This window comes from Artemia sp. Qi Xiang Cuo, chromosome 1 (genome assembly GCF_049724085.1).
Source record: "Artemia sp. Qi Xiang Cuo chromosome 1, ASM4972408v1, whole genome shotgun sequence".
Taxonomy (NCBI): Eukaryota; Metazoa; Arthropoda; class Branchiopoda; order Anostraca; family Artemiidae; genus Artemia; species Artemia sp. Qi Xiang Cuo.
The window spans coordinates 41,564,305-41,708,483 of NC_142794.1; the positions used below are offsets into that span (position 1 = coordinate 41,564,305).

Here is a 144,179-nt window from a genome sequence, read left to right on the forward strand (position 1 = left end):
AGTGGAGCTGAGTTTATCCAATTCAAAAAATGGCTATGATAGTCCATTGTCAAGAGATAATCAGTATTATTCAACATGAATAGGTCAGATGCAACTTTTTGCCATGGTAAACTTGGTATCTCATGATTGATCATAGGCTCTTTCTGGTTTGATGACATGTTTTTGGAACAATTTTGGCAACTCTGGATACAATGCTCTATGTCTGTATTCAGGCCTGACCAGTAAACCAACATTTGAGCCCTTTGCTTGGTCTTTTCTATACCAAGATATGCAGCATGGAGTTGTTTCAAGATGTCTGGCTGTAATGCTTTGGGTATGACCAATCTCTCACCTTTGAAAATAATGCCTCTGATTGTTGACAGTTTGTGCTGGACAATCCAGAACAGAGGTGCCTCTGCCTAGCACATTTTCCTGCACTTTGGCCAGCCTTTGTGGATTGTTTTTGACAAAATCCTCAGTTGACTGTCTTTGACAGTTTCTTCCTGGATTTATAGAATTTTATCATTGCTTATAGGTAGGTGTCTAGATATCAGATGTACATACACATCTATTTCTGTCTCTAGCTTCTTATCAATATTGGGAAGGTGTAGGCAAGATCGGGAAGGTGTTTCAGTTTGTGGCTGTAGGTAAGATCACTGCATTGGTGACTGGTATTTTCAAGCCTGGTTGGAACTGCAGATGAAGATCATATGGCTGGAATTGTAGCATTAACCTCTGCACCCTTGGGGGAGGGGGGCTTATGGATAGGGTTTCTGACTATTGTCTCAAGAGGGCAGTGATTGGTTATTAGGTTGACATGTTTTTCATAGAGGTAGTGGTGGAAATACTTGCATTTGTATGCTATAGTATATAACTCCTTTTCAAGTTCAGAGTATTTTTGTTCTGTTCTGCTAAGTGCACAGGATACATAGGCTCCTACCTCTCCATCAGAGCAGAGGTGTGCTCTGAAGCCATGGCTGGACATGTTGACTTTCAGTTCCATGTTCAAGCTACTGTAGTTGAAGAAGGAAATGCTTGACACAATAAACTGCTTGAGTTCTGACAGTGTTTGGTCATTTTCTAGGCTCCAATTTGAGTATTTCTTGCATGCTTTTGTTTCTAGTAGATAGATCTGGTATGTATTTTGAAAGATAGTTCAACATTCCAGGGAGAGTAAGTAGCTCTTTGCAGCATTGAGGTCTGGGCATCTCTTTGATGGCTCTCAGTTTTTCTGTGTCTGGTTACATTCCATCTGCTCCAATTATGTGCCCAAAATATCATACACTGCTTGTACTAAAACTGTATTTATCTTTGTTGAACTGCACACCTTTTTTTAGTGCTCTTTCCATAAGAGCTCTAAGTCTTTCATTATGTTCTTCTTGACTTGCTCCATATACAAGAATATCTTCAATAATAATTGCTACCCCTTCAAGCCCTTCAAAGGTTTCTTCCATGCAAACCTGGAATTCATCTTGCGCTGAAAGCAGGCCATTCTCAGGAACTGATAGCAACCATATATAGTGCTGAAGGTTGTCATATCTGATGCAGGCTTGGAGAGCACTAATGACCAATACCCTGACCAAGCATCCATTTTTCTGAACACAGTTGCACTATGCAGATTGGCTGTAACATCTTCTAAGATAGGTATGGGGTAGTAAGGGTGCTCTATTCATTTGTTGAGATCTACTGGATCTTTGCACAATCTCACAGTTCCATTCTTCTTATAGATTATAACCATCGAGTTGACCACTCTGTGGGCTCAGTGACTTTTTCAACAACTCCATCTCTTTCCATTCTGATAAGTTCTTTCTGGAGTTTGTCTTTACTGCCTCTGGTACCCTTCTAGCTGGGTAAACGGTAGGTATGGACTCATCTTTTAGATGGATGTTAGATTTGCCCTCCAGTTGGCCACTTCAAAGATGCTTTTATACTCATCAACTACACTAGTTTCTTCAGAGTTTACATTTAGTACCAGTTTGATAAGGTTCAAATCTATGCTTGATCAATACCTCACAATTGGATTTGAATCTGAATCTACCATGTAGAATTTGTGAGCTGCCCTAGGATATAGTTTGTGGCTGTAGGTAAGATCACAATTGCCAATGACAGGGATCCTAGCTCCACAGTAGCTAGTTAGCCATTGGTTTGTTAGTTGTAGATTTGGTCTTGGGTCCAACTTGTCAAAAATATTCTTGGGAATAACATTGCCTTGAGCTCCTGTGTCAATTTTAGAGTTGATAGAGAGCTGGTTGTTTAAGGTCAATGGAACAAGGGCTTCATCTTTGCCACTACCTTTTCTAATGGCATACAGGAAAACTGTATCTTCATCATCAACTGCAGCTCTATGTGACTCTGTTTCTTCATCAATGGTGCTCACAATTTTGTTACTACAATAAACCCTTGCAAAGTGGTTTGGCTTTCTGCATTGGGTGCAGATTTCCCTTTTGCTGGACATGCATGATTTTTGGAGTATGGTTCACCACAAAAATAGCATTCTTTACCCTGCTTTCAGATTTTGGGCACTGTACTGGCTTGTACCATGTGTTATTGCATGAACTTCCTGCTTAATGGGTATTGGTTTGCTTCCATTAAATGATTTCAGTTGAGCCTGGGTTCTACATCTTGACACTATTAAACCAGGGTTAATCAATCCCCTTCTGCCAACAACTTTTCTCAAATGGCTTGATTTTGACTTATGTAGACAATTTGGTCCTGAATCATTGTATCCTGTCCTGTGTACAGACATAATTTTGCCAATGTTTTTAGTTATCTGATGTATCTTCCAATAGTTTTGTTTTCTAGCTGGTCCCTCTTTTGAAAGATGCATCTTGCAAAAACAGTGTTCTTCTTTGGGCTTACATAATCCTTAAAGTATTTGATGAGGGGTTCAACTTTATTGATTTCATCCTTTTCTAACTCAAAAGTATTGAAAATCTCTCTGCCCTTTTCTCCTATCCAAATGTGAAGGTAGGCACACTGTGATGTTTCAGTTTTTTTCTGCCAGTGGTCCTATAAGCATCAACCAAGCATGCTGTTCAAACCAATTCTATTTGTCTGCTAAGGAATGCTAATGGGCCTCAACTTGGACACTAGAGTTTAACCCAAGCAAATGTAAAGTTTTACATCTTGAACTGAACAACCCTTGCCATAGCTACCATATGTTGGACTCTACTGGTGCTATAACACCCATCCAAAGCGCAGAGGAAGAACGTGATCTCGGGGTAATCATAGATAATAAGCTGAAGTTCCATAGTCACTGCCGAACTCAAGCTGCAAAGGCAAACAAGATCCTAGGCCTAATCAAGCGATCAGTGACTAGTCGCCACCCCAGGGTCATTAAGAAGCTTTACACAGCTCTTGTCCGCCCTCATCTTGAGTTTGGGATGGCAGTTGCAAACCCCCACGTCAAATGCGATGCAGAGTTGCTTGAAAAAGTCCAGAGAAGAGCTACTAGGCTCCCATTTGCCAACCAACAAATCCCATATGAGCAACGCCTAGAAAAGCTTGATTTGCAAACTCTGACCTACCGTAGAAAAAGGGGGGACGTAATTTTGGCATATAAGTTGATGAATAGCAGTGTTATCAAGCCCATTCTCGAACAGGACCAGTCTAGCAGAGCGCGAGGTAACCCCATAAAACTCCGCCAAAGATTCAGCAGAAAGCGTGAGAAATACAACTTCTTCACCAATCGCGTTGTTCCGTTGTGGAATTCACTGAGCGATTCAACTGTTTCCGCAGCTTCAGTTAACAGCTTCAAGACTGGCGTTGACCATGACTGGAGGAACAAACCATGGAGGACGCAGTGGGATGAGCCTGCATCCACCACTAGGGTCTATTAGTGTGTGATATTCAACTGTCCTGTATACGTGTAGGATGTGATGATCCATTAATGAATTGTGCAACGAACTCCTGTCAATACTACCTGGCGACATCTACAGGTTCCTGCAACCTTAGTTGCTAGAAGATGCAATTTAAGGTAATTTAAGGTAAGGATGTGGCATCCCAGTTGATGGATGGCTGTTGGACTTCCATAATAGTATTAGATTACAATGCCAAATCTCATTTCTGACACCATGCAACAATCTTGACTAATGAGTTTATTAGACCCAAGCTCCAACAACAAAAAGCAATATAAGCAGAAGCACAGCACAAGCAATAACAATTCTAAAGCACAGGCAAGCAATCATAATATGATATCAAACACTACAGGCTAAAGTGTGTCCTTGGAAAGTAGGCCTATTTTGAAATACCTATCTCTACTCCTTCTCTCTCTCTAGAGGGTCCTGAAATTTGCCTACATGACAGGCCTAGCCTATACTTATTGCAATTTTGACAAAACAATATATATCCTTAATTATCAGTTATTAGTTTCTTTTTCTATTACTTTAGTCCCAGGACATACTTTAGCCTGTAGTCCAATCCCTGAAAGTTTTGTTTTCCTAACCTAAGCCCTTTCCAAGATAGCCTAAAGTAGCTAAATTAGAATTTTAACAAAGGTTATTTGACAGACACCAGATGTGTTACCCTATATAATGTGGACCTAGGCTACACTTGATACTCCAGTAGGGGGCTTGGGACAGAATTGCCACAGAAACAATTATCATATTGAATATAAGTAGCATTGGACCAATACATAATGGCATATTAGGCTATCTATCTTTCTGTCAGATTTCTCGTCTGCAATAACTAGGCCTACCTATACTTTTACCAAATAGCCATATGAGTCAAGAAACAGGGGATCATAGTACATTTATGCTACCAAAAACAAACTTCACATTACGATACACCATTTCAAGCATAGCCTAACCTATTCCACAGCTTAATTATTAACCTTTCAAATGAAGAACCTCAGCTTAAACTCAATGGAATTATCAAAACTGAAATTCTTAGGACTATCAAAACTGGAATGGAATTCTTAACAATTTCTGTTTCTTTCTTAAATTTTATAGTTCTTTACATTAGTACTCTGCCATCTATCACTGCCTACACTGAATGGACGTACGCTTTTCAGCAGTTTTGTAAACGTTCTTTCAGACGCTCATCTGTGAACGATAAGCTGGCTTATCTACTTTTTTAAAATAGATCAGCCAGCAGAAATCTCTTCCCCCAGAACTGAAAACCTTCAATTTTAGATAGGTTATTAGAGCTCAAACTAAAATTGTTTACCATGGTTTTGTGCATCCTTCTTTCAAGTCTAAGGATTTTAATACGCTCAATTGTAAGCTAAAAGCTGGAACTATTTTACTTAATGCAAATCTTTTAAAATGGGTAATCTCTTCCGTGCAGAAATTGGCATCGGACGTCAGATAACTTTACCATGCGTATCTGTGTTGGCCTCAGGCAGCTTGGTACTACAGTGAGTTATTAATGGTAGTAGTAATAGCATTCATGCTATAATTATAAAAATGAAAATGTTTACATTTTTCTTACTTTTAGTAAAGCTTAAATTACATTCTGGCTTTTCATAAATTTAGGAGGCTTTAGCCTTGCTGCTATCTGCGGTATTTTCTGTCTGTTTTAATTTCTAGTTGATAATGCATCTTAAAATATGCTCGTTGAAGATTTACCTCTACTCATAATTTTGGAATACATGGTCTGATGCAACTCATTTTAGTTTTTGTAAAATTAAGCCACAACCCAAAACTAAAACCCTTTATCCCCCCCTCCCTGTATTTGGCCTTGTTTGGAGATACAAATTTACTCAGTATATTAAAACCATAATAAATAAAATATTGATTAAGTAAAGTTAGTTACTGTGAAAAAGCTGGATTCCTATGTATATTATTAGTTTATGTCATAGTCATTTTAGTCCTAATTCAGTTTAAAACGTGCAATAGACGCAATTTGTTTTAAATAACTGAAATATACAATAAAATAATAACAATAAAAATGGGATTTTGCTTATCAATTAAAATTTGTATGCAACAGCTTTGGAAACGAAAATGGTCTAGTTGTTTAGTAACTTTGGTTTTTATCTGTGCTCTTTTTGTAAAATTTTGAATGTATGGCAAGGGAGATTCTTATTCAGTGTACTGAAAATCATTAAATATTTGAAATTCAAATTGGCTACAGCCATCCAAAGTCCCGTCCCATAGATACCCTTGAATGTAGACATATATTATTCATTTTTTTTTTATGTCTTCTTGTATTATATTTGCTTTGAATATTTATTTGGTTAAATAAATACATGTCAACGTCACTATTAAAAAATGACTTCCGTTGTTTTTTCTAAAAAAACAATAAAAAAATAAAAAGTAAACAATTGGATAACAAGAATCATTACAATTTTTCCCGATCGCCTCGTCTTATTTAAAGCTTTGTTGGTCGTGGGATTTTAATTGAGTTGTCTACCTAGCTTGAAATTAAAGCAGGTTTTCAAATAAATTTTCCGAATTAAAATGCGACATAACCATGCTTTTCTTCAAAAATTAATTTTCCTTCTTAAGTTTCTCTTGATGAATTTTGCTTACACTGAAATTTTTGCACTGACTGGAGTAAAATAGTGTTTGACCCATTTTGGGTGTTAAGATACCTTTTTTTCAATAATCATTTCCTTCCAGGTTCGCTTAAACTAGCATATGTGCTCAGCATGCTCGATCGTAGAAAATAAACAATTAGGCATGTTTTTGGTGTCGCAAATCAGTTCAAGACTCTGCGTCCATAGCTTTTACTATTACCACTGCTAACAACTCGCCGCAGCACCAAGCCGCCTGAGGCCTACACAGCTACGGACACTCCTCCTCCATCCCAATCTATTCAAAGCTCTCTTCTTTACAACCTCCCAAGAAGTTCTCATTTCCCTTAAATCTTTCCTTACAATCCTCCTACCTCAATCGAGGACAACCTGCTTTTCATTTAGCCTTAGAAGGTTAACCGAAATGGACAATATTGGGCAATCTATCATCCTACAGCGGCAGAACGTTCCCAAACCATCTCAACCTTTCTCTCATTAAGCCCTAAAAAGCGGGATTGAACCGCACCTTTTGTACAGCCTATTATTTGAAATACAGTAAGTTGGTTGGGTACCCAAAACAACCCGTTGGCAATTTCTCTGGAAAACATCAAGCTTATCTTCCTCTGTTTTTCGGAGTGCCCATGCTTCAGAACCATACTTGACCACTGTCGTCACTGTGGCTTCTAATATTATAATCTTGGTTTGCAGACTTGTCTTCCTAATCTTCCAAACTTTTTCAACTATGAAAAAACGCCCTTGGCCTTGGGTTTTCTACTTTTAACATTTTCACCGTATCCACCATCTTTACTAATAATACTACCTGGGTAAGTGAAGCCGACCACTTGATCATCATTTTCCTACACAACGTCACCTTTTCATCTTCACTTATTAGTACCCTTAGCGACTTAGTCTTCTTAAAATTAATTATCAAACCTATTGTTGCACCATATACCCGCAAAACCTCAAAATTTTCATTCATTTTGCTCACACTTTCATCTAGGATGATTAAACCATCAGCATAATCTAAGTCAAAGAAAGTTTTACTTCCCAATTTGATTCCATGCCTTCCCATTGCCTTTGCTGTGATCCTTAAGACAAAGTCAATCAAATGATACATATAAAGAGGATAGAACACAACCCATAGCTTTTGTTTTTACTTATATCTTTTTGGCTCTGATACATTCCCTGAAAGTCTGGGCCAATCTGATATATTTTTTTTTTTTTTTGCATACTTTATATGTCAGGTGTAAATTCAATCTTTGAAATATTTAGTTTTCATTGAAGTCTGCCTGGCCCTGCCTATCAGAGACATAAAAAAGGAACATTATGCCCGTTTTCAGGCAACAAAAACTGAGGCAGTCAAAATTAGTCTCAAATTTGCTTTCTGTATAGGGGTCTATCAAACAGTTCGTGGTAACGAACTGTAAGTAAGGAACGACGAAACTCAATAGTAACCGAAACTCTAAAAAACGGAATTTTGATACCAATAGATACATCAATAGAATCATAATTTTACCCTGATTTCAAATATATAAGTTTAATTAAGTTTAGTCTTACCCATCAAAAGCTACGCAGCTGGGAAAATTTGCCTTATTTTTGAAAAAAGGGGAAAATAACCCCTAAAACTCATAGAAATTTAATGAAAATGACACCAACAGATTCAGCATATCAGAGAACCCTACTATAGAAGTTTAAAGCTCCTATCTGAAAAATGTGGAATTTTATATATTTTGCCAGAAGAAAGATCACAGATTGTTTATTTGTTTCTTTTTTTCCCAGGGGGGAGCGTATCGATCCAGTAGTCCTAGAATATCGTGAGAGGGCTCATTCGAACAGAAATTAAAAGTTCTAGTGTGCTTTTTAAGTGGCCAAAAAAATTGGAGAGCAACTTGGCCAACTCCCAAGCTCATTTTTTTCTCGAAGTCACCCAATCAAAGGTTTGAGACAGCCATTTTGTTCAGCATAGTCAAAAATCTAATAAATATATCTTTGAGGATGACTTAATCCCCCACAGTTCTAGGGGGAAGGGTTGTAAGTTATTAACTTTGCCCATTGTTTACATATAGTATTGGTTAATGCGAAGTATAAAGACGTTTTCAGGAGGGATTTGTTTTCTGGTGAGGGGGTGGGGGTCGGAAGAGGGGTTCCGGAGGAGGATCTTTCCATGGAGGATTTTTCCTTGGGAGAAGGGACATTTCTATGAAGGGGGCACCGGATTTCTAAGAATTACTTAAAAAACCATCAGAAATTATATAAAAAAACAAGTTTTTTTTCAACTGAAAGTAAGGAGCAATATTAAAACTTAAAATGAAAGAAATTATTACGCATATGAGGGGGTTCACCCCCCTAGTCAATGCCTCGCTAAAGCTTGCGCTAAAGTTTTTTTTTAGTACTTTCAAAAGAGCTATCTATTCTAATTAACCGGCCTTTGTGATTCAGGGGTTTGTGATTCGAACAAAATTTGAACTTTAGCGTAAAGAGTGAGGTATTGACTAGGGGGCGAACTCCCTAATATACGTAATAAAAAATACAAATATAGAAGTTCGTTACGTAAGTTAATTCGTAAGTTACGTCAGAACAAAATTTCGAGAAAACCATTTAGCCAAAAAAAGAAAATTAATATGCAAATTTCGTTTTAATTATTCATGTACGGTGAGCCAAAATCAAAGCTGTATTAATTCTAAAACGTTCAGAAATTAAAATTAAAAAAAAAGTTTTTTAACTGAAAGTAAGGAGCGACATTAAAACTTAAAACGAACAGAAATTATTCCGTATATGAAAGTGACTGTCCCCTCCTCAGCGCCTCACTCTTTATGCTAAAGTTTGACTTTATTTTTTAAAACAATAAAAAACTTTAGCGTAAAGAGCGAGGCGTTGAGGAGGGGACAGCCCCTTTCATATACAGAATAATTTCTGTTCGTTTTAAGTTTTTTAATGTCGCTCCTTACTTTCAGTTAAAAAAAGGTGTTTTTTTTTAAATTTAATATATCAAAAGAATTGACTTATTATTCTGATTTCAAATATATAAGTTTTATTAAGTTAGTCTTACCCATTAACGGCTACGAGCATGTGAAAATTTGCTTTATTTTCGAAAAAAGGGGGAATCTTCCCCCTAAAAGTCATAAAATCTTAATGAAAATAACACCATCAGATTCACCGCATCATAAAACTGCACTGTACAGGTTTCAAGCTCCTATTTGCAAAAATGTGGTATTTTGTATTTTTTTTTGCCAGAAGAAAGATCACGGATGCGTGTTTATTTGATTTTTTTTCCAGGGGTTATCGTATCAACCCAGCAGTCCTAGAATATTGTGAGAGGGCTCATTGGAACGGAAATTAAGTGTTCTAGTGCCCTTTTTAAGTGACCAAAAAGATTGGAGGGTAATTAGGCCCCCTCAAATATGACGTAGATAATTTCGGAGACCACACTGCCTTTCCATGACGATAAATAAAAGTTCAAATAGGGATAAAATCCTTTTAATAGACAGTGATGATAGAAATTCACAAAAATAACAGATATTTCGGTCACATATACAGTGACTGTCATCAGTAGTAAAACTGATGACATTTTACTACTGATGACGGTCACTGTATATGTGACCGAAATATCTGGTATTTTTGTGAATTTCTATCATCACTGTCTATTAAAAGGATTTTATCCCTATTTGAACTTTTATTTATCGTTAGGCCCCCTCCCGCGCCCCTTTTCCCCCAAAATCCTCCAATAAAATTTTGAGATAGCCATTTTGTTCATCATAGTTGAAAGACCCAATAACTATGCCTCTGGATATAACATGACCCCCCCCCCCCCAGAACCCCAGGAGAAAGGTTTTTAAGTTATAAAAATCGTCCATTGTTTACGCATAGTATTTGTTATTGGGAAGCATGCATACATTTTAGGGTGGAGGGGGGGAGAATTTTTGGTTTTTCACGGGGGAATTTTGCATGGGAAGGGAAGTTTCCAGGGGTTGAACTCGTAAGAAGAAATTATACACTGAGGGAGTTTGCTAGAATTCTTATACAAAATTATTTTTATATGTCTTGCTTTCTTTTTTCCGTCTCAATTTAACGCGTGGAGTTGTTAAGGGTAAATTGTCATAGGTAAATTTTCACCGGGAATGAATTGTCTAGAGGATGTTTCCGTAGTAAGGGCATTTCTCCATGGAAGTGGGGCCAGATTTCCTGGGATTATTTGAAAAACGATCAGAAAATAAATAAAAAAACAAGTTTTTCTACTGAAATAAGGAACAAAACTAAAACTTAAAACGAACATAAATTATTACGTATGTCAAGGGGATTGCCCATTCCTCAACACTTCGCTCTCTACGCTAAAGTTTTAATTTTGTCCCAATTCTTTAAGAACGACTCTTGAAATACAAGGGTCGTTTTATTAGAACAATAAGAACCTTTACTAAAAGTACCAATATACTTTGGCGTAAAGAGTGAGGTGTTGAGGAGGAGGCAACCCCCTTCATATAAGTAGTAATTTCTGTGCGTTTTCAGTTTTAGTGTTGCTCCTTACTTTATTTTGAAAAAACATGTTTTTCTATTTATTCAGCATAAAAAGCCAATACTGCAAGTGTAGCAATTGTCATGAGAATTCCATTTTTAGTTTTGCTGAATATTGACCCAAGTCACTTTTTACTTCCAGTTGTTTATCACAAACTTCTTTATAAGATTCTCGTGTGACGAAATTTTTTTTGAACTTATTCATTTTATTTAGTTGAATAGGACATCAAAAAGAAAGAGGGTCAAATTGACAGCTCGATAGTTCAGTTTAAATTTTGTTTTTCTTTCGTTGGTTCTATTTTTTTTATAATGTCTGAATATATAATAGTTTAAGTATAAGGGGGAGAATTGTCCTGTTATGAAAGAGGTACATTTTACATGGTCGTTAAAACATCAAAACCTGGTATCTATGCAGGCAGGATGATTTTTTAGCATCTCTACTCCTTGTGTAAACTATTCTAAGGCGTAGGAAATTGCATAAAGGGTCCATGAGTTGGTCGGATCTGACCATTTGCCAGTGGGTCTTAAGCTGAGAGCATGTATTCGACAGTCTGAAAGGGCAAGTGAAAGGTATACATGTGAGGAAAGGATCTGTAAACCAGTTTGGATAGCCAAAGAGAAAGAAGAATTTGTTAAAATGGAACTAGGAAGTGAGAAATTTCAGAATGATTGCCATTCGATTTTGAATTTTCCAGAACCAGCTGAATTGGATTAAGCTGTTTCGGTAACTACAGATAGAATTATGAGACCATCAAGCCTCTATCTTAGGATAGGGAACATCCGGTGAGAAAATATGAGGGTTTTTCCGATGAGGAATGTAGGCAGAAAAGGGAAGAGGTAATTAGGGCTTTCAGGCTACTTAAAGCAACAGACCCTTTGGATCAGGAAACGAATGCTTGACAAACACAAACTGATGCAGTTAAAATTAGTCTCAAATTTGCTTTATGTACAGGGGTCTATCAAACTGTTCGTGGTAACGAACTGTAAGGAGCGACCTGGCTCAATAGTAACCGAAACTTTTAAAAACGAAATTTTGATAAAAATGGATGCATCAAAAGAATCATATTTTAATCCTGATTTCAAATATATAAGTTTCATCAAGTTTAGTCCTACCTATCAAAAGTTACGCGCCTGATAAAATTTGCCTGATTTTCGAAAAAAGGGGAAAAACTCCTTAAAAGTCATAGAAACTTCATGAAAATCACACCATCAGATTCAGCGTATCAAAGAGCCCTACTGTAGAGGTTTCAAGCTCCTATCTGCAAAATGTGGAATTTTTTATTTTTTGCCAGAAGAAATATCACGGATGCGTGTTTATTTTATTTTTTTTTTCCAAGGGGTGATCGCATCAATCCATAGTCCTAGAATATCATGAGAGGACTCATTCAAACGGAAATTAAAAGTTCTAGTGCCCTTCTTAAGTAACCGAAAAAATGGAGGGCAACTAGTTCACCTCCGACGCTCATTTTTTTTGCCAAAGTCATCCGATCAAAATTTTGAGATATCGATTTTGTTCAACAAGGTCGAAAATATAATAAATATGTTTTTTAGGATGACTTAATCTCCCACAGTCCCCGGAAGAAGGGCTGAAAGTTATGAACTTTGCCCAATGTTTACATATAGTATTGGTTATTTGGAAATATACAGACGTTTTCAGGGGGGATTTTTTCTGGTAGTGGGGGGGGGGGTGGATGGGGGTCGGGGATTACGTGAGAGGGTCTATCCAGGGAGGAAATTTTCATGGGGGAAGCAAAATTGCTATGAAGGGGGCACCGGATTTCCCAGCATTATAAAAAAAAAAACGATCAGAAATTAAATAAAAAAAAACAACAAGTTTATCAACTGAAAGTAAGGAGCAACATCAAAATTTAAAACGAACAGAAATTATTACGTATATGATCTGAGTTCACCCCCTAGTCAATACCTTGCTCTTTACGCCAAAGATTTTTTAGTACTTTCAATAGAGCTATTTATTCTAATTAACGGCCTGTGTTATTAAGGGGTCATTTTTAAAGAATTAGAACAAAATCCGAATTTTAGCGTAAAGAGCGAGGTATTAACTAGGGGGTGAACCCCCTAATATACGTATTAAAAATATATGAATATAGAAGTTCTTTACGTAAGTTAATTCGTAAGTTACGTTTATTTATTACTAATAAAAACGTTCGGAAATAAAATTGAACAACTTTCGAGAAAGCCATTTAACCAAACAAAAGTAGAATTAATATACAAATTTCGTTTTAATTATTCATGTACGGTGAGCCAAAATCAAAACCTGCAGGAATTCAAAAACGTTCAAAAATAAAAAAAACAGGTTTTTTTTAACTGAAAGTAAGGAGCGATATTAAAACTTAAAACGAACAGAAATTATTTCTTATATGAAAGGGGCGGTGCCCTCCTCAACGCCTTGCTCTTTACGCTAAAGTTTGACTCTTTCCCACAAGTCTATTTTTTAAAACAATAAAAAAATTTAGCGTAGAGAGCAAGGCGTAGAGAGGAGGCTCTGCTACCCGCCAACGGAAAAAATGTATAAAATTATATAATTTATTGCTATTATAGTAAAGAACCTTGAAGTGGCTTGGTGCTGAAGTGCATTATTAGTAGTAGTAGTACAAACATTTATTAAGCTTCTAATAAAAAATAAAAAAAAGTATAAAAGCCAATAGATAAAAAAAGAAGTGGGAAGAACTAATGAAAAAAACAAAATGTAATGTATTCATCTAATTAAGGAAAAGAACAACAAAGTATCACAATATATCGGCTAATAAAAGTCATCTTTTAAAGTAATATATTCCTAGAACAAAAATTAATTGATAAAAATTTATAAGTTTAAAGAAGGTGACGAGGACAGTAGCACCGGTAGGTATCTTCCATAAGCTGCCATTTGCCAACAGCACATGGGTAGTGGGATCGATTTTCACAGCCTCTGTGATAACAGGCAATTGTGGCGCCTTCAATATGACAGTGATTACAAGCCTGAAAATTAAACAAGTTAATAACATTTTCGCTAATAAGTTACTTATTCTGGTTACACTCATTTGAAGTGCATGTTTATCCTAAATGGATTTCAAGAATCAAATGATTTGATTCGCCAAAACTATCTACCTGCTTGATTATTGTAACCAATAGCCTAGGCAATAATATACAAAGCTTCATACCTTCTCATAATGATATGTTTGACCAGCATGAAATATTTACATTTTGATGTTGATAGATAATACGATATTTCTATCCACAATATTATAATTCAGCCGTCTAGCTACTTGCGCCAAACACTAAGTGCTTTCATGTTCAATCTTTATTTTCAAAGCTAAATAAAGCATTCCACTTAGTGCAAAATTTATTTGAAATTCCTCACAAAATTTTAATTCAAAAGCACAGTTTTGATTCTGGTTTTTACTTTCGCTGATTTCATTACACACATACTCTATCTTCGTGTTCCCCTTTGTTCTCGCGTACAAAGAACTTTTTATTAAGCAAGTACAGTTGAGCATACTATTTAAACTATAAGACGAAATGTAGATTTTGGCTTTTTTGAACTATTTTTATATCCTTGTTTTTGTTACCTTGCATGGAGGAGGGAGGGGTCAAATACTTTTGAACCACCTATTATTTTTTTTTTCACTGTCAGATTCCTATGATCATGCCTAATTTGTATTATTTTTTTTTCTTCGTTAATTATTATTCTTAATAATAATAAATAAAAACCAGGCAATTGGAAATTGTATGGGCGAATTTTTTGAAAATAAGGCATACAATATCAAAGAAAAGCCGAAAATAGATAAGTTATACGTAGGGGAGAGTGGGGTTGGTTCGGACATGGGGTGAGTCTGGACAAGAGCCTCTCTTCCAACAACGCCCTCTAAAATTCACCAAAAAAATACCATAGACGTGCCATCTAGTACCCTACTTGAGTATGTAGTTTGGTTATCGCACGTGCAATCGTTTTTGAAATATTTGAGAAAAACCGAAAAAAAGTTGGTGTGGGGTCTTGCATCTTTCTTTGTTTGTGATTTTATTTGGCCGTTATTACTAGCCATCGAATTTTTCTGGCAGTGGCAGCGTTTAAATAGGGAATTGCAAAGATGTTTTAATTTTAGTTTTTGGTGGCATCTATAGTAGTTACAGCGACAGTGAGGTTTCAGACTTTTTATCGCGGGTGAGGTTGCTTCGGACAACGGTAGTGGGGTGGATTTGGACATTGTCTGAACCCACCCCAGACACTTTTTTGTGGTAAGTATTTCCAACTTTTCCTCTTTTTTTCACATCGTGTACCTTTTAATATGCATTTTATTACTTGTTACTAAAAACAGTTTCTTTCAGAATGCCTCTATCATACAAAAAGAAGCGACAAGACCCTCCCGTTAACCTAGAAAACATGAAGAAAGCAGTTGGGGATTATCTGAAAAAGGAAGGAACACTGAGACAAATTACAGAAAACTTCGGCATAAAGAAGTCCACGCTACTGGACTATGTCAGGCGCTCGAGACCGCAGACAGGAGAAGCGGATAAAAGTGTCAACGAAGAGCCTGGGCCACTGCAGATAAACTTCCCGACGAGACCAAAACATAACAGGCAAGTTTTTGAAAGCGAACACGAGCGAAAACTAGCCGACTACTTTTGGACTTGTTCGAGAATGAACCATGGACTGACAACAACTGAAGCACGAAAATTTGCTTACTCTTACGCCCGTGCGAATAACATTTCTGTACCAGAAAACTGGTGTTTCAATGAAGCAGCGTCAAACGACTGGATTCTTTCGTTTCTGAAGCGGAATTCAGACATCTCGGTGAGGAAGCCAGAAGCCACAAGTCAGGCGAGAGCCTCCGGCTTCAACAAAACTGTCGTTCAGACGTTTTTTGACAAGCTACTTGATGTCTATGGAAGGTTTTGAGCCAAACTGACGGCTGATCGCATCTGGAACGTTGACGAGACAGGTATAGTCACCGTGCTTCCACCACCGAAAGTCCTAGCACCAACTGGACAAAAACAGGTTGGTCGGACTATGTCTGCAGAAAGAGGTCAAAACGTGACTGCTGTATGTTTCGCCAGTGCGTCTGGAGCGACTATTCCACCGGTCTTCATTTTTCCGCGAGTGAATTTCATACCTAGAATGACAAACGAAGGCCCCCCTGGTTGCTTTGGGCAACTAGTCAACGGTGACTTGTTCTTGGAGGCTATGCGACACTTCACGAAAATAACCAAGCCAGATGAAGAGACTCCCATCCTACTGGTCATGGACAACCATGATAGCCATCTGGATGTACGTGTGATCGAACACTGTAAGCAAAATGACGTGACAATGTTGACATTCCCACCCCACTGCTCCCACAAGCTTCAGCCACTTGACGTAGGAGTGCTTTCTCCTTTCAAGGGTGCACTGAAAGAGCGCTTCAATGAATGGCTGCAGTTGCATCCCGGACAGCGCATTTCAATTTATGAAGTAGCCTCAATCAGGAGGGTTTCTTTCCTGGAGAAGTTCAGTGCATCCAACATAGTCTCTGCGTTTCGAGCAGCTGGAATCTTTCCATTCAATCGCGATGTATTCCAAGAAGGAGCTTTCGCCCCATCCTCTGTGATGGATAGGCCGCTAGACCAAACAACCAGTTTACAGAGCCCCTCCTTGTAAGCCAGCTCCGAAGCTGGACCACCAATTTCTTCTTTCATAATGTCGCCAGAAGAAATAAGACTTTTTCCCCGAGTGGGGACTGTTACTGTTCCGGGACTTTGGAATCGCAACAGAGGAAGGACCTGCATTCTCACTGACACCCCTGAGAAAGAAGAGACCGTAGCTAAAAAGGAAAAGAAGGCCAAGCTGACGCCATCTACAAGGAAACGTAAGAACAGTGCGGTCCACAAGCCTAACGAAGACGACGGAACCGATGAGGCGGAGACTCTTTCTGAACCTGTTGCCCCGAGTGACTCCTCAAGCGACGAGTCTCTTCACTGTGGGGACGTAGAAGAGGACCTTGAGCCTTTTGATATTGATCAAGCTCAAACGGATAGCTATGTTCTGGTAAAATTCAAATTGGGCAAATCGAAGAAGTCGGATATCTTCTACGTTGCCCAGATAAAAGGAAAAACTGGAAGCGATCTAGAAGTCTTGTTCCTTCGCAGAAATGGAGCACGGTTCATTTTTCCGGATATTGAGGACAAAGCCTTCGTCTCTTCAAACGACATTGTTCTTTCTCTTCCATCACCAACTGCCACTGGAGGGACTGAACGGACAAAGCGAGGACTCACTTTTCAATGTGATCTCAGCAGCTACAACGTGAGATAGAGCTCCTGTGAGCTTTGGTTCAAATTACTTGATTTTTTTTCTTCAACTTTCATTTTACTTGTTTTACTTTTATACATATTCAACTTTTCAGTAAATGGCGTTTTTTTCTTTAATCTGTGAGGTTGCCAAACCCATATCACTGCTTTCCGAAGTAACCCGACACCATGTCCGAACCCACTCCACACTGTGGGGTAACTTCGGACAATTAATTTTTTTTTATTGTTGGATTTTTTTTTCTAAAGACGAAAGATAAAAGTCTACCAAAATTCCTGACAAATCTTGGACACAATCTCTTTCTTTTAAGATGAAAACGGAAGATGGATACTGATTGGGACAGAAGCTGCACCCAACCAAAAAATTTTGTCCGAACCAACCCCACCCTCCCCTAGAGTATAAGAAATTATAATGAAAATCGTTAGAATCCTGAAATAGCATAGACTCGACGGTCGCCTTGGGTACTTGCCTTCAGGGTGGGTACGTACCAAACTGGCTAGACATGACGTTCGACATAAAAACGAAAAAAACAAAAAACAAAGAGAAAATAAAATAAAAAAATAAACCAGCGTGATGTTCAGCCAGTGTGATAAAAATTTTATTTACTGTTTAGTAAATAAAAAAACTAACTTGTTGAAGTAAAATACACAAAATCAGTGAAGGAACTGAACAAAAAAAGAAAAAAAGAGAAAAAACAAGCCATCAAAACGAAGACTATTATAAAATTAGATTTGGCTAGAATTTTTTCCGTTCCAACAACTGCAGCTTGCTTTATTTTAAAAGGAAAAGGATTGCAATTTTGATCTCTTTGTATTAAATTATCATAAACTGAGTTTATAAAAATATTCCCTTTATCTCTGGTTAAAGCGAGGTCTTTATGTAGTCTGTGTATTTTTTAATTTCGATTGCCTCCCTAAAAGCTTGTGGTGAATGATCTTCAGGGGGAACTAAAATTACCCCGTTAAAAAGATATAAATGACCTTAAGATTCTCAAGTCTGGAGGTCTAAAGCCGAATATACATCATCAATTCTATTTCAATTATTTCCATTTAATGATGAAAGCAAATCTGGCAATTTAGATGATGCTTTGGCCTTTTACATTTTTGAATGCCCAGATAATTTAGTTATTTTTGAAGAAGCAATCTTAGTTTCCATCAAGAATGATTTACCACAATATCACAAGGAGGCAACTTATATTAAAAATACATAAATAAAGACAAAGCATACATACATTTGAATATGCTCATCTCATTTATTTCTGAATCAGACTAAATTTAAAAAGTCAAAGAATATACATACAGAATTCTTTAGTTCTCGAATAACAACTTCAATTCCAATTATCTTGCCTGATAGCATGTATATGTTTGGAGCCCAATAGAGACATTTTTCATGGAACCAAGTTTCTAATTCATCGTCATCTACTTTAGATTCACTTCTGGCAATCCTTCTCTGAAAGCAAAACAACGACAGTAAGCAAATTGAGTTTTTCACATCCTTTATCAGCAAGTCTTCGATCTAAAAATATCCCTTCCACTTAAGTTTTACAAAGTTCATTCTTACCTTAAAAAGAAAAAAAATATCTAGGTTTCAATTTAAATCATGATTTGTTTTTCTGTTTTAGGTGATTACTTCTGGGTATGCAAACAGAAACGTCTGAATAAGGTTTTCTTTCTGGTTTCCGAATAGAGCCGTATCCAGGATCTCCTTCGGGGTGGGAGGGGGGGGGGTTTACAAAAAAAAACTTTAAATAACGTATCAAAAATTTGTTTATATTCACTTTTTTTGCTTTTTTACGAGTCAGGCAAACATTTCAAGAGATAGGAGGGGTTAAAACCCCCTACCCTCTGAATACCCTCTGTTTCCGAACATCGAATATGCGCTTAAAAAAGCCAAAAACAAATAATTTTTAAGCAGAATAAAAAATGCGTGTGCCGGTGTAAGACCCTTTTGCCTGAATATCAAGCAAGTTCTTTTCCCTTTTACCATTGACCAAAATTTGTACCATTCATGAAACATCACTTTTTTCTTCTTATATACATAATTGCATTAGTTGTAACATAGCAAGTGGCAAACCACGGTCCATGGTGATCGATAATTAAAAATGGGTTTTCAGAGAAGTATTATAGTGACAACTATATACCAATTACCATTTAATTTAAAAGTGCATTTCATTCATATTTGATGGAACTTGAGGACTATGAAAATGGTTCTTAGTTATAAAGAAGATATTTTGAGATTTTGAAAAAGAGCCTGACAACCCTCACCATATTGAAATAACCAATACACTCCTGAAATGTCCATTGTTTCAAATCCCCCAATCTCCCATCTTTAAAGACAAGCAAAACACGTTTGCATGGGGAGTGGCGATGTTTCTCCATCTGTTCTTCTTCTTCTTTTTTCTCCACGCGTGATCGTTTTAAACCAGTGGTCTTAGAGCGATGAAATGGACTCATTTAAACATAAATTCAAATATCAAGTGCCTTTATTAAGTGGCAAAATAATTTGGAACTCAACAAAGTTCCGGTTCTTACGATTTTGCGTTGCAAAACATCAATTTTGAAAAAAATTGGAACAAAAAGCTAGATAGCCAATCATTTTAGGGTCCAAATACCCTAAATTAGAGGTTTAAAGTCTTCCACCTTGACAAATAAAATTCCCATCTTCGAACGGATAGCTTGTCTGTCGTATCCACTTTTTTCCTCTCCAGATGATCATAATGAACCAGTGGTCGTAAATTACCGAATGAGGATTGAGTGCAATGGGGAGTGACGGCAACGAGGAAAGTGAGCTTAAGTGCATTTAAAATGGATGCATTTAAATTCAGCGAAAAAAAAAAACACCTTAGAATTCAACAGAACAGAACATTTTGTGATACAATAGCATTAGTCCTTATTTTAGGGCATATGCCTATGAGCACAAAAGCAGAAGCGTTTTTTTCTTTTGGGAAAGGAGGCACTTGCCCCTGGCACGGAAATTTCAGGGGCGCAAAATTTCAGATAAATAATATATCATTTATAATCATTTTGTAATTTTTGATATTTTATTTTTATTAGACTAAAGTAGAAGGTGGAGCTGGCAGTAGGTATAAGCAAATTCAATCGGAAATTTTCATTTTTCCCGCATAAAGTAAGAAAAGTCGGATTTAAATAAATGGAAGTTTTTGTTAGTAAATGAAAATTTTGTTAATAAGTGACAATCTTATTAAAATTTGGCCTGAAAATTTTTGGAAGACAAGAGGCGACGGTGATCAAGATTTTGCCCCGGGCGCAAGAGAGGCCAGAAGCACCAATGATACACAGGTATGGGTGTATCAGCTGTTTTGTCACTAATATATCAAAAATGAATAATGAGTAGAAGTGACCCTAAAGCCCCCACGATTCACCCCTGCTGCCACCTACAACTTTTTTTAACACCATATATGGGCATAGAACCACGTGGTTTATGGTTTTTGTCAATGTGAATGAAAAAACAGGAATTTTGTCGCATTTATGGATGTTTTCTTGGATGGTTATGTGTGTTGGTCGATTTATTTGATGTTTTTCATGGATGTTTAATGGTTTTGGTCAGTGAGAATTTGAAAAAAACAGGGACTTTGACACATTTATGTATGTCAACAGCAATTCATGTCTGTTTTATGGTTTTCTCACTGAGAATGAAAAAACAGGAATTTTCTCACTTGGATTTACATAATCGCTAGGGAAATTATTGATTCACGAGGGGGAATTAAGAAACAAACATGGCTTCATTGTTGTTTGGTTAGCCTAACCTGAGAAATTGATTTACATAATCGCTATGGAAATTATTGATTCACGAAAGGGGGAATTAAGAAACATTATGGTTTCTTTAATCTTTAGGCCTGAGGGATTTATTTATTATTGTTGTTTTGGACAAGTGCATGCTAGGTGCGAATGTCAAGGTGTCCTGGAACAGGAAACCGGAAGTACATGCATCCTTCTCAGCCAATCAGCGAGTCGGATACATCCTCCTTCTCAGCCAATCAGAGACGTGCTTACATATGATTTTCCCCATTACATAACAATTCACCCTTGAGATTTCATATATAACGGGCATGCAATGTAATTAAATTATCAGAAAGTTCCAGAACACAATGGATAGAACACATGAAATTATTGATGAACTTGAAGCCTTGGCAGCCACAATTAGCAATGTAAGTTCTGTTTTCATTTTTTATTTTCAAAATAAAATTGTTTTCCGTGGTTACCCTCTACTATATTCGGGTAAACCCCCCCCCACATACAAGACAAACATCACTTTACAATCTTTATACTCACTAGGAAAACATAAAATATATTCTTTTACCCTCAAAACCTAACCCCATCCCCCATTGTTTTACAACCAAAATTCTAGCAAAAAGAAATAATTTTCTTTTGAAAAATTATAGCCATTCTCTATTGTGATTTAAACTGTCTACTGACTTCCGTCACTGTTGTTATTAACCCGCTCTGGTTTTGACACAAAGCTCCAGCGCGAAGCCTATAATTAGCTCTGACCCTTTTTTAAAGCATTGATCCTGCTCTTTAGCAGTTTAGTTTCCATAGATTTCACAGATTCAAAAGGACGCGACTAAAAACATGTTTTTATTTATTGGATAACTGAAAAAGAACCATAGCTCAGATCACTGCTTCGATGTTTGACTAAATATTTCCGTGGGGGTTATTTTCCGTGGGCTGTTTTTATGGGGGTGTGATAAATACCAGCTATCGAAAAAGGATATGGAAAGATAAAAAATATCGTTAATACTTTAAATGCATCAAACAAGGCATGCTCAATGCAGATTAAAACCAGAAAAGAACAGAAACGCCTAAAAATAAGAAATTAGGTTGACTTTTATAGACTGAATTTTGAACGACTCAGTGAGCCGTAATTCTTCTTTCTCAGATTCAAAAAAGGATGAAATTAGTATATTTCACGAAATTTTTTTACGTTGTGCTTTCTTGGTGATAAATGCCTTTCTAAACAAAAGTATATTGATTGTTAGGATAACTTTCCTTCTGTAAAAAAGGGGCAAATTGATGAAAAACTAACTTTTTTCCCGTCTATTTAAGGTCAAATGTGAAGAATACCCATTATCACCACCCGCTAAGAAAGCGAGGGTTAATAATGCGGACCATGCGAAGGCGACAGTCTGGCAGTATGGTAGCTGGCCGAAGCCTCCTAAACAAGTGGTGCCTACCCAAGCCGTATTAGAATGTGACATCGCTTGCCCATCCGCTCTCCATGGACCTCTAATAGCTGCCGCATCATCGATAGGTCAGGAGGTTACCATCTAGCATGCACTACCCGGACCTTCGGGCACCCAAGCCCAGACGGATTTTGCAAATGTAAGCATTATATTCCTACCTATCATATGGAAATATCTAACAATTTCTTCCAACTTTTATAGGCCTTTTCTACATGCAACGTTTTCGAACACTGCGTAAAAGTATATCTCAGTGGGAATATTGATAGATTTTTTCTCCCCAAAGGAAATATAATGTTCTCCCTTTTGAATCATGTCAAGTGCATGCATTCACCCTGCTAAATTAGATTAATGAAGCCAAAAAAAGACGCTTTAATTATGTCATTGTATGGATTGATAATTTCTATTTTGATATAAGAGAATGGTTCGCCTTGCCTCTAAAAATATTATAAAAAAAAACTTTATATCTGAATGAGTGGTGTATCATGACAGGAGATGGCTATCCTTTTCAAATCATGTTTTTTTTTCCAAAGCAGATAAAGAGTATTAATATGAAATTTTATTTGGAGGAATTGTTTGAGCAAAATCAAAACCTACTATGTCATGTTTTAGATTGTAAATATCTTATATTAAGGTGGAGCCGGCGCGGAGTCCAGGAAGGTCCGAGAAGCACTGCGGGAAGCGCCATGGGGAAGCGCCGCACGGCCCGGCTCGGGGGGGGGGGGTGTAAGAGTGGAAAGGGGGCCGGGGGGGAGGTGTTTGAACAAAATAAAATTGTCAATTCTATGTAAAGCGGAGTTTTAGATTGTAAATATCTTATATTAAGTTGGAAATTGGAACTTTCAGAACATCGATAGTAGAGGGGAACAGTGAATTAACCAAATGCTACTATGTGCATACTGCTACTACTACTACTACTACTACTACTAAGTACGTTTTTAAAAATACGTCAATAATAATCCAAATTTTAAACAGTAGGGGGTGATTTGAACACTTTGAAAATAAGCTATTTTTTCATTTATAGGTTGTCCTGGTTCCATACTCGCCATCTCCCTACTGCTCGTCAGTTGGAGAAGGAGAGGACGCGCCAATGGGGATTTACAATAATGAGGCATCTACTATCAATGAATGGTATGGTAATTCCCTAGAAATAGCTTTTAACATTGATGACCTTTTAAGTGATTTTTTTTAAATGTTGATAATAGCACAGCTGAGCAGGGTAATGTAGATAATTCAGATTCAGACTTAGCATTGCTAGGTCCGAATACTATGCAGCTTTTGGACGATTTTGTCGGTGAATTGAGGGGAAACCCTTCCCCCTCAGATTACATGAACATTTCCCCACTTCAATCGAATGAAGCGGCTTCCCATAGCCCTATTATTGAAAAACTTGGGGGAGGGGGTAATATACAAGAGGGGGAGTGGGGTACAACTCTCCCAGACTTTCAGCTGTCCAACAGAATTTTAAATAATATAGTTGTTTTCGCTGCAACGTTTGGTGATCCCTTTAATACACTTATGGGGGGAAAATTTGTTTATGACCCTGTAGAAATTGTACACAACTATGTAGACAAAATTCGTGCACTTCGGGAGAATCACCGTCCCGGGGGGGGGCGGAGGGATTCAATTAAGGTCTCCATTGTTTTAAAAGTGTTTTATTTAAATGAGGGGAAAAGTGAGGTTTATTATCATTTTATACATTCCTAGATGCGTTTGGTTTATTCAAATTTAGAAAATTTTGAGGGAGCTTTCATAGATTGGGTAGATCAAATTATAACGCATCTCGAGAACTATAATGAAAATGGAAGTGGCTCTTTAGTTCTTTTTGTTGAAAATTTAAGTGTAAATATTTGTAAATTTAAGAAAGATTTTATTTTAAGAGGGGGGCCGGTGGGCATGAAAGGGATAAAGTTTTAAATTATAATCCAGATCTAGTGGGTTGTCGTGGTGTCCAGCGGATCTATTTTGAAACAGATTAAAAGTGTTTCAGGTATGCTTTCCTCATATCAGCCTTTCAGCCTCTAGCAGATGACGCTACCAAGAAGAATTTAGACAATTGGGCTGTACATGGGAAGGATGGGTCCGATTTCCCCATTGTAGATTTTTCTTGTTTAGAAGGAAAATACCCAGTAACGCTAAGATCTATTGACATTTTTGAAAGGGCTAATGCCCACTTAAATATTGGCGTTACTGTGGTACAGTATGAAACCGAATTTGAAGATGGAACTCGCTCAAAAAGAAGGGTGTGGTATTCCCCGTAAGGGGTCCCTCAGTTGATTTGGTTAAACACTGGGTTTGGTTGCTATACACACCACCTAGTCAACCGAACGCAATTGGTCATTTTAACCCTATCACTGACATGAGGAGAGTTCTGGGGGAGGGTAGGAATAGGGAGACCCGTTTCTACTGTCCAACATGCCTCTCTAGATTTTGGACCGAACTAAAGTTATAAAATCATATGAGGTATTGTAGACGGCACGGCTATCAGACAGTGGAAACGGTTTCAGGGGATAGGGCAATTCTACGTTTCAAAAATTTCCAAAACACCCTTCTCCAGTGCAACAAAATATCTTTAGACTGTGAAGCTAAGCTGGTGGAGGTGAATGACCCCCAATTTCCAAACGGAGTCAAATAACACCGGGCCATTGCAGAGTCCTGCGCCCCAGCGCAAAGACAAAGATCTAGCACCATGCAGTGGTTAGAAATAGCTGAAACATTAGATGGGAATGAGTGCATGGTCAAGGCACTGAATAAACTGATTTACACGGCTAATGGCGCTCTTCCTCGTTTGAGAAATACGCATTATCCAATGGTGTTGTCCGCAGAGGATCGTAACGTTAATAAAAAAAAAGAACTCGGTGGGGTTTTGTTAGGGGGAGTGGGTCGAGGTTGATACGGGGACTACCGGGAAACGTGGGGGGAGGGGGAAAGTCAGAAATCATAATCACTTGTGGCAGGAAATAACCTCGGGGGGTAGTAATTTTAGAGGGGTTGCGCATCAATCGTGTAATTTAAATGTTAGCCAGCAGTTTTTTATCCCTGTTTTTATTCATTATTCCAATTATGACTTAAAATGTATTTTAACGGTCCGGGCACGGAGGCAGCGGGTGGAAGGGGGAGTAGATTGTCCATGGGTAAATAATTCATTTATCTACAACATAATTCCCAAATCAGCTGAGAAGTTGTTGCTTCTCGAGCTGAAATGGCAGGCAGTGGATAATGGACATACGTGTTGGAATAAAATCAGGTTTTTAGATTCCTTTAGTTTTTTCCCCAAGGCATTGAGTCAATTGATTCAAGTGCAAAAAAGCGACAATTTTGATAGCTTTCCCTTGCTTAAACAGCACTTTCCAGACAGTGAAATGTATGACCTGTTGACCTGCAAAGGTATATACGCATACGATTATTACTGTTCTGGCGCACGCTTAAATGAGGAGAAACTACCTCCAATTGAAGCTTTTTACAATTCACTGACCAACAGTGAATGCACAGCCGAGGAGTATGAGTTTTCCAAGAAGGTGTGGTCAAAGGTGGATTTTAAAAATGGGTGTGATTATTTTAGACTTTACTTGGCCAGTGACGTTCTAAATTTGTTGGATATACTCTGTAAGAACACAGACCAGATCTATTCAGAGTTCGGGTTAGATATAGGCTATTATTTTTCTACACCCCTTTAGTGATGGATTTAATTTTAAAAATTAGCAGGGAGGAAATCAGCCTAATCACAGACGTAGATCAACACCTTTTTGTAGAGCTTTCAATGAGGGGAGGGTACGTTTTTCATGGGGACCGTATCTTATCAACCGATCCGAGTGGACACAGCACCGGTGTAAAGTCAAATGCAGTGTTCTTGGACATGAACTCATTGTACCCCTCGGCAATGTCACACTACTCTTTGCCGTGTGGGAACTATCAATGGCTTGAGAATCCTTGTGAGTTCCCCGACATTACCAACGTCGAGGACAATGGGCCACAAGGATGGTTCTTTGAAGTTGATGGTCACATTCCGCTGGCGCTTCACGACTCAGTCAAAGATTTTGTCTTTCCCTGTATCAATCGGCCCGTGAGCAGGGACTCTCTGAGCCCCTACAATCGTTCATTGGTTGAGGATATGGGGATGCACTGGACTCCCTCTAAACATAAACTGATTGATGATTTGGACCCTAAAGAGAATGTCGTTTTTCACCTTTTGCTTTTGCACTGGATGGTGAGCATTGGTTTCAAAATCACTAAAATACCCCGGGTCCTACTGTTCAATCAGCGACCTTATTTAAAAATTTATAGCGACACTTTTGTCGATAAACATTCTAGGGCAAATTCAAAGGTGGAGAAGGATATGTACAAGCTCATTCTAAATTCAATGTTTGGCACTATGTGTGAGAGCGTACGTACTAGATCTCACTGTGACGTCATGACTGACCCTCTAGAGTGTGCAAGAATTAGTGCCGACCCCAATTTTACATCGTTCACGAGCAAAGAGGCCGGCATGGTTCTTCTACACAGGCGAAAGCGAAATGTGGTACTGAACAAGAATATTGCAGGCGGTAGTTAAGTACAAGAAATTTAAAAAAAGCTCATGTTGTCGTTCTTTTACAATGTGTGCAAGGTGCAATGGCCACGGGAGGGGAGGTTCAAGTTTACTATGGGGATACAGATTCTCTGCTGTTAAAGGTAAATAGGACTGAAGATTTATTGGGTGATTTGCAAAAGGGGGTGCACATCAGCTCGTGGATGGAATTCACCAACTGGAATCCCACCCTCTACCCTGAGCTGGTGAAACGTCAAGCCTCTAACCAACTACTAAAATTAAAATCAGAGACAGGGAGTGATTTTATCTCCAGGGGGTTGTCCTCGGGTCCCAAAATTTATTGCATGAAAAAACATAGTGGGGAAGAAAAGACGGCATGTAAAGGGGTGCCTACACACTTTGTAAAGAGCAATTTTAACATGAGCGTGTACAGAGACTGTGTAGAAAGTAGCCTAGTGCCGAGAGCCCAAGTGCTTGCAATTCGCTCTCTACAGTATAGAAATTATACTGTGAGAGTGGATAAGAATGCAATGTCGTGTATATCTGACAAGGTCTATGTGCTCGAGAATGGTGTGACTGTCCTACCCCACGGCCACTACCGTATTTCAGATCGAGTTGAATGCATACACTATCGCAATCAACTTGGTCTGGATAAATTAACCTAATCTGACTAACCACTAACCACCACCACTCAACCTGTCATAAATTAAATGCTCCAACCTGTACATAAATTAACCTAATCTGACAATCTAACCACCTTAACTCAACCTAATCTAACCCAAGCACTACCCACCACCACTACCCCAACCTCAACTAACCTACCCCGGAGCAGTGACGACAACTATTCTTTTTCACCCCGCGGCTCCCGGGGGAGGGAGGGGGGCCCTTCCCGCCACCGCCCAGGGGGGGGGGTCCCGCCCGCGGCCGACCGGCCTTCGGCCCCGCGGTCCCCGGGGGGGGGGCACCATTTTTAAATTCATAACGTTCAACTGTGCTAGTTTATGTTCCAAGTGTATTTTTTATTGTTGTATAGAAAGTGTTATTGTACAGAAAAGTGTTGTCACAGATGTTATACAGACAAGTGATGTACAAAGATATTGTACCGAAAAGTGTTGTACAAAAAAAAAGTGCTGTAGATGGACAAAAGTCTTTAAAGACAAAAAAGTGTTTTTTATTGTACATAAAGTGTTGTAGAGAAAAGTATTTAAAGACAATAAGTTCTTATTTATCAAGTGTTATCATTGTCATGTGTTCATGTTGAACAAATAGAATTATCATGTTGACCATTAAATTTTGTCAATTGTTCTTGTTGAACAAGTATTATTTTTTTTGTTGTGCAGTTCATGTTGACTGCAAATATTTGTGTTCGTGCATTTTCGAAATAAATGTTACCATGAAATAATGTTTTTGTTGTTCTTGAGTAGATAGATTTATGGGGAAAATTACTACTTATTCATTGAGCATATATGATTTACAGTTAGTTTCAGTCCGATTGTTGCCCCCAACAGCAATATGTATCAATTTAAAACACCCTTTAGATCGTTTCTGTGTGGTCCCTTAATGTCGGGGAAAACAACACTTTTAGCTAAAATAATTCAAAATTGCGATAAAATGTTTTTGGAAAAACCGAAAAAAATCTACTATTGCTATAGTATTTGGCAGGAGTCCTTTGATAAAATAAAAGCTATTGTCACATCCGTACCAATACAATTCATACGGGGACTTGATGTTTTCAATAGTATTGAATCGAACTCGTGGTTGATTATTGACGATTTGGCTGAATCCATTGAACAGTTCTCAGAGGAAAAGCTACAACTGTTCACTGTTTGCTCCCATCATGAACACATTTCCGTTACTCTGGTTCTACACAATCTGTTTCATCAGAGCAAATGTGTGCGAATCCTTGCATTGAATTGCACTATCTATATTATCTATCGATTCGCGGGGTATTATATCTAGCTCCAAACAAGAAAAAATCATATAAAACCCCGTGCGCCAAAAATTATGGTTTCACCGTAAATACAGGCGCCAATCAAACCCAACCGTTACATTTTGCTGGATCTTAATAAGAACACACCCGAGGATCTACGTGTAGTCACCGACATTTTCAACAATGAAATTACAGTATATCTTCCGGTAAACAGTAGAAAAGACTATTAGTCGCCATTATGACACTGAAGAAACTACACGAACAACGGCATCTGTTTTCCGTTTTAAGCACCTCAAAACGATTGCTTAGGAAGGCTATACTCAAACTTGGGGTTGACAATGATTTCATTAATATAATATCTTAAATTTTTTTAAATTTAAATGTGGGAATTTTTAAACTGCATTATGGTTTTATACAAAATACAAATCAAATTGTTTCAACTTTAGGGGCGTTGGTTTGTAAAAACAAGGTAAAAAATATTAAATTAAAACGACTCCTTCAGGCAGGTGGTAGCTTCTTCTCACTTTTACTGCCGATAATTGCAGGACTTGTAAACAGTTTTCTCTAGTGAGAATGGCAAAACCGTATAAATTGGCACCATTTGAACTTGTTCTCTCGCCCTTCGAAAATTTTGAAGACAATCTAAGCAAATTCATTAACGATGAGAGTATTGCCGATAACAAAAAACTGCTTTTACTTTAAGATGCATTGCGACGTCTGGAGAAACATAAACCTTATCGTGAACGACCTGCCACTGTCTTCACTGATCCCTCTAAACATGAAACATCTGCTCAAGATTCTGCAGTGCACTCAAAGGAGAGGGAATTGAGTTCGATTGTATTGAAAATTGGAAACCTAGTGCCACTTACCTATCGAGAACAGAGTTAAAGAGTATTATCTTATCTCATGTTGGAAACTGGCGATCAAGTTCAAGTCGAGAGCACGGGGAAACGAATTATAATTCAGGGAAAAAGTTAAAATCTAGTTGATTTAATTTGTGATATGGTGACGAATCGTAAAGGACTCTTATCCTTTGACGATAATCTATAAACCTTTTTGTGTGAATCAAACTTCCACGAAAGTCTTATTAGAAATAAAAAAGTTCTAAAGAAATTAAGAGAATATAGTCCTCTGACAACACCATGTAAAAAAGAAGATGATTTATTACTTGAAGATGCAATCAGCAGCGCCACTGATTTTAAAACACCTGTGGCTGCTAGTCAAAAGTAAAGACTAATTGATTCACCCACCAGTGTGCAAAAGCGGAGTGGACAATACACTACCTGTTTACGCTCAAAATGGATGAAGTTTTGAAAGGTGTCTATGAAAATATTGGTGAAGCGGGGAGTTTAAGTTCTCCCAAAACGCTTTCCAAAGCTGTTTCCGGTACCACATTGAAAAAAGCAAAAGAGTATCTAGAAAATGAATCGAGTTACACACTGCATCGAAATCACAGGCTTCGCAGTAAACAATATTGACAAACTAAAGCCTTTTTCCCTCTGCATATAATGCAAATGGATCTTTTAACTCTAGACGCACTTCAACAACGTCACAATGCCCCCTACAAATATATTCTAGTGGCAATCAGTATCTTTAGTCGCTATGCCTATGCCATTCCACTGCGATCAAAGAGAGGTGTTGAAGTTGCTCGAGCCATTGAAAGTATTCTAGAACAGGATTCTTATAGAAAAATTCAATCGGATCGTGACAGTGAATTTGATAATTCATATGTTCGACAGGTTCTTGAGAAATATAAGGCTATCTATGATCATTGTCAACATACGGAGCAATATACATTAGCCTAACGTTTGTTACGTACGTTTTGTCAAAAATTATCAAGTTATTTCGATTTGAAAAATCCGTCGGCAGGTATACCCGAGTTTGATAACATCTGTTCGTCTGCAGATCATCGACCACATCAATTTCAGCACAACTGAATACCCCCAAATGGTCATAATAATGAGATTACATTTGATACTTTTCTAAAGCAATACTTCAACGACAATGAGAAGAAAGAGAAGAAGAAATTCAATTTTGGTGATACTGTTTTAATTAATATAACCACCAATATTTTTGAAAAGGTTAATTATTCATGGAGCACTTAACTTTTTAATGTTTCAAAAATCCTGGATACCATAACAGTAACATCTTGGCTGAGAGACACTAAAAATTATGAGATTCTCTGTTGTTTTTACTAATATGAGCTGCAAAAATTTAGAAACAATAGCGAAAGTTATCAAATTGTAAAGATATTAAATAGACGTACTCGCCATGATAAGAAACAGTCGTTTGTTCGCTGGCTATGATACAACTCAGATTTTGATTCTTGGGTCAGTGCTGAAGATATTGACAATGCCCAATGATTTCTATCTAACGTTCATGTCCAATGTTTCTGATCCTTTCTACAATGACTTGAATAGAACAAGTGATTTTTGGACAAAACTGTCCCCCACCATCAAATTCGACGACAATTGAAAGTATAAAGTGGCTCTTGTCGACTTTATTCTCAAAAATACCCATGACATCCTGAGAAAGGATCGTAAGTATGAAATAAAAATTAGACCATATGATTGGCCGCCGCCACCAAATGGAAATCAAGAACAAATTCAAAAAATCAATTGGATGGATTATCCATATATTGAATTACCCTACGAGGAACTCACCTGTATGAACGATTTATGTCGTTCTATAAAAAAAAGAATTTCCGCTCGTAAAAAAGGAGCTTTTCATTTCAACTATTCAAAGGAGGAGGGCAAGATCTACATTAGTTCACCTATTGCCAGTGAAAAGGTTATTCTCAACGACAATCTAAAGGATGTTCTTGGTTTTAAGCTCAATATAATCAATGGTAAAAGTGCCGGAAACACAAATTTCATGATCGCTGACTACCCGCCTGCCTTCTCCACGGACACTTGTATATTTCTCTACGCATCATTTGTGGAAACATGTCGGGTTGGTAATTCAAAAGTTCCCCTCCCACGAGTTCTTGAACGAAAAACCAATCAGGCTCATATTCATCACTACAATATAAAGCATCTTCAGTATATTCCCGTAAACACTTCCTATTTGGAACTCTGTCAGTTAACACTAAGAACCGAATTGGGCGATCCAATAGCAATTCCAAAAGGTTTGGCTGTGATTACATGCCATTTTCGACCCATCGTTCAAAAGCAAGATGTCTAATAAAAAAGTGGTATTCTCTTGTCCTGATATTGACTGCTATGTTAATACTCTTGGCCCAAGACAACAGGGCAATGGAATGGACTACTACAAAGGACGTTCGTCAATGTCTTGCTACGGGCTTGGCAGTTGGTTTGCTAAGCTGTTTCGCTCTTCACTACCACTGGCTAGAAAATATCTTGTACCGGCTGCGACAGATTTTGCATCCTCTACACTATACGATTGGGGCTCTGGCAAGGATTTTAAAAAAAGTGCTTCGGAAAATCTTAGGTCCAGTGCGCGAACCCTTGGTGAGAAATTAAAACAGAATGGTAAAGGTTTAAAAAGGTCAAGAAACAATGCATCCCTCATCAGCCTCCGCTCAGGACGGAAACGAAAGACATCACCCCTCTTGTCAAAGAAAAGAAGGAAAAAGCCGACACATGCTGTAAACAGGCGTCCCAGAAAGAAAATTGTTAGATCGAAACTAGATTTCTTCTCCTAAGATGTCCTACCTATCACATAAGGATTCTCAACCTTCAATCACCACCTCATTGAATCTATTCAATGATGAAAATGTTGATGTGAGTGTCAAGCATGGATACCATGAACAATTTTATCAACAACAACCCCTCTCCAATAATATACACTTTCAAATTTATTCCAATGAAGACTACTTTATGGACATGTCTTCAACATTTATTGATTTGCAAATGAAAGTCTGGAAAACTGATAATGCACCGCCAATTCGGGCCAAATGGATATCCTATGAAAATTGTATACTACATAATTCAATTCGTCAAATTAGTGTCTACATCATTGGTACACTGGTCAGAACTAGCAATAATATCTCCAACTATACGAACTATATGCAATTCATGCTGATGACACCCAAGTCATACAAGGAATTGAGAGGCACCTCAAATGGATATGAATGTATTACTAATACTGATAGTACATATGCACTTAAAAATGCTACAACTAGTGAATTAAATCTAGTTGGAAAAATATATCATGAAATATTTAATATACCCCAATGGTTGCCACCCAATGTTAAAGTGGATATAAAACTGACGCTTGCACCATCCAATTTCATATTGACAAAAGAACTTGCTGCCAATCCTGATGTAAGTCTCTCCCTCACCTCGGCAATACTACATGTACGCAAACAGCAGGTCATGAGTTCTGTTGCTTTGGCCGTGGAAAAACTGAGAGCCAATGGCAACAATATTAAACTACTTGTTCCTCATACAATCACCAATCACCGTCATATTGCAATGGGGTCACGCACCTTCACCGATTCATCCTTTATCAATGGCGAAATTCCCTCGAAATTGGCTTTTGACCTTTGTAAAAAGCGCCAGTGCAATAGGATCATGGACTGAATGCCCACATAAATTCGAGATGTTTGGACTTTCATCTCTTGTGTGCAAAGTAAACGGCATCCCACTCTACAATCTATCTTTTGATAAATTCTATAGAACATTGTACGAGTTGACCATGCAAACCCTAGATCACGACTCTCAACTATTTGAAAATGGTATAACCGAAGATATGTTTGCTAAAACACATGGTGTCATTGTACTGGATTTGTCGGGCACACAGGATATGAGTATAGTACGTACGGGGAGTGTGCGTTTAGAGTGTACATTTGCCGACCCATTGGCTGAGAGTATTGCCCTAATCTCACTAAATCAATATGAAACCTATTTGGAAAATCACTCCCGAAGGCAGTGTTCTACTAGACTTGGCGCCATGAACACCAGTCAAATAATCAATGTATTTAATATGGACCCCTACATGTCTCAGTACAAATCCTATTGTCTGCCCTCGGACTATCTTGGAAAAATTCAAAGTGTCAACAATACCTTGATTATTGTTAATAGCAGTCCGTCGACTGTGCTGACAGGTCATTGGCTGTGCATCTTTAAAACAATGAAGACGATTTAATTTTTTGATCCTCTTGGTCTACCCTATACATTCTACACGCCTCATATCAGCAACTATATTGAGATCAGTGGGAAAATCACTATTCAAAATCGGAAGAGGGTTCGGGATCTAAAGACTAAAAGCCTCGGCTTCCACGTACTACTATATTTTGTGTTCCGATGTCGTGGAAATGCTCTCAAGCAGTTTCTCAACGTTTATAGAGACAATCCCCGTCTGAACGACTTTCTAGTGGAAAATATCCTCTCAGACCTATATAGTATTGATTTCAGTGCCCTAAGAGTAATGTGCTTTAAAAATGTCTAAGAATTTGTTTATTAATAAAATGCATATATATACAACAATGTCTTTAAATCTTCACTTTAGATTTCTTCATCTTCGATGTATAGGCAACTGTCGTGAACCACTAATGCTGGTAAATCATTTGGATTCACTGTATATTGATCTTGATTGACGGCAAAGTCAGGGTCACATTTTCTACAGTACAATGTAACTTCACTCTTGTCATATCTCTTTGTATAGTCAATGATACTATTTGCATTCATATTATGAAATTCACGAGTTTCAATCTGGCTATTTGAAGCAATATCACATACAATGTTTTCAAATGGTGAATCACATTCCGTCACAGCCAAATAAAAATCACTTGGTTTATAGTCATAGTAGGTGGTGTCATCATAACGATGATGTAAAAACCAGATTGTCTTGTTACCCCAACAGTTGAATCGTAGACCAGATTCCTCGTCCCAAAATAATTTAAATTCATGACGATACCAATCTCCTAGAAATAAACTAAAATCGCCTTTAGGACTTTGTCCAATCAAAGAGGGATAAATATTCTCCCACTGATCACATTTATCAAAGTGAAAATTGGAGCACAGGTGCCCTCTAGGATGAGAGTCACACACCTCTTCAAGACATGAACTACATCCTTTAATTTCTAATGCATAGCCTCTATGTAATTTACAAGGATTACATAATTTACACTTTTCACTATAGTCATCAATAATTGTACAATTCTCACATTGATTCCAACTGCCAAGAGTGTACATGCACAATGGACATATATAGAACATTTTTCGGTTTCCGATGTCAACTCACTCACAGCCAAAACGAAACTGATCATCCTCGCTCCATAAATTCAACGAGAGGGACCCGGGGGAGAGAGGAGTAGCTCTGTGACTTTACCTCTTTCGAATGATGGGAGGAGCCATCTACATTGAATCCATTGGCAATATTTTAAAAAGTATATCCACAATATGATTCTGCTTTGTTCCAATTAATATATCAATAAATTGACTATATGTATTTGAGTTAAATTTTAAAAGTTTCATACAATAGTCCAATGGGGGAGAATCACTCCTCATTATATGGTCAAGTGTTCCCTGACATGAGAATATCCTGCGTTTAAGAGATAACTCGAGAAAATCATCATCCAAAATCAAATGTTTTTCCATAAACACTAGATTTGATCTAATTCTCTCTTTCTCAAATTTATTCATTTTTCAGTCCTTTCACTCCGACTGCTGACTCTAGACTGACCCTGATTCGTTAGCCCTAACCAGAAAAGAAAGAAAACATTTTCGATTTCGAAACAATTTTATTGAATAATTACAACAACAACAACATCAATAATACAGAGCATGTACAATTAACGATACTGTTTATTGTCTTCGATATGTTTCACCAATGCACTTAAAGCACATTGAAGTCTATTCACATGTGCTATATCAACTTTTGCGGCGAAACATAATTGATCTTCCATTTTAAATTTGCTCAAGGATATCACATATCTTGCATATACTGCATCCCATTCCAGACAAAGCCGTGATCCTTTCGTGATTTCCACCGCAATGTTTGGTGCTCTTGTACTATTATCATCAACTTCACTATCAACTTCTAATAGGGTAAACATTCCACTCATCGCCATCACAAATATATATCCAAATGAGTAAAGTCAAACTGTTCTTCTTCTCACTCCTTGAATTCTATTCACAGACTAATAAAACTCTAGCAAAAATCCTTTCTATATATTCACTCCGCCGCTAATATGCAAACAAAGCCCTCTGATTGGCTGAGAAGGAAACACGTGATCTAACTGTTTCCGGGAAACTCATAGCATTTGGCTTGAACAACAACAACATCAAATACTATTTCTGGATCATTCATTTAACAGACATAAAAAATTTCAACTACCCAAACCAAAATACATAACCCACCATGAAAACAGACATAAAAATACGAGATAATTCATGTTTTTCAAATTCACAAACAAAAAAACCATAAAAAAGCATTAATTAGAATTTGAAATCCGAGAAAACATAAAATAAATCTAAAAACAAACATAACCATCCAAGAAAACAACCATAAATGTGAGAAAATTCCTGTTTTTTCAAGTGAGAAACTTCCTGTTTTTTCATTCTCACTGAGAAAACCATAAAACAGACATGAATTTCTGTTGACACAAATAAATGTGACAAAGTTCCTGTTTTTCAAATTCTCACTGACCAAAACAATTAAAAATCCATGAAAAACATCAAATAAATAGGCCAACACACATAACCATCCAAGAAAACATCCATAAATGCGACAAAATTCCTGTTTTTTCATTCTCACTGACAAAAACCATAAACCACGTGGTTCTATGCCCATATATGGTGTTAAAAAAAGTTGTAGGTGGCAGCAGGGGTGACTCGTGGGGGCTTTAGGGTCACTTCTACTTTAATGCATGTTGAGAAGTTCATAAAACTTGAAATGCAACCAAGCATTTAACAAAGAGAGAGAGAGAGAGAGAGAGAGAGAGAGAGAGAGAGAGAGAGAGAGAGAGAGAGAGAGAGAGAGAGAGAGAGAGAGAGAGAGAGAGAGAGAGAGAGAGAGAGAGAGAAAGAATGAAAAGATGTATCGCATTACACAGAAGAAGAAAGAATTCTATTAAATGGTACTTAAATCATCTAATTATAATTGAAATAATTATAATAATTATAATTTGATATATTGAAAAACATGTTCTTTTAAACTATTAAAAAATATAATTATATACGCAATAAAAATATAATATATAATTTAAATAAAAATAATTTAAGTAATTATTGTAATTCTAATTAAAAAAAAATAATTACTCTGAATTCTTTGCTGGACACGACAATCGGTCATTTAGTAATTAACTATTGAAAAACTTCCCCTATCTTTATATTGTTATCTCTAATTCCATGGTTCCTCAGTGTCTTTTTAGGATTTATTTGGGTTTACAAGCCAAATAGTAATAAAATATAAATACTTACGGTATTCTGGAGAGCTTCATTGTGATCATCATCATCATCATCATCTGGGGCTGTTACAAAATAAGGACCTAACAAATCTCCCAAACCTTGTTCATGGGACAGCTTTTTACAAAATAAACAGAGCCAAGATTTGTCAACAATGTCTTTGTTCTCAGTTAGAATTATATTTGCCTTATAGAGGCGCTGCTGGTCTTTTATAATCTTCATCAATTTCTTTTCTTTGGTTTCTTCTTCTTGATCTATAAACTTAATTGACTTAATGGAGTTTGATCGACTAAGGATTTTAACTTTAGGTCCTTTTATTTCCAACTGTTTCTCGGTCTTTGATTTACTAGAGGATGGTATGTTAACTGTTCCACCAAATCGAGGATCTATGCTAATATTTGGCTGATTTCTTGTATCTTGATTCTTCCTCTTTTTCCCTTTGCCTAAAAATGTTATAAAAATATATTAAAAATAATTAAGTGCAAAGGCCATAGCTAAAACTTCAAGACTGGAAAGAATTGTACAAAAAACTTTTAAATGAATAAGAATGAGGTAGAATCAACCAGTTCGTGGTAAAGAACCATAAGTAAGGAGTGACTCGTGTTAATAGTAACCGAAACTGAAAAAAAATATAATAACGTCAAAAGAATAGTACGTATCATAAATAATATCTGCATAAAAAGAGTTAGCTTTTAACGGTGATTCCAAATATATAAAATTTTAAGACTTTGATTATTTAAAGCTTGAAATTAGTTATCAAAAGTTACAAACCTGCAAAAATTGGCCGAATTTGGAAAAAGGGGTAAAACTCCCAAGAAAGAGCTTAACCTTAATGAAAATTACATGATCAAATTCAGTATATCAGCGAATCCTCGTTAAAAAATTCAAGTTCCTCTCAACAAAAATACGAAATTTTGTATTTTTGTTCAAGAAGTTTTATATCACAGAGGATCAAAATACCATCATTTGAAAATTATGGGGTAGCAAATCGATTTCAAAATTTTAAAACGCCGTATAACCTGAATTCCTGTTTCAGAGGCCGCAAGGACACGGCTCATGTGTTTCTAAAGCTACAGGCAGTCAATACAAAATAAACTTTTCGTGACAGCTCCCCTTTTATTGCACAACCATTGTAAGGGTAATATAAAATATTACCTTGGGATTATTATTGATGAAAATTTATCACTGAAGTAGGCTACCAGGTAAAAGCTAAAAGTAAAATACTATCGCAGAATTTAGGGATTATCCGTAAACTAAAACACTTTTTTCCTTCATATGTTTTACGGTTATTATATTTTTCTCTGATACATCTGTATATTTTTTTACTGTTCGTCTGTCTGGCTTGGTAATTTCCCTTCACAATTTATAGCTATATAATATAAAAGGATTGGTCGCTTTTTGCAATGTGCACGTCAAACTGCACTGTATATTCTTGTGTAATCAGTGATGCATACTAGCACACTACTAATCGCGGAATTTAGGGATTATCCGTAAATTAAAACACTTTTTTCCTTCATATGTTTTACGGTTATTATATTTTTCTCTGATATATCCGTATATTTCGTACTGTTCGTCTGTCTGGCTTTTTATTTTCCTCTCAATACTTCGCCCGATACGTGTACTGCAGAATAATGCTATTAGACTATTTTGTGAAATAGGGAAACAAGATCCGGTCAGGTAATTGTGTAATATAATTAATGTGATGCCTGTAGATGGATTATGTGATTTTTATACACTACTTTTTATGTATAAGTATTGTTATGGGTGCCTTCCTGACAGTTTTACAGGAATATTTCGAGAAAGGTCCATATTTATTGCGGGGATAAGGTCCATGTTCAAGTGGAGATAGGCCCATTGAGGTTCCTCGCATAGTTTCTAGTAGGACTGCTTTTTCAGTTATTTATAGAGGGGCTAAGCTGTGGAATAAACTTGTCCCAAGTACCGAGGAATTAGTCAATTTAAATCTGAGCTACGTGTGGGGTTGCTTGGTAAGTATACCTTCGAAACAGATAGAGATTGATGGAATTAAATTTGAAAGTAATTGTTTATTGTTTTATTTTTGCTTCGGGATCATGATATTATGTTGTTTTATTGTGTATGAATTATTTATGTAAATTTATTTTTCGGTAAACGGTTTCACCCTTCTGCTTATTATAGATTATACTTGTTGTTTTTTTTTTGTTTGCTTTTTTTGTTTAAACCTTTTTCTTCTATATTTTTTATTTTTTGTTAGTATCACGCCCTCGCAAGCGACGCTTTAGGTGTGCTACCGATTGATTTTGTCTCTGTTTTTTTTTTATAATAAATTTCTATTACTACTTACTTATTACTACTTATTAAAATATTACTGTTTAAGCTTACCTGCAAAGAATAGGGAGGGGGTTTGGGGAGGGGAGGAAGGTAAGCTAAAAAAGGATTTGTTCAAATAAGTCCCCTTGAAAACCGTAGAAATGATGACCTTAAGATTCTTTTTTTTGTTTCTGACTCTGCCTCTCTGACTCTTTTCTCAAATTAATTAAAACAAAATTCACAAAAGGAGATTTTCAAAGAAAATTAAAGAGCTATGCCTATATTAAGTAAAAGATGAGCAGAAAGAAAGTCAAACGATTTTTCAAGCGTAAAACTACTATAAATCCCAATCGTAACTAGATAAGTAGATTTAATATTTGGAAGTAGAATAGTCCGAAAAGAAGTATTCTACTACCAAAATAAGTAGAAGTAGAAAAACTACTTAGGTACCATAATGGTAAACGGATCGTATTTGGGCTATTCTTTGTTGTCGTCTATCTCTTCCCATATAGGGTCCCTGGAAAATGTCTTGAAAGACTCTCGTAGACACTAGCGACATGAGTGCCCCTAGCGGCGGACTTTAGAACTAAAATTTATGATGTCAACCATTATTATGAACTTTACTCTTTCCCAATAACAAATACTATATGTGGACAATGTGCAAATTGCGTAGCTTACAGCCCTTTCCCTGGGGGCTGAGGGGGGGGGAAGGGGTTGTCATCCCCAAATGCATAGTTATCGGACTTCACAGCTATGCTGAATCCAATGGCTGTCTCAAAATTTTGATTGGATGTCTTTGGAGAAAAAAGGATCGCGGGATGGAGAATCGTTACCACACTATCTGTTTGATCATTTGAAAAGGCACAAGAACTTTTGATTTCCGTTCGAATGAGCCCTCTGGCAATATTACAGGGCTATTAGTTCATCCGTGGGAAAATGGTCACACGTTTTTGTAAATCAAAGCTTAAAACCTGTGCAGATAGGTTTTTTAACATGCTGAATCTAATAGTATTATTTTTATTCCTCTTTTACCAAAATGAGGCAAATTTTCCGGGACTCATAGCTTTTTATGGGTAAGATTAGACTTAGTGAGTTTTATATATTTAGGATCAACGTATAAAGTCATATCGTTTGTTGTATCTATAGTCAATAAAATTTCGTTTTTTAGAGTTTCGGTTACTATTGGGCCGAGTCGTTCTTTACACACAGTTCGTTACTATAACCTATTTGATTTTAATTAAAGTCATGTTTGCCACGTCAGTGTCAAACTCGTAAAGATAACCAGAAAGTTTTTTTGATAAACCAAGCGTGTGTTTTTTTTTTTTGATAGTTTTTTCTTCTTTTTGTTTTCTCTGGGCATGATAGCATTGAACCAATGGTCCTAGGTTACCGGGGGGAGGGCTCATTCGATCAAAAAACTCGTTCTCTTTTTAACTAGCAAAAGAGATCACGCCACAGCAATTGGTGTTTTCTGATCTCTTGGGGAGGAGGAGGGGGAGGGGGGGGGAGCAAAACAACAGTTTTGAATCACCAAGGCTTGATGGTATCCTTCTTAGTTAGAAGCGTAACATTTATTGTCGTTTTCATATACTTAAAGTTTAAGCCAATACAAAGTTTTCATATTTCTAAGAACGAGGGTAAGAACGAGGGGTGGCTGGAAAATAGGGTGGGAACTGAAGAGAAACTTGAAAAAAAAGAAAAAAAAAGAAAAAAAAGAGAAAAAAGAGAAACTCGATCTGTGTTATAGTCGCATTATACCAGGCGCGGAATCTAAATGCCGGACAACGTATTAATACATTTGCATTTGGCACCTTTTAATACAGAAAATATGACTATGGAAGTGGCACTACCCCCTAAAAGCAAATCTGCCACAAAAAAGCCACTGCTTCTTAGAATCAGTATTTAGAATATCATATTTGGTATGGGTCAGTTTTCAGTTTGTTAGTCCCTCAAATCAGAGAAAGAGTCTTCTCATTTTCTCAGTTCTTTGAACCCTCGGACATTGGAAATAAACAGTGCTAGAAATTTAACACTTTGGGGACTTTTCCCCCTTTTAAAACACGATGAAATGATTAAGCAAACTATATGTTAATTACGTAATATGAACACTCTTCTCAAACAATGGCTAAAAATCATTTCTTTAGCTGAATGCCCCTCCAAATAAGTTATAGAACTGAAAAACAGAAAATCTTAAATCAAAAAAGTCTATCCCTTGTCTATTCTAGGTATAAATTACACTGTCCCTCAAGCAATGCCTTTGGTAGACACGCACTAGTATGACCATAAAAATGAGAGAGATCTGAGCTTTTTCTTGGGGGTTAAAAAAAAACACTCCACTATTTTTCTGTTTTTGCGGAGGAGGGTTATTTGGAACGTCTTTGGAGTGGGTATCGCCTTCCCCTCCTACACTGTGTGGAGATCAGAAGGTAAGATACCTTCTGTACCACCGACCCTCGTCTCTGTCCGTAAAAAACTGTATTCCGACTTAGGACTATAACCGTGCCTCTGGTTCCAATCTAGTGATTAGACCGTGTCTCCAATTCTTTTTATAGTCACTCAAGCCCGTATCTGATCCAAATTTCATAACTCCTGTTAAGCGATTGTTCCTTTGCCTACGTTAAACACGTAAGTGAACACTGCCTTTGGCTATATCACCCCCTTTGGATATTATGCCATCTCTTTTAAGCTGTTTGAAATAGTCGCTATCTTCAGGCATAAAAAAAGGAAAAAAAATACAACCAAATTCAAGGTTTTGGTGCCCTTTTTAAGGGCCATCACGATTGGAGGGCAGCCAATACCCCTCTAGTGCCCATTTTTGCATCCTTATAACACCCTATGGAATCAGATCAAACTTTTTAGGGGGCTATTTTGTTCAAAATAGTCGAAAAGTCTAATTTTTGTTCCTTTGACATGGGTTGAAACTTTCAAGTAGTGCTTGAGGATGGATCCAAGAGGACCTCAAATTTTGATTGGGGGAGGGAGTAATAGGAAAATATTTATATACATCCAGCTTATCAAATAACATATCTGAAATGTCTCAGAAGCGGTTTGAGGGATGGAGTTGACCAAGGGGACCTAACTTCTTTTTTTTGGGGGGGGAGGGGGCACAAATCGTGTTGTCTGTGATCTATGTAAACGTTTTTAAATTGCATGCCCCTATTGGCTATAGAATCTACTAATGGTTAATTAGCAAGGTAAATCAGGAGGCACTGCGTGCATCCACGTTATCAAAATGTATCTACAATGTATCAGGAACGACTTCGGTGATCCAGTTTAAACTTTCAAGGGCAGTTGAGGCAGATGAGCTGGGGGGGGCAGCCATTCTGTACTTTCCCGCACCCTTCTTGTTTACCTTCCCCAGAATCCTCTAGGTACCCATATAGATCTGGATCAACAAATCTATACAGACTCGCGCCACAGACCCCAGTTCCAAACCAAATTACCAGCAACACCAAGACTCGAACCCCTATCCTCACCGACATAGGATTTCAAGTGTAGCGTGCCAACCACTCCGCTAGGACGACTAGGAAGACCAGAGAGACGGGGGGGGGGCAAAAATGCTGTTGTTGCCGATCCGCCGAAAAGTTTGTGAACCATAAACACGGATAAGCAGTAGAAATGCTTATTTACATACAGGACGTACAAGATCATTGACCTCCAAATCACAGAGCTAGAAATACTGGGATAACAAGGTGACAGCCAATCAGATAAGGAAATTTCACATCGTGAACATTCTTAGCAGGGAGTTAGAAATAGTGAAGGGACATGATATCGGTTTGACACAATTTCTCCATGAGACATGTTTATAAATTTGGAAGGGTTCATAGGAACTTAAAATGTATCTGTGCATAGTTGCCAGAACATAAAAAACGTCAGAGATTAATTGAAATTTTAGGGGATTTGAAAGTAGAAAAGAAAAAGGTAAGGCATCTCAGGGAATGCTAACTCTATCAAGAGATACATATTATTTTTTATTTGGGTGCTTCTCAACTGTGTTCTGCATAATACAAAAGTACCATTTGAACAGTGTTGTCAATATAAAATATGCTCTAACATTGTAGTACACTAAAAAGTTGATACTAAGAGAGATGCAGATACCAAGAAAGGAATTTTAATAAAGAAATTCAGAACAATCCATAGAAATCCTTAGAAATCAACTAGTGAGATGATTTTAGGTTTGAAGCATCAAGGACCGCAATCATCAATGACCCTAGTCACCAAGGACCTCAACCTCCAAGGTCCCATCTCCCTAACCTCCAAGGAGCCCCCCCCTCCAACTGTTTGGGCCCATCTGCCCATTTTTTAAAATACTTTTTGAAGTTTATTTTTTTAACATGATAATTTTATTTCAACTTTTTTTACATGTCATAGAATGAACAAGTACACAATATGGGATTAGTGAGATGTTTATGGATTTGAAGCATCAAGGACCGCAATCATCATTGACCCTAGCCACCAAGGACCTCAACATGCAAGGTCCCCTCTCCCCAACCTCCAAGGAGTCCCCTCCAACTTTTTGGCCCCCCCATTTTTTAAAACTTTTTTTGTCATATCATAGAAGGAACAAGTATACAATATGGGATTAGTGAGATGATTATGGATTTGAAGCATCAAGGACCGCAATCATCAATGCCCCTAGCCACCAAAGACTTCAAGCTCCAAGGTCCCCTCTCCCCAACCTCCAAGGAGCCCCCCTCCGACTGTTTGGATCCATCCCCCCATTTTTTTATACTTTTTTTAAGTTTATTTTTTAACATGATAATTTTATTTCAACTTTTTTTACATGTCATAGAATGAACAAGTACACAATATGGGATTAGTGAGATGGTTATGGATTTGAAGCATCAAGGACCGCAATCATCAATGACCCTAGCCACCAAGAACCTCAACCTCCAAGGGTCCCCTCTCCCCAACCTCCAAGGAGTCCCCTCCAACTTTTTGGGCCAATCCCCCATTTAAAAAAAAAAAAATTTTGAACTTTTTTATTATTTTTTTGAACATGGTTTTTTTTTCAACTTTTTTTTACGTATCTTAAAATAACATGAAGTATGGTTGCGGCTGTACCAATCGTTCTCTATGCTTGCTCATAAACACGACGCGGATTTCCCATTGATATTCTATGCCCGGTTATCAACAATAACAACTTTACTGCACGTATTAAGTCAGTAAGTTTTTCTACATTAAAAGGATTGACATCTGCATCATATTTTTGTTTAAAAAGTGAAAATGAATGATTCGAGGAAAGTGTGTACACATGATAAAGTTATTGTTGTCTTGAATGCTGAAAAGGAGAAGTATTTGGACTATGAAACAAGTACAAATGGCAGCACTATTGGAAATGTATGCGTGCGTTGTTATGACAGTGAGAGTTTAGATTTTTTTGGAGTACCCAAGAATTTTTCCATTGTACAAATGATGGATATGCGAGAGTATCATTACCAGAGATGATAGTGCACAAACAGAATGCCAACATAAAAAAAAATGGTTGATGAAGAAGGGCATCTTCTTACTCATGGTTCTAGTAACACATTACCTACTGATACATCTTATTCCCCTCGTTCTGGTATTAGTATTCCAATGAATGCGAAAGGGAAAAGAAAAGCCAACTGCTGCACTAATGTAATAAATCATATCATGTCTACGTGCCAGAACTGTTACCTGTGTAAACACAATGTGAGAATAGACAATGAAATTACATACAAAATGAAAATGACAATGGCATACAATACGATCAATTATTACACAGATGAAGTAATGCAAAATGAAGTGCAAACTAACATTAATAGAACTATTGATCGTATAGTAAACAAACCCAATAGTACTAAAAATGAAACGCATATTCAACCTGTAGGTGACACACCACCAAAAATTGTGTTTGACTCAAAATGGATGAATAATTATTCTACTGGATATGAACCAAGAGAAGAAAATAACTATAGTATCCAGAGAGAACACAATAAATTATTTTATGTGACAGATTCAAAATGTCCAAAGTTGTTCAATGATGTTAATAATGTGTAATAATGTATTAACTATATTTTTATATTAACATTCTACATGTCATTATATCATTAAAAATATATTATACATTAATTTGATACATGATCTTTATTTTTAGCGAATGTTAGAACGTCAAACGTTCAGAATACCTATTAAAAATGTCAAAGATGTAAGAAAAGGAATTTTCTGATATAAAGATACTACTAGCAGGCTCATAGTGGGTATATTAGAAAATCAGATACTTAAACAGAACTTTTACCAAAGTCTGAGAGAGATAAGCTGAATTTTTTCTAAAAAATCTCCACAGACAAGCGAACACCCGTCCTGACATACAACAGTGAGAATTTTAGTTTTCAGAAACAGAAACATCCACGTTTAAAATAGATCTGATCCTATTAATAATATTTGATTTTTTAATAAAGTTTGGTTTTAGTTCTCAGAAATAAGAACATCCACTTTTAAAATACATCTGGTTTTATTAATAATTTTTTTAATAAAGTTTCGGTTTTAGTTTTCGAAAATAGGAACATCCACGGTAAAATATATCTGATTATATTAATAATATTTGATTTTTAATAAAGTGGGGTTTTAGTTTTCAGAAATAGGTTTTAGTTTTAAGAAATAAGAATATCCACGTTTGAAATACATTTGATTTTATTAATAATATTTGATTTATTAATAAACTTGGATTTTTGTTTTCAGAAATAAAAACATCCAAATTTAAAATACATATGATTTTATTAATAATATTTGATTTTTCATAATAGAGCTGGGTTTTAGTTTTATAAAATAGGAATATCCACGTTTAAAATATATCTGATTTTATTAATAATATTTGATTTTTCAAAGAAGTTGGGTTTTAGTTCTCAGAAATAAGATCATCCACGTTTAAAATACATATGATTCTGATAATAATCTTTTTAAAATAAAGTTAGGTTTTAGTTTTCGAGAATAAGAACATCCACGTCTAAAATACATTTGATTTTATTAATAATATTTGATTTTCTAAAAAAGTGGGGTTTTAGTTCTCAGGACTAAGAACATCCACGTTTAAAATAAATCTGGTTCTATTAATAATATTTGATTTTTTAAATAAAGTTGAGTTTTAGTTTTCAGAAATAAGAACGTCCACGTTTAAAATACATGTGATTTTATGAATGATATTTGATTTTTTAATAAAGTTGGGTTTTAGTTTTCAGAAATAAGAACACCCACGTTTAAAATACATAAGGTTTAACTAATAATATTTGATTTTCTAATAAAGTAATTTCATTGTCGAAATCAACGATAAACCTGTTTTATAAGTTGAAGTACTCATCTTTTTTCCCTCCAAACGGGTTTAGGAGAAATATTAAGAAAAGAACTTGTTCTGAAATAATAAAATAAAAGCCTTTTGAAAAGTATTGCTTGGTATTGGGGTATGCAAAAAGTTGTAAAGTATTGTTGGGAGTAAAAAGATGAGTACTTCAACTTGTAAAATGGGTTTAGGAGGAATATTAAGAAAAGAACTTGTTCTGAAATAAAATAATAAAGCCCTTTGAAAAGTATTGCTTGGTGTTGGGAGTGAAAAAAGATGAGTACTTCAACTTGTAAAACATGTTTAGGAGGAATATTAAGATTTTTTTTTTTTGAAATAATACACAGAAGCCTTTTGAAATGTATTTCTTGGTGTTGGGGTATGCAAAAAGTTGTAAAGTAATGTTGAGAGTGAAAAAAGACGAGTTCTTTAACTTGTAAAACAGGTTTAGGTGGAATATTAAGAAAAGAACTTGTTCTGAAATAAAATAATAAAGCATTTTGAAAAGTATTGCTTGGTTTTGGGGTATGTAAAAAGTCGTAAAGTAATGTTAGGAGTAAAAACAGATTAGTACTTCAACTTGTAAAACAGCATTAGGTGGAATATTAAGAAAAGAACTTGTTCTGAAATAATATAATAAAGTATTTTGAAAAGTATTGCTTGGTGTTGGGGTATACAAAAAGTCGTAAAGTAATGTTTGGAGTGACAAATAATGAGTACTTCAACTTATAAAACAGGCTTAGGAGGAATATTAAGAAAAGAACTTGTTCAGAAATAATATAATAAAGCCTTTTGAAAAGTATTTGCTTGGTGTTAGGTTATGCAAAAAAATCGTAAAGTAATGTTTGGAATGAAAAAATATGAGTACTTCGACTCGTAAAAGGGGTTTAGGAGGAATATTAAGAAAAGAACTTGTTCTGAAATAATATTATAAAGCCTTTTGAAACGTATTGCTTGGTGTTGGGGTATGCAAAAAGTCGTAAAGTAATGGTGGAAGTGAAAAAGGATGAGTATTTCAACTCATAAAACAGGTTTAGGAGGAATATTAATAAAAGAACTTATTCTGAAATAATATAATAAAGCCTTTTGAAAAGTATTGCTTGGTGTTGTGGTATGCAAAAAGTCGTAAAGTAATGTTGGGAGTGAAAAAGATGAGTACTTCAACTTGTAAAACGGGTTTAGGAGGAATATTAAGAAAAGAACTTGTTCTGAAATAATATAATAAAGCCTTTTGAAAAGTATTGCTTGGTGTTGGGGTATTCACAAAGTCGTAAAGTAAAGTTATGGGTGAAAAGGATGAGTTCTTCAACTTGTAAAATGGTTTTAAGAGGAATATTAAGAAAAGAAGTTGCTCTGAAAAGATATAATAAAGCCTTTTGAAAAGTATTGCTTGGTGCTGGGGTATGCAAAAAAGTCGTAAAGTAATGTTTGGAGTGAAAAAATATGAGTACTTCAACTCGTAAAATGGGTTTAGGAGGATATTAAGAAAAGAACTTGTTCTGAAATAATATTATAAAGCCTTTTGAAGCGTATTGTTTGGTGTTGGGGTATGAAAAAGGTCGTAAAGTAATGGTGGAAGTGAAAAAGGATGATTATTTCAACTCATAAAACAGGTTTAGGAGGAATATTAATAAAAGAACTTGTTCTGAAATAATATAATAAAGCATTTTGAAAAGTGTTGCTTGGTGTTGGGGTATACAAAAAGTCGTAAAGTAATGTTGTGAGTGAAAAAAATGAGTACCTCAACTTGTAAAACGGGTTTAGGAGGAATATTAAGAAAAGAACTTGTTCTGAAATAATATAATAAAGCCTTTTGAAAAGTATTGCTTGGTGTTGGGGTATTCACAAAGTCGTAAAGTAAAGTTGTGGGTCAAAAGGATGAGTACTTCAACTTGTAAAATGGGTTTAGGAGGACTATTGAGAAAAGAACTTGTTCTGAAATGATATAATAAAGCCTTTTGAAAAGTATTGCTTGGTGTTGGGGTATGCAAAAAGTCGTAAAGTATTGTTGGGAGTAAAAAAAGATGAGTACTTCAACTTTCAAAATGGGTTTGGGAGGAATATCAAGAAGAGAACTTGATCTGAAATGACATAATAAAGCCTTTTGAAAAGTATTGCTTAGTGTTGGGGTATGCAAAAAGTCGTAAAGTAATGTTGGGAGTGAACAAGATTAGTACTTCAATTTGTAAAACCGGTTTAGGAGGAATATTAAGTAAAGAACTTGTTCTGAAATGATACAATAAACCCTTTTGGAATGTATTTTTTGGTGTTGGGGTGTGCAAAAAGTCGTAAAGTATTGTTGGGACTGAAAAAGATGAGTACTTTGACTTGTAAAACAGGCTTAGGAGGAATATTAAGAAAAGAACTTGTTCAGAAATAATATAATAAAGTCTTTTGAAAAGTATTGCTTGGTATTGGGGTATGCAAAAAGTCGTAAAGTAATGTTGGGAGTGAAAAAAGATTAGTACTTCAACTTGTAAAACAGGTTTAGGAGGAATATTAAGAAAAGGAGTTGTTAAGAAATAATAATAAAGCGTTTTGAAAAGTATTGCTTGGTGTTGGGGTATGCCAAAAGTGGTAAAGTATTGTTGGGAGGGAAAAAAGATAAGTACTTCAACTTATAAAATGGGTTTGGGAGGAATATTAAGAAGAGAACTTGATCTGAAATGACATAATAAAGCCTTTTGAAAAGTATTGCTTAGTGTTGGGGTATGCAAAAAGTCGTAAAGTAATGTTGGGAGTGAAAAAAGATGAGTACTTTAACTTGTAAAAGAGGTTAAGGAGGAATATTAAGAAAATAAGTTGTTCTGAAATGATATTATAAAGCATTTCGAAATGTATTTTTTGGAGTTGGGTTATGAAAAAAGTCGCAAAGTATGGTTGGAAGTGAAAGATATGAGTACTTTAACTTGTAAAACAGGTTCAGGAGGAATATTAAGAAAAGAACTTGTACTGAAAGATTATAATATTATATATATAATTCTGAAATAAAGATTATATACATATTTCTGAAATAATATTATAAAGTCTTCTGAAGAGTATTGCATGGTGTTGGGGTATGCAAAAAGTCGTAAAGTAATGTAGGGAATGAAAAAAGGATGCGTACTTCAACTTATTAAACAGGTTTAGGAGGAATATTAATAAAAAATTATTATGAAATAATATAGAAAAGCCTTGTGAAAAGTTCTGCTTGATATTGTCGTATTCAAAAAGTCTTAAAGTAATATTGAGAATGAAAAGGATGAGTACCTCAACTTGCAAAATAGATTTAGAAGGACTTTTAAGAAAAGAACTTGTTCTGGAATAATATAATAAAGCCTTTTGAAAAGTATTGCTTAGTGTTGGGGTATTCAAAAAGTCGTAAAGTAGAGTTATGGTTGAAAAGGATGAGTACTTCAACTTGTAAAATGGGTTTAGGAGGAACATTAAGAAAAGATCTTGTTATGAGATATAACAAAGCCTTTTTAAAAGTATTGCTTTGTGTTGGGGTATGCAAAGATCGTAAAGTAATGTTGGGAGTCAAAAAGATGAGTACTTTAACTTGTAAAGAGGTTTAGGAGGAATATTAAGAAAAGAACTTGTTCTGAAAAGATATATAAAGCCTTTTGAAAAGTATTGCTTGGTTTTGGGGTATGCAAAAAGTCGTAAAGTATTGTTGGGAGTAAAAAAAGATGAGTACTTCAACTTTTAAAATGGGTTTGGGAGGAATATTAAGAAGAGAACTTGATCTGAAATGACATAATAAAGCCTTTTGAAAAGTATTGCTTAGTGTTGGGGTATGCAAAAAGTCGTAAAGTAATGTTGGGAGTGAAAAAAGATTAGTACTTCAACTTGTAAAACCAGTTTAGGAGGAATATTAAGTAAAGAACTTGTTCTGAAATGATACAATAAACCCTTTAGGAATGTATTTTTTGGTGTTGGGGTGTGCAAAAAGTCGTAAAGTATTGTTGGGACTGAAAAAGATGAGTACTTTGACTTGTAAAACAGGCTTAGGAGGAATATTAAGAAAAGAACTTGTTCAGAAATAATATAATAAAGTCTTTTGAAAAGTATTGCTTGGTATTGGGGTATGCAAAAAGTCGTAAAGTAATGTTGGGAGTGAAAAAAGATTAGTACTTCAACTTGTAAAACAGGTTTAGGAGGAATGTTAAGAAAAGAAGTTGTTAAGAAATAATAATAAAGCGTTTTGAAAAGTATTGCTTGGTGTTGGGGTATGCCAAAAGTCGTAGAGTATTGTTGGGAGGGAAAAAAGATACGTACTTCAACTTATAAAATGGGTTTGGGAGGAATATTAAGAAGAGAACTTGATCTGAAATGACATAATAAAGCCTTTTGAAAAGTATTGCTTAGTGTTGGGGTATTCAAAAAATTCGTAAAGCAATGTTGGGAGTGAAAACAAGATGAGTACTTTAATTTGTAAAACAGGTTTAGGAGCAATATTAAGAAAAGAACTTGCTCTGAAATTATATAATAAAGCCTTTTGAAATGTATTTTTTTGGTGTTGGGGTATGCAAAAAGTCGTAAAGTATTGTTGGGAGTGAAAAAGATGAGTACTTTAACTTGTAAAACAGGTTTAGGAGGAATATTAAGAAAAGAACTTGTACTGAAAGATTATAATATTATATATATAATTCTGAAATAAAGATTATATACATAATTCTGAAATAATATTATAAAGTCTTCTGAAGAGTATTGCATGGTGTTGGGGTATGCAAAAAGTCGTAAAGTAATGTAGGGAATGAAAAAAGGATGCGTACTTCAACTTATTAAACAGGTTTAGGAGGAATATTAAGAAAAGAGCTTATCCTGAAATAATATAATAAAGCCTTTTGAAAAGTATTTGCTTGGTGTTGTGGTATGCAAAAAGTCGTAAAGTAATGTTGGGAGTGAAAAAAAAGATGAGTACTTCAACTTTTAAAACGGGTTTACGGGAAATATTGAGAAAAGAGCTTGTTCTGTAAAGATATAATAAAGCCGTGTGAAAACTATTTCTTGGTGTTGGGGTATTCAAAAAGGCATAAAGTAAAGTTATGGGTGAAAAGGATGAGTTCTTCAACTTGTAAGATGGGGTTAGGAGGAACATTAAAAAAAGAACTTGCTCTGAAAAGATATAAAAAAGCCTTTTGAAAAGTATTGATTGGTGTTGGGGTATTCAAAAAGTCATAAAGTATTGTTGGGAGTGAAAAAAGATGAGTGCTTCAACTTATAAAATGGGTTTAGGAGGAATATTAAGAAGAGAACTTGATCTGAAATGATATAATAAAGCCTTTTGAAAAGTATTGATTAGTGTTGGGGTATGCAAAGATCGTAAAGTAATGTTGGGAGTCAAAAAGATGAGTACTTTAACTTGTAAAAGAGGTTTAGGAGGAATATTAAGAAAAGAACTTGTTCTGAAATGATATAATAAACCCTTTTGAAATGTATTTTTTTGGTGTTGGGGTATGAAAAAAGTCGTAAAGTATTGTTGGAAGTGAAAGAGATGAGTACTTTGACTTGTAAAACAGGTTTAGGCGGAATATTAACAAAAAAACTTGTTCGGAGATCATATAATAAAGTCTTTTGAAAAGTATTGCTTGGAGTTGGGGTATGCAAAAAGCAGGTAAAATAATGTTGGGAGTGATAAAAGATTAGTACTTCAACTTGTAAAACAGGTTTAGGAGGAATATTAAGAAAAGAAGTTGTTCTGAAATAATATAATAAAGCCGTTTGAAAAGTATTGCTTGGTGTTGGGGTATGCAAAAAGTCTTAAAGTAAAGTTGTGGGTGAAAAGGATGAGTACTTCAACTTGTAAAATGGGTTTAGGAGGAATATTAAGAAAAGAGCTTGTTCTGAAAAGATATGAAAAAGCCTTTTGAAAAGTGTTGCTTGGTGTTGGGATATTCAAAAAGTCGTAAGGTAAAGTTGTGGGTGAAAAGGATGAGTACTTCAACTTGTAAAATGGGTTTAGGAGGAATATTAAGAAAAGAGCTTGTTCTGAGAAGATATAAAAAATCCTTTTGAAAAGTATTGCTTGGTGTTTGGGTGTTCAAAAAGTCGTAAAGTATGGTTGGGAGTGAAAAAAGATGAGCACTTCAACTTATAAAATGGGTTTAGGAGTGATATTAAGAAGAGAACATGATCTGAAATGATATAATAAAGCCTTTTGAAAAGTATTGATCAGTGTTGGGGTATGCAAAAAATCGTAAAGTAATGTTGGGAGTGAAAAAAGATGAGTACTTTAACTTGTAAAACAGGTTTAGGAGAATATTAAGAAGAGAACTTGTTCTGAAATGATATAATAAAGCCTTTTGAAATGTATTTTTTTGGTGTTGGGGTATGCAAAAAGTCGTAAAGTATTGTTGGGAGTGAAAAAGATGAGTACTCTAACTTGTAAAACAGGTTTAGGAGGAATAGTAAGAAAAGAACTTGTTCTGAAATAATATAATAATTTCTTTTGAAAAGTATTGCTTGGTGGTGGGGTATGCAAAAAGTCGTAAAGTAATGTTGGGAGTGAAAAAAGATTAGTACTTCAACTTGTAGTTTTACATTTTCTGCAGTGCCCAATTACTCGATTATGTGGTTTTATTTACACAAGAGATATTAAACAAGATCGGAGAATATTGATGCTGTATTATTACTCTATCTTCGGAAGTGCATGTGCCGCTAAGCTTTGGAAGCATTTGAACCTTCGAAAGTTGTCGAAAAATGACTCATAAATTCAACAAATTCATGTGACAAAAATAAAAACTGACAAAAGTACAAAAAAGTGAAAGCTTACCCCTTCCTTTGTCTCGTCTCGGAGCCTTATTTTTACTGCCCTTTGGTCTTCCCGTTTTTTGCTTACTAGGGCTCAATGGTGGTTCTGGTTCCCTGCCGTCTTTTTCTGGTGATTGAACCTCACTTGTCGCTGATTTATTAAATAATTTTTGGCTTTCCTCATGCTCTTTCAGAACCACACTCTTTTTAGGTGTTCTATTAGACTTTCTAACTTTTTCGGAACTATTTAGTGTGTTTTCTGGAGAATTTCTAGACTTGGGGACGTATGTAAATTTCGTAGGAGATTGACTTTTCCGACGAGAGGACGATGTTTTAGCACCATTTTGTTTTTCTTCGTTTTTGATCTCTTCATTTTCGTTTGTTATTGCAACAGTTTCATTAAGTTTAGTTGATCTTGCATCATTTTCATCAATTTTAGATGAATTTGGTTCATTACTTGTCACATATTTCTTGGCACTCAAAGCCAGAACTGATGGGTCAAAATTATCTTCTTCATTAGTTTTCCCTGATGACATGGTATTAGCACTTTCCTTCTGCGTATTTTCATGTTCTTTTTCATCTTCTCCAGTTTCAACTATGTTTTCACTATTTATCAGCTGGCTCTTGTTTTTCTGCAACACAACCTTTTCACTTGTTTGTTGCTTTTCTGCGGCTGGATGCAAGTTTTCTTTTGCTTCTTTTAATGGCGAGGCAGATGACCTAGCTTTCTTGATTGTGCTTAGTGGAGTACTAGGTCTTTTTCGTTTTGGTGAGCTAGCATTTCCCTCAGCAATTCGGCGGTGTATAGCATCAGTTTCGTTTGTACCGCTAATATCTGACATTGTATCACTATTTTTAGTGCTTTCTGACACCTTTAACAAATAGAATCACATAATTAAACCTTTGTTTAGGTACAAGAATAAAAAAAAACGACTTCAACAATTAAAAGTACAGCAAAAATCTGTTAGCCTCACTGGGTAGCATTTTTCAGATTCTTTGCAAGGGAAAATCTGATCGTCTACACTTTACACTTTAGTTTACACGCTACTACCTATAAAGAATAAGTTATTCTTCCTTCAACTTCTTCAATGGAAATCCCATCCATTCGATCACTAGTGAAAGCTGTGCTGGCAAATTTTTTGGTCATATTCAAAAGTTTCCAGGAATTCTAATTATTTTTTTTTAGTTATCACGGATTTACCGGATCACTTAAAAGGAAAATTCCTGGAACTTTCCATTATTTTGGAGTTTTGACCTTGAGGTCAAACCTTTATAATAGGTTTGAAATATGTCTTTCAACAGTCTGTCGTTTGATATACAATCAATGAAACGAATGCCTAAATTCTTGCCGGTATGTATCTCTTGGTTGACTATTAAAGCCGCTGCTGAGGTGATCAAGCAATAAATAGAATTTTATTGTTTCTAGTTCGGATTACTGGAAGATACAGTTTCATTTTTTGCATTTTTAAATTTTTTTTAATGCCAAGATTTACAGTTTCAGCTGTTACTTGATGATGTGCCATTAGTACTTTGGGAATAATTAATTATTAGTTGCATGGGTGATTAGGATGTGCAGTAGAAGTTGATTTTCCAGAGATACCACTGCTTTCTAAGATGAGAAATGTGGCTAATCACTTTCTCAGCAAGTGTTGCACTAGCTCTCAGCAAATGTTGAGGTAACAAAAGTGCCACCAGGAGATTTTTCCAGATAGGCGGGGGAGAGGCAAGTACTACCACAGGTTTTGCTTTACCATGATTTTAATGGAAGGGATTTTAATTTTTCGGAGCGCCCATACTGCAGAACCATACTTGACTTCTTACATCGCAGTAGCTTCCAAAATTCTAATCTTGGGTCGCAGCCTTATCTTCCGATGGTAATAAAACGCAAACATTCTTGAAAATACTTTTTGGGTCACTTTGGTTTCCGACGATACTTGAAAACTATCATTATCGTGGCCTCTAGGACCCTAATCTTTGTCCTATTCTTCCATAGTGTTTCTTCAACTACGTAAATTCTTTGCTTCCTGGCCATATAACTTTTTTATATATTCACCGCACCCACCTTTGCTACTAATAATTCTAGCTAAATAAAACTATTTACTCTGTTGGTTTTCTCGGTACCTAGTATTGTCGCTTCCTCCAGATATATTCTTAATTTATACAACTTAGCCTTATTAAGTCTCAAGTACAAGGTGCGAGTTTACAAGCTAAGACGTCGGCTTATAAAAAGCCGGCGAATCGGTGAGTACGCCAGTAGTCGAGTAAACACAGCATTTCTCACTTGCTCAGCCAACTAGCTACCACGTATTGTCGTCTGCTGTTAACGCTAACCAGTGTAATATTTTCCTAGCTAGTATGCTAGCAGCAACTTGTGCATCAGCTAATGTGAGTACTAGTGCCTAGTTTACAAACTCAAAAGCTAGTGAATAGCGTGCAAGGTCACCAGCAGTTCAACTTTTTCCGGAGTGTTTTTAAAAGCAGCCAACGAATCGAGTGCATCAAGTACACTGGACTAGTTTACGCGCTGCTTGTGCAAAAGATAGCTTGTAGCTTGTAAACTCGCTTCATGTATTTGGCCCTTTAAAATTCATACTCCCCCTGAAACAAGTGAAAATGCAAAAAGTATGTAGCTGTAACTTACACCAAAAAGACGGGATAGGCCTAATTACATCTTTGGATTTATCAGTTTCAGATCAATCCATTCACCAAGCCAGAATTACAATATTATTTGGACTTTTTTTGGAGAAGGATCTAAACAGGCGGGAAAAATGAATAGTTCTCCTTATTTCAAAGATTTTCAGCACCTTGGTCATCGCATTTTAAATATAAAGAATCACTTAAATCCAAATTCTAAAAACTTAATTCGGTAGATGAATAAACCTGAATCTTAGCTACGAAGTGATAGCGAAACTTCTGTTTTTTACTGAGACAATAAAATCGTAAGCGACCAGAAAAATAACATACAAATAATTGCACCGGAAATATAATCCTTAATATAGATTTTCAAACCTCTTGCATTTAGAGCCTCTAAATATCCAAGATTCATTCATTTTGCCAACACTTTTACCTTGATACTTTTTACTTGACGCAATACTTATGAACTGGTGGGTGGTGAGAAAGTTTAACTTCTAACGTAAAAATAGAAGCGGATTGAGGGCACAAAAAGGCTAACTAACACTAGCTAAGATTTGTCATTTTAAGCAGTTATTTGACGACGATTAGAATGCAATATGTCATAAAAACGTTTAACAACGTAAAAGCAACTTGTGCATATTAACCAAAACAACTTAACCGCAGTCTGTCCCTGGTTTTGTAGAAATTTTTCTTTGTATTGCCAGAATTTAGTGATTCAAAACTAGTATTACAGTGTAAAAATGTAGTTTGTTTCACTTGCCTAAAAATAATGTATTTTTGAGCTATGTCAACTTTTGAGATACGTTTGGAACACCTTAAAACACAGCACTCAGAATTACCTTGATTCTTATTACTTCTCAACACCCTATTTTCTCTGTTAAGCTAAAAAAACAAAACAAACTATATGCATAAGGTTTTCGGAGAACTTATGAACTAAATACGCCGATATGTATATTTCACTAATGACCCTATCCATTCAGCTGTCGAACCAGCTGACGTAGAAGAAATAGAAGTGTTTAATTTACTATATGATTTAATTTACTTATTTGGGAGGCAAGGATAAAAAGGATTTATAAAGATTAAAAAATGAAACAAATAAAGAATGTTGTTCGTGTTTTAATGATTTAAGAGTCATATATCGGATTAATTTCAGCGAAATATCACTTTGCTAACAATTTTTTTTTCTAGACAAAGAATGGATTTTCAATTAAGGAGTACGCCTCCCTGACTCCGTCATAAACCCAAAAAGCATGTTTCAAATATCATATTTAAGACAAAGGATATTATGAACACATTAGCATAGGATATTAAGTTGGCAATCTTACTCTGTATAATTGTTGATAATTTTATATCATATGTAGATAAAGAACAGGTTAAATCATAGGCAGCGCAATAGCGCTGCCTAAGTAAAGAACGATGTTGGCAGTGTATTATTATTTTTTTTCAGACCAGGGCACTTCATATAAAGGAGTTGTCGAAGAAGCTTCGAAAGGGGCTCATTCGATTTGAAATTGAAAGTTCCAGTGCCCTTTTTAAGAGCCAAGTGATTGGAGGACAACCAGTCCCCCCGCCCCCGCCCATCATCTCCTCAAACACATCCAATAAAAACTTTGGTACTGGTGCATTATATGGGAACTTCTAAAAAGCTAATTTTGGCTAATGCTAATGAAATAAAATAGAATGAATATATAATAGTTTATAAACAAATTTGGGCTATTTATTTGCACATTGGTGTGTGTGTGGGGGGGGGGGGGTAAAGTATAGCATTAATTTAAATACGTAACCTTGCCTAACCTAGGTACCCTTCCCCCTCTCCGCCCTAAACCCCAAAAAACAACAGTTTAAATATCGTAAACGCAATAAAAACCACGCTTTGCATTGCATTTCTGTATAGCGGTCTCTTGCAATTAACCCGTCTGGCGGGTTTTTCGTGACTGGTTTCCTTGTACAATATATAAAAGTGACCATGTAACGCACCAGTACCAAAACTTTGATATAGCCATTTTTCAGCGTAGTTGAAGGTCCAGTAATTGTGTCTGTGGGGATAACCATTACAAAATAAAATGTCTTTTAAACGTAATAATTCTGAATAACAATATTCTTGGGAACAAATTTGCACTTTACTGAAAAATATAAATGTTTTTAAGTTTATAACTTTAATACATCAAATAATATTAACATTTTGATTACTAAATATCAGTATATGTAGATTAAACTGACAATGCACATTCCTTTGTATTTTTTTCAGTAAAGTGCAAATTATGTTCTGGCCTTGGTAAGGCAAATGGGTTTTGACCCTAACTTATGTTAATTTCTGCTCGTTTTGAGTTTGACTCGGTTATTTATTGTAATTTCTGTCCGTTTTGGGTTTCATTTAATTATCGATACTGATTTGTGGCAGTTTCACGCTTGGTAGATTATTTGATTTTATTTTTGTTTATTTTTTGTTTAATGGAGTTCTTTACTTTTCTTTGAAAAACTTATTTTGGGGAAAAAGTTTTTTTTAATTAATTTCTGTTCGTTTTATATTGACATAGTCTTTTCACGGAAAAAGAAAATAAAACCTTAAATCTTTTCGTTTTTTTAAAGAATTTATAGTTTGGCCTGCTATTTGTATGCTGGAGAAAAATTTTCAGCAATTTTTAATAACATAAACCCTCTTAAAAATCTGGACACAAATAGTAGTGTTTAATTTAGTTTCACACCTCCTTTAGTTGACCTGAAATGGAAAACTTTATACCATTCGCAAAAAAATCTTTTTACTTTCTTTGATAGCTTCGATACACTCACGCTATTTTGATTTTATTAAATTTTAAGAGCAGAAGCAGCCCTGAAAGTTTGGACATAATACCCTCAGTCGTTCTCGGGATACTGCTGGGATGCCTTATTGGGAATTAGTATTAACAGTGCATTTTGATTTAATCTTAAGGCAATATTTAATTTTTAAACATAAAGGCAAATGGGAGGGTGGGCGTGAGAGGGGGATTAATTTCCCTCCAATTACTTTCGACTATTAAAAAGGGCATCAGCCCTTTCTGTTTTCAATCGAATGAGCCCTTTTCGAAGTTCCTACGACAACTCCTTCGATACAAAGTGCCCAGGTCTAAACAACAACAACAACAACAAAAAATAATAAATTATACCCACATTTTTACTATAAAAATGTCAAGCCTTCCAATCACTTTCGACTATTAAAAAGGGCACTAGGCCTTTCGATTTCCAATCGAATGAGCCCTTTTTGAGTTTCTATGAAAACACTTCCTATAAACACCTTAAATTACAACCCTTACCCTAAGGTCTGTCATCCTTTAAGACCTAATTTCCAGAACTTTCAATACGTTAAAAAAATGGCTATCTCAAAATTTTGATTAGATGTGTCTGGGAAAATGCTGGGCGTGAGAGGGGCGTTAGTCTATCTCCGTTCACTTTCAACTATTAAAAGACACTAGCCCTTTCAATGTCCAATCAAATGAGCCCTTTTGAAGTTTCTACGACAACGCTTTCAATAAAAAACTTATATGCCCCCAGGGGATAACTTACAAACCTCGCCCTGAGGGCTGGGGAGGGGTGTCATCCTCAAAGACCTAAGTTCCAGAACTTTCTACTACGTTGAACACAATGGCTATCTGAAAATTTTGATTGGATGTGTTTGGGGGAATGGTTAGCGTGAGAGGGGGGTTAGTTACCCTTCAATCACTTTCGACTATTAAAAAGGGCACTAGCCCTCTCAATTTCCAATTAATTAAGCCCCTTTTGAAGTTTTTACGACAATTCTTTCATTAAAAACCTTATATGCCCCCAGGGCATAACTTACAACATTTGCCCTGGGGACTCTGGAGGGGTTTGTCATCCTTAAGTACATAATTTCCAGAGCTTTCAACTACGTGGAACAAAATGGCTATCTCTAAACTTTGATTGAATGCGTTTGGAGAAATGATGGGCGTGAGAGGGGGGGTAATTACTCTCCACTCATTTTCGACTATTAAAAAGGACAATTTGAATTTCCAATCAAATGAGCCCCATTTGAAATTTATACAACAAATTTCTATATAAACCTTATATGCCCCAAGGGCATAACATACAACCCTTGCACTGAGGGTTCTGATGGGTTTATCATCCTAAAAGACCTAATTTCCAGAACTTTCGACTACGTTGAACAAAATGGATATCTTAAAATTTCGATTGGATGTCTTTTGGGAAATGGTGGGCGTAAGAGGGGGGTTAGTTGTCCTTCAATCACTTTCGACTATTAAAAGGGCACTAGCTCTTTCAATTTTCAATTGAATGAGCCCTGTTTGATGTTTTTACAACATCGAATAGTACATTGTGCCAACATCGTTCTTATATGCCCTCAGGGCATAACTTAAAACCCTTGCCCCGAGGGTTGTGGGGAAGTGTCCTCGTCAAAAACATATGTTCTGTCTGGAAATCAACTACGCTAAACAAAATGCCTATCTCAAATTTTGATTGGATGTGTTTGGGGAAAGGATGGGCGTGGGGGGGGGCTAGTTGCCCTCCAATCACTTTCGACTATTCAAAATGGCACTAGCCCTTTGAATTTCCAATTGAATGACCGTTTTTTGAAGTTTCTACGACAACACCTTCTATAAGAACCTTATATGCACCCAGGGCATAACTTAAAACCCTTACCCTGAGGGTTGTGGGGGAGTGTCCTCAAAAACATATTTTCTATCTGGAAATCAACTACGCTGAACAAAATGGATATTTCAAAATTTTGATTGGATGTATTTTGGGGAATGATGGGCGTGGGGGGGGGGCTAGTTGCCCTCCAATCACTTCGACTATAGAATTGTCGATTTCCAATCGAATGAGCCTCTTTTGAAGTCTCTACGACAACCCCTTCCATATGAATTTCCCTGCTCTAAAGTAAAAAAATATTATATGGTGAATTTTGCCAACGTTGTACTCATATTCCCTCAGGGCATAAATTAAAACCCTTGCCCCGAGGGTTGTGGGAGAGTTTCCTCCTCAAAAAGATATTTTCTATCTGGAAATAAACTGCGCTGAACAAAATGGCTATCTCAAAATTTTGATTGGATGTGTTAGGGGGAAAGATGGGCGAGGGGGGGGCTAGTTGCCCTCTCACTTTCGACTATTAAAAATGGTACTAGCCCTTCAAATTTCCAAACGAATGAGCCAGTTTTGAAGTTTATATGGCACGATTTTCTACAGAAACCTTATATACACCCGGGGCATAAGTTAAAACCCTTGCCCTGACGGTTGTGGTGGACTGTCCTCCTTAGGAACACATTTTCTATGTGGAAATCAACTACGTTTAACAAAACGACCATCTCTAAATTTTCATTGGATGGGTTTGGGGGAATGATGGGCGTGGGGGGGGGCTAGTTACCTTCCAACCACTTTTGATTACTGAAAATGGCCATAGAACTCTCGATTTCCAGTCGAACGAGCCTCTTTTGAAGTGTCTACAGCTACCCGTTCCATATGAAGTGCCCTGCTCTAAAGTAAAAAAAATATATGGTACATGGTGCCAACATTGTTCTTATATGCCCTCAGGCCATAACTTAAAACCCTTGCCCCGAGGGCTGTGGGGGAGGGTCCTCCTCAAAAAGATATTTTCTATCTGGAAAACAACTACGCTGTACAAAATGGCTATCTAAAAATGATTGGATGTGTTTGGGGGAATGATGGGCGTGGGGGGAGGGGGGGGGCTAGTTGCCCTCCAATCACTTTCAACTATTAAAAAGGCCCTAGAACTCTCGATTTCCAATCGAATGAGCCCCTTTTGAAGTCTCTACGACGACCCCTTCCATATGAAGTGCCCTGCTCTAAATTAAAAAAATAATATATGGTACATTGTGTCAATTCTTATATGCCCTCAGGGTAAAAAAAAACTAGACCTTGACTTATGACCTTCTGATTAGCGATATTAGCAATTTATTCCACATAGTTTTTTTTCTTTTGCCTTATATATTTTAATGTATTGTTTTATATAATATTTTAACGGAATATTTATAGCTTCACATAATATTTTGACGGGGAAGTAAAATTAATGCGTGTCTGTGGGGGGAGGGGGGGATGTTGAAGCTACAAAAACTAGGTTTCTAGGCCACAACTTTCATTCTTATTATGAGAAGCAGTTCAGGTCGTCGACTTTTTGTCGTAAAGTTCAGCAGATAGTTCTAAAATAAGAGCAGCGAATTTAGTTTCTTCGATTCATATCCCTTTAAAAAAAAAAAAGAAAAAAAAAGTACAATAAAATGAAACGAAAATAAATTCAAAAAGGGTAGTATATATATTTGTTTTAATTGTAAATATAAATGTAGAGGGTTCAAAGAAAATTTGTATATGTATATCTTTTTAATCTACTAAATAAAAAGTAAATGTCGTAACCAGAAGTGAAGAAAGCCATGGCAGTAGGCTATTTCGTAGGTTTTGCTGAAATACTTTTGTAGTGTCGTTTTGAAACATTTTTTTCTACTATTAAGGCTTTACACTTCTTGCAGTCGTAACAACAGAAACTCGAGTCTTATATAAGCAAGGCTGTATCCAGGGAGGGGGTATATACCGGGTTTGAATCCCCCGCCCCCTCCAAAAATTGTAGCAAAAATGCGGAAAATTTTTTTTGGTCTATTTTTTAAAGTTTTTGTTACCTCCCACCTCCAAACAGAAATACTGGATATGTTCTTGCTCATAAGTACAAATAAAATCTTATGAACATCTTTCCTCACAATTTCCGTCACGTAGTTTTGCCACATATGTTCTAATGCACAGCTTTTTTTTTTTTTTTTTTTTTTTTTTTTTTTTTTTTTACGCGGAGTTGAAAACAAATACTGTATGACTGGTTGAAGATTCGTAAAGTAGGTTTATACATGCATTTTGATCGGTTTTCTAGTGAGCTTTTCTAGATCAAACTGACATTGAGCGCAGGAGGGTTGGACCCACCAGTAATTCGTATACCATTTTTTCTGACAAATTTCATTCAAATGATTGCCATTTCAAAAAACATAGCTAAAAATGAACATAGACGGGAAAATTAAAACAAAAACATCTTTTTTGTCAGAATTTAAAAGACACACAAATAATATTACGTAGGAATAGCTCTGGGAGTTACAATTCTTTCTATTTTTCATTAGGTCGCTAGTCAAAACAAGCTTGAAAGTGTATTAAATCTAGGTTAAATAATTGTTTTATTTATCGGAGGTAGGGAGAGATGATATTGTATGACCTTAAAATAGAGTGTGGAATTGTAAAACAACAGAGAATTCACCAAAGACGGTGAAATTTGTGTTGAAATTTGAAATTGGACCTTAAAAATATTTTGGCTAGTTAGGGATGGAGGGACATGCCTCAAAGGATGTTTTCTGATGCCAAAAGATCTCAACGCTCATTGAGCCTTCAGATAAATACAGACTTAGTTCTAAGAACGAGACAAGGGGAGGTTGGTGTTGTAGAGATTGATGTATAATCCCTTGGGCCGTATTCAGGACTTTTGTTTGGATATTTTTTTTATTGGGGGGGGCGGGGTTTGCCCCCTCCCCCACCCAAAAAAAACTTTCACATCAAAAATGTGAAAATTATATTTAATCTCTCTTGATTTCTGGGGATACCTCCGTCTACGCTGTTATTATGAAAGTAAAGAGTAATATCAAACCCCAAAATGACCAGAATTTCTTCCTCCTAGGAAGGGAACTGCCCCTTCATCATCCCCACCTCCGCCTCATGGTCGTCGAAACTTTGGAGGATGTTCATTTGATCAGAAATTGAGAGTTCTAGTCTGTTTTTTATAAGTCAAAAGCAATTGGAAACCAACCAGCAGCGGGAAGGGGGGAGTATTTTCCTAGATTTTTTTCCGGTGGATTTTCCTCGCCCTTAGTATAAAAGTGGGTGAACAAAATAGCTAGGTACTACTCAAATACGGGTACGGAAATTTACCGCAGGACAGGGTAATGTATCGTGGGAGGCAGAGACTCCGATAACAACAGAAATAGGGGAATGATAGGTGCTCGTGGAGGGAAACGATGATTCTAAATCATAATCATTTGTAAAACGTGTTTTCCGTTGAATGCAAATGTTTACACAAACTTTTCCCATAGCTTACTTGGTTGGGATGATTATCGGCTGTAGAATGCTTGGGCACTTCTAATTTACAGGAGCTTGTACTGATGATTTGTTTTTTCATTGTAAGTGTCAAGACTTCAATCTTATTTCAAACATGATGTTCGACAGATAGTACATTGTTGGTTTGCGCTCCCGCTTTATCTTCAAATGTGAATCTTGCCAAGAAGAAGCTACGCTTCACACTGATATTCCAGTGAAATTAAAAAAGGATACTAAAGATAGCAGCAGTAACATAAAACAAGAGGAAAAAAAAGAACTGTCAAATAAACGACCGCTCAGCCTGAAACGGAAAGAAACCGACTGGTTAATTAGAGGTATGGACAAAAAGAGGCAACAAAACGAAACGGGGTCTAGAAATATCAACAAGGAAGTTGTAGTTGCTGCTATAAACGCCAGCATGACTCATGCCCAGACCCCGTTTCGTTTTGTTGCCTCTTTTTGTCCATACCTCTAATTAACCAGTCGGTTTCTTTCCGTTTCAGGCTGAGCGGTCGTTTATTTGACAGTTTCCTTCACGATTATTTGCTAGAAAACGGTAAAATAGAGCGCCGAATGGCATTGAAGGTTGATGGAAAGATTGACTCCAACGGAATAGTTTTTATGTGTGTTATAGTTGATGGAAGTTGGTGCACACGAAGTTATGGTAATAGATACACTGCATTATCTGGTTGTGGTGTTGTAACTGGATTCTATTCAACAAGACTCCTTCATGTAGGAATTAGAAACAAGTATTGCTGCGTATGCATGACAAATCGACAGCAAGAATCTACTTTAGTTCCTCAACATAGATGTTTTATGAATTGGAGTGGTACTAGCACTGCGATGGAATCAGATATACTGGTAGAGGCCTTTCGTGTTGCACCAGCTAGGCATAAACTAAGATATACAAAGTTTATAGCCGATGGTGATTCAAGCACCCATTCAGAAATTATTACAAAGGTTTCATATGGTAGGATAGTAGAAAAAATTGAATGCGCCAATCATGCTTGTAAGTGTTTGAAAAAGAGGCTTTGTAACAAATGCAAAGAAAGCACAGAATATTGAAAATTTCTCAGCAGTCCAGTAATAAAGAAATTGTGCGATTTTGCAAGAAAAGCAATTATGCGAACCACTACGCATACCATATCGTCAAAAGATCTGATTAGATGGTTAAACGCAATGCCTTTGTATTTTTCTGCGGAAACCACAGACAGAGTACGTCTTGTTCTGAGCTATCCAGAAAAATCGCGGAACTGGAAAATGAAAAAATCCCAAGCAGTGTCTTCATTAGCCATATATATGAAGCGTTTGACACCCTCATTAGCCGAGCTCGCTTACTAATCGGAAACGGCACAAGTAATTTGGCGGAGTATTTTATGTCCATTGTTGCTAGGTTTATAGGCGGAAAAAATATAATGGTAAGCAAAAGGGGACATTATAACACCCGTGTTACTGCTGCAGGAATACGGTATGCAAAGAGGCATTTAGGTCGCCAAGAAATTTTTAGGAAAGGCATATGAGCAACCCCAAGTCGTCAATTGAAAAAACTTACACGTGAAAGAATTATGGCTAGCTTAAAGAAAAAAAATGTAAAGCCAAAAAGCGCCTATTTGGCAGTATTTCAGGAAAGATTGCTAGCCGAGGAGATAAAAACTATGGTCCCAACGCAATTGCTCCAGATCTTGACGCAGAATCTTTTGAAAATGCAAAAGTGGCTGTTTTGCAGCGCTTACAGTGTTCAGAGTCAGAGATTGGCCAGATTGAATTAGCCACACGCCTTCAGGGACTCTGTATCGACAATAGTTGGCAGCTGCAGAGAAAAAATAGAATTACTTCTTCAGTAGCAGGGCTTCGTTGCAATCGGTGTGTTAAGACAGTAGCTGCAGTAGTGAAACAACTTCTGTATCTCAAACAAGACGGATTTCAAGAAATGAAGTAGGGTCATACCAATGAACCAAAGGCAAAGTTGTCTTTTGAAATAAAGTTTGACTGCAAAATTAGTCCTGCTGGCTTATATATCCACAAAAGTTTTACATTTTTGGCTGTTAGTCCTGACGGTATAGTACTGTTCCCATCTGGTGAAAAAGCGATAATAGATGTTAAATGCCCCATAACAGCCAAAGAGCTGTGTATCACTGAATGGTTGGAATCACAAAAGTCCAGTTGTATTGAAATCATTGACAGCAGTGAAATGAGACTAAAGAGAAACCACAATTATTATTACCAGATTCAGATGCAACTTGAGTGCTCAGACATCAAAATTGTATATTTTGTGTTATATTTTGGTAAAGGTTCAATATATACGGAGTGAATAGTTCGTTACAAGGAATTGTGGTCACAGAAAATGCCACCAAAGCTAGAAAGATTCTTCTTTGAAGCACTTCTGCCAGAAATGGTTGATGGTAGAGTTCCAAGAAGCATGGACATTCGGGAACCATTCCTTTGAAGCAATTAACTTAGTTTCGTATAGATAAACGATTTTTTGTTCAATGAATTCAGCTTGAATCAATTATTACTATCATATAAAGCATTTTTACTATCAGCATGAATAAATATTTACTATCATATGATAGTATGTCGTACCATCATACAAAAAAAATTTAATAGCCGTACCTCCACAATTCTTACTGTTTGACCATTATAATTCGTTTAACTTAGGTTTCAACATAAGTGAGGAAGCAGCTGTTTTGCAAAATTTTTTTATTGTTTTATTAAGATTATTATTACAAGATGTTTTCATTTACAAAAATGAGTTCCTTATCCTTTCTTTTTTTTTAGTATTTGTCATGTTCATTTTTATTTTGCAGAATTTGGAAGCTTTTTGAAATCAATAAATCGATTCTATAGTTGGACTTTCACGTTATCATTGGGATAATAGGGAGACACTAGTTGTCTTGGACAGCATTTTTTGCTCATTTGAAGGGAGAAGGGATGCATAAGAAGAAATATACTCTGTCTGGCCTTTCCAGTAATTTATTTCACCTCTTTGTAGGTTTTTTTTTAAAACAATGCTTACGCTGCAGTTCAGTGCACTTTTTCTAATAATTAATATAATTATTAAAAGGGAATATCGTACGCATATACATTTTAGGGATCTATCTTTCACACATATACAAGGCTCTTGAATAGGGGAGAGAGTACAAGGAAGTTGTGTACAAGATCAGGAGACGCTGACAGTAGTAGTAGAATAGTAGTAGAGTAGTAGAATAGTAATAACAGTAGTAGCAACAGCACTAGTAGCATCAGCAGAAAAAGCAGTTGCAGCATGTACATAGTGCTCTTGAGTAAGTCAAACCTCCCCCTCAACATATCCCATAAATTTTCAATTAAATATACGACATTAGTCTTGTGATATTACTGATAGGCACTTTTCACAGCTTGCATGCAAATAGTGTGTTTTGATTTAGTTCAATCTTTTTTCTCAATATTCCCTGAAACTTTCACCGTAATACCTTTATATCACCACAATACCGTAATAGCCTAATTAGTAGCAGTAGGAGTATTAGTAGGAGTAGCGACAGTAGGAGTGGTAGTACACTAAAAAATAAATTTGATTTCCAAGTAATTTTTGGCTGGAATTTAAACGGGTAAATTTTTTAGTTGAAATTTTGATTTGTGTTTTGGGTCCAAAAATTTTGAAATTACTAAGACTTATGTATTTTTCAGCAGAAAAAACGTAATCCCAACGAAAATAGGTTTTATTAATCCATATTGTTTGGATTTGTATGCTAGATCAAATTTTTTAGAATATCATATTGAATTTGATTAAGGTAACATTTAAATTAGTATGTTATATAGTAATCCGAATCAAAGGTTAGATTTACAACAGAAAAAAAAGAAGCTAATAGTCTTTTTGAGTAAAAAAGAGAGTATAAAATTTGGGTTGATATGAGTTGAAAAAAGTTTAATTTACACGTCTAGAAAGTGCTTACACAAAAATTTGTCAATAAATATTATATTTGCATAAAACTTTTATAGGCGATTTTGTTTCGTAATACATTTGTTTTGTGATTTTCCTTAACTAGAAAATTTTTGAAGCTGCTATCCTATTCTTAAAAATACTCAGAAAAAAAGAAGCTAATTGTCTTTTTGAGTAAAAAAGAGAGTTTAAAATTTAGGTTGATATGAGTTGAAAAAAGTTTAATTTACACGTCTAGAAAGTGCTTACACAATAACTTGTCAATAAATATTATATTTGCATAAAACTTTTATAGGTGATTTTGTTTCGTAATACATTTATTTTGTGATTTTCCTTAACTAGAAAATTTTTGAAGCTGCTATCCTATTCTTAAAAATACTAATTCTCAACATATTTTACCCTCTGAATCAAATGTTTTTCTAACTAATACCGAGAACTTTTGTGTGATATTTGCTGATAAACATAATAAAAATTTTTGTCGAATCTCAAACATTTTATTAAAAAGTGTAGTCGTATGTAAGTATTGCCTTTATATCAGTTGAACATCCCCCTCATCATGCCCTAAAAGTTTCAACCTATAAGCCTAATAACTAAGCGAACTTCACAGCCAACTTTGATATTTTAGTTTTTATCCTGATCCTCAGTATGAAAAGAGGAGAGACATTATAGCTGGGTCTCACTTGAGGACATTAGTATGGTTTTACCTTTGGAGACTCTAACGTTTCATGGGAGGCAGAGTTATCAAGAGGGCCAAGAATGTAAAAGAACTTGTGCCATTCGAGAGGAACGATTCCTTTAATTCATCATCATTCATAAAGCATGTTTTTTGCTGAACACTTATATTTACTCATATCTTTTCCCAAACCTAACCCTGTTGGGATACTTTCAACTGTAGAATCCTTGCGTACCCCTATTTTCACATTATTATGGACAGAGCTAAATTGGAAGCAACTCTAAAAACTCAATATATATCAATTTTCGAAGTGTAATAAGAATTTTCCTGGTAAAGTGTTTAAATTGGAAGAAAAGATGAATTGCACTGTTTCTATATCTTTTTTTCATGCCATACCGAATAATTAATACTAAAAAGTATTTTTTGCTTTTAAGTTACTAACATTTATTTCTACTTGATCATGCTATGTAGGGAAAGAGGTATAAGATATGTTTTGCGCATTATGTTTTGTTACGACCTAATGATTTACGTATTTTTATTTCTATAGGGTGTGTCGTTTCTCTCACTCACCGTTTTCTATTTTTGCGTACCAGAATAAATCCTTTTATTACCATTTAATTAGCCCTTTTTGAATCTTGTGTTAAAATGATGAAATTGTTTGTGGTTTTTAATAAGAATTTCTGAAACGCAATATTAGTAGAGATCAATAGAGTTTCAATTTAGTAATCCTTTTTGGCATGGAAGGAGCTGTCGAAGCAACTTTGGAAGGTTCTCATTCAGCTGAAAATTGGAAGTTTTAGTGCGTTTTATAAGAGTCAAAGGAATTGATGCCAACCCGTTTCCCTCCCAAGCCTTTTTTTCGCTACCTTTCTTCCAAAGACATTTGAACAAAATTAGGCATTTTGTTCAAAAAGGAAAGAATTGGGACACAATTTAAAGAGCGAGGTGTTGAGGAGGGGGCAAATCCCCTCATATACGCTATAATTTCTCCTTACTTACCGTCAGTTATCATGAACTATTTGATCAACATCAAAATCCAAAAAGAGGTCATTGAAATGTTGATCTTTTTTCTGCGTTACCAAAAGTATTGCATTCATCATTCTTTACAGTCTCATGAAATGTAATTAAACAAATAGAAAAGATTTTTCAACTAAAGTAAGGAGCAAGTTTAAAACTCATAACAGATTGAAGTTACTTTGTACATAAGAAAGACTGCCCCCTTTTCAACACCCTGCTCATTAAACGAAAGTTTTTTAGTGCTTTGAAAAATCTTTTTTTTTCAATTGCAAATTTTCTTTAAAAATTTGGACAAAAGCCAAAACAATAAAGAGTAAGGAGTTAAGGATGAGACAGACTTTTGATCTTTTACATAACTGATACCATCACAAGCTCTGTAATAGGATTCCTTATCGATAAATACATTGCATTCATTTGTTTAAATACATTGAAGTACTTCATATAAATATAAAAAAGAAAAATATTACAATTTGAAATTGCTGAAAACTAAGTTCCTAGCAGTATTTGTCACTTCAAAGAAATTTACTGGCGGGGCTGATGATGGCCTGCCTTGCTTTTCCCCCCTCTGTGCTGTTAAATATGGGAATTTAATATTTTAGCTTTATAGATAAACAACTTAATTAATTCTAACTCCTCGCTATTTCTTTTAACCTTTATCTGAAGTCTCATGAACAGTACGCAGTGTGTACATTACTAACTGCTTTTTTAAGGAGCATAACCTATCTCCACCTCCAGACTGACTCACCCCCCACCCTCCTCATTATTGCTGATACACAATTACAAATCACCAAACGTAGCCTAATTTCATTACAAATGAAGTGAATCAACTTTGTTGGATCCAGTACTGCCATCGTTTGGCATTACTTCTTTTGCAACTGGGAAGTATAAAATATAGTTATTGGTACTTTTAAATCAATTAACTTCTCACAATTTTAAATTGATTGCAAATTTGTTTTCTTTGGGGTAAAGTGGTGCCATAAAATGGCAGAAAACTAGACTTTCCTCTGGTCCAACGTGTACGGTCATTTAAAAAAGAGCTTTCAATTTACGTTTGAATGAGCTCCCTCCCAATTAACTTGGACATTCGCTTTGATACAATCACCCCTGTGAAAAAAAAAAAAAAAAAACATGCATCGACAATGTTTCTTCTGAAAAAAAAAATGTGAAACTCCACATTTTGAAGATTGGAGCTTGAAACCTCTATCGTAGAGTTCTCTGAAATGATTTTTTATTAAGGGATTTTCAATAAGATCGCTCACATTTTTGGGGGTGTTCCCCTTTTTTTTTAAAACAAGGCAAATTTTCTCAAATTTTTAGTTGTGGGTGGGTAACAATAAACTGAAATAATTTTATATATTTAGAATCAGTATAAAAAGCCAATACTGTCGGTTTAGCAGTTCTCAAGAGAATTTCATTTTTAGTTTTGGTGGATATTGACCCAACTCACTTTTTACTTCCAGTTTTTTTTTTTCAAAAACTATTTGATAAGATTCTCCTGTGACAAAAATTGTTTAAACCTTTTCATTTTATTTAGTTGAATAGGCTAATAAAAATAAAGAGGATCAATTTGACAGCTGGATTGTAAGTTTAAATTTAGTTTTTTCTTTCGCTGTTCTGTAAGTTTTTAAATGTCTGAATATAAAAGGGATTTAAGTTCGAGGTGGAGAATTGTCCTGTTATGAATGAGGTACATTTTACGTGGCTGGTATAAAATCAAGACGTGGTATCTATGCAGACAGGATGATTTTCGAGTATCTCTAGTCTTTCTTTAAACTATTTTAAGGAGTAGGAAATTGCATAAAGATAAGTCTACATCTGTTATAATCTATGGAAGCAACAAATCTTTCTGTAATTTTGGTTTGAATCTGATTTTCTTTTAAGATTATATGCATAAAAATTACATATATTATTGATTAAATAAAGCGATCCTTTGCCAGGAACTTTTGCTTAAAATTTACTGTATTTTGTTTCGTTTTGTATGGAATTTAATTGCTCTTTTTATTTGAGTTTTTCACTAAAAGTATTTAAAAATAAACTTATTCCTACAAAAATAAATATCCTGAAATATATTCCCTGTCCCCCAACCACCACTGGTATTTTGGCGTCTGCCCCCCTGGAAGCTTTTCTGCCGGTGCCCTCGCTAAATAAGTGTATTCTTTCCTGTCAACTTTATATCAAACGTCCTTACGTTGTTCTTTAATTGATCCTTCTTCTTTTTTAAATTTCTAGTTTTTCTCAATTTGACTAAAGGGTAATACTGAGAGGGAAACAAAATTCTAAATATCTGTCCACTTTTTACCTTTTTTTTTGCGATTTTGTCTTTAAAAATCAGGTGAGAGCTTGAAACCCTGCTATTCAAATTTTGCAGAGTCAAGTTAAGGACCGCCTTCTAAACCCGTTTGTATTCATCAAAAGATAACCGCCCCATTTTTGCGCAGTAAAATCTCTTCTGCATAGCTAATTTTCGGTTTTTATATCGTCCAGCCTTAAGCAAAAATGTTGGGCATTATTGAAACTATATTGAAATAAATCGAAATACACTTTGCCCACATAGGTTGTCAAGAGGATGCATCAGCAGTGCTTCAGGAATGGTTGATAGTATTAAGTTAGAAACTTTCATCGTGTGTTGAAGGGGATGTTAAAGAAACCCAAAGGTGTTATGTATATACTGCTGCTACAACTATTACTACAAAGGGTGTTAAGGTGAAGCTTTCAAGGAATATTCATCTCAAGAACGGCTTGCATTATTAAGTTACACCTTTCAGAGTAAGTTGTGGCGGATTTTGAACTAGCAAGAGGACACTGTGTGTATACTTTTAATGCAACTTCTACGGTTACTGCAACTAATGAAACTAAGGGCATTAAGGTGAAACTTTTAGAGAACTTTCTGGAGGAGTTTCAATTAAACGAAAACACTATATGCTTGCAGGTTTTCAAAAGGGCATATAAGCAAGAATATAGGCAGAGCTGCTCTATCATAGATAGTACTATCATTGAAACTTTTAAAGGAACAAAATCGATTGGAAATTAAAAGTTCTAATGCTCTTTTTAAGAGTCAAAAGTCATTGGAGGGCCAGCAGCCATCCTCCCTAGCCCATAATTTTTCAAACAATGCCATTCAAAATTATGAGACAAACATTTTGTTCAACATAGTTGAACGGTCCATTGACTACTGTCTGTAGGGATATGGGGGTTGTCAACCCCCCCCTCCCCATAGCTATGCAATTTGCCCTTTATGCTTTAAAACTAAATGCTGCCTTAAAACTAAATCGTAAGGCACTGCGTGCATGCTGGTTGCCAATAAGACATCTCAGCAAATTCCCAAGAACGACTGAGGGTGTTAAGCTGACAATTTAACTAAATCAAAAGAGTGTAAATGTATTCAGGTTGTCAAAGAGCATAGATATAATTCTTTGGAAATGGTATTAAGTTATATTTTTCAGGTCTACTAGAGGAGGTATAAAACTAGATCAAACAATACTATTTGTGTAAAGATTTTCAAAAGGGTGTATGTTGTTAAAAATTGTTGAAAAAATTCTCCAACATACAAATAGCAAGTCAAACTATGACCTCTTACAGAAAAAAACAAAAAAGATATAAAATATTATTTCTTTTTCCATGAAATGGACTAAGTCCATAAAAAAAGAAAAGAAATTAATTTAGAAGGATTTTTTTACAAAATAAGTTTTTCAAAGGAAAGTAAAGAACTTCATTACACCAAAGATGAGCAGAAATTAAATCAAAGAATCTAACAAGTATAAAACTACCACAAATCACCATCGCTAAATAAATGAAACCCAAAAGAACAAAAACTACACTAAATAACCGAGATAAACTAAAAACAAGCAGAAATTAAATGAGTAGGGCTGACAACTCCCATGCCTTCTCAAGACCAAAACATACTTTGCACACAGCCTATATACATAGTATTAGGACTTATAGTACTGATGCTCTTTTATAACCCTTTTTCCTTTTCAAGACTTCCTAAACAAGGAAACAAGTACATATATTACTGCCTATTTGGCCATTAAAACGAAGTAAATAGCAACAAATTCCTTTTTTGAATCTTTTCTACTATAAACTGAAGAAATTGAGAATCTTCAGCCTAAATTTACTATTTTACTTTTTGTTAAACCTGGTCTTACAACAGTTTTGTATTTTATTTATTTCATCAATAATTGTACTGGTTTTTAGCAGAGGCATTATTTCAAAAGAAAGAGACAATTTTGTTAAATGTTTTTCAGAATAATTGTCCGCGGATGGTTTCAGGGACCCATTTCACTGACTATGTCAAACAACAAGTTGTATGAAGATTGGTTTTATCCCACTTTCTAGGGCTATAAGGAAAGAAAGGTTGAGATGGTTAGGATATGTTTCATGGATGAAGGATGACAGATTACCAAAGACTCTTCTGTATAACCATCAATCTGAGACCAAATGAAAAGCAGATAATCTCTGAATATGCAGGAAAAAGTCATAAGGAAGAATTTAAATTAGATTAAAAATTTCATGGGGGGGGGCAAAGAGTGAAGCTTTGAATAAATGGGGATGGTTGAGAAGCGTGGGCACCTATTGGGGTATCAGGCAGCTTGGTGCTGTAGCGAGTTTTTAATAGACTAGTAGTAGTTTCTGGGAAATTAAGAGCTAATAATTTTCTAATGGGGCCAAGACTCAGGAACGGAGGCTCGAATTCTGAAAATATAGTGGAAGAGGCAAGGATTCTTATCGATTATTTTGTTGAGGCTACAAAAAAGTATTTTTCAAAAACTTGAGTTGGCAACTGGTATTCACTTTACTGGTAGCAAGATATATTAAATATGGATGGGTTTTTCTTAATACATACCTATAAAACAAGACAAAAACGAGGGATCCCCTTTAAAATCGGAAAGAAAGGTCCCTGTTTCCCAATTAAAATTAAAAGAATTATCATTCAAATCAAGTAGTTTTTATTTTTTGACCAGCCACATCAATCCCAAGATTCGCAACCATGTGTATCTGTACTTATGCTTGCTAAGTATATTTTTCGACGAAGTGTGAAGTATTTTTCTTTTTCTTGCACAGCTTGATCTTTATCGTTAAAGGTAGTTGGATTCTTTATTCTTCCCCTTCCTTTCTTCATTAACCTCTGTGTTCTCCGAGTATGGGGTTTCAATTACCTTAGTTTTTTTTCTTTCTTTGCTGTAGGAATACATCATTATTCTTTTGATTATTGTTTGGCAAGAATAAAATCCATTTACCAATACTTGTATACTATAAAGCTCTTCATTGGTTTAACTGTAAGTCTGTTTCTTTACAATGCATTCCAAAATAAAAAGACTAATGGGACCAAAATTTTCCCTTATGCTACAAGAAAAAAAAATACAGGATATAGAAATCCGATAATAGGCCCTGAGAGATAAAAAATAAAAAACAAAATAAAAAAGTGACGTTAAAATCCATACTATAAAGATAAATTTGGATGAAACTTGGCGCATACGAGTCTCTATGGCAGGAAAGGAACAAGAGAGAGGTTTGAATGATGGGTAGAAGGGGGAGGAATATATCAAGTTTTATTTAAAGCGTCTATAACACATGTATCTGGTGGAAGGCCAAAACAAGGGGGGGGGGATTTTGTTGTTTGTGCTCATGGATGTGTTTTTAATCATTTATATCATATATGACTTGAGACATCATATCTTTATCTTTAAACATTCCAGAGTTTTGATGGCTAAGTAGGGGAAAGGATTAAAATTTCTTGCGGGGTGGGGGTGGGTGAAAATTGCATGTTGCTTTTCAGATAAAGATGTTTTCCTCCTCATATTTGTCCAATCTGGATTACATTTTGGCAGGCGTACCCTATCCCCTCCCTGAAATAATTTATACAGGTACCCTTGTACACATTAATACTGACACTAATGTTTTAAATTTGGATCACTGAAACTAAATACCCCAAACAAACAAACTGAGAATATATATTAGCTCCTCAAAGAAAGGAAAGTTCTTCTATGTCTTACTCTCCCTTCAACCAAGTAACTTTATCTGTAGTTTTACATTAGAAAAGGAAATTTATAGCTTAAACTAAGAAATTACAAGCCAACACAAAAAGTCATGCCTGACTGCTGGTGTACAACGTTCCTAAAACTACCAATTGCAAACCAAGAGGGAAGGCTTGTTCTAGATTGTTGCTTCACCCTTCCCCTAAAAAAATTGTCTTAAGCTAGATGTCCTTAAAATTATATACTAATGGCAAAATGAAGAACTTCTACACACTGACATCCTTCTCTCCAGCCATAAAATAAAAGAAAACCCCTTTAAAATTAAACTTTAACTCTACACCTTGAAACCTACTCGCCTAAACTATCAAAGAAAGAAAAAGATACATATAAGTCGTAAGCCATACCTGCCTTCTCTTATGTCTCTTGTAAAGTAGATATAAAGCTAACAATTTTTCTTGCCTTGTTCTCAAACTAATGTTAAATTTTTTTTTTACGTTTGTCTTTAATGCCAGAGAGTAATCATATTCGTGAGTAAAACCATAATTTGACACAACAGCAAACAGTACAATATCAGCCCACAGGCATGGATCGAATGTAATAGCAAGATTAATTAAACAGGATCATGTATATTCCCAGATATGGCAGCAGCCTGGCTCAGGCAAAAACAGAGGAAACAGACGGTTTCAATGTAAATATTTACATCCTATTATAGATTTTGCTATATGTGGCTGCTGTATGTAAAAGAAAAATTGAAATCAATGCAAAAAAGTACATAAGGTATTATTTTGTCATTTGCAAACTCATTCTGCATGATTTAGAACTGCCTTTATAGCTCGTTTGTATTTAAATCAAATGTTCTTGTTCAATATAAAAGATTATACATGTGAACATTTATGTTATATTCAATAACAATTGTTATATTTAAAAAACTACTATATTTAAAAAAAAGTATAGATGATACAGAAAAAACTTATTTCATATTTGGATTGAGCATCCCAGAAACAATATTGAATCAGCTTAAAAAACCTTGGCACTAAAAACTTTTTTTCCCATTGACTTGTTATGAAACTAACTGAATTTGCCTTAGCTGAATTTCTGAACTTAACTGAATTTCGTTTGTGTAAGAAGCCATTTTTAAACTCAGATTGCACGCGACTGATAGAAGAGGGTGTTGGATATTTTGAGATTTCTGCAGATGCTACCAATAAATACAGCAGGAAAGAAAAGCATTCTTGGGACATTTAACTCAACACATATATAGAGCAGGGATTAACTTATTTAATCCCTTGTTGCGGAACTATTCAACAGTATATCACATATATACATTAAAAGTTCAACTGGTTCCAAATTAATAACCTAACAACTTAAAAACTGGTTAGAAAAGAAAAAACTTAGACCTTATTTTATAACGAATTAATAAAAATATTACAACAATGGCAAAAATATAGGCTAATTTAATTCATTATTTAGGCAGAAAAAAAAAAAAAAAAAAAAAAAGTATAGCATCGTCTTTTGTTAATTTGGATTGATAATTAGGTATTTGTTAAATGTGATACACATTACTGTGCTTATTTTATATTTATGGTGTCAACCTATAGTTAGCTACCATCAACATAACGTTTTTACAGACACATAAGGAACACAAGTTGTGTAAGCATCATTAGGTCACGTAAGGAATATAAGCTTATGATCAATAACGGAAAAAAAATTATAAAACACTTAATGGATATTAAAAACAAAAAACAGTATGACAAACAAATAAGTTATTCTAGATGCATGTGTAAGATGTGACAAAAACAAACAAACGATTATTTGGCGCATTTGAATCTTACTAAATGTTCATGGTCATTGCAGTCTGTTTTGCAGTTATCATATCACTAAAGCCTTGCTTATTTGATGACACTATATATATTGGCTGTATAGGCTATATATGTAAGTGATTGGCTATCAAAGTTAATTCACTTTCTTATTTTCAGCATTCCTACTTATGAACTATGACTTGAGTGCAGGACACAAAAACCAGATAAAAAAGATTTTTCATGAAAGAACAAAGGCACTGGTGGCCAAGTAATTTTATCACCAACCAAGGCACTAATACACAAAAGAGAATAAAAAGATAATAAGGGACTTAAATCAAGTAAGCTAGATTGCTATAGAAGGAGAAGAAAAGGGATAATATGGAAAGGGACAGGCAATAATGAAAAATGAAACTACCTATAGCACAGTTAAAAGGAAAAAATAACTCTTCAGTGTCCATGTACATATGATTTATAGTTAGAGCTAATGACACATCAAATGTATTATAATTAACAGCCAACAAATAAAGACAATGAAAGTCTACAAATTACATACTTTTGAAATAAACGATACTTTTGAAATAAAAGCAACAAATATACTCTGCCCATCCATACCATGATTGAATATGTTTTTCTTTGTTTCAGAAATATATTAAATATTTGCATAGTCAAATACCTAACTAGCAAAATGATAGAATTCAAGACCTTAGAATACTACTGAACGTTTTTGGATAAAACTAACTTAACCATTATATTACCAGATATGTGTCAGTTTGTTTAATTTGCATTATATGAGTTCAGGAAGAAAACCTAAAAATGATCTATTCTTATAATGTCCTCTATTCAGTTTTATATTGACACACACATTTTCCCTCAAAGAAACGTGAATGAAAAATGTAGCCTGAATTAAAGTCATCAGCATCGCATGACTATAGATATTAGTTGAACAAGTTACATGCACAGTGACAAAACAAATTTAAAAACCAATAAACATGTTGAATTAGGTATAAGCCTTTTTTCGCTTGGATATAAGTAACATCAACAAAACAAAACCAAAATCTGTTCCTGTGTATTTATTTCATTCTTTAATAGTAAAACCTGTATTTTGTCTTCCTTTTTTGCTTAGATTCTTGATAAAACAATTAAAACTTCAGGCCTGTTCTTTTTTACTAAGATATTACATCTAAGATCTCACATCTTTCTGCAAAGATTTCCATTCTTTTAACTCATCTTTATTCTGAGATCTTACAGCTCATTGATGTTAGCAAAAAGTGTGAAAGACGCCATCTTTCTGCCATATAGAACAATGATGAGAGAACTTTGATGATATACTCATCATTGTTCTTAGACCGCTGCTCAGAGCAGAATGACGAAAGACGTTTGCAACAGAACACTATAAGATGTAAGATCTTAGTGCTAAGATTTCACTTTTAAGTGTTCTTTGTCAAAAGATGTAAGATCTTAGCACAAAGATGAGTAAAAGAGCAGTCCTTTCATAAAACTACACAAAATCAGGTTTATCAAAGATATGAATCTTACTAAATTATTGTATAAGTTGAGGAAATATAAGCATAAACTTATTTATGTTCTTTGGTACTAGTTGCCCCACTACACAATAATAAATTATCATTAACTATGATGACCAAAAGATTTCTAGATAACAAAATTGAAAATAGATTAATGGCTATTTATAAGTATAATTACTGGTCTTTCCATTTTTAGATATGAATTATCAAGATCCCCAGGACATAACCAGAATGAACAACCTATTTCCAATAGTTAATTATCAACTTATTTGCTTGAATACGGCCGTTCTATACTCCTTGTTGACAGGATTTTATTTTATTTGGGTTTTATTTTTATTGGATAAATTGAAAAAAATATCTAAGCATAAACTCATTTTGGTTATTTTGGTGCTGGTTGTCCCTTTATACTATAAAAAAAACAACCAATAAATTATCATTTACTATGATAACACATACATTTCTAGATACCAAAATTGAAATTAGGTTGTTGAGCTATTTAAAATTATAATGACTAATCTAATTATTTTTAAATATTAACTATCAAGATCCAAAGGGCATAGGCAATTTTAATTTAAACTTTATTTATTTTCATTGCTACTTTTGTGATTATTTTTCCCCCTCCTAAGATTTCGAAAAATATCTTTTTTGAGATATTTTTGGTGAAAAATACCTATTTGTGGCATTTCCATTGAAAAAGACAAATTTGCCCCATTTTAGATTTTGAAATATTGTCCCCCCCCCTAATTTCGCGTATTGACACCACTGCTCTTATTAGTTGATTTAGTATAAATTTTTCCTGCAAATAGATGTTTCCTTTGTACCTTTGGGCTAAATGAAAACAGCCAAAATGCAGCATAGGTATGCCTAAATTTAATGACAAAAAAAGGGAAAGTCAAATAAATCTACTACATAACCAGCATAATTAATGTTGAATTGAGTAAGCAACCATTTTGTATACCCCATATAACTAGTTGTTCTTGTTTTAACTAAGTAAATTAAGCATTAAAAATGGTTTAACCATACATGCAGAAAAAAATAGTTCATTTTGGTAATTTCTAATGAAAATTTAGTAACTTTGTTTGATTGCAGCACCCTTTCTTTTAAAGTTTACTAAGGCTCAAATTCAGTCATTTCAGTAAAAATAAGAGATACTTTTAAATAATAATGCAGGATACAGATTTCAGTTTATTTGGTGGCAGACCAGTGGGCCCCCCCCCCCTCCCCATAAGGTGCAACTATTTATCAAGTATTTGCATAAAGAGGAACAGATTTTCCAAAATAGGGTAGAGTAGAGTTTATACCTCTGCTCTTTTTTCCCTCCTCCAAGAATAAATTATCGGAGTATTTCTCCCAAAGAGGTTCAAATAGTATAGCTGTTCTGACTAAGCTCCAACAGTTCAGGAATAGCCTAAAATACAAATCACATTTTCTGGAAGAGTAGACCTACAAAGTTGTAGACCTAACTTGCTTCTTAGGCTCAAATTTAGCCTTGAAGTTATCTATATAATTTACAAAAAGAAAAGTCTGTGTTTTTTGTAAACTTCTAGTGTCCGCCCATGAAATACTTTCAATCATCTTCTTTTCTGCAAATATTGCACAGGTGCGGCACTTCCCAAAGACACCGGAGGGGGAGGGAGGGTTATGGATATTCATGGAACAGACTATATCAAAAATTCATCTATATAGCTGTTTATAAACTTTTTCCTGTTTCTTGAACTCCAGGAAAGAGCAATGGATACTTTTATAATTACATCCAGAATTTTTAAAATGCTACTTACTTAAGTTGATTTGAGACGTACTTATAGCCCTATCTAAAACCAATTTAAAGATAAACTACGCATTAAAAGGCATTATTTTTCTCCATAGTATAAAAGTATTAATTACGCTATTTCCGAAAATAAAAAAAAATAGATTTGTACCCAATACATTAAATAGTCCAATACTTTCACCTGCAGATGTTCCCATCCAAGTGCAATTATTTTGATGAAGAGATAATCTAATATGTTCGCATTGTAAACTTTGATTTCCACTGTTTTTTTTTCTTTTGAAGCCGTAAAACTGTAAATGTGTTTTTGTTTTTTTTTATAACGTAGAATGAATTGAAAATTCCTTATTTTTCGCATTCACGCCTTTTCTCTCTAGATTGAGATTATGTATTTTCATATATTTTTAGTATATTAGATATACTAAAAGTATATGGAAATAAAATTTGTTATAATACAGGAGATGACGCCGTGAAAAAAATAATGAAGAAGATATTTCTTAGCCCCCGTTTCCATTAGATGATTTACGGACCAAACGCCAGACGAAACAATCAATAGAAAACCGAATTTTCTTGTGATGTGGTGAAAAGAAATTTTTGCTCCCGTTTTTTTGGAAGATTATCTCCCCGTTCTATGACATATACCCCGAAACAAGAACAGGTTTTGAATCCGCGTCCAATAATCTTATTGCAATTGATGTTTGTACTTTTTGGTGTTAAAAAGCCAATTGCGATTATTGAGTTATACTCAAAAGCACTTATTGAAATCTCTTGCAATAAATTATTCGCTTTTTGCAATTCAGAGCTCAATAAGCTGCAATTCGTCCTTTTACAGATAGAAGATCTTTCAAATATTATCTATTAGAATAAGCCAACAATATTTTTAGTTAGTTTCTTAGCTTCCATGGGTTTGCAATACTTTTTTTGAAAAAAGTTTCATTTTGATGTTCAAACGTACTCAACAGACAACAGCTTACGCTTTTCAATACATTATTGAAATTAATTATAATAAGCTCTGTTAACACGCAACTACTAGCGTATTTTGGACCATATTCAATTTCAGCACTTCCTTATTGATAAATTTCTATTGCTTCTGTTTCCCTAATCATCATCCTGATTAAGTAACTTTTTGATCAATTCATGCACCAAAAACAAATTTTATGTATAAAATATAAAAACTAAACTTTCTCTTGAGAATAAATTTCAGTTCATTATTCCCAATAAAGTAAAAAGTTTTATTCCAAATATTTTGCAACTGCTGATTTACTTGATGACGAGAACAAATAAAAGGGGAGATGCTCATCTGGACTAATCAACTAGGGGTTTGATCTTTTTTAGGATGCGCCAAATAAGATCTAAGTGTGTTTTCGCATGTACATTTTGTAGCTTTTTGTTAAATTTCTATGTTTACTTTAAATTGGGCAAGTAATATAAGACCTACTTTGGCACAAAAGACCAAGAGACGCTTTGAAAGATAATTTAAAAGAGCCATAATTTTACCCGGCCAGACTTTACGCCAGATCCGAAGTTTGGCCCAGACTTTTGGCCGTCTGGGCCAAAAGAATACTATAAAAATGTAAACTTAAAACATCCAGAAATCACTATCAAAGAATCAATGAAATCCGAAAGGAAAAGCAATTACAATAAAAAATTATATTATAGATGAAGATAGCAGATACTGAAACAAATGAATAGTTAGACCTAAAAAGATTAAAAATTAAATTGCATCCTCAAATTAAACTTAGAACAAGTAAAATCTACTACAAACCTAATTTACTGCTCCTAAGACATTATACACGAAAATAACTTACATAATATTGCATAGCTTACAGCCCTTGGCCCAAGAGCTGCGGAGGGTTTCATCCCCCGGGGCATGGTTATTGGACCTTTCAACCATAGGCTACTGAACACAATGACCATCTCAAAACTTTCATTTGATATCTTTGGGGGAATTAGGGGCGTAAGGGGGCTGCCGCTCTTCAGTCATTGTTTACTCTTAAAAGGGGCACTAGAGCTTTTAATTTCTAATCGATTGGGTCCCTTTTGAAGTTTATACGGCATAATCTTCCATACAAGGTGCCTTGGTGGAACAAAAATAATGCAGAACGCTCTTCGCTCTTTACTTAGGCAGGGCTATTATGCTGCTTATTATGAAAAGGGTTCTATTTGATCATGGGTCACCAAAAAGGCTTAGGCTTTAAGTTGAAACTTTCAGGATATGTTGAGGGTGATGTCGAACAAAATCGAAACACACCGTGTTTATTCTGGTTGTCAAAAGAGCGTGTTACCAATATCTAAGAAACTACTGACGGTATTAAGTTTAAACTTTCTGAGCATGTTGCAGTGGATGTTGAAGAGTGATTGAAGGACAACAAGCCCCCTTGTCCGTTTTAGTTGCCTCCCCTAACACTAGTCGAAATTTGGAAAAAGCAATTTTTGTTCGAAATTGCCAAAAGGCCTAATGCCTGTGCGTCTGGTGATGCAATGCGTTCCGTATTCCTCGGGGCAAGGGTTGTAAATTGTACAATTTGGCCATTGCTCACATTCAAGATTTATTATTGGGAAAGGGGAGAGTGCTTGATCCTGAGCATGTCTGATTAGGCTTAGGGGCACTACAGTGAAACTTCAAGGAATGTTAAGGGGCACGTTTAACTAAATCAAAAGACAGTATGTGCATCCAGTTTATCAAAGAGGCGTATCGGAAATACCTCATGAATAGCTACGGTTACTAACTTGAAACTTTCAGGGACACAGCTACTGCGACTTTATCTTTGCCTGCTTTTGACTGCAACTGCGACCATTTGTAACTGCACCTGCTATTACTTGTGGCTGAAACTCTGATTGCTTGTGACTGCGACTACTTAAAACTTTGACAACTTGTGCCTTAGAGTACGCCTAAGTGTGACTGCGACTTCTTGCGAGCACTCGTGACATGTGGCAGCAACTACTTATGGCTCCAACTACTTTTGCTTGTGACTATTTCCAGGAAATGTTGAGAGGGATATTAAACAAAATCGAAATACGGTATATCAAAGCTAGTTATCATTAAATAAAAAAACAAGTTTTTAAACTGAAAGTAAGGAGCGACATTAAAACTTAAAACTAACAGAAATTATTCCGTATATGAAAGGGGCTCTCCCCTCCTCAACGCCTCGCTCTTTACGCTAAAGTTTGACTTTCCCACAACTTTATTTTTTTTAAACAATAAAAAACTTTAGCCTAAAGAGCGAGGCGTTTAGGAGGGGACAGCCCCTTTCATATAAGAAATAATTTCTGTTTGTTTTAAGTTTTAATGTCGCTCCTTACTTTTGGTTTAAAAAAACTTGTTTTTTTATTTAATTTCTGATCGTTTTTTTTAATGTAGCTTTTATTTTGGCTCACCGTCATTGAATAAGTAAAAAAGTGCAAAAAAACTTGTTTCCTTGTGAATCAGACGAAATTGGGAAAAAAGGGGCGTGGGAGGGGGCCAAGTTACCCTCCAGCATTTTTGGTCACTGAAAAGGGCACTATAACTTTTAGTTTCCGTTCGAATGAGCTCTCTCTTGATGTTTTAGGGACACTAGGTCGGTACGATTACCCCTGAAAAAAAAAATAAACACGCATCCGTGATCTTTCTTCTGGCAGAAAATACAAAGATGCACATTTTTGCAGATATGAGCTTGAAACCTATGTAATAGGCTTTTCTGATACGCTGAATCTGACGGTGTGATTTTTATTAAAATTCTTTAACTTGTAGGGGGTATTTCCCCCCTCTTTCCAAAATCAGGTAAATTTTCTCAGGCTCGTAGCCTTCGATGAGTAATAGTAAACCTAATAAAATATATATATTTAGAATCAACATTATAAGTCCATTCTTTTGATACATTTATTGACATGAAAAATCCGTTTTTTAAAGTTTCGATTATTATTGAGCCGTATCGTTTTTTATTATGTTTTTTTTTTATTACATATATGTTTTTACGTATATGAGGGGGTTTTCCCCTTAGTCAATACCACGCTCTTTACGCTAAAGTTAAAATTTTGTTTAAATCACAAACCCCTGAATCACAAAGGCCGTTTAATTAGAATAGATAGCTCTTTTGAAAGCACTAAAAAAACTGTAGCGTAAAGAGCGAGGTAATGACTTGGGGGCGAACCCCCTCATATACGTAATAATTTCTGTTCGTTTTAAGTTCTAATGTTGCTTCTTACTTTCAGCTGAAAAAACTTGTTTTTTTTTAAATTTAATTTCTGATCGTTTTTTAAATAATGCTGGGAAGCGAAAATTGAGACAGCCAAACAAAAGATCAAGGAGTGTTATCACAATGATGAAGATTATAGACATGCGAAAATTGAGACAGCCAAACAAAACATCAAGGAGCGTTATCACAATGATGAAGATTATAGACATGTGAAAATTGAGACAGCCAAACGAAACATCAAGGAGCGTTATCAAAATGATAAACTTTATAGAGAAGCAACAATTGAGCTGGCTAGACAAAAGATCAAGGAGCGTTATCACAATGATAAAGATTACCGAAAATATATATAAAAAAAAAGTTGCTACCAGAATAATGGGTAGATACCGGGGTGACAAAACCTATAATGAAAAAATTAAATTCTCTGCGAGGTTGTACCGAAGAACGTATAAGGACAAAGGGAAAAATTGTATTCAGAAATACAAGAAGATGGCAAAAATGCAGGCTGATCTTCGTAAATTGAGAAACATTTTACGCATGTTTTACCAGGATCACGAAAAGTATTCAAAATTACAGATTAAAATTCTCTTGGAAAGAGCGGATGCTGTTGAAAAGTCGGCTAAAAATGCTTTGGCAAAGCTTCATAGTAATATCCAAAAGAAATGTTGTCAGTTTAATGAAAAGCTTCCAAGGCATGGATTGGCAACTGCGGAACAGTTTATAGATGCAATGGAAAATGTTCGACAACACAGTGAATATACGGAGGCGTACTTCTTAGAAAATTCGTATATTAATTTTGGACGGAGCAATTGCAGTTTATGTAGCAGCACTAAAAATCTATATACAAGCATACCTATCAACAGCGAAGGAAAAGCAATGTTTTTCAATTATGGCGAAAACGAGCCTGTTAGGGTTATTAGTATATGTGTTTGCAAGACTAATGATTTAGAACAAATTCCTGGAACACCGACCCAAGAAAAAAGTATTTCTAACTAACAGTTCTTTTAGTTCTACTGAATATTTGGCAAAAAATGCTCTGTGTAGTAGAACAAACTGTCCTGGAAAGTACGAGACAACTATTGAAAAATGCTCTGAAACTAGATCTGACAAGGAAATTATGATGGCTGGAGTCACCTATAACAATCTGAGTAAACATTCAAAACCAAAAATTGGGCAGCAGGTTACTTGGCAATGTCACCCTGATATCTGCAAGCTCTATCCGAACGGACATTGAATTATGTCAAATTCTTTTTGATATCCTTGAAAATACAATAGAATTAAAATTTTCAACTGACAAAGTGGTTAATTTCTACCTTGGCGACTTGGATTATTGTGAAATCAATTGCAGGGACACAAGAAAGCATGGGCATTCGTTATACTGTAGCCCAAATGATGGATCTCAGAGATATTTGCGTTCTCTAAGGGCACTAGCTCCACATTTTCCTGTCTTGACCTGTTTCATTAATAGTTTACAGTAAAGACCGATCTCTTGCCCATAGTAACTGATATATCTAGGGGTTTTACATTAAAAGACGATCATTGGAATAACAAGCAATTGCATACATTGGAATTAGTTAGCTACTTGATTGTTTGAGGTTCGTCTCTTACTATTTCAAAGAAGAAAAAGCCGTAGGCTTTTTCCTGTTTGTAATCAGTCTATTTTCCGGATTGCGGCGGTAGCTAGCAACTTATTACATCCGGGTTGCAGCGGTAGCTAGCATCCTAGTAAGAGACGATCACGTCCAATGTTAAGAAATATAAAAACCCCTAACTCTTAAAAAAAGAGTCAGATCAAAACAAAAAATACACCATTAGAACCACCTCGTCCGAAACCCCTATAAAGGAAACTTACCGCCCTTTGGCTTGAATAACAAAGAAAATATATTGGCTTAAAAATCAAGAAAATTGACTTTAACCACGTCATTCTCCACAAACGGGATATTTTTTTCTTTCTTTCTTCTTTTCCACAGATAGCTTGGCACTGGAACATCGTAGAGAGTTGTTCAATGGCTCATTTTAAATACATAAAGGATCGATACAGTTCATTATAAATGGGGATCGTCTCTCACTAGGTTTAAAGCTACCACTGCAACCCGGATTGCAAGTTACCACTGTAACCCGGATCTTGGTTAAAGTTATTCTTTACTATAACAACCTGGATGATTAAAACTCTGTTTCCTACTAAATCTAAATTGAAGTTCCCAACGAAATTTACATAATCCATATTTATAATGAAATATACCGATCCTTTACGTAATTTCCATTGGCACTATTAACCCTAGCAATGGCTTTGCCCCCCCTTTCCCTAATGTATCAATTCACATCTTATGCGGAGGGGGGCGTTTGTGCAATTTTGTCAGTGACGCCGTCATGATTTTAAACGAGGGATATTCAACAGAATAATCTTCTTTGTTTTGTATGACGTCATTATGGTTGTAACATATTATATGTCTTTAGACATTATGATGTCATTCATCAACATAAATACGACTTGGCTAAATCCTACGATTATGGCATCATTTATCAATCTTTAACATGAAATATGCAGTTTTTAGTAAGAAAATTGATTCTATTTTGAAATCAATTTGTTTTAATTACAAAAAGTTTTTAACCCCATTAATTTTCTTTAAAATGAACCATTGAACAACTCTCTACGGTGTTGCAGTCCCAAGCTATCTGTGGAAGAAAAAAGAAAAAAAGAAGGCGTTTAGGCAGAATACGGTAGTAGCTGTCACTTTTCTTGATTTTCAAGCCAATATATTTCCCTTGCTGTTAAATCTAAGGGACAGAAAGTTTCCTACATAGAGGTTTCGGACAAGGCGGTTCTAATGGCGTACTTTTTGTTTTAATCTGACTCTTTTTTTTAGCAGTTATGGGTTTTTATATTTCTTAACATTGGACGTGATCGTCTCTTACTAGGTTTGTAGTTACTCCTGTAACTCTGATAAAAGACCGATAGAGTTCATTATAAAAGCGGACAGTGTAAGTTTCATTGAAACAGCTGAAACCTAGTAAAAAATAAACCACGGCAAATAGTAAATAAAAGTTAAGATAATACAACCTTCTTTTGAATAATCACTTTTCTGGGTAATACTGCCATACTGTCTCTTACTATTCGTCTCTTATGTCTCTTACTATTTGGTCCCTTAATATGTCTCTTACCATACTGTTCGTCTCCTACTATTCCAACTAAAAAAATCCACAGGCTTTTCCCTGTTAGTTATAATATAAAGGGAGTTTTAGAACACACAGCCTCGTCAGTAGAGCCTTAAGACGAAATCTGATCGGCGAATTGATAATAGAATAAATCCTGAAAATTTTAAATATAATAATTTTATTTCGTGGACCGCTAAAGTTATTTTCTAAAATGCAAAAAAATTATGATGTCTGAGCAATAATTTTGATTTTTAATTAAAAATAGAAATATACGTGAAAATTTGAAAATTAGTTTTGTGTTTTGATAGGTTTTAACTACTCGACGCGTGATTTTATGGGTATTATATGGTTATAACCTATACGATTATAATCTAATTCATCAAGCTAGGCTACGGCATATAGTAACTAAAATTTAAGATAATAAAAACATCTTTTGAGAAGTAACTTGTCTGGGATACAGTACAGTAGTGATGAGAGAACCATTGACATGAGAGAACGTGGTTGCAGCGGTTTTCTTGGTTTTTATTCCGTCTAGCCTGCTATCTTGAAACCATCACAATTTACCAACTTAAAATGTTAAGGCAACATGATGAAATCCTTTTATATACAGGCGATAACCAAAAATTCAAAAAACGCTTTTAGAAAAACTGGCAATTGAGAAAAGATTACCTTTTCTAGTTAATTCAGTAATGGCACCAATTTACTTGTTGGTCTTATAAGTAAAATGTAATTTTGAAAAGAAAACTTAAGGGTTGTTCAAAGAATGGTCTGAAGTCCTTAAAATTGGCGTTGGATCGATATAAGAACTAGACCATTGGAATTGTATTTGCCGAAAATCCTTTACCGGTAACATAAAGCCCCCTGACGTTGGTGGGGGACTGTAGCCAAGTCCCATAACAATTTGATTATATGATTTTTTCGCTACTTACAAAAGTGACTATGTGTAGAATTTTTTTTTTTAAATGATCCATTAAACTGCTTTCTTATGATATTCCAGTGCCCTTCAAATACTGAAGAAAAACTGGATAGAAAAATCAAAAATATACTTTCGATATAGATTATTGCGGTTTCAGCCACTTTCATTGTCTTTTCAAGTCAAAGGATTTTACTTGTTGTTCAAGCCAAGGGACTATAGGTTTCCTTTACAGGGCGGCCAAAACTATTGCAATTTTGTGCTTTGTGTTTCGATCTGACACCAATTTTAGGAATTATTGGGTATCCTTTTGATATTATGGAACGTGCGCGTCTCTTACTTGTTTGCAGCTACCGCTGCAACCACGATTGTTTCGGAAGGTCTCAATTGGCTGAAAAGTCTGATTTCTTTTTTTTGGGAAGCGTTTGATCAAAGCTCCTTGCCACTGAATCACCCGCATTCAAGTAAAGTCTTGATCTTTGATATTAAACTTTAATTTTATCTCACTGGTTACATCATACGGCCTTGCAGATATCTTCCGCACCTATTGGGACACTGGAATATCATAGAGTGCTGCTTATGGACTCATTTTAAAAGAAACTGCTACATCTATGTGCTTTTATAATTAACCAAAAACAATATTCAAAATAAAATAAATTTGCTGACACAAATCTGATCCTTATATACAAGGTGATGAATCTTTGATGCTGCTTTTTAATTTAATCCCACATGGCTGTTTCATACGGATTCGTAGATTTCTTAACATTTTCTTGATAGCTTTCAACATTCCATGTTAATGTCGAATCATGAAATTGTTATACTAATAGCAATATCTTGCATTAGTAGCTATATCCCTAATCATAATGTCCTTGATAATACATTGTTATTTAATAGCTGCTGTACTACAGTGGTGGCAAGGCCCTGCTTTGGAAACAAAGGGTTTTGGCTTAAGCCAGTCTACGGTAGCGAAATAGAAGTTGTCCTCTCCATTATTTGGCTAGTAACTATTTGTCTACATTTGTACCGGTAACCACCATCGTTGTGATAACGCTCGTTCATCTCTTGTTTGTCTCTTAATTTTTGCTTCTCGATAAGCCCTAGTTTGTTGAATATCTTGGTTTTTCTCTGTTATATTTCACTTTCTTAAAACCTTTGTCTACCTTTAACGTAGTGCAATTTTTTCAGTTGGTATTTTGGTTCCTCGGCTCTAACGCTTTTCTTGGCTCTTCTTCCGTCTAGCTTTCTATCTTGATACCATCACAATTTACAAACGTAGCTTTTAAGGCAACATGATGACACTCTTTTATATACTATTTTAAAAACTTTTTGTTTTTTAATTACAAAAGGCACTAGATGCGGTAATTTTCTTTAAGATGAGCCATTTAACAGCTCTCAATTTCTAGTGCATAGCTATCTAAGTGGAAAAAAACAGATAGAAAAAATGCCTTCGATGCAGAATATCGTGGTTTCAGCCACTTTTCTTGATTTTCAAACCAATCATTTTCCTTTTTATTCAAGTCAAGGGACTGTTAGTTCCATATATATAGGGGTATTGAACAAAGCGGTTCTAATAGTGGACTTCTTTTTTGATCTGACTCTAGTTTTAGGAGTTATGGGCTATTTCGTTTCTTACTATAGGACTTGATCGCCTCTTACTAGGTTTCTAGCTACCGCTGCAGTCCAGAATAGCTACCGCTGCAACCCGAATCGCTAACAATCACTACAACCCGGATGATTGTCTTTTCATACAATCATTTAAGCATAACATAAATTATTTTAGAATTGTTTACTTGAAAACATTTTGCTTTATTAAACAGTGTTGATATTCAATCATATGCTTATGCTTATCTGCAAGTTTGCCATAGTATATCTGAATCTGTCTAAGGGTTTCTAGTGCCGAATCGACATCTCCGTTATCAATTTGTATTTCACTAGCCTTAAGTTGACACAGAATGGCCTGTGAGCTATTCACATTTTCGTAGTAGTTACTAGCTTGCGTAAAATTTTCTATTGCTTCAAAGAAATCGCTGTTAATTTTTTGAATACTTGCAATTTTTTCAATGGCTTTCCCAGCCTCTTCCCAATTCTCTAATCTTACGGAAATGTTGGCAGCTCTTTTGTATAATTCAAGTATTTCCTCTTCTTTAGATTTTAAAATGCTAGCTGTGAAAAGCTCATTTGCATTTTCTGAATATTTATCCTTAGCTTCAGGTAACATTTGTGTGGTTTTAGACTGAAACTTTCATCGAATCAAGTACATTTGAGGAAGGTAAAAATCATGTTTATAGAAAAAAATACATCTGTAATCATTGGAAAAAGTATACTTTTATATTTTGTTTCCAAGTGTAGGGCAGTAAATTTGCGATTATTATTTTAGGTGATTTCTTCTTGAATTGCAACAGATTATGAATATAAAATTTGCGTGTTTTCGTCATGTTTCATTCAAACGAATTACAATACATGTTTAACTACCCATTTCATCATTTTTCATATAAACATACTACGACACATTTTGAATACTCTATTTTACTCTAGTGTATTACGTCTGAATGATGACTTAGAACTCCTGATATTTCGATTGCTTTTCTTTATGTTATGGAATTTGCATAATCTGGATTAGCTGAATATATTTGGGGTTGGATTACGGTATGTTCAATATAAGCGCATGGCAATTAACCTTTCCTGTCAAATCTTTTTTGTTTTAAAGGCTGTAAGATTCTCATCAGAGAGGTCTCAAAGATACTTCTTCGATATCTAGCCAATAGCTGGGAAGCCAACAGTTTCACGTACAACAAAACTATTTGTTTTATCTATCTGAATAGATTACCTGTATCTGAATGCAAGAAACAGTACAACGCTAGTCATCATGAGCTAGAACTAAAGATGAGCCTTGAAGGCTTGGCTAAGTATGTTTTGTCAATTTAAAGTCTATATAAACTTTCTATTAAAGAATACTACATGAGATCCTCTTGACTTACACAATTGAACTATATCAATCCTTTATGTAAAATAATTAGCAAAAATAAATTTAAAACATAATATTTTTTTAACGAATAACTGTATTTTTCTTTAACTCTTTAGTAACAAATGTACACCTTCCTGCATACAAAAATCGAAATAGGAGTTTTACTATTATAAAAAACATGTAAACATAGTTATGAAAAATGCAGTCATTTTTGGGGGCTCTGCCCAAAAATCTGACTCGTCTACTAAAGCTAGAATAATTCCTGAAAATTTTAAATAAAATAACATTATTTAATTAAAAACTGCAAAAATATTTATGGTGTCTGAGCAATAATTTTAATTTTTTAATTCAAAGCAGAAAAATACCAGAAATTTTCTAATTGTTTTTTTAGGTTCTATCTACACGACCGTCGGTATTTTTGTTAGAAATAAAGCAATTTAAAAATGAGTACTAAATTAAAGCAAATTTTTAAACAAGAAGCTATGAATAAATCTTGCCCTCCATCTCTGCTCCTTCAAAATATGTAAAGTATGTAGGTTGTGTTCCACAACCATCATCTTTTGTTCAACCTTGTAACACTATTATTGTTACAACATTGGTGCCACCTGGGACAGGCCCTACTTATATAGTGTGTCCACACTGTCATGCTGAAATTGATACATCTATTATATCAGAACCAAGTCTTCTTGCCTGAATAAATGGAGGAATTCTTGCTTTGACCGGATGTTGATTTGGCTGCTGTTTAATTCCGTGTTGGATCCCATCTTGCATGAGTATTGTTCATTCTTGCCCAAATTGCAAAGCGCATTTGAGAACCTTTAACTCGCGCTAACGATATTCGCAGCGGAGCAGCTCAGAAACGTTTGCCTAAATTCATTTCGGTTTTGAAATAGCTTGTGATTTCGTATTTTCTATTTGGATTATAGTAAAGAACCTATTCTCTCGCGTGACAAGTGGGTATGCTTACCATTGGACCATCAAAGACTTATGAAATATAAGTTAAATATAAGACATGATAATGTTTTCGTTAATACACGAAACAATTATATAACAATTATATGTTCTGGTTAACTATTAATGGTGATTATGTTAGTTCCATCAGTATAATAGCTGTAGAGATGGCTCAAACCTAGTAAAGAACAAATCATGGCAGACATTTAGCTTAAATTGATGCCTCATTATCTGAACCTCGTCTCTTACTATTCCAAATACGAAAAAGCCATAGGCTTTTTCACGCAGTTCTCGCGATACCCTTTGGAGAATTGCACTAGTTCTAAGTTACGATTCGACGAGGGCTCATCCTAACTCTATCAGTATTTTTCTTCGGAGAAGTCTATCTCTTTGGGTTTTGATCAGATCAGAATCATACTGACATTGACTCCAGCTATATTCACATGCCACACCTACTTGGACCATATTCTCTTGCGGCGGCTAGTTATGTAGTGGACTAATTTTAGTCTAGAGAGTCCTCTTCTTTTTTGTTGCGTTGTAGGTCATAATTATCTCTGGTTTACCATTCCGATGTTCAATTGCTGCTAAAGAGTGGATGGACGAATCAAGAATGACTACGTTTATTTCTTTGGAACACAAGACACCCGGTTCGAATGGACTCTTATCTCACCAGGAAAGGGTGGATTACTCTTTCGTTCTTTTTCATGGTGTCTACGTTAGTCATTCCCAAGTGACTGAGGATTTCAATGAGCTCTATGGACGTGAAACAGCTGCCAGCTGATATTTTGGGGTTTGAGACCTTCAAATGATCGACAAGGGTCATTTGCGTTGGATCTGAAACATTGTGGATTCCAACCATGGGTGTTTCCTTCTCAGTATAGACAAAGACACTAAATAGATAAAATGTCTTCAAAACTGAATCTTGATTCCAGAAGACATTGAATCTTGATTCCATATTTGTCCTCTTTAGAACATATCTACTTCTTGAATTAACATTGTTCTCTAAGTTCAAGCCAAGGAACGTTAAGTTTCCAATATAGGGATTTCGGACAAGATGGCTCTAATGGTGTACTTCTTGTTTTTATCTGACCCATTCTTAGGAGCTATTCTTAGGTTGCTAGCTACCGCTACAACCCAGATTATGTCCTCAGGCCTCAAGGATATGTTTTACAAAAATATGTATATCCCCTATTGCTAGAATACTTTACCACATGAATGTTTCGTGGTGTAATGGTTAGCACTTATGACTTTGAATCCTGTTTATACTACTGCTGAAAACCAGATTATATTATCCTATCGAAAGATAACTGTTTTATCTTTATTCGATTCCCCGCTGGAGGGAATTTTTGATGTATTTAATTTAAATATAACTCTACAAGCCCATACTAGAGTTAAGTTGCCTATACAAGTTAGTATAGGCAAGAGTTCGTTCTTTAATATAACTAGCTACCGCTGTATCACGGATAATGACCCTGATTACAAACAGGAAAAATCTTACGGCTTTTTCTTATTTGGTATGGTATGAGACGAACCTCAATGAATCAGGCAGCTAACTAAGTCCAATATATGCAATGGTTTGTTATTCTAATGATCTTCTTTTAATATAAAGCATAAACTATTTTAAAATTGTATACTTAAAAGCCTACGCAGCGCAAAGGTTAGGGTGTTGGAATTCTACTCCAAAGGTCACAGGTTCAAATCTTGCTGAAGGCAATTTTTATACATTTATCGTTTTAAAGTCTAAACAAAACTTGTCAATAATTGGCGCCCTTGTCATATTGGACCCCCCATCTAAGATTTTGCTCTAGATCCGCCTTTTCTTTGGGGGGAGGTGGGGGGGTATCTGAGAACTTTTTCCAGGAGGGGGTGAAATCCTCCAAAAAGCAAATTTTGTTGTTGTTAACTTTTAATAATCCAAACAATACCCATGTTACAATTCCTTAAAAAAAGTGGCAAAGAGTATCACGAAATTTGGGGTAGACTGCATTTGCCTGATGACACCAACGTCATTCGGTATGTGTCTAGGATGGGTTCTTAAGGGGTGGAAAATGAATGAAAGGGAATATGCGTTATTACCTAAGTATAAAAAATGCAACTAAATTGAGAATTTGTAGGACAGGGTATCAAACAGCTCAATAGTAAGGAAAACTCTAAATTACGGAATTTTGATACCAGTAGATACATCAAAAGAAGTATATTTTTATGCTGATTTCAAATATATAAGTTTTATCAAGTCTAGTTTAACCCATCAAAAGCTACAAGCCTAAGAAAATTTATCTTATTTCTGAAAAAATGGGGAAACATCTCCTAAAAGACATAGCATCTTAGTGAAAATCACACCATCAGATTCAGCGCATCCGAAAACCCTACCGTAGAGGTTTCAAGCTCCTATAAATGTGGAATTTGGCTTTTTTGCCAGAAGAAAGATCACGGATGCGTGTTTATTTGTTTTCTTTTCTTCTTTTTTTCCCCAGGGGTGATCATATCAACCCAGTGGTCCTAGAATATTGCAAGAGGGTTCATTCGAACGGAAACTAAAAGTTCTAGTGCCCTTTTTAAGTGACTGAAAAAAATTGGAGGGCAAGTAGGCCCCCTCCCATGCTCATTTATTTCCCAAAGTCACATGATTAAAATTGTGAGATAACTATTTTGTTCAGCATAGTCGAAAAATCTAATAATAATGTTTTTGAGGATGACTTAATCCTCGGCTGTCCCCGGGGGAAGGGCTGCAAGTTATGAACTTTGCCCATTGTTTATATATAGCATTAGCTATTGGGTAGTATTCAGACGTGTTCAGGGGGGATTTTTTATTGTGCGGGGGGTTGTGTCGGGTGGGGGGAAGGATTGGGTGGGAGGATCTTTTCGTGGGGAAAGGGATAGTTCTATAAAGGTGAAGCCAGATTTCCCAGTATTATTAAAAAAAAAATGGACAAAAATAAGTTCATAAAACAAAACAAGTTTTTTCAACTGAAAGTAAGGAGCAACATTAAAACTAAAACCAAGAGAAACTAGTACGTATATGAGAGGGTTCGCCCCCTAGTAAATACCTCACTCTTTACGCTAAATGTTTTGCAGTACTTTAAAAAGAGCTACTTTTTCTAATTAAACGGTCTTTAGGATTCAGGGGTTATTCTAAAGGAATTGGAACAAAATTCGAACTTTAGCATAAAAGGGCGAGGTATATTGTATTTTGTGTATATTCACAAAGGTATATTGTGTATATTCACAAAGAATATTGTGAACGAAAGAAAATAGTAGGCTACGTATTTGAGAAAAAAAAACAGGATGGAAGACAGGAAGATTAGAATGAAAAACTGAAAGAATTTTCAAAATTGAAGGACCAGTTTTTTTTCTGAATAGATGTATACCATCCTACATCAAATTTTAACCCAACATTTTTCTAATCCTTTTGAGATTTTAGTTGTCTAGGTGTAACCATATGCATAAAAGAAAAAAAGGCAAAAAAACTGTTAATAGACACATCACAGTTTCTAAAGGAATTGCTGCATTATTAATATTCCAGCTTTAGAAATTCTAATATACTCATAGCACCAGAAAACTTAAAAATTAATGTAATATTTTAATTCCTCTTCGTGTCTGTGCTAAAGTTTAGAACACTTCCGACTAATATAAGTAGCTATCATCCCCTTTTGATCTCGAGACGTTTATTTTGAATGTATTTTAATAAAATTTATTTCTTTTTCTTGTGGGAGGGGGTTCAGTAAGTTTTGTTATACAATTTCTAGGGCCTAGCCTTTTTTTTATGGCTTTGGTGTTTCACCCTTTTGTGAGTCGTTTATAAAAAAGCCTTTAGATAATATTTTAACCCCCACCCGCGATATTTATTTATAACAACGAGCGGTTGTGTGTATTGTTGTCTTGTGTTTATTTTTTTTTATTAAAAGTATACGGGGAGGCGTCATAACATCTTTATGATGTTATGACGGTTATTGGTTCTGACAGATTTTCATTCGGATGTTATGAAGTTTAGTGCTTGTGACGGTTAGTCGAAATGGTAGCACCACCAGTATACTGCTTTACCTTGGTACTAATTATTTCTCTTATTTTTAAGGTGATGAACAAATTGCTGACGCTCCCACCAGATTATTGGGTACAGTTTATTGTAGTTGACGACGCTGATCCTTTCACTCCAGGCTACAGTACTTGAAATCAAAGAGGATCCATGACTAGCACAACCGATTCAGCTGGTTGCATTCGCTAGGAATGACTTCTTCGATAATGTCGGTAGTGGAGAAAAAAGAAGCATCTTGGTGTCACAGAGTGGTCCATATTTTTGCCTTATTTATGGGCGTAAGGAAGATTAGAGTGACTTCATAAATTAAAACTTCATAAATTAGTATCAAACAAAGGAGAAGTCTTTGATAATTGCGATTTTCAGGTACGGACAGACATAAGATGGGTCTAGGGGGAAAAAAAATGTTTTTATTTCGACGCCCTTGGTAATTTAAATATTTTTCCTCTAAAAATGATTGACAGCTTTTATATTACGAACCCCTCTACTCTCTCTTGAATAGACTTTAAATGACAAATAGATTTAATTTAGTTATCATCGGACATCCCCAGGCTGCACGGATATTCCGCGTACTTCAACAATTCAAATGGTCTAAAAGTGTATCTATCAAACAGTTCGTGGTAACGAACTGTAAGTAAGGAGCGACCCGGCTCAATGGTAACCGAGACTCTAAAAAACGGCTCAACGCCTCGCTCTTTACGCTAAAGTTTGACTTTCTCACAACTCTATTTTTTTAAACAATAAAAAAACTTTAGCGTAAAGAGCGAGGCGTTGAGGAGGGGACAGCACCCTTTCATATACGGAATAATTTCTGTACGTTTTAAGTTTTAACGCCGTTCCTTACTTTCAGTTAAAAAAACTTGTTTTTTTTATTTAATCTTTCGCAAGGAGACATCTTGGAGCGCCATGTGTGCTGCACAGTTTCGCTACGCGTAGCACATACCACATGGTGTATATGATTCCTGAAAGTCACCAACCCTTTTTATGTACATTTTAAAGAGTTTAAGGATTTGATAGATACAAGTTTTGGGATTTGAGTGAGAAGGAGGCTATTGATAGTGTAAATTTGAAAACGCAATTGCCAGCTGGATATTAGAAATTTAGGAAGAATCGATGTGTATGGAGAAACTTCGTAAGGACAATAGTGAATCTTATACTTGTATATTTTAATAGACTTGATGAATGACTTAATAGTTTTTTTTTAAGAATTCTAATAATTTTTAAAATTAAATAAAAATTGCTGTGTAACCAAAGGACTATATCTCACCAGTGACAATCTAATGCTTTGTTGAATAAAATTGGGATATATAGGGTGTTTGCATAGATTTTTGGACTAAATAGAACATACAAAATCTCCATACACCTAAAGGCTGGACTGTCGCCAGGATATTTGTTCTGGGGTGGGGGTCACAAAACAAAAATTAAAAGTGCATGAAAAATTTGTTTATATCCATTTTTGTTACGATTTTACGTGTCGGACTTGATACGGTCTTGCTTAGTGCGGTTTGTTTTGTTTATTTTTCCTTAGGTTCTATTTTTTCTATATGTTTCCGTTTTTATGTCTTTTTTTAACCCATGGCCCATGTGGCTTCCATATTTAAGTATAACATCTGTGCTTTCTCTAGATGGACCAATACAAAAGTATGCACCTGGTATCGTTACTGCACCTTTACAACGGCACTGTCTTATCAGAGTGCTATCTGCTTCCCAAAACGTTAAGTTTCTCTTAGCGAAACACTAAGTTTTCAACATATTTTTTTGGGAGGGGGGGTCAGGGAGTACAAAATTGATATCTTAGTTTAAGTAACCATGTTCTTTTGAACTTATAGGTGGTACGTTACTCTATGGATATGTATTTGTTAATAAAGTTTTAAGCTTCAAACGGACACTTTTATTTTTTTTAATAAAAAACATCAAATTCGATTTGTCTTAGCTTAATGTCTTTTTTTTTAAGAATCCCAAGGTTCTTGTTTTTTTCATAATGGTGCTATCTACCTAATTTAAATTTCTGCCTAAACTAATTAAAATCCTAATTTAAAATTTAACTTCCCTCGTCTATAATAAAATGTATTACTTGGTTCGTCAGTAGAGTGCTATGTTATATTTCTACGACCCCACTAGGAATCAACGTGCTATTTGCTGACCGCTCTACACCCTTTCAAAGAGAGTGAGTATCCCCTCGCAATGTCATATGGATTTACATGGTTTATGTTCCTTGCTATGTTATTTGCTTGCAACACGTTCCTTGGTACCTTTCCAAGCAAAGCGATCAAACACGTTTTGGAACTATGGTTGAGATTGTGTAATGCAACCAGACTGGTTTCGTTTCACGGGTTCATTAATAGAACAACTAATGTTTTTGAAAAGGGTATTAGTTCAAAGTTCAATAACCAAATTAAACTTCCGATGGTTAAGAATGCGTCACGGGTAATTAAAGAATGAGGAATGCAATGCTATAGTTAGAATGGCTTTAAGTTGAAAATTGTACCATTTGCGTAAAAATAACTCTATTTGCGAATTTTTTTTTTGCGAAAAGGTATTTGCGAAAAGGTATTCCGTTGGTTAAGAATGCGTCACGGGTAAGTAAAGAATGAGGAATGGAATGCATCAACAATACAAATAATATGCTCAGATACGTAATAGATTTGACGCCTACAAGAGACATTGGTACAAAGTATTCAATAGCTTAATTGGCTTTATATCATTTTGCATAAAAGATAACTCTATTTGCGAAAAAGGGTATAGCATTTGCGAATTGGACTGTATGAACGATATTAATTTTTGATTGAATACTAGGGATGTGAATGATCCTAATTCTGGAAAAAAGGGGGAAACATCTCCTAAAAGACATAGCATCTTAGTGAAAATCACACCATCAGATTCAGCGCATCCGAAAACCCTACGTTAGAGGTTTCAAGCTCCTATAAATGTGGAATTTTTCTTTTTTGCCAGAAGAAAGATCACGGATGCGTGTTAATTTGATTTCTTTTCTTCCCAGGGGCGATCGTATCGACTCAGTGGTCCTATAATATCGCAAGAGAGTTCATTCGAACGGAAATTAAAAATTCTAGTGCTCTTTTTAAGTGACTGAAAAGAATTGGAGGGCAACTAGGCCCCCTCCCATGCTCATTTATTTCCCAAAGTCACCTGATTAAAATTGTGAGATAACTATTTTGTTCAGCATAGTCGAAAAATCTAATAATAATGTTTTTGAGGATGACTTAATCCTCGGCTGTTCCCGGGGGAAGGGCTGCAAGTTATGAACTTTGCCCATTGTTTATATATAGTATTAGCTATTGGGTAGTATTCAGACGTTTTCAGGGGGGATTTTTTATTGTGCGGGGGGTTGTGTCGGGTGGGGGGGAAGGATTGGGTGGGAGGATCTTTTTTGGAGAAAGGGATATTTCTATAAAGGTGAAGCCGGATTTCCCAGTATTATTAAAAAAACGATCAAAAATAAGTTCATAAAACAAAACAAGTTTTTTCAACTGAAAGTAAGGAGCAACATTAAAACTCAAAACCAAGAGAAACTAGTACGTATATGAGAGGGTTCGCCCCCTAGTAAATACCTCGCTCTTTACGCTAAATGTTTTGCAGTACTTTAAAAAGAGCTACTTTTTCTAATTAAACGGTCTTTGGGATTCAGGGGTTATTCTAAAGAAATTGGAAAAAAATTCGAACTTTAGCATAAAAGGGCGAGGTATATTGTATATTGTGTATATTCACAAAGGTATATTGTGTATATTCACAAAGAATATTGTGAACGAAAGAAAATAGTAGGCTACATATTTGAGAAAAAAACAGGATGGAAGACAGGAAGATTATAATGAAAAACTGAAAGAATATTCAAAATTGAAGGACCAGTTTTTTTTTCTAAATAGATATATACTATCCTACATCAAATTTTAACCCAAAACTTTTCTAATCCTTTTGAGATTTTAGTTGTCTAGGTGTAACCATATACATAAAAGAAAAAAAGGCAAAAAACTGTTAATAGACACATCACAGTTTCTAAAGGAATTGCTGCATTGTTAATATTCCAGCTTTAGAAATTCTAATATACTCATAGCACCAGAAAACTTAAAAATTAATGTAATATTTTAATTCCTCTTCGTGTCTCTGCTAAAGTTTAGAACACTTCCGACTAATATAAGTAGCTATCATCCCCTTTTGATCTCGAGACGTTTATTTTGAATGTATTTTAATAAAATTTATTTCTTTTTCTTGTGGGAGGGGGTTCAGTAAGTTTTGTTATACAATTTCTAGGGCCTAGCCTTTTTTTTAGGGCTTTGGTGTTTCACCCTTTTGTGAGTCGTTTATAAAAAAGCCATTAGATAAAATGTTACCCCCCTCCCGCGATATTTATTTAGACCATCGAGCGGTTGTGTGAATTGTTGTCTTGTGTTTCTTTTTTTTATGAACAGTATACGGGAAGGCGTCATAACATCTTTATGATGTTATGACGGTTATTGGTTCTGACAGATTTTCATTCGGATGTTATGAAGTTTAGTGCTTGTGACGGTTAGTCGAAATGGTAGCACCACCAGTATACTGCTTTACCTTGGTACTAATTATTTCTCTTATTTTTAAGGTGATGAACAAATTGCTGACGCTCCCACCAGATTACTGGGTAAAGTTTATTGTAGTTGACGACGCTGATCCTTTCACTCCAGGCTACAGTACTTGAAATCAAAGAGGATCCATGACTAGCACAACCGATTCAGCTGGTTGCATTCGCTAGGAATGACTTCTTCGATAATGTCGGTAGTTTTATGCAACTTGGAGAAAAAAGAAGCATCTTGGTGTCACAGAGTGGTCCATATTTTTGCCTTATTTATGGGCGTAAGGAAGATTAGAGTGACTTCATAAATTAAAACTTCATAAATTAGTATCAAACAAAGGAGAAGTCTTTGATAATTGCGATTTTCAGGTACGGACAGACATAAGATGGGTCTAGGGGAAAAAATGTTTTTATTTCGACGCCCTTGGTAATTTAAATATTTTTCCTCTAAAAATGATTGACAGCTTTTATATTACGAACCCCTCTACTCTCTCTTGAATAGACTTTAAATGACAAATAGATTTAATTTAGTTATCATCGGACATCCCCAGGCTGCACGGATAATCCGCGTACTTGAACAATTCAAATGGTCTAAAAGTGTATCTATCTTTCGCAAGGAAACATCTTGGAGCGCCATGTGTGCTGCACAGTTTCGCTACGCGTAGCACATACCACATGGTGTATATGATTCCTGAAAGTCACCAACCCTTTCTTATGTACATTTTAAAGAGTTTAAGGATTTGATAGATACAAGTTTTGGGATTTGAGTGAGAAGGAGGCTATTGATAGTGTAAATTTGAAAACGCAATTGCCAGCTGGATATTAGAAATTTAGGAAGAATCGATGTGTAGGGAGTAACTTCGTAAGAACAATAGTGAATCTTATACTTGTATATTTTAATAGACTTGATGAATGGCTTAATAGTTTTTTTCTAAGAATTCTAATAGTTTTTAAAATTAAAAAAAATTGCTGTGTAAACAAAGGACTATATCTCACCAGTGACAATCTAATGCTTTGTTGAATAAAATTGGGATATATAGGGTGTTTGCATAGATTTTTGGACTAAATAGAACATACAAAATCTCCATACAAAGCTGTGCTTCGTAAATTCCTGATATTCAGTTGGTATTTACTCTTCAAAATTTCCACCACCGACAGCTACATATAGAGTTTTTGGAGGGTGGAGGATGGGCAGGACAAGGAGAGACAATTTGACAAGTTCGGTATATTTCTAAAGGCTGGATTGTCGCCAGGATATTTGTTCTGGGGTGGGGGTCACAAAACAAAAATTAAAAGTGCATGAAAAATTTGTTTATATCCATTTTTGTTACGATTTTACGTGTCGGACTTGATACGGTCTTGCTTAGTGCGGTTTGATTTGTTTATTTTTCGTTAGGTTCTATTTTTTCTATATGTTTCCGTTTTTATGTCTTTTTTTTAACCCATGGCCCATGTGGCTTCCATATTTAAGCATAGCATCTGTGCTTTCTCTAGATGGACCAATACCAAAGCATGCACCTGGCATCGTTACTGCACCTTTACAACGGCACTGTCTTATCAGAGTGCTATCTGCTTCCCAAAACGTTAAGTTTCTCTTAGCGAAACACTAAGTTTTCAACATATTTTTTTGGGAGGGGGGGTCAGGGAGTACAAAATTGATATCTTAGTTTAAGTAACCATGTTCTTTTGCACTTATAGGTGGTACGTTACTCTATGGATATGTATTTGTTAATACAGTTTTAAGCTTCAAATAGACACTTTTATTTTTTTTAATTAAAAACATCAAATTCGATTTGTCTTAGCTTAATGTCTTTTTTTTCAAGAATCCCAAGGTTCTTGTTTTTTTCATAATGGTGCTATCTACCTAATTTAAATTTCTACCTAAACTAATTAAAATCCTAATTTATAATTTAACTTCCCTCGTCTATAATAAAAGGTATTACTTGGTTCGTCAGTAGAGTGCTATGTTATATTTCTACGACCCCACTAGGAATCAACGTGCTATTTGCTGACCGCTCTACACCTTTCAAAGAGAGTGAGTATCCCCTCGCAATGTCATATGGATTTACCTAGATTATGTTCCTTACCATGCTATTTGCTTGCAACACGTTCCTTGGTACCTTTCCAAGCAAAGCGATCAAACACGTTTTGGAACTATGGTTGAGATTGTGTAATGCAACCAGACTGGTTTCGTTTCACGGGTTCATTAATAGAACAACTAATGTTTTTGAAAAGGGTATTAGTTCAAAGTTCAATAACCAAATTAAACTTCCGATGGTTAAGAATGCGTCACGGGTAATTAAAGAATGAGGAATGGAATGCTATAGTTAGAATGGTTTTAAGTTGAAAATTGTACCATTTGCTTAAAAATAACTCTATTTGCGAAAGAATTTTGTTTTGTGAAAATGTATTTGCAAAAAGGTATTCCGTTGGTTAAGAATGCGTCAAGGGTAATTAAAGAATGAGGAATGGAATGCATCAACAATACAAAGAATATGCTCAGATACGTAATAGATTTGACGCGTACAAGAGACATTGGTACAATGTGTTCAATTGCTTAATTGGCTTTATATCATTTTGCGTAAAAGCTAATTCTATTTGCGAAAAGGAGTATAGCATTTGCGAATTGGACTGTAGGAACGATATTAATTGTTGATTGAATAATAGGGGTGTGAATGATCCTAATTAGGGATCGGATCGTATGAAGGTGGAGAAAAGGGGTTAAACTGATTAGCAGTTAAGGTAACCCCGAGGGGGTTGTTAACTCATAGCTTATTTATTATAAATTTGGAATACCATCAATCTATGGGAATGGTTAACAGTGATAAAATGGTCTTGTGAGTTGACCTACCTTTACTTCAACGATGTGTTCTGTATAATACACAAGTACTGTTTGAACAGTGTTGTCAATATAAAATATGGTCTAACGTTATAGTATACTAAAAGGTTGATTCTAAGAGAGAGATGTAAATGGCAAGAAAAGAATTTTAATAATGAAATTCAGAACAATCGATAGAAATCCTTACAAATCAAGTAGTGATGTATATATGAGTATGAACCGTCAAGAATCATAAACACAAACAACCCATAACCATCCGGGACCTCAACCCCAAAAGGTCCCCTATCCTCAACCTCTAAGAGGGTCCCCTCCCCTCCAAATTTTTGGCCCATTGTTTTTTTTTTACTTTTTTTTAGTTTTTTTTAATTTTTTTAATTAGTTTTTTAACATGATATATTTTTTCACTTTTTTTACATCTCTTAGAATGACATAAAACATACTTAAAACATAAAAAATTCACATTTAATATTTTCCAACTTCAAAATGGGAATGATATAGACATGTGTGTCGCGACTTTTACTATTAGAAAAATAATGTTTGTAGTGACCATTTTTTTGACATTTTTTTTCAACTTTTTTTTATATCTAAATCATATCAGAAAAATAGACTGACACTTTTGATTTAAATTTTAAAACATATTCTTGTGTATACCCATACTCCTATTGATGAGGACTGATGGTTCTCATTCAATATTTTTTCATGGAAAACAAAATATTTTTTTTAACTAGATTTTTTTGGGGCTTTGAAATTATTCAACTTTTTTTCAACTTTTTTTTCAGATCTAAATCATATCAAAAAAATAGAATGACACTTTTGATTTGAATTTTAAAACATATTCTTGTGCATACCCAGACTCATATTGATGAGAACTGATGGTTGTCATTCAACATTTTTTCATGAAAAACGAACTATTTTTTTTAACTAAGTTTTTTTTGGACTTCGAAATTATTCAAATTTTTTTTAACATGGTATTTTTTTCAACTTTTTTTTACATCTCTTAGAATGACATGAAATATTCTTAAAACGTAAATAAATTAACATTTAATTGGAATAAGCAAACACCCGCCCAGACACACAACCAAAAAGAGTGAGGGAGACAAAAACACGTACAAATACGTAGATTCAGACACACAAACCGAGAAAGACATGCATTCAGTAGTGTTTTAGCGTGCTTTACCATGTCACTGTTACATTCTGAAGATGTTTCAAAATTCATTTAGGATTTTTGTTTTGTTGAAATGTAAGAGTTGGAATATTTCAGTAGTGTTTTGTTGTGGTTTACCTTGTCACTGATACATTCTCTTGATGTTTCAAAGTTCATTTTGGATATTTTTTTCACATTAAAAAATCACTTCAATAAGGGGGTTTAGACCATTTCACTTGCTGACACAAAGGGATCACGACTATTTGGAATTGACCTTAATAGGATTTTTGTGTCAAAGCAATTTTGCATCTATCACAGAGTATGTATTTTAACCTTATAATTGGATAATTATAATAGATTTACTATGTCTTCTTCCCATACAAAACTTCACCTTATTAAAGTCTTTGGGGTGGGGGTGGCGTACTTTGCATAAAAAAGAAAACTTTAGCATAGATAGTAGGAGGGGGGGAGGGTAAGGTTGGAGAATCTTCCAATACGGGGCGGAACTTCACTTATCTCCTCCGTTCCCGATTTAGGAGATTAGACAGACTCATTGGGCTGTAGAATGTTGGACCGTTTGAGTTGTAGAAGACGTTTAAATACTCAAAAATATTTTATATTTTCAGTTATTGCAGGATTGATTTCATAGATTTTGGAATGGTGAGCCCCCTTAGCCATCATTTGGGTGAGCCTCAACTCATAATATGCACTTTGATTAATTGTTCCGTGTTATGTGCATATATTATTCTATATATGTTATTTTGAGTTATACTGTTATCGCATTGCGTTTATTTTTAAACCTTGAGATAAAAACTGAAACCTTAGCGTAGACAGTGATGGAGGAAAGTCTACCCCCTCAAATGCATAATTGAGCAGCCACAGAGAAAGTAATACAACTGAAAATAATCTGTCTTTTGAAAATGTCTTTAAAAAAAATCGTCTAAAGGAACCTGAAGTGCTATCTCTGACATTTCGGTTGATTCTTTATTCCCATTACTTTCAGATGTAAAATTTAGAATATTATCGAATGGTTTTCGTCTTCCCCTCCCTGAATAATTTACATTTGGAAGCACCCCTGGGAAATTCCTCCCCCCTCAAAGAACATTTTCTTTTCCTGCTGATAATTCCCCCACATTAAATTCCGCTCAGCAAAAATTTATTTATTAATTTACATTAATATCTATTGTATGTTTGTTTGCATTGATTGTTTATTTAATGATTGTTTTGATTGCTTATATGCCCCCAGGGCATAACCTATAACGCCTACCCCCGAGCCCTGGTGGGCTGTGTCGACACCTGAGTTTTTTTTTATCAGAACTTTAAACTATTTTAACAAAATTTCTATCTCAAAATTTTTATCCGATGCATTTAGAGCGTGATGGAGGGGTGGGGGGGGGGCTAGTTGCCCTCCAATCTCTTTTGACTCTTAAAAAGTGAAAAAGAACTTTCAATTTCCAATCAACCGAGCCCTCTCTAAAGTTTATACGAGCATCCCTTCCATAAGAAATAATATGAAGGATTCGGAGAATCCTTCAATTACAACCCTTGCCCTGAGGGCTGTGGGGGAGTTGTCATCCTCAAAGACCTAATTTCCAGAACTTAACACTACGTTTAATAAAATGGCTGTCTCAAAATTTTGATTGGATGTGTTTGGGGAAAAAGTGGGCGTGAGAGGGGGGTTAGTTTCCCTCAAATCACTTTCGACTATTAAAAAGGGCACTAGCCCTTTACTTTCGAATCGAATGAGCCTGTTTTGAAGTTTCTACGACAACGCCTTCTATAAAAACCTTATATGCCCCAGGGCATAAATTAAAACACTCGGCCTAAGGGTTGTGGGGTAGTGTTCTCCTCAAAAATATATTTTCTATCTGGAAATCAACTGCGCTGACCAAAATGGCTATCTCAAAATTTTGATTGGATGTGTTTGGGGGACTTATGGACGTGCGGGGGGGGGCAAGTTGCCCTCCAATCACTTTCGACTGTTAAAACAGGCACTAGTCCTTTGAATTTCAAATTGACTGAGCCTTTTTTGTGGTTTCTACGAAAACACCTTCTATAAAATCTTTATATGCCCCAAGGGCATAATTTAAAACCCTTGCCCTGAGGGTTGTGGGGGATTGACCTCCTCAAAAAGATTTATAAATGGTAAAAGCACTTGGCCTTATTCCACCAATCTCCTCCCGCAGGTCGAAGTTGCCAAGTTTATTGGTGTCCACATAGACTCCTCCCTATCATTTGCAACTCATGCATCCTGCATCAGAGCCATAATTTTGCGACAGGTAAGTATGATTAATTTTGTGAATAATTTTCTTCCCCCTGATATCCTTGTCACCCTTTATTGCTCTTTCATTTAGCCATATATCTCATAGTCCGGATCTGTTCGGGGAAAAACTGATCCCTGAGCTACAAATAAATGAGAATCTGCCCAGTACTATACCTTCAAAGCAGTTTATTGGTTGCCCCGACACTATCCCACTCAGGACTTATACTCTGAGTTTGGTATTATTCCTTTTGAACAAATTATTAAAAAATTAAATTTATCCCTTGCATACTCCGCTTACCATAAAAACCTCCCTCCCCAATTATTATCTTATTTTAATTGCAATAATTCTGAAGGCCTATGTCTCCGTTCATCCAACCGTTCCTTTATGGTCCCCAAGTGTGTCTCTAGCTCCGCCCAGCGATCTCCCATTTATAAATCTATACTTCAATGGAATATGATACCCCCTAGTATCGAGCTATCCACAAGTTTTCGCACGCTGTATAACAATGTTACTAAACTTTGATATTATAAATCTCTAAATTTTTAATCAATTTGCTTTAATTTACCCGTGTTTTCTCTTTTTTTCTGTTTTTTCTTTTTTTCTCTCTCTTGTTCTTTTTCAATTTTTGTTGTTATGGTCCTCAACAAGTTCGCTTCCAGGATCCATATTATTATTGGTGTTATGTGTCATCTTGTTTTTATTTCAATAAATTGAATTGAATTGAATGAGCCTGTTTTGAAGTTTATGCGACAACGCCTTCTATAAAAGCCTTATATTCCCCCAGGACATAACTTAAAACCCTTGCCCTAAGGATTGTGGGGGAGTGTCCTCCTCAAAAATATATTTCCTATCTGGAAATCAACTACGCTGAACAAAATGGCTATCTCAAATTTTTGATTGGATGTGTTTGGGGGAATGATCGGCGTGGAGGGGGGGGCTAGTTGCCCTCCAATCATTTTCGACTATTAAGAAGGGCACTAGAACGCTCGATTTCCAATCGAATGAGCCCCCTTTGAAGTTTCTACGACGACCCTTTCCATGTGAAGTGCCTCTGGGGAAAGAAAAATTAATAAAACATTGGAGCCGTATGGCCTTTACTATAGGCAACGCTACAGCGTTGCCTCTGAAATAAACTAAAATAACTTTACACAAGAGATAACCATATCCTCTCATAACCATGGGAGGATATCATAATTAATTTGATAATTTATATAGGTGATAACCATGGACTAGAAGTTTATGGAGCTATGAGACTCACAGACACATATTTACATGCACTGTTAGTGGGAGGATAAAGGGGTCGGGTTTGATGCTAAGGGGCGGACAGGGTTGGCTGTCTAAAACCTTTAAATTGGAGCATTGTTTTCACAATTCTCAGTGCATTTATACACAACTAGCAGCGCATCAAGAAGATCCAGGATCAAACATGCCCTATTTTCTGTTAAAATAAACTAAAATAACTTTACACAAGAGATAACCATTCACAGGCTATGGGACTCACAATCACATATTAACATGCGCTGTTAGTGGGAGGATATTAAGGGGTCGGGTTTGATGCTAGGGGGCGGACAGGGTTGGCTGTTTAGATATTGGAATTTATGTTTAAATGAGCCCATTTCATCGCTCTAACACCACTGGTTCAGAACGATCATTCGTGGAGAAAAAAGAAGAAGAATGTATGGAGAAAGATCGCTACTGCCCATGCAAATGTGATTTTGCTTGTCTTTCAAGATGGGAGATTGGAGATTTGGAACAATGGATGTTTCAGTAGTTTGTTGGTTATTTCAATATGGTGTTGTATGAGCGTTGTCAGGCTCTTTTTCAAAATTCTGAAAATATTTTCTTTATAACTAAGAACCATATTCTTAGTCCTCAAGTTCCATCAGATATGAATGAAACGTACTTTTAAAGTCAATGGTAATTGGTATATTGTTGCCACTATAATACTTCTTTAAAAACCCGTTTTTAATTATCGATCACCATGGACCGTGGTTGGCTACTTGCTATGTTCCAGCTAATACAATTGTGTCGGCTATATAAGAAGAAAATAGTGATGTTTCTTAAATGGTACAAATTTTGGTCAGTGGTAAAAGCGAAAAGAACTTACTTGATATTCAGACAAAAGGGTCTTACACCAGCACACGTATTTTTCATCTACTTAAAAATTATTTGTGTTTCCTTTTTTAAGTGCATATTTGATGTTCGGAAACAAAGCCGTATCCAGGGGTGTAAGGGGTTTTAACCCACCCCCCCTCCCGAAATGTTTGTCTGACTCGTAAGAAAAGCAACAAAAGTGAATATTAACAAATTTTTGATGAGTTTTTAAAGTTTTTTGTACCCCTCCTTTTTTGTTTGCATATCCAGAAGTAATCACTAAAAAAGAAAAACAAATCATGATTTGTTTTTCTTTTTAAATTTTTTTTTTATTTTTAAGGTAAGAATGAACTTTGTAAAACTTAAGTGGAAGGGATATTTTTAGATCGAAGACTTGCTGGTAAAGGATGTGAAAAACTCAATTTGATTACTGTCATTGTTTTGTTGTCAGGGAAGGATTGCTAGCAGTGAATCTAAAGTAGATGCTGATGAATTAGAAACTTGGTTTCATGAAAAATGTCTCTATTGGGCTCCAAACATATATATGCTAGCAGGCAAGATAATTGGAATTGAAGTTGTTATTCGAGAACTAAAGAACTCTGTATGTATATTATTTGACTTTTTTAATTTAGTCTGATTCAGAAATAAATTAGATGGGTTTATTCAAATGTATGTATGCGTTGTCTTTATTTATGTATTTTTAATTTCAGTTGCCTCCTTATAATATTGTGGTAAATCATTCTTGGTGGAAACTAAGGTTGCTTCTTCAAAAATAACTAAATTATCCAGGCATTCAAAAGTGCAAAAGGCCAAAGCATCATCTAAATCGCAAGATTTTCTTTCATCCTTCAGATACTTAAATGAAAATAATTGAAATAGAATTGATGACGTTGATTCAGCTTTAGACCTCCAGACTTGAGAATTTTAAGGTCATTTATTTCATTTTAACGGGGTAATTTAAGTTTCCACAGAAGATGATCCACCACAAGCCACAGGCAACCGACGAGTCTATGCCACATCGTATCTCAGGATTCTAACGGTTTTCATTATAATTTCTTATATTCTACGTATAACTTGTCTATTTTCGGCTTTTCTTTGACATTGTATGCCTTATTTAAAAAAAAAAATCGCCCATACAATTTCCAATTGCCTGGTTTTTCTGTATCCGTTATAAGCCGGAATGCTTTATTTAGCTTTGAAAATAAAGATTGAACATGAAAACCCTTTGTGTTTGGTGCAAATACCTAGACGGCTTAATTGTAATATTGCGGATAGAAATGTCGTATTATCTCCAACATATACAAAGATTGTCTATGTGTCCATGTTTAAACATAGACAAGCATTAGAATGTTAATTATTTCGTGTTTTTCAAGGCTATCAACATAAAAATATAAATATTTCATACTGGTCAAACGTATCATTATGAGAAGGTATGAAGATTTGTATAGTACTGTTTAGGCTATTATGGTTACAAAGATCAAGCAGGTAAATAGTTTTGGCGAATAAGTTCATTTGATTCTTGGAATCCATTTAGGATAAACATGCACTTCAAATGAGTGTAACCAGAATAAGTAACTTATTAGCGAAAATGTTATTAACTTGTTTAATTTTCAGGCTTGTAATCACTGTCATATTGAAGGCGCCACAATTGCCTGTTATCACAGATGCTGTGAAAATCAATCCCACTACCCATGTGCTGTTGGCAAATGGCAGCTTATGGAAGATACCTACCAGTGCTACTGTCCTCGTCACCTTCTTTAAACTTATAAATTTTTATAAATAATTTTTGTTCTAGGAATATATTACTTTACAAGATGACTTTTATTAGCCGATATATTGTGATACTTAGTTATTCTTGTCCTTAATTAGATGAATGAATTATGGTTTTTTTTCATTAGTTCTTCCTACTTCTTTTTTTTATCTATTGTCTTCTATACTTTTTTTATTTTTGATTAGAAGCTTAATAAATTTTTGTACTACTACTACTAATAATGCACTTCAGCACCAAGCCACTTCAAGGTTCTTTACTACAATAGCAATAAATTATATAATTTTATACATTTTTTCCGTTGGCGGGGAGCAGAGCTCGTATACCAACAAGAAAAAAGCAAATAACAATGCATCATATTACTGAAACAAACACAACTATTCTTGCCTGTAGTGGCGCAGTGGCGTAATTTCGTTAGAATCCTGAGGGGGGGGGGGCAAAGTTGGAGCCAATTTTCCAAAATCAAGTGAAAATGACTGTAAGAACAAAAAAATAAGCCATTTGGCACAATAAAGGTACTATAAAGGTACTTTATAGTACTACAAAGGTACTTTATAGTACTACAAAGGTACTTTATAGTACTATAAAGGTACTTTATAGCACTATAAAGGTAAATTTGTACTAAAAAAACTGATCTGTTTCTGTTGATACTTGCATTATGCAGGTTTATCTTAGTTTTGACAAGATTCTGGAAGAAACTAAATTTCAGCTGGGGGGGGGGGCAAACCGAAGTCTGGGGAGCGACAGTTACATCCCCATGCCCCATAGAAAATTAAACCCCTGCTGTGGGGCTGGGAAGACAAAGGGCCTGTATATTTTGTGTTTAGAAGGATAAGAGACCGGGGCATAAAAATTCGTGTTTCCAATCGGTTTTGTATTTCGTCTCTTCAATCAGGTTGAAAATGACAATTTATAAGTTCCTTGGCCAGATTTTAAAAAAATTTTTTTTTTTTAACTGAAACTAAGGAGCGACATTAAAACTTAAAACGAACAGAAATTAGTCCCTACATGAAAGGGGCTGTCCCCTCCTCAACGCCTTGCTCTTTACGCTAAATTTTTTTATTGTTTTAAAAAATAGACTTGTGGGAAAGAATCAAACTTTAGCGTAAAGAGCAAGGCGTGTAGGAGGGGACAGCCCCTTTCATATAAGGAATAATTTCTGTTCGTATTAAGTTATAATGTCGCTCCTTACTTTCAGTTAAAAAAAACTTTTTTATTTTTTATTTTTGAACGTTTTTGAATTCACGCAGGCTTATATTTTGGCTCACCGTACATGAATAATTAAAACAAATTTGCATATTAATTTTACTTTTTTTGGTTAAATGGCTTTCTCGAAAGTTATTTAATTTTATTTACGAACATTTTTGTTAGTAATAAATATACGTAACTTACGCAACGAACTTCTATATTCGTACATTTTTAATACGTATATTAGGGGGTTCAACATAAAGCCACCTGATTTCAATACGGATACGTTTTATGATGAAAAATATCTGAAAATGTTGAAGGTATAGTAAGAAAGGCTTGTAAAAAACATGATAATACTACTAGTACTAACAACTTACCGCACTACTAAGCCATGTATAGATTATAGTATGAATAATATGCGAAAACATGACATGCAAAAACATGAAAAGCTACTACTACTACAACTAGCAACTCCTCTGCGACATAAGGACACCAGAGGCCAATACAAATCCATTCTTAGTATACCTTAAACATTTTCAGATATTTTTCATGATGTAACGTGTCAATTATGACCTCCGGCGATTTTGTATTGGATAAACTTAGTAGTAGTAGTTCTATTTTCATGTTTTTTGTAAACCATTTGTACTTGATCTAAAGCATTTTCTGATATATCCTTAATAAGACGTAGTTGCATGGGTATCTCGTGTCCTTTTGTTGCAGTGAGTTGCTAGTAGTAGTAGTATTTCATGTTTTTGCATATCATTCAAACTATAATCTATAAATTTTATAATACTTACTTTTGTAAAAACGTACTTTTTTTGACCTCAGATGTCTTAGTAGTGCAGTAAGTTGATAGTAATAGTAGTGTTATCATGTTTTTTGCAAGCCTTTCTTACTATACCTTCAACATTTTCATATAATTTCATGATAAAACGTATCTGTATTATAGCCATTTTCATTACGTAGTCTTTTGATTTTAACGTAAAAGCTGTTTCGATTTATAACATTTAATGTTCGCCTCCATCTGTATTTCTCGTACTTATACATATTGTATCTGACGTTCCATTTATAGCTATGGACTTCACGCCGTTTTTCGTCTAGCAGTAAGAAAGCTGCTTTGAAAATAATGCCAGTTGAGGAATATTTCAGACCAATATATTCTTTGTTAATCACACCAAACATTATTATAGCTGAAAAAAGGGCTTAAATTAAATAAATATGTAACGTTTCTGACACTCTAACAAATACAGCACACTTTCTTAGAATAATTCATTTTCACTTAAGGAGGCTGGATAACATTAAATCCACACTTGAAAATTACTGCTTTGAGCAAGGAAAAATAAATTATAAATATAACAGCGGAAAAAAAGTTAATATTGAGCTGTTGACCAAAAAAAAGCCCCTCCGTCCCTATAATACGCTCCCTCCTCCCTGAACCTAATCCCTCTCATTTCCCCTTAAATTGCGCGTATTATTGTTTTTAATTTTATTCTTTTATAACCCATTTCATGTTTTTCCCATTTGCATTGTCTTGTCTGAAAAGGGTCAGAGCTCAGACAAACCAGACGGGTTTAATTAGTGGGTACTCCGCAAGTCTAGGCTTATAGGATATTACTTCTGGCAGCAAATTCAAGCTATTCTGGATCTTGATTATGCTGAATACCATTGTTGCCGTTTTTTCACCGCAGCTAAGGTATTGGAACATCATAGAGAGCTGTCTAATAGCTAATTTTAGCTATTTAAGCTTTTTATAGGTATTTTATAGCTATTTTTACAGCTGTTTTTAGCTATTTAAGCTTTTAAGTTTAATAGCTGTTTAATAGCTTTCTAAAGTTTAATATTTGAATTTAAAGGAAGTTTCTACATATAATCGCTTTTGTAATTAAAAAAGAACAGTTTTTAAAGTAAAATCTATTTTTTACGAAAATTTAATTTAGAATACGAGATCGTGTTTGCAGCAATAGCTGCAACATAGTGAAAGACAAATACGGCTATTATTAATCATGGGTTGACAGTTATTTCTGAAGGATATGACGTCATTTTCTCTAAGAGACAAGCTATATCTATTTCATACATTATATGAATATCTATATCAAACACATGTAACATCATGGTAGATATAGTCACTTCAGGAAACATTTGGGCCGAGGTTCAATCTCGACTCTTGGAAGGGAACAGGTCCCTGACATGTAAATATTCTGTCTTACATATCTTAAGATACAATGTCCCTCTCATAGTATCCAACTTATATTCCAGTAAAAAAATTGACCTCCTGACATGGAGTTAATTAGTGGGTACTCCGCAAATCTAGGCTTATAGGATAGTGCTGGGAGACCGGTGGTCTTGCCGCAAGGCCCTGGCACTCGACACGCGGCAAGCTTCTATTTATGGATTCACAAGTCACTTGTCTTCTAACCACAGACAATTTGAGCCTTTTCTTTGTGTCATGACGTCACCATAGGTTTGATAAAGCGACCCTGTGAAAAACAAGGATTCTTTCTTAACTCGAATCAAACTTGAAATGAGCAAAAATTACTACAAACAAGAATTTACTACTGCCCCCTCCCCTAACCATAAACCTTCTAAAGGTCATTGCGTGATTTGCGCTTTGCTGAAACAAAATATATATTAAATTTTTTTCTATAACTATAACATTGAAAAATTAAAAAAATAATATTCAGTAAAACGTTGAATCTAGAACTGCATTATATCTTAACATTCAGTTTATTTTCTCAAGTTTCTTTCCAGTCACCTTGATTATTATATTAATTTAGGTTTATTTTTCGTCTATGTGTTGAAACATTAAATCACACTGCTCAAAGTACTGGGAGGAAGTACAGGGGGGGGGGCTTTGACTAAACTGGGATGAAGGAAAAGCAAGGGAAGGTGTGCTGGCCTCACGCGGCCTGGTCCTACAGTAAGTTGTTAATAGTAGTAGTAGCAATAGTAGTATTTAAAAAACTAAAATTAAAGGTCATTACCAAGCGCAAAGAGACTGTGAAAGTGTTTAACATTCAGAAGATCCAGGATAGACAAGTGAGGCGGTCATATCGTGTTGTCCTTTCTAACAAGTTTGCAAACCTGTTTTGCAATGGAACCGGTGTCCCAGTGGATGAGAAGTGGAATTTAATTGTGGAGTGTTTAAGGGGAGCTACTGAAGAGTCGGTTGGTTACCCAAAAAAGAAGAGTGAACAGTGGAAGTAGTATCTATTCTATATATTCGAATTACACATACAATTACACATGAAAAACCCATGCCTGAGACACTACACTTACACGTGGACATTTTAAAAAGCTGGCACGGTTTTTGTTATTGATAGGAATTGCACATGGTTGTATCATTTGACGTAGACATTTCTTAGGAGCCAATCAGAGACAGCGATGGTTGCTCAATATACGATAACTTGATTGGTGAATTGGATTTGAATAAAAGGAATGGTTTTCATTACAATTCATATTAGTAAGAGAATTGAATTCAGAAAGAATAGTTTATTTGAGAGGATATTAGTAGAGAAAAAGTATATTTTTTAGAGTAGAAAAAATTCAGGTTAGTCTGAAGTTGATTGTGAGAGTGTTAGGACTCTAAAAAATGGATAGATTTGAGAAAGAGCGAATCATGAGGAATCTAGTGCTTATGGAAAAACATTTGATTCTAGATGACGATTTTCTAGAGTTGTCTATTCAAAGGAAGATATTTTTCTCGGGGAATGCTTGTCTATATAATGAAAACTGATTCTCCATCAATAGACTATTGTATGAAGCTTCTACATAGTGGTCCAAATGCATTTACACAATTTATTGATATATTGATAATGACACGGCAAAATGATATTGTGTATATGCTTTTAATCATTAGTTTAGAAATTTAGGACTTTTTTTCATGAGAAAGATGGTATTCAAGGATGATTTACTCCTCTCTCTCTATCCAAGACAATTTTTTGTTGTTGCTAGCTCAGTTTCATTGCGGCAGTGAGTGTCAGCACATGAAAAAAATTTTTATCGCATGCCCCTTGTGTGGGCACTCGGTGGAAAGCTGGTCACAAAGTGAGACTTGCTCCATAGCCTTTGATCGTGCCCATAAGTGGATATGGAGAAACCCATGTGAACTGAAGGGAGAATCAGCAGTGAACGTTCAAGACTGCCCAATATGTCATAAACAGATCTTGGCCTTTTATATTTGAGGCCACCTATGTTCCAACTGCCATTATCCTAAATGTAATCAATAGAAGAATACGTACCCAGGTATGATTGGAAAGGATCCTAACTGTAACTTTAGTTTATTGCTATGATACTAGTTTCGTCTTGGTTTTAGATGATTCTGGGAAGAAGAACCGGGTCAGTGATGTATCTGTTGGTACAATAAAAGAATAGGGTTTCTAGGGCATCGATTTGAAGACAATGGGTGTTATGATTATAAACCCACTGATTTTTATTTGGCTGTGACGGAATGTGATTCGACACTTGAGGACACTGTTTGTGAAATTGCTTCAAATAAGCAAATTGAAACATGTGAATTCTATAGAATGAATGAGAATAGTATCATCGACTATACAAAGAGATATGACAAGAGTGAAGTCACACTCTATTCTAGAGAATGTGAGTCTGACATTGTAGCACATAAGGATAAGTACGTGATGGATTAAGACGCTCGATCTACGATATTTGGTGTCAACAAAGACCTATATCTAGTTTAATCTGAACCCTCAAGAGTAGAGCCGTCATTTTATAATGTATATAAATTTTTATAATTTATTAAAAAGCAAATTCAAATACACTCTTAGAGAATTTTAATATTAGGGCACTAAAATCAATATTAAATACGCTTGTAAGTATATTTTCCACTAGAAAGTCGTTCAATTGAGGTAAGTCAACGTAGATGTCGAGAAACTGCTTGTAGGTGTAGCCACGACATCTGAACATGAAAAAGAGTAGTACGTGAAAGCCACATGTCTTAGTCGTTAAATTCTGTACTCTTCGTTGATTTTGAATAATGGTTTTCCCACTGCTTTCAATAAAGTTGCTGATGTATGGAGTGTAGAATTTATACGATAGGCCAAGAGGATCAAAAAATCAATATTCTTCGCTGTTTGAAAGATGCATAGCCAATGGCCAGTCTTCAATGTCGATGGACTGCTATTGACAATGATTATGGTATTGTTAACACTTGGAATTTTTTCAATGAAGTCCGAAGGTATGCAATAGGACTTGTACTGGGACATGTATGGATCCATACTAAATACGTTGATTATTTGGTTCGTGTTCATGGTGCTAGGTCTAGCAGAACACTGCCGTCGGGTGTGATTTCCCAATAGGTTTTAAATTGACTCAATAATATTAGCGTGATAATCTCAGTCAAAGCATCGGCAATTGTATACTCTAAACGTACATTCTCTGTTCGTACTATGCTTTTATCCTGAGACACCGACAAGTCCAAAACAATAACCCCATGATTTTTTGAAAATATTGAATCGGTTATTCCATTCTCAAATAGTTGAGAGTCATGATCTAGGGATTGCATGGTCAACTCATACAGAGTTCTATAGGATTATTTGTCAAAAGATAGAGTGTACAGTGGAATACCATTCACTTTGCACACAAGGCTAGATAGACCAAAAAATTAAAATCATGGGGGGATTCAGTCCAGGATCCAACGGTACTGCCACTCTTCACAAAGGCCAAAGCCAATTTTGATGGGATTTCTCCATTGATAAATGATGAATTGCTATAGCTACGAGAGCCGGTGGCAATGTGACGTTGATTGGTGATCGTATGGGGGACAAGAAGTTTAATGTTGTTGCCATTGGCTATTAGCTTTTCCACTGCCAATGCAACAGAGCTCATAACCTGTTGTTTTTGGACGTGGAGAATTACCAATTTCATAATGACATTTGCATCGGGTTCTGCAGGAAGTTTTTTTCTCAAAATGAAATTCGATGGGGCCAGCTGTAACTTTATGTCAATCTTGATATTGGGGGGTAGCCATTGGGATATATTGAATATCTCATGATTTAATTTTCCAACCAGATGAAACTCCTTGGTCACTGCAGTATTCAACTTGCCGTCGGTATAAACACCTGATCGATATTCATAACCCAATGATTGTCCTCTCAACTCCTTGTATGCCTTTGGTGTCATCATCATAAATTGTATGTAGCTTGCATAGTTGGATAAATTATTACTAGTGCTCACCAATGTTTCATTAATAAATACATTAATTTGTTTGAACAGATTGTGTAGAATACAGTTCTCGCAAGAGAGACCATCGGCAACATTTGGAGTTGTATTATCTGACTTTTTCTTCACCACAACATTTAAATCAGTAAATGTTGATGACAAATCAATGAAATAGTCTTCATTGGAAAATATTTCAAAGTGTATATTTTCCGAGAGGGTTTGTTGGGGGTCAAATTGTTCATAGTAGCCATACTTGACACTGACATCAACATCTTCAGCATTGAATAGATTCAATGAGGAACTAATTGATGGATATGATTCCTTGTGGGGGAGATAAGTCATCTTAAGAGAAGAAATCCTTCTTTGATCTAACAATCTTCTTCTTTTTCTTCTTCTGCTTATTGCTCTTCCTTGTTTTATTCCTCAAAGTCCTTGTTAATTTCCTTCGCTTCCCACCTGGGTTGAGACTGATGAGTGAATGACGCGCACGCATCCTTTTCAATCCCTCTCCATTTTGCCGAGATTTTAATTGCTCACCAACGGATCCTGCTGAAGATCTAATATTTTCCCTAACACTCTCCTTGAAATTCTTGCCCGACCCCCAGTCCTGTAGTGTGGAGGCAGCAAAATTTGGTGCAGCAGGTACAAGATATTTTTTGCCAAAGGGTACTACAGAACGAGATAGCCTAGCAAACCAGCTACCAAGACCATAGCCAGACAATGCAGAACGCCCCGTGAAGTATTCCCATTCATTGTCGAATTGACGGGGACCCAGGGTACCAACATAAAAATTGATATCAGGACAGACAAATGGATTTCTTCTATTGTTCATTTTAATTGATTGTGCAGTCGCTGACAATGGCTCGAAAATGACATGTAATCACTGCTAAGCCTTTTGTTATTGCTAGAGGATCACCCAACTCACTTCTTAGTGTTAACTTACAGAGTTCCAAATACGAAGTATTTATAGGAACATACTGAAAATGCTTTATATTATTGTGATGAACAAGTTCATGAGTTGTTTTTCGTTCAAGAACACGTAGGAGGGGTACATTTGAATTACCGACTCTCGATGTTTCCACAAAGGATGCATAGAGAAATATGCAAGAGTCCGAGAAGAAACCAGGTGGATAATCTGCAAAAATAACTTGATCCATCCCGTAAACGGTGCCAGCATTTTTCCCATTGATTATATTCTGTTTAAAGCCAAGAACATTTTTCAGATTATCATTGAGAATAATTATTTCAGTGTCAACAGGTGAGGTAATGTAAATCCTATCGTGTTCCAATAAATAATTAAAATAGAATTTACCATTCCTACGAAATGATATTTTTCTATTGATTGTACGACACAAATCTGTCATATCATCATATTCAATATATTTCAATTTGGCATGTGGGTATTCGCTAGATTTAAGTGCTTCAACCCATTCATAGTTGACAAAGAGTGTCTAATCGAATGGTATAACTTTTATATTATACACACGATCCCTTCTCAGGATGTCATAGGTATTTTTGAGAATACAGTCGACAAGAGCCACTTCATAAGCACCGTCAAATTTGATGGCGGGGGAGAGTTTCGTCCAAAAATCACTTATCGTATTCAAGTCGTTGTAAAGAGGATTGGAAACATTGGACATAAAAGTTACATAGAAATCATTGGGCATTGTCAATATCTTCAACACCGATCCAAGAAACAAAATTAGAGTTGTATCCTAGCCACCGAACAAGTAACTGTTTCTTACCTCTGCGAGTACGTGTCTTTAATGTCTTTTCAATTTGGTAGATTTCACTATTATTTTTAACTTTTTGTAGTTCATAGTCATAAAAACCACCGAGAATCTCTTCATCCTTGGTATCGCGCAAACGATAAGTTAAGGCTTTAGCTTCTAGGATTTCTTCCACCTGAAATAGTTATATGGGTTACAGTTATTAATCTTTCACAAAAATCTTGGTTTTCCTATTAATTCGAACGATATCATCGGCATTGAATTTATTTTTATTCTTATAAATCATTTCATTAGAATACTGATTAAGACAGATTCAAGTTGTGTCACTACCAAACTGATGAGACCAAAGTTGCTTTGAATTAGACAACGATTGATGAGGACGTTGATTATAAATCAACATTAGTTCATCTAAATTGTGAATAAAAGCCGGTGTATTTTTCAATGTGCAATTTCTTAAAATTAAAAGTCGAATAGTTCTTATCAATCGTTCGGCCAATGCAGCCTTTATAGGACTATGACTATGATAGAGCAGTGTACTATATTTCGCTAGTACTTTTGCAACATGGGGATTAGCAAATTCACTACCGTGATCCGTTTGAATTTTTTTATATGAATCCTGTTCGAGAAAACTTTCAATGGCCTGAGCAACTTCAACACCTCTCTTTGATCGCCATGGAATTGCATATGCATAACGACTATAAACACTTATTGCAAGTAGAATGTACTTGTATGGTGTATTGTGACGTTGTTGAATCTCATATAGAGTCAGGAGATCTGCTTGCATTATATGCTATGGGAAAAAGGGTTTAGTTTTTCGATATTGATTAGCATGAAAGTCTATGATTTCTATACAGAGTGTAACTTGATTAATTTTGTAGATAGTCTTGTACACTTTTATCGTGAACACCAGTGACTCTGGAAAGAGTGGTGGGGGGAACTTAAACTCCCCGCCTCTCCAATATTTTCATAAACACCTTTCAGAACTTCAACCATTTTGAACGTAAACACGTTGTGTAACGTCCGCTACCCTTTTGTATACTAGTTGTGGATGATGATGGTGACATGATACGTTTTCGCTTTTTCCTCCCCATCATTGTCAAGTTTCCACTAGGTGTGCTAGTATTTTCCAAGATTGATTTAAAATCTTCTTCTTCTTCTTCATGTTTTAATGGTGTTGTTGATGATGATGATGCATGTTCATTTAATTTATTTGTCTATTGCTAATAAGACTTTTGGGGAAGTTTAATGTTTTTAGAAAGTTGTATAGATGAGCGTCAAATGATAATAGTCCTTTACGATTTGTAACCATATCATAGATTAAATCGAGTAAATTATAGCTCTTTCCCTGAATTATAATCCCTTTCCCATTGCTATCAACTTGAATATGATCTTGACCACTTTCATGAGATAAGTTGGGAGTCGTTTAATTTGTTCTGGATATTATTGGGGAATTATATTTCTAAATTTCGAAAAAATCTAATACAATTCCTCCTTCTTTAGATGTTTTCCAGCAGAAGAATATTGAGGAGCTGAATCTTTATAGTGATCAAAAGCACTGGCCTTTGACCGATAGGGCTTATGTTTGTCCACTCGGTGAAGTGCATCTTGAAGTAAAAGTAGTTTTTTATCATCCTCAATATTCTCGTTGTCAAGGAATTTACTCGAATTGTTCTCAAAGTGTTCCACGGGTGAGAGAGCGAGTTCTATTAGAGTCAATTTATAGGGTTTTGCCATTCTCTCTCTAGAGAAAACTGTTTACAAGTCCTGCAATTATTTGCAGTAAAAAGGTGAAAAAGCTACCGCCCGCCTGAAGACGATGTTTCTTTTTTAAATCCGTCCTTTCTTTTTGGATCTCAATGCACGTATAATGGAATAGTTTTGTCTTGCCTCCTGCCTAATTACGTCCAGTAGTTGAACCTTGACCTTGGTTAAATTTAAAAAAATTGTGTATATTAGATGCATGAAATAATTGTCAAGATCAGGTTTTAGTATGGTTTTCTCAAGCGTTGGCTTTGAAATACCTAGAATTGAGAAAAGATGTTTATTTTAATGTAGTTTCTTCCGTGTCATGATAGTGACTAATAGGTCTTTTTAGTATTCACGGGGAGATAAGGGTATATTTTGATTAAGATCCAATAGGTTATAGCCGTAGGGTTTATTAGTTGCCTGATTGTATGCTGAGAGCAGAAATTTAGGGGCGCCTGGATAGATTTGTTTATTGAGAGTTATTAGCCAGCTAGAATCACGAACAACTCTGTAGATGATGTAGTAGGTACAGTTCAATGCAAGTGTTCGCATACATTTGCTCTGGTGAAAGAGATTGTGTAGAACCAGAGTAACTGAAATCTGTTCATGATGAGAGCGAACAGTGAACAGTTGTAGTATTTCCTGGGACCACTGTTCAATAGATTCAGCCAGATCGTCAATAATCAGCCAAGAGTTTGGTTCAATAATGCTGAAAACATCAAGTCCCTGTAAGAATTGTACCTACACCAATCCCGTCGTGGTAATTGCTTTGATTTTATCGTATGACTCCTGCCAAATACTGTAACAATAGTAGATTTTTTTCAGCTTTTCCACAAATATTTTATCGCAATTTTTAATTATTTTAGTTAAGAGTGTTGTTTTGCCAGACATTGACGGCCCACACAGAAACGATTTGAATGGTATTTTAAATTGATACATGTTCCCTTCAACAGTTCACCTAGCCAACTAACTGTAGACAATAGCTGTCTAATGACTAAATAAATTCCCTACTACTACTACTACTACGTTCAAGAATGAGAAGAAAAAAACGAATAAAGAATCATATTTTCTTTTTATACGCATAAAAAAGTAACAACACTTAATGAAAAAACATGAAAAAAATACACTTTTTTTTAAATTTATTTATAATAAAAAAATACAACATTTACATAGGCACTAGAAAAAACACTTCAATAAATACACTTTTTTTATTTATTTATTTATAGAAAAAAATACAACATTTTTATTAGAATAATGCACTTGAAATAATATCAAACACTTTTATTTACAGCATTTGGTATGGGATCCCCCCTCCCCCCACCCCCACCCCCACCCCCTGGGGTGGCCGCTGCCGCGGCCGGGGGCCCGCATGTGGCGGGCCGGGAAGCGCCATCCTCAAGTACATAGACTTTGTCTGATATGGCGGACATGGCATTTTTCTCAACTCTAACTGTGTAGTTTTTAAAGTGTATAGAGCGACTCACCATAACTTTCACTCTTTGCACTAAACTCATTTTCAGACAGTTCCTAGGCCCACTCATATAGAAATTATTTTTCACAAAGTGTGTAGGCACCCCCTTGCAGACTTGTTTGATATCCTTGTTGTGCGTTTCCACACAGTATACCTTCGGCCAAGGGAACAAACCAGTGGATATCAGATCGCTACCCGTTTCAGATTTTAGTTTTAACAATTGATTTGGGGCCCGGCGTTTCACTAGCTCTGGGTAGAGGGATTCGTCCAAGTTAGTGTTGTCCATTCGTGAGCTAATGTACTCACCCTTTTCCATATCATTCCATAGATTTTTAGTTTTTACTTTTAACAGGAGTGAATCAGTGTCCCCGTAATACACTTGAACTTGTCCCTCAATCGGCCACTGGACATTGCAAAAATTATAAGAAAATGACAAAATGAGTTTCTTGGGGATTTCAGTTACTGCAGCTCCACCTGCAATGTTTTTATTTAATACAATGTTTCTTTTTTTGCGGTGTTGGAGCACTTTATCAGAGTCTTTGATTGTGAACGATGTGAGGTTTGGATCCGCAATGATTCGAGCACAATCTTTGGGATTGGTTACAATGTCACATCGACTTCTGTTTCGTACGCTCTCGCACATTTTACCGAAAGTTGAGTTCAAAATGAGTTTATAGACTTCTTTTTCAACTTTCGTTTTCGCTTGTAAACACTTACTCACAAAGGTATCAATAAACGTTTTCATGTAAGGCTTTTAATCAAATTGGAGGGCTCTATGAATCTTTGTGACCTTGAAACCATTGGACACCACCCATTTCAAAAGCACGTGATGAACAACAATATTCTGCTTTGGGTTGAGGTCGCCAATTACTTTTTGTTTTTACGGTACCCAATGCATACTCCCATACTCTACTAAAGACAAATCGAAGGTGCTTAGAGAGTCCATACCCACCGTTCTATTTATGCACGTAAAAACAAAGCCTTTTACAGAGTCATGGATTTCAATGGGTATTTCACCGTCAATTTAAAAAAACCATCCCTGTGCCCCATTCTCCTCAACACCAGCAATATCGGGGAAATCCGAAGCAAACGGATTTTCAAGACATTTATAATTGCCACATTGCAAACAGTAGTTAGACATTGCCTATGGGTAAAGGGAATTCATATCCAAAAAAACTGCGCCCAAGATTTCATCGGTGTGCTGTCCGGTGTACTGTTCATGATACGATCCCCGTAAAAAACATACCCACCCCTCATTGATCTCTCTACAAACAGATGCTGATCCACATCGGCAATCAGACCTATTTCTTCTTTGCTGATTTTGAGTATTAAGTCCATCACCAAATGAGGAGTGGAAAAATAATAACCTAAATCCAACCCAAATTTCCCATAGATTTTATCCGTATTTTTGCACACAATGTCCAGAAGAGTGAGTACGTCACTGGCCAAGTAAAATTTACAATAATACCACCCATTTTTAATCCCGCCCTTTGCCCCAACCCTCTCAGAAAATTCGTAGTCACTAGTGGTGCACCCACTCTCAGTAAGAGAATTGTAAAAAGCTTCAATGGGCGGTAGGGACACCTCATCTAGCCTCGAGCCAGAGTTGTAATAATCATATGGATATATACCCTTACACGTTAATAAATCATACATTTCATTATCGGGGAAGCGCTGTTTGAAGAGGGGGAAGCTATCAAAATTGTCACTTTTCTTTACCTCAATCAATTGACTTAAAGATTTGGGGAAGAAGCTGAAAGAGTCTAAAAAACGGATTTTATTCAGGCACGTGTTACCCTTGTCAACTGTTTTCCACATGAATTCTAGCAGCAGTAGCTTCTCCAATGATTTGGGTATGATATTATATGAAAAAAGAACCATCTATCCATGCGTCATCTACAACTCCACTCTTGGGAATACGGGCCAACGCCGGTAGAAAAAACTTTAAGTCGTAATTGGAATTGTGTATAAAAACAGGTACGAAATATTGTTGTCTAACGTTTAAATTGCATGACTGATGTGCTACCTCCATAGAGTTGCTCCCTCCCGATGTAATTTCCTGCCACAAATGATCATGGTCGATCATCTTCCTCCTTCCCCCAGTCCCAACACCATCATCAAATTCTCCCTTGCAAACCCAACACATTTTACGATTTTTAATGGCCGCTATGTCATCTGGTGATAGGAGCATAGGATAGTATGTATAACGAAGGCGCGAAATTGCACCATTCGCTGTTTTGATTAGACTGACCAATGCCGAGCGCATGAAGTCTTCACCGTCACCCAACATCTCAACTACATCTAGCACTTGCATGGTATTATTGGAATCCCGTTGCGCGTGAGCGTAAGAGACACCTATGGCTTCATGTATTTTAGCACGATTTGAATTTGAAAGATCGCACACGCCTGTTAGTTTCGCTTCACAGTCTAAAGCGTTGCTAAGTCCCCCTGAAATTTGAATTTACTGGTAAAATGATTTTTATTTGGAAATAAATTAAGAAATTCAGTAAGCTGTACTCACATTGAAAATTAACGGATCCATTGCTCCAAAGTTAATAATATTCGGTGTATTATCTTAAACACATCAAATCATAATGAAAATTAAATCGTAAGGTGTGGGCATTTTATACAAAATTTCAAGGATGAATAAAAAACCAGTCCTTTTATTTTTAACCAATCACCACTCGAGTTATCGTATATTGAGCAAGTACCAATGTCTCTGATTGGCCTCCTAAAAAATGGATGTTGGCTCGAAAAACACTCTGGTTGAGTTACATAATTTCGACTATGCTCCCAAAACATGTTGGACTGCTTTATACCGTGTCAGCTTAAAAAAAAAACAGTCTGCTTGAGTTATATAATTTCGACCATACTCTCAAAACATGTTAGACCACATTATACCTTGCCAACTTTAAAAAAAAATATCTACGTCAAACTGTGTGAGGGAGTACTGACTCTCTTTGAAAAGGTGTAGAGCTGCTATAGAAGTATTACCTATATACATGGGGCTACTGACTCTCTTTGAAAAGGTGTAGAGTTGCTATAGAAGTATTACCTATATACATGGGGCTACTCGCTCTCTTTGAAAAGGTGTAGAGCTGCTATAGAATAACATAGGAAGGAACATAGTGCTATAGAATAGCATGGGAAGGAACATAGTGCTATAGAAATATAACTTAGCACTCTACTAGTGGATCAGCGATGGCTCGTGGAAACTCATGCAAGAGACAAAAGAAATAAGGATCCAGCTAGACATCTGTGATAGTAACGTCATCCCTCACTACAAAGACCAACTCAAGGCCCAAAATAAACAAATCCACAAAGAAATGATAGACGTTGCTTTTTGGAGACAAAAGCAGCCGAAGCTGAGGCGTCTGACAGCAATGGCGACAGTAGAACGGTGAATCAAATAACTAAAGAGATCACTGGTGACCACCAAAAGCCAGCATGCGCTGTTGAAAGTAAGACTGGCGAACTGCTTACGAGGAAAGAAGATATTGATAACAGATGAAGAGAATTCTTTAACGAAATACTAAATTTTCCTCCCCTTGTAAATCCCATGGAGTCTTCGCCTGGTGTTCCGCTCATCAATCTTGGAATCAACGTTGAACACATTAGCCTACTGGAAGTAAAAACCGTTCTACGTAACCTGAAAAACGGCAAAGCTCCAGGAATTGATGGCGCACAGCCTGAATTATTGAAAAATGGCACCTTGGCCTTGACGAAGCGTCTCTACGAAATTTTGAATCAAATTTGGGAAACCGGGAGTGTCCCCACTGATTGGAAGAAAGGAGTTATTATAAAACTTTTTAAGAAAGGTCGTACCGTTAATTGTAACAATTGGCGAGGTATAACCCTACAGTCCATAGGAAGTAAAGTTCTCTATCAAATACTCCTGAATCGTATTCAGTCGAGAATTGACGAAATCCTGAGAGATGAGCAGCACGGTTTTTGGTCAGGTAGATCTTGTGCTGATCTGATACTCAGCCTAAGAATTCTAATTCAAGAATCGAACAAGTGGCAAACCGAAATATTAATAGTGTTTGTTGATTTCTTTAAGGCGTTCGATTCAGTACATAGAGAATCATTATGGAGAATACTACGATATTATGGACTACCAGACAAGATTATTAGTTGTATTGTTTCTTTATATAATGACCAGATAGCCGCCATACGAACCGACCATGGAAACCTGACGTAATGGTTCCAGATCCATTCTAGTGTACGACAAGGTTGTATCCTTTCTCCTGTACTCTTCACGATTCTCACTGACTATGTATTGCGGTCCTGTCATGTTCTTGGAGGGATACAATTGAATGAGAGGCGTAGTGTCTTTGATTTTGCTGATGGCATAGCGCTCCTCTCTCATCTAAGAATAGACCTGCAACACAACATCAATGAGCTCTCGAACAAAGCTGGACGAGTTGGATTGTTCATTACTACTCAAAAGACGAAGGTTATGCGTAATAGCGTAAATACAACCCCGGCCAGGCCACTGAATGTCGGTTTAGATGAGCTAGATGAGGTTACAGAATTTAAGTATATGGGAAGCCTCATCAAATTTGATGGAAGTCCCTAACGTGAAATTACTAAACGAATTGTTTGTGCAGGCAGTGGTTTTACCAAGTTAAGAATAGTTTGGAAAAATGCTGCGTACTCTCTGAAGCTCAAACGCCGACTCCTAAATAGCAATGTCCTCTGTATACTGACTCATGGATTGAGACACGGGCACTGACGAAACGGCTTGAGAAACACATAAAATGTTTCGTAAACAACTTCGGCGCATCCTGGGGATCCACTGGTCCGAAAGAATTAAGAACGCCGGCATAACTGAAAGGACGGAACAATCGTTAATAGTTGAAAAATCCTAAGTAGAAGTGGGAGATATTGGGTTTATATTGACCGTATGGACGATGGCAGGCTCCCCCATCAGGTTTTGTTTTGGCCCCCCCCCGGCATTAGAAGCCGTGGACGACAGAGAACGACGCTTGGCTGATCCCTAGAGAAAGAGGCTACTCTGGCGAGGACGTCTTTGGAAGATCTGTGGTCTCAAGCTCTCCAGGGGTCGTCGTGGAGAGGCACCGTTGTCCCCTTTTGTGCCAAACGGCGTGGGAGGAGCTAAGTCTAAGTAAGTAAGTAGTAGTATTGATAGGTGAAATCAAGCCAACATTTTAGTTTTTCACAATATAAACCATATAAGTTTTCTTGGACCCCCGTTTGCAAATTATATTTTTTTGTCACGCCAACTTGTACCCCTATTGAGTCTCTAGTGGACCCCTAGGAGTCCACCTTGACCACTTTGGGAGACACTGATCTAGAGCCCTATAGCTCGTCCTTTAATTTCATTATAATTTTATCGAATTCATTTTGCAACGAGACCTCAGATTTTAAACACTGATGTTTCTGCTCAAGGAAATGAGAGCAAAACCGCTTAAGATTGCATTTTTGAAAAAAATACAATGAGGCTCATACAATTCCACTTAGTTGGTGTCCAAATGAAGGTTTTGAGCCGATCCCACTTATGAGGGGTATCAGGCTACTTTTAGAAATTCCGATAATGTTGTTTTCCTAGCAAACTTTTACCATAAAGATTAATCAAAATAACACTCACCATTCCTGAACCAGCTTAATATGGCAATTCTTCCTTACTTTAAGGACTAGTTCTGACAATGTACAACATAGATATTTGCAAGTAAACCTGATAGAAGAGCACCCTTAATTTGTTGATAAGGATAATCTCGAACTGGAAGCACATCGAATAGCGGATGCACATCAAATTAAAGCCATTAGAACATTAACCTAGAGCCCTAAAAACAAAAACTGCTAGAATAGATAACTTTGTTAGATAAAATATCTAGCACATTGAATCCTTTTTGGAGAAAGATGCTGGAGGGTCTTAATCGCAATATTCAAAAAGCAACTAACACCCTTTCCACGCCCACTATTTTCCAAAACACATCCAATCAAAATTTGGAGATAGCCATTTTGTTCAACGTAGTTGAAAGTTCTGGAAATTATGTCTTTGTGCGGGACACATCCCTCACAGTCTTCCGGGTAAGGGTTATAATTTTTCTCTTGGTGGCATACATGGTTCTTATGGAAGGAATGCTCGTAAAATCTTCAGAGAGGACTCATTTGATTGGAAATTGAAAGTTCAAGTTCATTTTTTAAGCGTCAAAAGGTGTCGGAGGGTAACCAGCCCCTCCACGACCTTTTTTCCCAAATACATACGATAAAAATTTCGAGGCAGCTGTTTTTATAAAAATAGTTCTAAGATCATATAACTTTCATGAAGGTTCTATGACTTTTAAAGGGTTTTTTCCCCCTTTTTTCGAAAATCAGGCAAATTTTCTGAGGTGCGTAACTTTTGATAGGTAGGACTAAATTGATGAAACTTGTATATTTGAAATCAGCATAAAAGTTTGATTCTTTTGATGTATCTATTTTTATCAAAATTTCGTTTTTTAGAGTTTCGGTTACTATTGAGCCGCGTTGCTCCTTACTTACAGTTCGTTACCACGAACTGTTTGATAGACCCCTGTACATAAAGCAAATTTGACTCTAATTTTAACTGCATCAGTTTGTGTTTGTCAAGCATTCGTTTCTTGATCCAAAGGGTCTGTTGCTTCAAGTAGCCTGAAAGCCCTAATTACCTCTTACCTTTTCTGCCTACATTCCTCATCGGAAAAACCCTCATATCTTCTGAACGGATTTTCCCTATCCTCAGTTAAAGGCATGATGCTCTCATAATTATATCTGTAGTTACCGAAACAGCTTGATCCAATTCAGTTGGTTCTGGAAAATTCAAAATCGAATGCCAATCATTCTGAAATTTCTCACTTCCTAGTTCCATTTTAACCAATTCTTCTTTCTCTTTGGCTATCCAAACTGGTTTTCAGATCCTTTCCTCGCATGCATGCCTTTCATTTACCTTTTCAGACTGTCGAATACATGCTCTCAGCTTAAGACTCACTGGAAAATGGTCAGATCCGATCAACTCATGGACCCCTTATGCAATTTCCTACGCCTTAGAATAGTTTACAGAAGGAGTAGAGAAACTCAAAAATCATCCTGCCTGCATGGATACCAGGTTTTGATTTTATAACGACCATGTCAAATGTATCTCTTTCATAACAGGGCAATTCTCCCCTTGTACTTAAATCCATTATATATTCAGACATTATAAAAAAAATAGAACCAACGAAAGAAAAACAAAATTTAAACTGAACTGTCGAGCTGTCAATTTGACCCTCTTTCTTTTTGATGTCCTATTCAACTAAATAAAATGAATAAGTTCAAAAAAAATTTCGTCACACGAGAATCTTATAAAGAAGTTTGTGATAAACAACTGGAAGTAAAAAGTGACTTGGGTCAATATTCAGCAAAACTAAAAATGGAATTCTCATGACAATTGCTACACTTGCAGTATTGGCTTTTTATGCTGAATAAATAGAAAAACATGTTTTTTTTAAAATTAAAGTAAGGAGCAACACTAAAGCTGAAAACGCACAGAAATTATTACGTATATGAAGGGGGTTGCCTCCTCCTCAACACCTCACCCTTTACGCCAAAGTTTATTAGTACTTTTAAAAAAGGTTTGTATTATTCTAATTAAATGGCCCTTGTGTTTCAGGAGTCGTTCTTAAAGAATTGGGACAAAATTAAAACTTTAGCGTAAAGAGCGAGGTATTGAGGAGTAGGCAACCCCCTTCATATGCGTAATAATTTATGCTCGTTTTAAGTTTTAGTTTTGTTCCTTATTTCAGTAGAAAAACTTGTTTTTTTATTTATTTTCTGATCGTGTTTCAAGTAATCCCAGGAAATCTGGCCCGATTTCCATGGAGAAATACCCTTCCCACGGACATATCCTCTAGACAGTTCATTCCCGGTGAAAATTTACCTGTGACAATTTACCCTTAACAACTCCACGCGTTAAATTGAGACGGAAAAAAGAAAGCAAGACATATACAAATAATTTTGTATAAGAATTCTAGCAAATTCCCCCAGCATATAATTTCTCCTTACGAGTTCATCCCCCGGAAACTTCCCTTCCGATGCAAAATTCACCCGTGAAAAACCGAAAACTCTCCCCACCCCCTCCACCCTAAACTGTATGCATGCAATTGTCATTGTCATCAATTGTCATCAGAATTCCGTTTTTAGTTTTGCTGAATATTGACCCTAGTCACTTTTTACTTCCAGTTGTTTATCACAAACTTCTTTATAAGATTCTCGTGTGACGAAATTTTTTTTGAACTTATTCATTTTATTTAGTTGAATAGGACATAAAAAGAAAGTGGGTCAAATTGACAGCTCGATAGTTCAGTTTAAATTTTGTTTTTCTTTCGTTGGTTCTATTTTTTTATAATGTCTAAATATATAATGGATTTAAGTACAAGGGGGAGAATTGCCCTGTTATGAAAGAGGTACATTTTACATGGTCGTTATGAAATCAAAACCTGGTATCCATGCAGGCAAGATGATTTTTTAGTATCTCTACACCTTCTGTAAACTATTCTAAGGCGTAGGAAATCAAGGAGGCACACTTGTGCCTCTATAAAGAGGCGACCCACCACAATGTTAAGTGATTTCCGGTCCTAGCGGTTGCAGAGAGACAGCGGTGGTCACATGTTGTAGCCCAAGCTACGTCTAAGAAAACGTGCAAAATTTTACCCCCCTCCGACTTTATCTTCATGGGTAAAAGTGAGCTGGAAGTTTCGACCCTCCGACCACAGCCCCCCTTTAACGTTGTCCGATTGGCATGAAATTTAAAAGTTAGGCTTTACTAGGTCCTGGGAGCTTATCCTCGAAATTTCAGCTCAATCTGATCACTCCTTCCCTGTTTTCCAAAAAAACAAATATAGCCACTTAAAGTTCAATTCTCTTTTTTTTATCAGCCACGCCTATAGGCCACAGTTGGCAACGGATCCGGGTGAATGAGGACTCATTCAAACCGGAATTCCACCCAGCAGGGCCTTTTGATATTTTCAGACCGAAAAAATTATCCCCCGAATTTAAATTTACGAAAAACCTCGTTTTCCTATAAGAGCCCATGTTAATTTTTCCCACCACGGCCCCCCCCTTTAACATTGTCTGATCGGGCTAAAATTTAGAGGATAAACTTTCTTGGGGCCTGGGAGCTTATCCTCAAAATTTCAGCTCACGCCGATCACTCCTTCATTGTTTTCCAAAAACCAAATATTAAGTTTTGTGGGAATTTGCTTGCGTCAAAAATATATTCCACTTACTAAAAATACAAGTACAATTGTGTCTATTTGGTACTGCGGTCAATACTCCTGACTATCAGGCAGAACACCCAGGTTTGATTCTCTGTCAGAGGAAATTTTTTATATACTGAATTTAAAGTTTAAAAAAGAAACTCAGTTTCTTTTTTAAATTATTTGAAAAAATTTACGTTTTCTAAAGAGTTAAAGAGGCTGAAATACAAGGTCGACCCTTAAAACGTACAGGGATTAGGAGGCACAGTTGGGGGGCTGTTAAAGAGGCTGAGTCACAAGTTCGAACCTTATAACGTACAGGGATTAGGAGGTGCAGTTGGGGGGCTGCCGCCCCCCAAACCCTCGCTTCTGTATATGAAAGGGGCTGTGCCCTCCTCAACGCCGCGCGCTTTACGCTAAAGTGTTATTTTCTCAAAACTCTTTTTTTTAAACAATAAAAACTTTAGCGTAAAGAGCGAGGCGTTGAGTTTATATTGAATTTAAAGTTTAAAAAAGAAACTCAGTTTCTTTTTTAAATCCAATCTATTAAATCCTTCGGATCAACAGGCATCTCCAGAAGAATATCAAAGTCGGGCTTCAGGCTAAAGGTAAGTCTCAACTGCTTTGACAACATGGGGCCTGGGAGCTTAAAACCTTATTTGTTGAAATTCCTAAAAGCAAAGTATTTCAACATTATATTAGATCAAAATAGTCCTCTCAACCTGACAAGACCGACTGCAAGCTTCCAAAAATTCCAGCTACTTCCCAGAAGTTTTTTTTGTCGAAAAACAAAAATCTTACTTTGTATTTGCTTGCCTCGAAAATAGATTGCAGAGACTTTGACAAAAAGCCGTTGGGTTTTTCTGTTGCCGAGCTAATCAAGGAGGCACACTTGCGCCTCTATAAAGAGGCGACCCACCACAATGTTAAAAGATTTCCGGTCCTAGCAGTCACAGAGAGACAGCGGTGATCGCATTTTGTAGCCCAAGCTCCAACTAAGAAACGTGCAAAATTTCACCCCTCTCCGACTTTATCTTCATGGGTAAAAGTAGGCCGGAAGTTTCGACCCTCCGACCCCACAGCCCCCCTTTAACGTTGTCCGATTGGGCTGAAATTTAGAGGTTAAGCTTTCCTAGGGCCCGGAAGCTTATCCTCGAAATTTCAGCTCAATTCGATCACTCCTTCCCTGTTTTCCAAAAAACAAATATAGCCGCTTAAAGTTCATTTCTCTTTTTTTTTATCAGCCACGCCTACAGGCCAAAGTTGGCAACAGATCCGGGTGAATGAGGACTCATCCAAACCGGAATTCGACCCTGCAGGGCCTTTTGATATTTTCAGACTTAAAAAATTATCCCCCGAATTTACATTTACGAAAAACCTCGTTTTCCTATAAGAGCCCATGTTAATTTTTCCCACCACAGCCCCCCTTTAACGTTGTCTGATCGGGCTGAAATTTAGAAGATAAGCTTTCCTGGGAGCTTATCTTCAAAATTTCAGCTCAATCCGATCACTCCTTTCCTGTTTTCCAAAAACCAAATATCAAGTTTTGTGGGTATTTGCTTGCGTCAAAAATAGATTCCACATACTAAAAATACAAGTACAATTGTGTCTATTTGGTACATCGGTCGATACTCCTGACTATCAGGCAGAACACCCAGGTTTGATTCCCCGTCAGAGGAAATTTTTTATATACTGAATTTAAAGTTTAAAAAAGAAACTCAGTTTCTTTTTTAAATTATTTGAAAAAATTTACGTTTTCTAAAGAGTTAAAGAGGCTGAGTTACAAGGTCGACCCTTAAAACGTACAGGGATTAGGAGGCACAGTTGGGGGGCTGTTAAAGAGGCTGAGTCACAAGTTCGAACCTTATAACGTACAGGGATTAGGAGGTGCAGTTGGGGGGCTGCCGCCCCCCAAACCCTCGCGTCTGTATATGAAAGGGGCTGTGCCCTCCTCAACGCCTCGCGCTTTACGCTAAAGAGTGATTTTCTCAAAACACTTTTTTTTAAAAAATAAAAACTTTAGCGTAAAGAGCAAGGCGTTGAGTTTATATTGAATTTAAAGTTTAAAAAAGAAACTCAGTTTCTTTTTTAAATCCAATCTATTAAATCCTTCGGATCAACAGGCGTCTCCAGAAGAATATCACAGTCGGCCTTCAGGTTAAAGGTAAGTCTCCACTGCTTTGATAACATGGGGCCTGGGAGCTTAAAACCTTAATTGTTGAAATTCCTAAAAGCAAAGTATTTCAAAATTATATTAGATCAAAATAGTCCTCTCAACCTGACAAGACCGACTGCAAGCTTCCAAAAATTCCAGCTACTTCCCAGAAGTTTTTTTTGTCGAAAAACAAAAATCTTACTTTGTATTTGCTTGCCTCGAAAATAGATTGCAGAGACTTTGACAAAAAGCCGTTGGGTTTTTCTGTTGCCGAGCTAATCAAGGAGGCACACTTGCGCCTCTATAAAGAGGCGACCCACCACAATGTTAAGCGATTTCCGGTCCTAGCAGTCGCAGAGAGACAGCTGTGATCACATTTTGTAGCCCAAGCTCCAACTAAGAAACGTACAAAATTTCACCCCTTTCCGACTTTATCTTCATGGGTAAGAGTAGGCCGGAAGTTTCGACCCTCCGACCACAGCCTCCCTTTAACGTTGTCCGATTGGGCTGAAATTTAGAGGTTAAGCTTTCCTATGGCCCGGGAGCTTATTCTTGAAATTTCAGCTCAATTCGATCACTCCTTCCCTGTTTTCCAAAAAACAAATATAGCCGCTTAAAGTTCATTTCTCTTTTTTTTTATCAGCCACGCCTACAGGCCAAAGTTGGCAACAGATCCGGGTGAATGAGGACTCATTCAAACCGGAATTCCACCCAGCAGGGCCTTTTGATATTTTCAGACCGAAAAAATTATCCCCCGAATTTACATTTACGAAAAACCTCGTTTTCCTATAAGAGCCCATGTTAATTTTTCCCACCACAGCCCCCCTTTAACGCTGTCTGATCGGGCTGAAATTTGGAGGATAAGCTTTCTTGGGGCATGGGAGCTTATCTTTAAAATTTCAGCTCAATCCGATCACTCCTTTCCTGTTTTCCAAAAACCAAATATCAGGTTTTGTGGGTATTTCCTTGCGTCAAAAATAGATTCCACGTACTAAAAATAAAATTACAATTGTCTCTTTAGTACAGCTGTTGATGCTCCTGACTGTCAGGCGGAAGACCCGGGTTTGATTCCCCGTCAGATGAAATTTTTTATTTACTGAATTTAAAGTTTAAAAAAGAAACTCAGTTTCTTTTTTAAAAGAATAATACACAATCATCTAACAGTTAGTCAAGCAATAATAAGTAATAAACTGTACAAAAACCTGCAGAAATTATTTGAAAAAAACTACGTTTTCTAAAGAGTTAAAGAGGCTGAGTCACAAGTACGAACCTTAAAACGTACAGGGATTAGAATGTACAGTTGGGGGGGCTACCGCCCCCCAAACCCCCCACTTTCGCAGCCTTTAAATACAAATTATTTGAAAAAAACTACGTTTTCTAAAGAGTTAAAGAGGCTGAGTCACAAGTTCGAACCTTAAAACGTGCAGGGATTAGAAGGTAAAGTTGGGGGGGCTGCCGCCCCCTAAAACCCCCGCTTTCGCAGCCTTTAAATAAAAAAAATTTTTTTTAACTGAAAGTAAGGAACGACATTAAAACTTAAAACGAGCAGAAATTATTCCGTATATGAAAGGGGCTGTGCCCTCCTCAACGCCTCGCTCTTTACGCTAAAGTTTTTATTGTTTAAAAAACAGAGTTTTGAGAAAGTCAAACTTTAGCGTAAAGAGCGAGGCGTTGAGGAGGGCACAGCCCCTTTCATATACGGAATAATTTCTGTTCGTTTTAAGTTTTAATTTTGCTCCTTACTTTCAGTTTGAAATTTTTTTTTATTTAAAGGCTGCGAAAGCGGGGGTTTGGGGGCGGCAGCCCCCCCCAACTGTACCTTCTAATCCCTGTACGTTTTAAGGTTCGAACTTGTGACTCAGCCTCTTTAACTCTATAGATAACGTAGTTTTTGTCAAATAATTTTTATTTAAAGGCTGCGAAAGCGGGGTTTGGGGGCGGCAGCCCCCAACTGTACCTTCTAATCCCTGTACGTTTTAAGGTTCGAACCTGTGACTCAGCCTCTTTAACTCTTTAGAAAACGTAGTTTTTTTTCAAATAATTGCATAAAGGGTCCATGAGATGGTCAGATTTGACCATTTGCCAGTGAGTCTTAAGCTGAGAGCATGTATTCGACAGTCTGAAAGGGCAAATAAAAGGTATACATGCGGGGAAAGGATCTGTAAACCAGTTTGGATAGCCAAATAGAAAGAAGAATTGGTTGAAATGGAACTAGGAAGTGAGAAATTTCAGAATGATTGCCATTCGATTTTGAATTTTCCAGAACCAGCTGAATTGGATCAAGCTGTTTCGGTAACTACAGATAGAATTATGAGAGCCTTATGCCTTTATCTTAGGATAGGGAACATCCGGTCAGAAAATATGAGGGTTTTTCCGATGAGGAATGTAGGCAGAAAAGGGAAGAGGTAATTAGGGCTTTCAGGCTACTTAAAGTAACAGACCCTTTGGATCAAGAAACGAATGCTTGACAAACACAAACTGATGCAGTTAAAATTAGAGTCAAATTTGCTTTATGTACAGGGGTCTATCAAACAGTTCGTGGTAACGAACTGTAAGTAAGGAGCGACCCGGCTCACTAGTAGCCAAAGCTCTAAAGAACAGGAATAGTGATATAGATAGATATATCAAAAGAATCAAACTTTTATGCTGATTTCAAATATACAAGTTTCATCAATTTAGTCCTACCTATCAAAAGTTACGCACCTCAGAAAATTTGCCTGATTTTCGAAAAAAGGGGGGAAAACCCTTTAAAAGTCGTAGAACCTTCATGAAAATCACATCATCAGATTCAGCCTATCAGAGAGCCTTACTGTAGAGGTTTCAAGCTTCTATCTGCAAAAATGTAGAATTTTGTATTTTTTGTCAGAAGAAAGATCACAGATGCGCGTTTATTTGTTTTTTTTTCAAGGGGTGATCGTATCGACACAGTGGTCCTAGAATAACGCGGGAGGGCTCATTCGAATGGAAATTTAAAGTTCTAGTGCCCTTTTTAAGTGACCAAAAAATGGAGGGCAACTAGGTCCCCTCCCACGCTCATTTTTTTCCCAAAGTCACCTGATCAAAATTTTGAGATATCCATTTTGTTCAACAAGGTCGAAAATATAATAACTATGTTTTTTAGGATGACTTAATCCCCCCCGGTCCCCCGGGAAGGGTTGAAAACTATGAATTTTGCCCATTGTTTACATATAGTATTGGTTATTGGGAAATATACAGACGTTTTCAGGGGGGTTTTCTGGTAGTGGGGGGGGGGGTTACGTGGGAGGATCTATCCATGGAGGAATTTTTCATGGGGGAAGCAATATTTCTATGAAGGGGGAGCCGGATTTCCCAGTATTATTTAAAAAAAAACGATAAGAAATTAAATATAAAAAAAACAACTTTTTGAACTAAAAGTAAAGAGCAACATCAAAACTTAACACGAACAGAAAATATTACGTATATGATTGAGTCCACTCCCTTGTCAATACCTCGCTCTTTACGCCAAAGATTTTTTAATACTTTCATAAGAGCTATTTATTCTAATTAACGGCCTTTTTAATTAAGGGGTCATTTTCAAATAATTGGTACAAAATTCGAACTTTAGCGTAAAGAGCGAGGTATTGACTAGGGGGTGAACCCCCTAATATACGTATTAGAAATATATGAATATAGAAGTTCGTTACGTAAGTTACGTATATTTATTAGTAATAAAAAAGTTCGTAAATAAAATTAAACAACTTTCGAGAAAACCATTTAACCAAACCAAAGTAGAATTATTATGCAAATTTTGTTTTAATTATTCATGTACGTTGAGCCAAAATCAAAACCTGCGTGAATTCAAAAACGTTCAAAAATAAAAATAAAAGTTTTTTTTAACTGAAAGTAAGGAGTGACATTAATACTTAAAACGAACAGAAATTATGACTTATATGAAAGGGGCTGTCCCCTCCTCAACGCCTTGCTCTTTACGCTAAAGTTTGACTCTTTCTCAAAAGTCTATTTTTTAAAACAATAAAAAACTTTATCATAAAGAGCAAGGCGTTGAGGAGGGGACAGCCCCTTTCATATAGGGAATAATTTCTTTTCGCTTTAATTTTTAATGTCGCTCCTTACTTTCAGTTAAAAAAAAAAAATTTTTTAAAATCTGGCCAAGGAACTTATAAATTGTCATTTTCAACCTGATTGAAGAGACGAAATACAAAACCGATTGGAAACACGGATTTTTATGCCCCGGTCTCTTATCCTTCTAAACACAAAATATACAGGCCCTTTGTCTTCCCAGCCCCACAGCAGGGGTTTAATTTGCTATGGGGCAAGGGGATGTAACTGCCCCTCCCAGACCTCGGTTTGCCCCCCTCCCTCCCCCAGCTGAAATTTAGTTTCTTCCAGAATCTTGTCAATAATAAAAGAAACATACATAATTCAAGCATCAACAGAAACAGATCAGTTTTTTTTAGTACAAATTTATCTTTATAGTGCTATAAAGTACCTTTATAGTACGATAAAGTACCCTTGTAGTACTATAAAGTACCTTTATAGTACCTTTATGGTACCAAATGGCTTATTTTTTGTTTTTACAGTCATTTTCACTTGATTTTGGAAAATTGGCCCCAACTTTGCCCCCCCCTCAGGATTCTGACGAAATTACGCCACTGCCCCACAGTAACTCCGAACTCTGTTTCCAAGATGTTGAAGATATACCATTTTGGTAACCTGGATGTATAGTTTCTTTCAATATACCTATTATTAAGTTGATATTGTCTCGAATGAACGTGGGTTGGCGGTAGGTTGGAGTGGCATATCAATGTTATTTCTTTAATAAGAAATACATGCAAGAATAGTTGTGTTTGTTTCAGTAATATGATGCATTAGTATTTGCTTTTTTCTTGTTGGTATACGAGCTCTGCTCCCCGCCAACGGAAAAAATGTATAAAATTATATAATTTATTGCTATAATAGTAAAGAACCTTGAAGTGGCTTGGTACTGAAGTGCATTATTAGTAGTAGTAGTACAAACATTTATTAAGCTTCTAATCAAAAATAAAAAAGTATAGAAGACAATAGATAAAAAAGAAGTGGGAAGAACTAACGACAAAAACAAAACATAATTCATTCATCTAATCAAGGAAAAGAATAACTAAGTATCACAATATATCGGCTAATAAAAGTCATCTTTTAAAGTAATATATTCCTAGAACACAAATTAATTTATAAAAATTTATAAGTTTAAAGAAGGTGACGAGGACAGTAGCACCGGTAGGTATCTTCCATAAGCTGCCATTTGCCAACAGCACATGGGTAGTGGGATTGATTTTCACAGCCTCTGTGATAACATGCAATTGTGGCGCCTTCAATATGACAGTGATTACAAGCCTGAAAATTAAACAAGTTAATAACATTTTCGCTAATAAGTTACTTATTCTGGTTACACTCATTTGAAGTGCATGTTTATCCTAAATGGATTCCAAGAATTTAATGAACTTATTCGCCAAAACTATTTACCTGCTTAATCATTGTAACCATAATAGCCTAAACAGTACTATACAAATCTTCATACCTTCTCATAATGATGCGTTTGACCAGTATGAAATATTTACATTTTTATTTTGATAGCCTTGAAAAACACGAAATAAATAAAATTCTAATTCTTGTCTATGTTTAAACATGGACACATAGACAATCTTTGTATATGTTGGAGATAATACGACATTTCTATCCGCAATATTACAATTAAGCCGTCTAGGTACTTGCACCAAACACAAAGTGTTTTCATGTTCAATCTTTATTTTCAAAGCTAAATAAAGCATTGCAGTGCAAAATTTATTTGAAATTCTTCACAAAATTTCAAGTCAAAATAACAGTTTTGATTCTGGTTTTTACTTTCGCTGATTTCATTACACACATACTCTATCTTCATGTTCCCCTTTGTTCTCGCATACAGAGAACTTTTTATTGAGCAAGTACAGTTGAACATACTATTTAAACTATGTGACGAAATATAGATTTTGGCTTATTTGAACTATTTTTATATCCTTGTTTTTGTTACCATGCAGGGAAGAGGGAGGGGTCAAATACTGTTGAACCGCCAATGATTTTTTTCGTATTTTTTTCACTGTCAGATTCCTATGATCATTCCTAATTCAATACTGAATTGTGTTATTTCAAAACTGCACACTAGGCCGGTTCTTCACTGGACAGGCTCATAACCGATACAGAAAAACCAGGCAATTGGAAATTGTATGGGCGATTTTTTTTTGAAAATAAGGCATACAATGTCAAAGAAAAGCCAAAAATAGACAAGTTATACGTAAAATATAAGAAATTATAATGAAAACCGTTAGAATCCTGAGATACGATGTGGCATAGACTCGCCGGTTGCCTTGGGTACGTGCCTTCGGAGTGGGTACGTTTCACACTGCTATACATGATGTCCGACATAAAAATGAAAAAAAGAAAAAGAGAGAAAAAACAACAAAAAACCAGTGTGACGTTCAGCTAATGGAAAAAAGATAAAGTATATATTTTGGAAAAATTTTCCCCCAATGCAATCTCAATTTAAAAAAAAGGAAGGCAAAAAAGTATATAAAAAAAACTAACTTGTTGAAGTAAAATAAACAAAATCAGTGAAGGAACTGAACAAAAAAAAAAGAAAAAAGAGGAAAAAACAAGCCATCAATACGAAGACTAATAAAAAAAACTAGATTTGGCTACAATTTTTTCCGTTCCAACAACTGCAGCTTGCTTTATTTTAAAAGGAAAAGGATTGCAATTTTGATCTCTTTGTATTAAATTATCATAAACTGAGTTTATAAAAATGTTCCCTGTATCTCTGGTTAAAGCGAGATCTTTATGTAGTCTGTGTATTTTTTAATTTTGATTGCTCCTTAAAAGCTTCTGGTGGATCATCTTCTGTGGAAACTTAAATTACCCCGTTAAAATGAAATAAATGACCTTAAGATTCTTAAGTCTGGAGGTCTAAAGCCGAATCAACGTCACCAATTCTATTTCAATTATTTTCATTTAAATATCTGAAGGATGAAAGAAAATCTGGCGATTTAGATGATGCTTTGGCCTTTTGCACTTTTGTATGCCTGGAATTTTTGAAGAAGCAACCTTAGTTTCCACCAAGAATGATTTACCACAATATTATAAGGAGGCAACTGAAATTAAAAATACATAAATAAAGACAACGCATACATACATTTGAATAAGCCCATCTAATTTATTTCTGAATCAGACTAAATTAAAAAAGTCAAATAATATACATACAGAGTTCTTTAGTTCTCGAATAACAACTTCAATTCCAATTATCTTGCCTGCTAGCATGTATATGTTTGGAGCCCAATTTAGACATTTTTCATGAAACCAAGTTTCTAATTCATCATCATCTACTTTAGATTCACTGCTAGCAATCCTTCCCTGAAAACAAAACAATGACAGTAATCAAATTGAGTTTTTCACATCCTTTACCAGCAAGTCTTCGATCTAAAAATATCCATTCCACTTAAGTTTTACAAAGTTCATTCTTACCTTAAAAAGAAAAAAATATCTAGGTTTCAATGTAAATCATGATTTGTTTTTCTTTTTTAGTGATAACGTCTGGATATGCAAACAAAAACGTCTGAATAAATTTTTCTTTCTGGCTTCCGAACAGAGCCATATCCAGGATCTTTTTTCTTTGGGGGGGGGGGGTACAAAAAACTTTACAAACGCATCTAAAATTTGTTAATATTCACTTTTGCTGCATTTCTTACGAGTCAGACAAACCTTTCGGGAGGGAGGGGGGTCATTCATCATTCATATCTGATGGAACTTGAGGACTAAGAATATGGTTCTTAGTTATAAAGAAAATATTTTCAGAATTTTGAAAAAGAGCCTGACAACGCTCATACAACACCATATTGAAATAACCAACAAACTACTGAAACATCCATTGTTCCAAATCTCCAATCTCCCATCTTGAAAGACAAGCAAAATCACATTTGCATGGGCAGTAGCGATCTTTCTCCATACATTCTTCTTCTTTTTTCTCCACGGATGATCGTTCTGAACCAGTGGTCTTAGAGCGATGAAATGGGCTCATTTAAACATAAATTCAAATATCAAGTGCCTTTATTAAGTGACAAAATAATTTGCACCTCAACAAAGCGCCGTTTTTTTGCGATTTTGCGTTGCAAAACATCAAATTTGGAAAAAAATAGGACCAAAACGCTAGATAGCCAATCATTTTAGGGTCAAATACCCTAAATTAGAGGTTTACAGTCTTCCACATTGACAAACAAGGAAATTTCTACCTTCGAACGGGTAGCATGTCTGTTGTGTCCACCTCTTTTCCTTTTTTTTCTCTCCAGATGATCATAATGAACCAGAGGTCTTAAATTACCGAATGGATAAATTTTGCCGTATATAAACCTCAGGCTTAGGGTTTTCAACCATGGAGATTAATTAATAATCTTTTCATTGTTCTCTGACTTTTTATTCTGGAAAAAAAAAAACGCAGAGTATACTTTTTGGGTGCCGTATGCCACTTTATGATGGCGTTATCACGTCAAATTTGTAAAAATCGATTACATGTAAAAATTAGCTTTTGAATAACCCCTTAAACAGCTCTCTATGGTGTTCTAGTTTTTATGCAGTCTTTATTTTAGCCTTCGCTAACGACGAAGAAAATAAAACTCGAAAAAACAGGGCAAATCAC

The 144,179-nt window shown here is 35.7% G+C and overlaps 4 protein-coding genes and 1 pseudogene across 11 annotated transcripts in view; 1 reads left to right on the forward strand and 4 right to left on the reverse strand.

Annotated features, from left to right (window-relative positions):
* MED1 (Mediator complex subunit 1) overlaps positions 1–5,000 on the reverse strand; it is a 102,822-nt gene extending 97,822 nt beyond the window's left edge. The window contains exon 1 of one of the 2 annotated variants that reach the window (XM_089104231.1): positions 4,982–5,000. The gene's annotated coding sequence lies outside the window, so the exon portion shown is untranslated. Of the gene's footprint in view, positions 1–4,810; positions 4,920–4,981 lie in introns of those variants that run through there. The other variant, XM_089104189.1, reaches the window with a different exon arrangement.
* An 8,641-nt stretch (positions 5,001–13,641) lies between these two features.
* LOC148956324 (uncharacterized) lies at positions 13,642–81,297 on the reverse strand. Of its 6 annotated transcripts, none has more exons than XM_089094934.1 (5): positions 81,133–81,297; positions 53,590–54,439; positions 37,262–37,689; positions 18,516–18,665; positions 13,642–13,918 (listed from the first exon to the last, which is right to left on the reverse strand). In XM_089094934.1, the coding sequence occupies exons 2-5, from the start codon at positions 54,407–54,409 to the stop codon at positions 13,772–13,774; spliced, it is 1,545 nt and encodes a 514-aa protein (XP_088951060.1). In that variant the 5' UTR covers positions 54,410–54,439; positions 81,133–81,297; the 3' UTR covers positions 13,642–13,771. The 6 variants fall into 6 exon arrangements, with proteins under 6 accessions (XP_088951060.1, XP_088951065.1, XP_088951051.1 ...); XM_089094939.1 differs by having other exon boundaries at positions 81,139–81,296; XM_089094925.1 differs by lacking the exon at positions 81,133–81,297 and adding an exon at positions 81,109–81,131.
* Positions 81,298–90,984: 9,687 nt separating this feature from the next.
* LOC148956325 (alpha-soluble NSF attachment protein-like) lies at positions 90,985–91,416 on the reverse strand. Its single transcript, XM_089090366.1, has one exon. The coding sequence runs from the start codon at positions 91,414–91,416 to the stop codon at positions 90,985–90,987; it is 432 nt and encodes a 143-aa protein (XP_088946492.1).
* Positions 91,417–92,645: 1,229 nt separating this feature from the next.
* Positions 92,646–92,995, forward strand: LOC148956326 (lipopolysaccharide-induced tumor necrosis factor-alpha factor homolog; annotated as a pseudogene).
* Positions 92,996–140,655: 47,660 nt separating this feature from the next.
* Positions 140,656–144,179, reverse strand: part of LOC148956327 (uncharacterized) — an 82,177-nt gene continuing 78,653 nt past the window's right edge. Inside the window, exons 4-5 of one of the 2 annotated variants that reach the window (XM_089094959.1) lie at positions 142,751–142,900; positions 140,656–140,854 (exon numbers count right to left, since the gene is read on the reverse strand). In XM_089094959.1, coding sequence (XP_088951085.1) covers positions 140,708–140,854; positions 142,751–142,900 — 297 coding nt within the window. In that variant the 3' untranslated portion in view covers positions 140,656–140,707. The remainder of the gene's footprint in view (positions 140,855–142,750; positions 142,901–144,179) is intronic. The other variant, XM_089094962.1, reaches the window with a different exon arrangement.

What these genes read in the sequence shown, in the direction of transcription:
- LOC148956324 (XM_089094925.1), bottom strand. An exon ending in ATGAAGCTCTCCAGAATACC is followed by an intron (nt 18,666 to 37,261) that starts GTAAGTATTTAT and finishes TTTTGCTTTCAG; the next exon opens with AGAAGGATTGCCAGAAGTGA. An exon ending in TTCGAGAACTAAAGAATTCT is followed by an intron (nt 13,919 to 18,515) that starts GTATGTATATTC and finishes TTTAATTTTCAG; the next exon opens with GCTTGTAATCACTGTCATAT.
- LOC148956325 (XM_089090366.1), bottom strand. Translation starts at nt 91,416, where the DNA reads ATGTTACCTGAAGCTAAGGATAAATATTCAGAAAATGCAAATGAGCTT.